The 144,179-nt window shown below is 40.0% G+C and overlaps 1 protein-coding gene across 4 annotated transcripts; it reads left to right on the forward strand.

Moving 5' to 3' along the window:
- Positions 1 to 7,419: 7,419 nt before the first annotated feature.
- On the forward strand, positions 7,420 to 117,199 carry FAM110B (family with sequence similarity 110 member B). Of its 4 annotated transcripts, none has more exons than XM_030446374.1 (4): positions 7,420 to 7,527; positions 36,943 to 37,073; positions 99,819 to 99,877; positions 113,420 to 117,199. In XM_030446374.1, the coding sequence occupies exon 4, from the start codon at positions 113,723 to 113,725 to the stop codon at positions 114,833 to 114,835; it is 1,113 nt and encodes a 370-aa protein (XP_030302234.1). In that variant the 5' UTR covers positions 7,420 to 7,527; positions 36,943 to 37,073; positions 99,819 to 99,877; positions 113,420 to 113,722; the 3' UTR covers positions 114,836 to 117,199. The 4 variants fall into 4 exon arrangements, with proteins under 4 accessions (XP_030302234.1, XP_030302233.1, XP_030302232.1 ...); XM_030446373.1 differs by lacking the exon at positions 36,943 to 37,073 and adding an exon at positions 80,127 to 80,197 and having other exon boundaries at positions 113,420 to 115,162; XM_030446372.1 differs by lacking the exon at positions 36,943 to 37,073 and having other exon boundaries at positions 113,420 to 115,162.
- Positions 117,200 to 144,179: the final 26,980 nt, after the last annotated feature.

Genomic DNA, 144,179 nt, shown 5'->3' on the forward strand with positions numbered 1-144,179 from the left:
AGTCCAAACCCCCTGCCAGAGCAGGGTCACCTACAGGAGGTCACATAGGAGCGTGTCCAGGTAGGTTTTTGGATATCTCCAGGGGAGAATCCACAACCTCCCAAAGCAGCCTGTTCCAGTGCTTTGTCACCCTCAGAGTAAAAAAAATTATTCTTGTGTTTATATGGAACCTCCTATGATAACGCTTATATCCATTGCTTCTTGTTCTATCATTGGGCATAAGTGCAAAGAGCCTGGCTCCATCCTCCTGGCTTTCTTCCTTTATGCATTTATAAACACTAATGAGGTTGCCCCTCATCCTTCTCTTCTCCAAGCCGAAGAGACCCAGCTCCCTCAGCCTTTCCTCATAAGGGAGACTTTCCACTCCTGTAATCATCTTGGTGGCTCTGCACTGGACTCTTTCAAGCAGTTCCCAGTCCTTTTTAAATTGAGGGGCCCAGAACTGGACACAATATTTCAGATGTGGCCACACCAGGGCAGAGTAGAGGGAGAGGAGAACCTCTCTCAACCTACTAACCACCCCCCTTCTAATGCCTCCCCGGATGCCATTGGCCTTCTTGGCCACAAGGGCACATTGCTGGCTCATGGTCATCCTTCCATCCACCAGCACCCTCAGGTCCCTTTCCCCTTCACTGCTCTCCAAGAACTCAGTCCCCAACCTGTGCTGGTTCTTGAGGTTGTTCCTACACAGATGCAAGACTCTACATTTGTCCTTGTTGTAATTCATTCAGTTTTTCCCTGTCCAACTCTCTAACCTATCTAGGTCCCTCTAAATGTCAGCACAGCCTTCTGGGGTGTCAGCCACTCCTCTCTGATTTGTGTCATCAGCGATCTTGCTGAGAAGACACTTTGTCCCATCATCAGGGTGACTGAGATGTAGAACAGTACTGGGCCCAGCACTGATCCTTGGGGGACTCCACCAGGGGACGCCTCCAGCTGGACCCTGCACCATTGATCACTCCTCCTTGGGCTCTATTGTGTAGCCAATTCTTAATCCATCTCACTGTGGATTCTTCTATACCACATTTCCTGAGCTTGCTCATAAGGATGTTATGGGAGACTGTGTCATAAAGCCTTGCTAAGGTCAAGGTAGACTACATCTGGCTTGGTCTCCCTGCAACTACCCATTCAGTCACAACAGCATAGAAGGCTATCAGATTAGTCAAGCATGATTTTCCCTTGGTGAATCCATGCTGGCTACTCCTGCTAACCTTCTTCTCTTCCACAAGCTTGGACATGACCTCCAGAATGAGCTGCTTCATCATTTTTCCAGGGATGGAGGTGAGGCTGACTGGTCTGTAATTGCTTGGATCTTCCTTCTTGCCCTTTTTAAGACTGGAGTGATGTTGGCTTTCCTCCAGTTCTCAGGCATCTCTCCTGCTTGCCATGAGCTTTCAAAAATGATGGAGAGTGGTAGGACAATAACATCAGCCAGCTCTCTCAACACTCTTAGGTGCATCCCATCAGGGCCCAGAAAGGCTTATAGCAAGCTTTCTTTCAGACAAGCAAACACTGCTGTCTGGATTAATAATTTACTAATACAAAACATTTTTAGTTCTTGAGAAAAAGCTGCGTTGTTTTGTCCTCTCTCCCATGTGTTTCTGAGCTAGTTCTGCACCTGACACAAAACCTGAAATAAAGATAGATCTCATTTAGTAATGGTGAGACCCTGAGATCAGAACTCACAGCTGGCTTGAACAGTACTCACTCTTGGCAATATTGACCCATGTCTGTTGATTTTGAATTTTCTAGCTCCTGCTAATCATAGGAGACAGCCATGTAATAGGCAAGAAATTACTCCTTTAGTGACTCTTCCCTAGTGCTTACTGTGTATTATAGGAGCTGCTAGATTTTTCTCATCTCTTCTACTGATACAGCCTTCACCAAATGGCATCATTCCCCATGCTGGCTTGGTTAGCTGAAAGAGAGGAAATGCCTGCCCTGCTATTTGAGAGCTGTGTAACAGCCAGAGAGCTGCAGGGTGATGTGAACACAGAAATACAGTGGGGGCTTTTTCCATGGATAAATTTTGCTTGGCAATGAAATGTCATCACATTTTCTATCTGTTATTGATTCTATTATTATGTGCCTTTCTATAATGCAGTCATGAGTGTGTTCCTGCATTCCTCTGGTACAATAACAAGAAATGTGATGCTTTGTGGTTTCAGACCCTATAACAAGAACAAGGCAGTTCTCCTCACACACAAAATTTATAATTATACAAGACTATATTGTGTTACTGGCAACTAATTAGAACTCTCTGTTGAAATGACATTACTTTATTATGTATCATTAACATAAAATGTCAAAATTAGCATCATAGATCTTTCTATATGAAAAGTGGGCCTACTTTTGTAGTTGAAATCAACAAAAGTACAGCACATAAAAAGGGAATTATTCCAATTAAAAATGTCAGTGACTAAAGATTTTGTCCTCCACATGTATTGTACAGATTAAATACAAGTTAAAAACCATGAAATGCCAAAAGGCATGCCTGAAATTAGAGTATTAAGCTTGCATTTCACTCCATATTCTTAGAGCACAGGGCACACATTAACTAATTTACCCTCTTCCTCTGTGAAGTAAGAAATATTATTATCATATTACATACAGTTAAACTGATACAAGGAACTGAAGTAAATTCTTCCCGGACAGCCAACAAGGAAAATGATGGAGCTGGGATGAGGGCATTGAGGTCTGTACTTGAGAGCAGGCTGAGTATCAGGATATCACATAAACATCTTGCTCATAGATCTTACAGAGGACAAGGACACTAAACCACCTGTTGTTAGTTAAGAGGTGTTTTGCAACGATAGGTATACAGACGGAAAGTAAATAGGATGTTCAGAGATGCCACTAAAAGTTTCTTGCTATGTATACAGGTTTAGGACTAAAGTAACTGTGCAATCACATCCTTTAAGGCTGTGTGATTCTCATTTATTGGAGTAATCAAGCAATCAGTCTTGGAGCTCATTTGCATGACAGTTTCAAATGTTTGTAAGGTAGGTAGTAAGTATGTTTTTCATCAGGGGCAGTAAAAGACATTAGTGAATTCAAGCCACAGCTCTCCATATACCTGTTCCTTGAAAACACTATGTTGGTAACACATAAAAGTGATGGGAAGGTAACATTCCCCTGGCAGCACACTAAATATGCCGCAAGACACATAACCAATGGATGTAATTTGCAAATATGTATGGAGAATCAGTCTTGACAGTTTTGTTTACAAAGGCAGGCAGCTATTTGCTGAGAACAGATATGACATGCTATTCATCTTGCTGCTGCTAAGCCAAAGGGATTGCAACTATGATAATAAACTGTTAGATTTGATTGTTGGAAATGCTTATGCAATGTTAGTAATAAAGAGTGTTTAAAAGCATATCTCATTTGTTCTTGGGCAATCTTATGGTGGTTTTTATAATTTTCCTGGGGCATTTAAAAGGACAAGCCTAATTAAAGAACTGATATCTGTCTGGCTCAGCTTTAATTGGTCTACATTCTCTAAGTAGGTGCATGTAGGAAAAAGGAACAGACATGTCTTTATTTCCTTGCTTGAGTGGCTGAGACCTTCACAGAGCTGAGAAAGGTGTTTCTGGTTTGTGTCTTGAGGCATTTGAGCACCTGAAGAATGGGTGCATTGCTCTCACACCTCTCCTTTGTCATCTCCCCCTCCTTCAAACAATACTGAGAAAATGTATTTTCTAGCACTCCTAAATATATCTGCACCATTTACAGCCTCCACCAACATGCTACTCACACATTGTCTACAGAGTTTATTATTAAAGTAAACAATAAAACAAAAAATAAAGCCCAGTGCATCAATACAATTAGAGTGTCCTTCGGCACCTTGTTTGTGCAAGCTGCTGGATGTACATGGGGGTGGGTGTGAATGGAGAACTAGGCCTTTTTTTCTTTTTTTTTTTTTTTTTTTTTTTTTGTGAAATACTGCCCAGTGAGCTTTGTTGAATGTGCACATGCAGCTCAGTGATATGCAGGCAGGAGTGATCCAGATGTGATGGCTACAGCAGTGATTTTCTCAGGAAATCTTGTCCCCATCTCAGCATGTGTAGCTGAGGGGATGGCTGGAGTGCCCCAGCAATCCAGGCAGCAGCCTGCATCTTGAAATGTGTTTTAATTACTACTCCTAAGTTTACACAAGCAGGATAGATACAAGACCCAAACATCCTGTAGCCAGGCCTCTAAAGAGGGGGAAATAAGCTTCTTTGTTCTCAGCTGTTCTTATGAACAGTTACAGGTGACTTTGTGAATAGCATATGCAATGCCAAAAGAACTCTGAAATTCTCTTTGAACACAAGCAGGCCTTAGGTTTAGAAGCAGCTGTGAGATGGAGACTTGGTGTTAATGGCAGATCCAAGTAGTGTTAACAGTGACACCACATTTTTTAAGGTGGATAGAGCTTGTCTTCCTGGTGTTGTGCTGCATGAGAACACCACCTTGAGAACCTGTGTTAATTAACACAATTTTAAGTAGCATCATCTGTTTCTGAGTAAACCTATTGATTAGAGAAAAAATGCTTTGTTCTTGGTCTTATAAGAATGTAGGTTTAAGAAGACACTTATGATCGACAGCTGGGTTTTAAAATTTTTGTATCTTGAAACCTTTTGAAGGTTGTGAAACATTTAATGGAATGATAAGATTAAACCATTTCATAATTGTTCTTAGGAAAACATAAAGAAGTAAATCTGAACTAGGTAATTTTATGTTTATTCCCAGAAGTTCTTATTTCCAAACAACACATTTTCTTACATACTTGTTTCATTTTACTCCTAGTAAGTAGTCTTATTGAATTAAATGAGCTTAATCAGCTATATGCATGCTTATGGAATTAGGTTATTGCTTTGGATATTATTTATAAAGCAGAGGTTATGGCATCTCAAAATGCAAAGATCTGTGTACAAGGTTTAAGGTGTCACTGTGGGGTCAGGGTGCTGGTTTCATTAAAAGGATCTGGAACATGATGAAGTCCAAAGGTTTTCATGATCCGCTCAGGTGTGTGGCTTGCCTTGAAGCTCTAGCCACTGCTTGGTCATCTGTCTGAGAATGAGGCTAGGCTGTCACTGGTCTTGGTGGTGAGAATGAAGATCACATTTTTGTAGCTATAATAGCATTAAAAGGTAAGACATTAATTGTATTATTCCATACTTCTCCCCAGAGGCAGCAGATGCACAGTGTGGCATAATTTAATAGCGCTATCTATCATGTGCTGCCTGGGTGTGAAAAACTTGCCAGTTAACAATGTAAGAAAAAACTCCATGAATGTTGTTTCCTTAGTAAGGGCACAAGTGAAGTCTATAGTTATGCCTAGGCTTTAACAAATGTTTGTATATTGACTTGGAATTAAAATATTAGTAAGCCTCTGTTTTGACCATGAATGGAGAAAAACCTAGTCCAGAAGGATCACGAAAAAAAGAGATGAGCTGCATTTGCCCGTTCCTCCCTCTATTCCAGGCATCCATACTAAAAAATGAAGACCAAAATGCACCTCTTGTAAAAGGTGGTCAGAGGAGGTGGGGTGCCTGTGTATTAAATACATGGCAAATGAGCACCCCATTATGTGGTAGGAGCTCCCTTTGGTAGAGTTTACAGGGCTGATAGTTGGCTTCTGTCCTCAGTGAATAATGCAGTGAGCAGGTCTTGCCATACCTGGAAATACATGATGTAGCTTATGCCTCTAGCACATTGGCTTTACTTTAGGCAGACTTCCCCACATTTATTACGTTACTTTATATTTTCAGACTTTTTTTACCCAATGTTTAGGGGAATACAATTTCCAATTTTTTTTTAAATTTAAAAATAAAACACAAAAATGTATTCCTCCCCACTACACAGCTACAGGAGTCAAGGTTCAAGACATGTACTTGTTTTTTTCTAACACAGCCCTGCTAGCACAGGCAGGAAGCAAAAGGTCCTTGTTATTTGTGTGAATGAGCCCAAGCACTGCAGCTTCCCCCCTTTCCTCACATGCCTACGACTTGCAACAGGGACTTCATGGGACTCACAGCTAATTTCTAGACAACAGCTAGAGGAACTGATAAACCACCTGTTTCTTTAGGAGCCTGTGGCACACCAAAGCGACTTAGTCTAGTACTAAATTCAATGAGCTGGCTTGGCACCAAAAGCCTTGTGCTACCCTTCCAGGCTGGGAAGCAGAGCTCTGGGCAAACGACGAGGACTCCTGGGTGGCATCTTTTAACTGCTGGAGGGGGTGGGGCAGAGGCTTAATGAACATTAAGAGGAAAGAGCTTTTAAGGGAGGCTGCTTAGCTAAGGAGCTTCTCTGTTTATGGCTAGTCTTAACAGCCCTAGGATGGACCAGTTTTGTTGCTGCCTTCTTAAAAGGTCACTCATAGACAGATGGTTGTGTAGGTTGAGCCATTTTGCTCATTCTACCTTTGTACACGTTACTTTGGTTTCAAGAGTATTCCTGCCCTTCAGCAAAGGCCTTATACATGAGCATTTCTAGTATGTCACTCTCTTCTTCAAAGTGAGGAGTCAATGAGGAGGAATTCTCCCCTTACTTATTTTAACAACAGGGCTGCAACAGGGCTGCATGTGTTAAGTACCTGAACCAAAGGACTGAAATCAGGAAGGTTGCAGAGGGTTTGTAGGATGAGCAATGGAGCACAGTGGCTAAAAAAGCGTACCTTCAAAAGTGATCTCGGTGAGCAACTGCACGTGTAGATCAATAGGCAAATGAGTGGCAACGTTTGAAAGAAAATCCGTGAACTACCACAGACAATGGGATAAAGATGTATCTGAAATTAATTTGTTATTAGTACTTAATGGTTGCCAAGGGCAGAATGCTAAGAAATCAGTCTTTACGATCCCATCTACGCTCTGCAATAAAAAAAACCAACAAAACAAAGCAAAAACTCCCCCTTAATTTAAGGGGAGTCACCAGGCAGCTCCTGAGGCATAAACAGGAAGCTGAAGCACTGCGTGTAGGCTGACTTCAATGCTGGATGCCGACCGGCATTTGGCACAGGTGGAGGGGGTTTTCATCACAGACCCAAATTAACATCAGCGAAGTTGCCCCACGTTTGCCAGGGCGAGAACAACCACCTTTGGGGAGGGAGAAGCGCCCAAGTTGCCGCTCGGCCGCCTTCGTCTCCTCTCCCGGGCGCCACTCGGCCGAACAAAGGCTGCAGCTGCGGGTCCCCTTTGTGCAGTGCGGCCAAGGGAAGGGGCGATCCCGCCCGCCCGGGACTCCCCGCCCCGCCAGCCGGGCCCGGCGGCGCTGGGCGGGCCCCGTGCTCCGGCCCCCGCGTTCTGCCCGGCCCTACCCGGCTCAGCTCGGCGGCGTGTCGGGAGGAAGCGCCGGTGCTCGGCGGGCGAGAGGCTGCCAGCCGCTCAGCTCCCCCGCCCCCCGTCTCCTCCCCTTCGCTGCGATCCTCCGCCCCCTCCTCCTCCTCGCGGCGGCGGCTTTCTCGGCCCCGGCTCCCTGCTCTTCCCCGCGGCTTCGCTTCGCTCCTCTCCGGGAGGCTCCCGCGCCGCGCTGGCGAGAACGGTAAGGGCGGCGATGAGACACGGCGCCGGGTCGGGCCAGGCCGCTGCTCCGTGCTCGGTGGGGCCCGGGGCTGAACGCGAAGCCGTCCCGCAGCGGTTCCCCGGCTTGCCCGGGGGCGGCCCCGGGAAGCGGTGGCGGGCGGGACCCCCCACCACCAGCCCCGGTAGGCGTCTGGCGATGGGGCGGCACCACGGGTGGGGTGCGGGTCTGGCGGCGCCGCGCTGCCCCGGGGACGGGTGGGGGGCTCTCCCCCGCCGGGATCTGCGGCAGGAGCCGCCCAGCGTAGCCCTGCCTGGGGGTCGAGGAGGAGGGCGGCGGACTCCGGTGGCAGAGGGGCAGCGCCCATGGGGTCGGTGCCGCTGGTGGGTGCCCCTCTCGGAAGCGGGGCCGAGCCGGCTTCGTCCCCTGCCCTTGGGGGGCGGTGGTTCCGGCGCCGAGCGGGTCCGGGCAGAGCGGTTTGGCTCCTTTGAAATTTCTCGCTAATGTCAGGGGAAAATATATGGCCCAGGAGAAAGCCGCTGGAAGCGATAGCTGTCGAACTCCTCCGAGTTACTTCCCCGAATCGGTGGGAAGTGTGAGCTCCCTCCCCGGGATGCTCGTTTTGGGGGATGCGGGGCTGAGCACATGGCCGCCTCCCCCGGGTCCCTGCCCGCCCTGCTCGGGGTCTGCTCCGCATCTGTCACAACACCGGCTGGAGCTGGGCCTGCCGGCACCTGGTGCCTTTTCAAAGTGCCAATCTGACCCAAAGAAAACTTGATCTGGGGGAAGGGGAAAGGCTTATCCGAAAGGTAATTTATTGAAATGTGGGAGTTTTTTGTTGCTGTTTTTGTTTTCTCCTTGTTCCTTTACTCAGACAAGGTATCTGTGAAAAGAGGGGAAAGCAATGGAATTATTTGTGTCGGTGGGTCCAGTATGTCAGCTCATACGGAGATGGTTAAAACTTTTGAAAACCGGGTAGTGGCAAATTATCATCTCCAGTGAATCACAGTATTAACTTTTTTAAAATTTGAGTTTTAGTTATTTGTGTGCTGATCCTTGCTTGTATTTAAAGCCAGCAGTTACTGTGTTGAGATACTTATGGCTGAAACGTATCCTTTGTGCCTAAATACCAAAGCTATTGTGTTTTGTAAGCAGCAAGACAACTTTTATCTTTAAAGTAGACCTTTTTATCACTTAGTTGTAAATACTTGCTTTGTTTTTAAATCTGCCACTGTTCTTGGGTGGCTTTGCAAAGGTCACTCCAGTTCAACTTTCTTTTTTCTCTAAAATACCTCTATTAATTTAATATGATACTGGGTCAGAATTGACTTTTTTTTTTTTTCTCTCATTATGTACTTATGTGTTACTTTCCAAAGTAACTTCTCCCTGTAGAATGTGCTGGTTGTTCATATTCCATTGTGCACAGGGAGCACACAGCTTGGCTTGTATCTAATGTTAAATGTCCTACTTATTTAAAAATGTTAAGAGCTCTAAAAGGGTCAGTGTAATCCATACCACACATGGCTCAACTGACCTAGAATTAACAAGATAAAACACTTTTAAGCACTTCTGGAGCAAAAGGTGGCACATTATTTCCCTGTGTGTGACTAAAATGCTTAATTTGCTTTTTTGCGGTGCCCAGTGTTGTGCTTCTTGGCTTAGTATGTGGCTGAACACCCCACTTCTGCAAAGGTTTGGCTTGAATTAGGGAAACTGGACATGAGAGCATGGCAGCAGTGTGATTGTCGTCTCTGGGGAGATGTACCTGTTGGTGGAAGAGTCCAAGGGAGGAGATGCATACTGAGACCACCACTGGTCCTTCAGAAACAACAGGAAGCATGGGGCTGTTGGAATTGATAGATTTGTCGTATGCCCTGCCAAGTTCCCCATTTTATGTGGGTTAGTTTACTGTGTCAGTTGACATGTCCTGCTGTGGTGCTGTGTTTTCTCTCTGTGGGCAGGAGGTAGCAGGCAGGTGCTTGTGCAGCACAGCCTAGATAGCTGGTATAGCAGGAATGGGGTGGCTAGTGTGATTTACTGCCTCAGTGGAACTGATAGTCTGTGCTAATAAGTTCACTCTTGCATAGAAGGCTCAGACTGCCTCCATGGCAGTCCATCCCTGTTAAGAAAGTTGTATCACAAGCCAGTGTTGAGAGAAACTGTGTTTGATAGAGAGATCACTTGCTGTTGCTTTGCCAGAGTGGTTCTTTCCATGTCCTGCTGTAGCACTTGGCCATCAGTGCCCTCCTTCCCTGCTCCTCCTAGGGTTGTGGTGCACACACCAGGGGCACTTAATATAGATGCAAATTTTCTAGTAGACAGGAGATGGCTTTCTGTTAAACATTTGTATTCTCCAGAATCTGGAGGGCTAACGTTGATTTAGTGAGGCAAAACTGAGTCAAATTACAGAACGTAGCTGTGCAAACATGTTCTGGTTGACCAGTGCTACAGAGTTCATTTGAGACACTGCTAGGGTATGAAAAGGAGGTGTTTCTCAAATGTGCTTTTGTAAGTCTTTTTCCCAGTGGTGGCATAGTTGGATTGGAAATCAGTGCAGTGAAATATCATAGGGTAGACATTGGCCATTAATTGTAGTGGAATGCAGAGAAAATTAGGGCTCATGTTTACAGCTTGTCCAGAACTAGAGGGTGTATCTTTGAACTCTGGGTAAGGAATGTCTGGTCTCTCTGTGGCTGACACTGGCTCTTGCTTTCCAATGCTAGATTATGGCTCAGTTCCACAGACCTTAAGCACATGTGTTGATTAGCCACAAGTTAATAATTTTAAATTAAACTGAAGGATAAGTATGCTAGCTACAAAGTGGTTTTATTTCAAGGAAGTTTTATTTTAGTCAAGCAGGTTCTCAGAAATTAAAGGAACTCCCTTATGTAGTCCAAAGGGCTGAAGACCTGTAGGATTTGGAGGTTCAAAAAAAAAAAAAAAAGGCTTGGTCTGTCTTTCAGTGGAAGGTAGGAAGGTAGAACAGCTGCTTGGAAACTGCATTTTAAGGAAGAGGAAAAACTTGCCAAGTAGGGCTGTGGATCTTGCTGTAAGAATAAGATACTGCAAGTTACTGGAAAACCTTCAAGGAATGAAGCGAAGGGGGGGATTGATCATAGGAGAGCAGAAACTGCAGGAGTAACATGAATTGCCAAAGGCTAGAGCATGAAGAAATTTCAGATGAAGAAGAAATAAACATAAGAGAATTTGGCTATGATATTGTGAAGATCAGGCTATAGGGGAAAAATGCCTAATGCCTCTAAACTCACCAGTTGTAACCAGTTTTAGAGAAGGATGTGGATTTGAACATGGGAGAAGGTTAGGATGCCAAAGAGAAATGACCAGAATAAATGTCTTAAGCCTGCTTCCAGATTTAATGCTATCAAACTAAAGAAATAAAGGGGTCTGAAAGAGTTAGCACAGGACACTGGAGCCCAGTTAAAAAAAAAGAAAGAAGGTTGTTACCTGTTGACTGCAGCAGTTGAGCAATATAGCAGAAGAAATATACTTGTATTTATTTTAAAAGATGAAGAGAATGAAATCTTCACACCTTTTACTCTGGTCTCAATAGTGTTCAAGTACTGAGAACAAATTTGGAATGGAAGAAGTAAGTATATGAAGATAAGTGGAAAACAGGATAAAATGCTTCCCACAATTAGGTCATGGAAGACAAGTCATATTATCACTGGTAAAATACTGAATGTCCTAGAGAAAAGGATCAGAAGGCTTCAATTCGATGTGTATACACCATGGCAGATACAGCACTGAAAATAATTTAAATTTAAAGTTTAGGGTTTGGCTAAAAATGGTGAAGTGTCTTCTGAAGAATTTGTCATGGATTCACAGAATGTCAGGGGTTGGAAGGGACCTCTGAAGATTGTTGAGTCCAGCACCTCTGTCAGAGCAGCACCAAAACTGGGCCAGCTGGATCAGAAATGCATCCAGATGAGTCTTGAAAGTCTCCAAAGCAGACTTCACAACCTCTCTGGGGAGCCTGTTCCAGGACTCTGTAACCTTTACAGTGAAGAAATTGTTACTCATGTTGAGGTGGAACTCAAGAAGGAGATGAACTCAAGAAGAGATTGTCCCTTCCTTCTTGACACCCAGCCCTCATATATTTATACACGTTAATTAGATCCCTCTCAGTCTTCCCTTCTCCAGACTAAAATGCCCCAGGTCTCTCAGCCTTTCTTCATAAGGCAGGTGTTCTGGTCCCTTAACCATGCTCATAGCCCTCAGTTGTACTCCCAAGTAAATCCCTGTCCCTCTTGAACTGGGGAGCCCAGAACTGGATGCACGACTGTGGGTGAAGTCTTGCTAGGGCAGAGTAGAGGGGGAGGAGAGCCTCCCTCAGTCTGCTGGACACACTTTTTTGAATGCACACTTTTTAATGCCATTGGCCTTCTTGGCCACAGAGGAACATTGCTCTCTGGTGGATAACTTGTTGTCCACCATGGCTCCTGTCTACATGAATAAAGGAATTCCTGCTTTGGATGAGTATTAGTGGGGAGGCTTTTTTAGTGGTCTTTTTACTGCACCATGCTGGCTAAGATAACACTATGGAGAGGATGGTTGCTAATGGGGCAAAGTTAGGAAACACAGTCAGCATCGAGTGGGGTTGGATTATTGCACAGGAAGAACTGAATGTCTCTGATGACTGAAGCAGTAGGAATGAGAGGTTAAATGGCTCTAAAAGTGAACTTATCACCTGAGTGATTGTTAACAGCATATGTGCTATCAGCAGGCAGGTCATCCCTTAAAACAGGCCTGGAGGAGAAAGCCTGAATGCCAAAGTCAGACACAGATGACTGTATTTGAAGGTGGGGATGAAATGTAAGCAAAAGGGATCCTCAGAAAGAGCTCTTTGGTAGAGATAAGTTATTACACAAAGTTTTAGGAAGAGTTCATGTCAAATACTGCACATAGTTCTGGTCACTTGTGTACAGAATATATTAAATTCTAGCAGAACATGTACAAGGACACCCAGTCTACAGGGATGATGGGGTGTGGACATTCTGCAGTTAGACAACAGACCGAAACTTCAGCAGTGCTGGCTTTCCTAGCTTAGTTACAGCGTAGAGATGTGATAGCAGCTGCTTATAAATTCCCTCGGGCAGATTCTTGGAGAAGAATAAGGGTTGTAAACGGAAGGTTCATCTGTAATTTTGTATTAAAAACTTGGCATATAGGAGGATGATTGGCTGACTCATTGAATGAATATCAGAATATGTTACATAGGAAATCAAAATGGGTTTCCTAACTGTCAGATTTAGGATGCTCTCCCAGCGGTGTGTTTCTGAAGTCCCAATTTGTGTTTGAACTTGAATGTGATTTTTAAGGAAGTGGGCAGTTCAGGTAACTCAAACTACCATAAATTTTATGCTTTGATCTTCACTACAAATCAACAGAAATAGAAAACATTTATGTGAAGGAGGTGTGATGAGCAGAAATGCTTAATCTCTGAGGAGTGTATGACATCATATGATGTTGAATGGAATTTATAAAAGGTGGAACACCCATCTATAACATTAGTAGCTGGTTTTTTTTTCTTATTTTTAGTGTTTAATGGAGTAGAAACAAGTATAGCTCATAAAATATTAAAGATGACCACAAATTAATATGTGTGGGGCAGAAGACACATAAATGGACATGCAGGCTGGAGGTCAGGATGAACAGGACTCGGACCCATAAGTAAATAAAAAGATTATCTGTTGTCTCTCGGCTGGATTTTATGCTCTCTTAGGCACTGGCTACACCCTGTTGTTTGAGGAAATAGGAATAGGGAGAATTCCCCTGGAATGGGCTTGGTAGGTGAAGTGGAGGACTGCTGAAGACCCAAGGTGAGGGCTTCCAGCCAGGAGGCTTGCCTGTGGCTTCATTTTGCAGGTGTAATACCTGACCCAGGTGCTGGTGCTGAGCTATGCAAAGGTCAGCATGAAATAACTACTGGCAACAAACTGAGGTATGAGGTATGCCAGTTCAGAGACTTTCTTTTAACTCTGTGAAGACATGTCTGGTACAGACAGAAGAGTCATGTCCTTCATAGAAAGTGTAATGATGGCTTCTGTGGTTTGAAGGCTCCACTGTGTTGACTTAATTTGAGTTTTGCTATAGCATCATGCTTTGTCCATTTATAAGCTCTCCTGTAGCTCAACTTTGTATGCACATTCAAACTTCTGGAAGTTTTCAAGATGACTGTTCAGAAAGGAAGAATGTGTGTCATCTGTGTGGACGCCTCTTGAAAAGAGTAATTTAAAAAAGTAAGATGCTTTGAGTGTGTTTGTACATCAAAGCAAGATCAGTATCTTGATACTGCTTTGTCTGCCTGTTCTAAATTTGTAAGGCAGGTGTCTAACATTCCTTAGAAGTAATGTAGTTGCAAACTCTTTTCCAGCATAGTTTATTAAAAGCTGAACTATTACATTTTAGGTGTTTTCTTTAAATGCATGAGTGTTTTTTTCTTTAAAGAGGAGCTGTGTAATGAGCTCAATGTGTCAGTGTCCCCATAGGAAATAAATGTGAAGAGATTGTGTTGAGCTATCTAAAGAATAATTTAACAGTCCCAGGGAAAATTGAATTTATTGTCTTGGTAGCTTTTAGCATGTAGTATTAGGCTTTTCATTTATTGTAATTTTTCATTTGCTTCTATTGCTCTTTTATAGGAGTGTTAGGTGAATCATTAAAAAAGATGAAACTAGGGCTGTGCTTTGCAATTCTATAGCATCTTTCACTTGAAAACCTTCAGGTTCTAGATATTAATGGATGTGGTGGAAAAGTTATTTCAGACTTAATAAGGAGAGAGCCAACCTAAATTCAAACAGTCTGTAGCAAATCAGAGAGCAGAGGACTTGTCTCCTCATGCTTTTGCTCTGTTCTTTAAAATCAAAATCACTCAAATATTTCCTGTTACAGTTTGAGGTTGTGGAAAATGCTGCTTTAAGAAATGGGAGGAAATGTTTTAAGACTTTATTGAACAGGGTAGATAACAGGAGCATCCAGTATTGTCTGCAGCTCAGGCAAGTGCAAGGGAATAGTCTTCTTGTTAATAAGTCAAGGAAGTGTGTTCATGGTCATGGTCAGACTGGGTAGAAAAATTGGATTGGAGCAAGGTGTAGGTGGTGTAAGAGGTGGAGATAAAACTTGGAACACGCACATGTGAAAGAATTCAAGAGAGAAAAGTGACTGAGAAAACAAGAATTACAGAAAGATGGGGTCGACAGACTGGTTGAGATGTAGGAGAAATGCTCATAATTACACTTGAAGTCAGTATGCACTCCTGTCCAATTTTAATTGGAAAACTCATGTTTTATTCATCGTTGTGATGTAACTGTGGGATATCTATTAGCTGGATGGGGTTTCACCATTTAGAAAAGCACACTTGGAATGAAGAGGTTACATCGGGGAAGGAACAAAGCAGAAACTTAGAACAAACTGCTGGAGAACTTTTTAGGTGTGAGCATCTGTAAATTACATGGTGTCTTTCATAGTTCAAAAACAAAGGAAAAGAGAAGAGTTGTGGGCAGAAGAATGAGGAAAGAGGCATTGTTCTGCAGCCTTCCAGTAGCTTAACTTTCAGATTTCCACATGGTGTTTTTTTGTGTAAATAGGAGCTGAAGGAACATCCCATTGTGAAAGAACTATGGGTAGTACTTTCTCTTTGTCCAGTATCTCAGTATCTCTGCACACTGTTAGGAAAGTATTCTAAGTAACTACTGAAATCCATGCACGGATCCAGACCTTTGGATTTGTAATGAGCTTTGTATGTTGTCCTGCTCTATTTGATGAGTTAATCTGTGCATGGTATCATCTCAGAGGTTGGGGGGCTACTAGAAATGAAACCATTTCATGTGTGTGTGTGCAGTTATATATGTATGTATGCTGTAATATATTTGACAGAATGTCTTTGTCCCCTCCTGCCCACCCCCAATGGTTTTAGACCTTTTTAAAAAAATCTCAATTAAAAGAAGGCCTTGTCATTTCCCATGCATACACCCACTTCAAGACTACATTTAGGAAAAAAATGAATTCAATATTAACATTTGTAAATTACTCATACAAGCACAAGTAGTTAAAATGTGATTGATTTCACTTGCATGTTGTATTTAATTGCAAGATTCTTATTATCTATGTTGTTTTGCCTTTCATTACTGAAGTATATTGTTGAGTTCTCCCAGTGTGTTAGTTTTGCATGTTAAATGGTAATTGAAGTGAGTGACAATTCTGAATGAAGTTAAATGCTAGGTAGTGTGAATGGGTCTTCATGGATTCCTTTCACTCCCATTTGAATAGATGCGATTTTCTCATTGAAGACGACTTGTGGCTGTTGGACTTCTCTCTAAGTAATAAAACTTCATACAATATGTAAAGGTTTACTGATACAACAGTTAATTTAATACATACTAATCAGAAGCTAGAATCTGAATTCTGCAACACATGAGATTTCTGCAATGCATTTGCTTGGTGAACACTTTTCAGATGTGAAGGTTCTACTCACTCACATCTTCTGCAAGACCTCCGTACATACTTTGCTGAAAGATTTCAGATGTTTTGATTAGCTTTTCCTTTTCTAATTGCTACTGTTTTGTTCCCCACTTTCAATGTTTGACCACATCCAGGGGTTTACTCCCATTGTAGTCTTGGATCCTATTTCACTAAATGAAATATAGATATGCCCAGTATAAGGCCTTGAATTTGGAGAGAAAATGCTCTCTGCTGATCTTAGCTAAATGTTTTGAGGTGTTCAGTTATGACTTTAATTAAAAAATTGTATATTTAGAAAAATCTTTTTTTTCTGTTGACCTTTTTATTATAAACCTTTGTGCTATTACAAGGTTTCTATTTTGAGAATGAGATATCAGCTTTTTTTTTTTTTCCTGTTTAATTGAAAGATGATCAGTGTCATTTCTCTCTTCCTGCCCTCTCCATCCCCCTTAAAACAAAACAAAACCTTCACTCCTTAAACAAAAGTGTCTTTATTTTTACATTTGTTTTATAAAATCACTTAAATCCTTTGGGAAAAGCTTTCCTCTCACAGGAAGATGGGGGGGGGGAAGAAACCCAAACCTTCTAAAGCCAAAAACAGCAAGTCTGCTACCAGATATCACTGTGTTTTGCTATCTGAATAGTAGCAGATTGCATAAAAGAAGCAATTTCTCATCTTAATGAATGAAAAACTGCAGTTGCAGAAGTCTACACAAATACATTTTTCATCCAACAAGTACAAAATTATTATCATTCGGGGCGAAATTTCACTGTGTACCTTTCTTGTAGCTTCTTTGGACTGTTAGTGTTGGGGTATTTGAAAGCTCTGCACGATGGGCAAATCAGCTGCTGATTTTCCTCATAGCCCTCCTGGCATCTGGTGGCACCTCACTTAGCATATCCACATGTCTTGGGCAGCTCCTGGACTTTGCTTGACACTCCTTTTGTTCATGCCCTGTGTTGCTGCTGTGTCCCAGGTGATTCTGAAGCCTATGCTGCATAAATATTTTCAGCACAGGTTTGGCTTTGGTATGTGTGCAACCTGTGCAATTGCTGTAGCTTTGACACTGTGCACTCCTGACTTAGACAAGGAGAGGCTGAGCTCACTAGGTTTGTTCAGCTTGGAGAAGAGAAGGCTGAAGTGGTCACAGCAGTAAGGCTGTCAGGGTTCAAGGAGCACCTGCACGATGCTCTCAGTCACCATTTAGTTTTGGGGAATCATGCAAGGAGTAGGGAGTTGGACTCGATGGTCCTTAGGGAGGTCCCTTCTGATTTGAGATATTCTGTGGTTCTGTGGAACAGCTGTGTCCTCATAGCTGGCAAGTCCATAGCGTGATGGTAAAACTGCATATCCCTTCGTGGACTTATTTTGGTACACTTGCTTGTCCTTTCAGCACACTGCACTCTGATGTCCCTTCTGGAGTAGCATCCTTGCCACTCATGAAGAGGCATGTGAAGGGAAATTAAAATTATATGAAATTCATGTTATATTTGAAACATTAAGTGCCCTTCGTGAAGACAGAGATTTATAGGCTTTGGGGGGATAGAAGTTGAATTAACTTGTGCTTTCCTTGCTAAGCAGTGTTAATATTTTCATTTCTTAGCCTAAAATGAAATAGGCAAAAGCTGTAGGGAGGAGCCCTGACCCCCAGCTGTGTTGGGTTTAATAAAAGATAGGATTTCTCCTTCTAAACTCTCATTATCCATGGACTGCTGTGAAGGTATCAAATGCTGCTATTTAGATTGTCACAATCAACTAATTTGATTTCTGTATTACTTCTGAAGGACTGTTACTGAAAAGACTTTTTATAGATGCCCTGACTCAATATGAAATCAGATCCTCAAGATTGACTTCCTCTGTAAATTTTACTGCATTGTATGAGGTGCAATGCTCAGCCAGAGAATAGAGAGGAATATTTGCCTCCTGTGCTATCATCATGGCCAGTATCAATCAAATACTCCTAATGATGGTAGGCTGGTTTTACTGACAAATAGCAGGATATTAGCATATATTTTGGTCATAGGGGATTGATGGAATTGTGGACTAGAAAAGCCATACACTCTGTTGACTCACACTTGCTCTCTCAGTGCTTTCTGTTCTGCTGCTGGGCCAAAACATTTTCCCCAAGCTCTCTTGTTTCCTCTTTTTACAGCTGAGGTTGAGTGAGATGGAAACCAGAGGGACAAAGAGAGTTATTAGAAAAATCCCTATTTGCACCTAATAATTGTCACATGGCTTAGGTGTGGATGTGGTTAGCACTGCATTGCTGCAGGCCAGTGGCATCTCACCCATTTCTGAAGTTGAAGCATGAAGGAATTCTAGTGTGAGATGAAACAGAAAGCAAGGAGGCAGCCTGCAATTATAGCTGTTGTGATACAGATCCTGTCTAATGCAAAGTTGCTCTCTGTGAGGTTCCGGTCTTTCTGCTGCATCTTTCCCATGCCTAGAACTTCCACTAATTTAAAGTTGAAATTCTAATGAGAAACAGAACCAGTTCCTTAATCAGTGTGATTTGCTTTTATGGAATACTTCATTCAACTTAGTGCAAATTGTGAAAGCCATTTAATATTTGAAAACAAAGTCAGCTGGTTTTGGCATTGAACCAGGCTGAAGAGTGTTAGTCCCTGTGAAGTGTAATTTGGTATGATGATATACTGAACTGAGAGCAGCAATAAAGTAGTTCTGCACTTAGTCCTTTTTACATTACAGTTTTGGAGCTGCAACAGTGAATTTAGCAATGTTTCCTTAATATCTTTCTCTTCTTATTAGGCAATATACAGAACACCAACCTTTAAAAATCCACTTTAAGTGTTATTCAAATAACTGTTGGAGCAGAGAAAATATCCTCTTGTTTTTCTATAGAGCATGGCTTGAACTTTTTTTTATTCTTATTTGAAGCTGTTTTGTGGAGTTACACAGGGTTCTGGAGATCTTGCTAGGCTGGGATTTTTCTGAAGTGAACATCAGAACTTACTTTTTCATGCTTGCAAAGATTGCAATCTCCAACAGTGAGATATACCTCACTTCAGTTCTGTTTATCTTGTTCATCAAGTCAAACAGCTCTTACAGTTTTTATCCATGATCAACTAACTCATTGGCATGACAATTAATAGAAGTGTAAATGAGAATGTAAGAAACCCTGTGGTCATTGCCCTGCAAACTAGTGGCACATCTAGTGAGTGCTGTTCAACAATAAGGAAGAGACATGGGTCGGTAAGGGTATGGGAGAGAGAATTACAGTGCTAGACTATGGATAGGTTGGTTCAGGCTGCTGGAATTTATACCTCTGAAGCCTCCTGAGAAAGAAGAATGTGCTTTTTTTTTTTTTTTTTTTATCATAATGTCTTTGATCACATCTTCACAGCCTTTGACAGCTTGAAGTATGGGTGAACTTTCCCCTGCTGAGAAATTATAGAACATACATGCTTAATTTTTCTCAGTTACATGGTGCTTCTTGTTTTAACCAATCTTTTTCTGACTTGGGAAGAAAAGGGATGTGTTCTATGTGAAACCTGTGTCCTGCTTTTTCAGGTAATACAAAAGTGTTTTTCAAAAGTGATCTGAATTGTCTTGAATTAAATAGTTGCTCTTCAGGCTGAGTATGCATGAAATACACAGTGATGTAAAATGAAGATGTCTGATTTATTATATTGTCTGCTCATAAAATACAACTAACTAGTCACAAGGGAAGAATCTTGGGGAAAAGATTCAAATCACTTTCTCAGTTATAACTTTTCTGTTGTCTTAATTTTTTTTTTTTGTTAAGATTTGCTTTCCTTCTAACAATTGCTAGGATATGTATTTAAACTAATCATGTATAGTTCTTTATGATGTCTGTAGTACTTTTGCCTTTATGCTAATTTATGTAGATGAACAGGTCAGGACTCCTATGTACATTCCAGAATGTGAGTATAAAAATTAAAAAAAGAGGAAAAGAAGACAAGCTGGTGAACGGTGCAGTAACTGTTGCTGGAGACTGAAGGGAATTCAGTTGACAAAATAGCTCCCGTCTGTTGCACTTTTTTGCACGATGCATGTGTTGGATGTGTCTTTGCAGTGGGGCATGCCCTGGTGCTGTTCAGAAGAGTCTGTATAGAAAAATGGTGTGATTCCCTGTGACTCCCAGGCATGTGGCCTGGTCTGACATTTCTCTGGGACTGGGGCAAGGTTGGCCTCTGCATTGGATCATAGGATCTACCTAGCTGCCCCTCCTGGCTTCTTTGGGGTTGCCTACCTCTGATGCTGTGAGAGATGCTCAACAGGAGAGCCACAGCTGACTTTAAGGAGTGATGTGCCCAGAGCCCAACTGTGCAGAGCACTTGAAGGTCCCAGTCAAGGTTTTGCATCCTAGGGAAAAAGTAGCTAGCCCTTCACATAAAACACTGGAAGAATAAACCAGGAAAATTGGTGTGTATGAGGCACGGAAAATGGGTTGATTAGGTTAATAGGGGAACTCAAGTTTATGACTTGCAGCACTGACCATGGGACATGCAGCATTCCTCACCATTGCAGAAACATTGTGAATGTCTCCTGGTAACCTAGAGTCATCTTAAAGAGATAAAAGAGTGAATCCTCTTCCCCATCCCTCGGTATTGTTTTCTGTAACACAATTATGTCCACATGTGTACATGCACAAATGATATTCTTTGTTTAAAAGTCCTAAATGTTTCTGTAGGGACTCAATACAATTTTCTAGATGAGATTTCACTTTCTGCAGCTGGTCTGGACTAATTCCAGGAGTGCATGGTCTGCGTCCAAAGGAGAAGCATTGCTCCTCTGAGGACCCTTAGCTCCAGTATGAACCATGGTCCTTATCCCCAGCTGTGGGACTCTTCTGCCCTGGGACTTGCAGAAGCAGCCCAGCATCTTTTGAGATGCAGTGTTGCTGCCTGATAGTATCTGCAGCCTGTGGTGGGCACCTGGTAAAATGTATTCCCTAGGTTTTACTCTCAGGTATCTTTTCTAAAATACCTCAGATGCTTTTAATTTTCACTTAATGACTGAGCTCTAAGTTGCTTTGTCTGGAAGTAGTTACTTCTTGTAGATGTTCTCACTGGTGGTATAAGATAACTTGGCAACAGCTATGAGAAAACAGTTATATGGGGAAGAGGTTATTTTGAGATTTTTGTCTTATCTGGAGAACTACCAAAAGCTGGGAAGTGCAAAATATGTATGGGTTTTCTTTCCCTGATACTTCACACCAGTTTTCAAAATAAATTCTGCCTTTAAGTGGGTGAGTCCTTGCTCAAAAGTAGTGATTCCCAAATGTTCATATTTGAGCCAAGAATAAAATTTTTTATGCGATCTCTTCAGTGCCTGATTTTAAGAAGGAAAGAATTTAGTCTTTTAGAGGCTATTGTCTTGACAGAATATAATGAGATTTCTTTTCAAAGGAAAAATAGAATTGCAGAGAAAATGCTCTGTTGCATTTTTAGCTCAGTTTTTTGCAGGATAGTGCTGTTCAACATTTACTACAGTGAATCATAGAATCATAGAATAGGCTGGGTTGGAAGGGACCTCAGAGATCATCGAGTCCAACCCTTGATCAGCTACCGCCACAGTCACTAGACTATGGCACTGAGTGCCATATCGAGTCGCTTTTTAAATGTCTCCAGGGACGAAGAGTCCACCACCTCCCCAGGCAGCCCGTTCCAATGTCTGATCACCCTTTCCGTGAAAAAATTCTTTCTAATAGCCAATCTGAACTTCCCCCGGCACAATTTAAGACCATGCCCTCTTGTCTTTTTGAGAGTTGCCTGGGAAAAGAGACCAACTCCTGCCTGGCTCCATCCTCCTTTCAGGGAGTTGTAGAGAGCAATGAGGTCTCCCCTGAGCCTCCTCTTCTTCAGGCTGAACAGCCCCAGCTCCCTCAGCCTCTCCTCATAGGATCTGTGTTCGAGTCCCTTCACCAGCTTGGTTGCCCTCCTTTGGACCTGTTCAAGGACCTCAATATCCTTCTTGAACTGAGGGGCCCAAAACTGAACGCAGTACTCAAGGTGTGGCCTTACCAGGGCTGAGTATAGGGGCAGAATCACCTCCTTGGACCTGCTGGTGACGCTGTTTCTGATACATGCCAGGATGCCATTGGCCTTCTTGGCCACCTGGGCACACTGCTGGCTCATGTTCAGCTTCCTGTCAATCCAGATGAAGTATTTAAGGATAAGTTATATAATTACCACAAACTTTTAAATTACCATTAGTATTAGTACTTGTTTGTCAATAGCAGCACCCTGTAATAATGTTAAGAAATTAGCAGATCCAGAATAACTATCTGAACGTTTGCTCTTGTGAAGCTGAAAATCAAGGATGTGGCTTTATAAGTAGGTAAATGGTTGCAGATAACAGCCCTAAATTTAAAAGACTTTTTGCTTTTCTTTTTGTTAGCTCTGCATATCTTAATTTTGTAAAAGCTGTCCTTTAGGAAGCTGAAGGGCTATTTAATTTTTCCGTGTGTCTTTTAGTGTCTGTGAATGCTGGTTTTAGGAGCTTGTTAACTTACCTATGATAGTTTCTTCATAGGTCAAACATGGCAGCTGATGTCTGACTGCTTTAAAATAATAAATAACACCACAAAATTCTCATTAAGGTGATCCTGTAGCCTCATTTAAAGAAAACACATGGTGTACGAAAACAAGTAATTCCCTGGCTCTGTGATATCTGCTGGTGGAGTGTAGCCGACTCTTCAGACAAGAAAAATACCTGATGGTAAAATATCAAGTGGTATTAAAACAGTCCTGTTTGCAGCCAGCTTGCATATGTATACTTGAGGGGGAAGGGCCAGAATATAGTCTGCAAATTTTTCAACTCCCCCATGTTAAATCATGATTTTATTGTCAGTGTTGGCTACAAATGGGGTAGGAATTGAACCCAGGTTTTGGATGAATCTCACCAAATTGAATTCTACTCCACTTCAAGAGAAGCAGCACTAAAAGTTAGCAGAATGTCTCTTGCTGCTTTGTAATCTAAACTTTTTTGACAAAATGGCTTAGGACTGAAAACAGTAGCTTTAGTCTCAGTGGAAAATGGAGGCTTCTTAAAGCTGCTGCACTGGAAAATATATTGTTCTCTGTGGTTCTTCTTTTTATTGCATTCTGTGCCAAACCCATAATCACAGGATTTAAAAACCCCTCACCATGCCATTTTTAATAGTGGACCAATCTTTCCATGGGGGGAAAAAAAAAGTCCATGGACTTGGGAATGTCTGTGGTTCATTTCATTCCCAGGTGCACCAGAAGAGCTCCAATTTAGTGACCAATAATTCCTGAGGTCCCAAGCCCAGCTGGAATTCTCCTGCTGCAGTACCTAATGCAGCTTTGCTTCATGTTATAATATAAAAGTATCAGAAAAGATCGTGTGAGACAAAAAGATGTAATTTAAAGATAAACCTTGTTCTTTTACCAGTCATTCTGCCGGAGCAGATAAATTATACTGTTTTTTTCAGATTGTATCATTGTTAGGGGGATTCCATTGTGGTTGAAGGCTTGCTCTTCCCTCCCACGGTTTATGGAGACATTTACTAAGTGCTGAGACTCCATCAGTTAATCCAGGAATTTACAGAAAGGTAATGCAAAGTTCACAGGGCAGTGGTGTGTTATGACTGTTTCAGCTTGAATTGTTTAGTATATTTGCAAGTTTTTTTCCTTTGTTCTTGACGTTTTTTTTCTCATTGTCAAGGATTTTTCTGGAAATGATGGGTTAAGTGTATATGTGGCATCCAGATACCATCATTTTGGCAGAATCACTGACAAGCTTATGTGTGTGGTTGTTTTGGTGGTGGTTTTGTTTGGTTTGTTTTTTGGTGTTTGTTTTGTTTTTGTAAGGAAGGCAGATACTGGATTTACTAAGCCAAAAAGAAACTTTTTCTCAGACAAAGCTTAATCTTTTTTGATGTATTTTAAATCCTGCCTGTGTGCTGCAGGTGTGTGCCCTTGTGGTCTATATGCTGCCTGGTGACTGCTGCCTCTGTGGACAGAAGGATTAGAATAGAGTTTCAGCCTTAATCCTGGGTTTCCTGTGCAGATTCACTTTACAGTCTTATTCCAGTTTATTTGCCTATGTCTTAAAGAGCAGGGTTTTTTTTTATTTGTACTTGGTCTCAAAAAATAAAAATAAATCACTACTTATGATATTATGATTTTTGTTGCATTGGTGATCTTTGAGATTTATGTTCTTTTTTCCCCTTGGAGTTTTGACAGGGTTGTAGTTAGCCATGTCCTATGCAAATGCTTGCAGTAAAAGGAAATGGTTATCTGTGAATTAAAACTAAATTATAGGAATTTCAGATTTAGGTGATTTCAAAGTATCAGAATTATCTAGGATCTGAAATTGTAGGTTTTTTTCAATGAATACCTTAGTATAATTTTTCTTACTTTTTAACTCTACAGAATGATATCTGGTAATAAAAGTCTACAGTTTTTGCTCCTGTAGGGGTTTGAACTCACCTTTAGAATTGCATGAAATATGAAAAATCATTTTAGTATTTCTTTAGTGGTCTTGTTTTTTGTACTTTTTATGATTGCTGCAGTTTTAAATGTCATTGTGCATTAACTGAACTTCATCTAAAATTAATATGTGTCAGGGCAAAACATTGTTAGTTAATTTTTCACCAATATGTTTAATTAAGAAACTGGTAAAACACCATTTTCTCCTTATACAGTTCCTTTTGTTTATTCTTAAATTTTTTGTATTTAAAGAGCTATCTGAATACTGTCATTAGCTAAAACAATATATAACTGCTTTAAGCAATAGAAAAGTTAGGCTCTTGATGTTCTGACAAATTTAAACAATATGTTTTTGAATTGTGCAGTCATGGCAAATTACAGCTTTTTGTTTTAAAGAAAAATGTACTAGAAATATGTGTTTGTCCTGCAGTTATATTTTGCCAAGTTTTAATAATTTCACTTTCTATACTGGTCTTCTGAAAGTCTGGTGCCTGGTGCACTGGTGAGACACCTAAGGGTTGGTGTGAAAATCTAGGAAGCCTAAAAGCAAAATTTCAGAGGTTTCACCCTCTGTAGTGGATGCTACAAAAATGTAAATCCGTGGTGAAACATACGTGAAAATATGCAGAGGTAAATGTAGTTACAGGTTGGCCTGGAAAATTCCAGGTGTCCTGTCATTCTCAGTACTCAAAAAAATATGCATAAGTGGTAATTAAGCCAATTAGTAGTGGTAGTGCTAATTAATACTTGTGTCCCACATTGGGGGAGCTGTGGGCCATACCCCTGTATGGGGGAGGAGAGGGGAATTCTTCCTTCTCTCATCCCATCTGTATGTAATCACCTAGTGTTATTATTCAGAGGCCTAAAAGTTTACTGGATTCTGTTTGTAAAAGTTTGATTATATATTACTGTAGAAACAGTAGTTAGTTTAAGCTAGAAAATAGCTGTTGAATAAAAACTTCTTCATAAGTGTTGGGTCTCCAGTTGGCATGCCTTTAAGGCAAATTAATTTGTTTTCTATACAATTAAGTGCTGTTTTTTGATTCTCAGAAGCTCAGCAATAAGCCTTGAACAGAGAATAAATTCTTTATCCTGTGTGATTTGTGTGTATTTGTCTTTTAAATCTGTTTAACAAAGTAGTGCAACAAATTTGGGATTAGTGACATGCTAGTTAGCTTTGCTGAAGGAGGCTGGGATGGAAAAATGTGGAAATTAGCATTTTTTGCATTAGGTATGATTAGCTGGCACAAAGATTAGCTGTATCATGTGTTTCTTTTCAAACAGCTCCTGACCTCATGAGTGCAAGGAAATTGTGATCCAGCTGTAGCAGTATAACTTTGGCAAAGAAAATAAGTGTGGGTTTTCTGCAGATTTGTATATTGGCAGTAGAACATTCTCAGCTCATAGTCTTTCCTTGTACCTCTTACAAATATAAAAATAATGTTGGTTTAATGCCAGATGTCTGTTGTTACACATGCCTGTTTGCATTTTACTACTCTTTACTACTTTTAGTGCCTTTTGTTTTCTCTGAATCCATTCTAACTCTTATGATATGGAGGGCTGTTAATAACAGCTTAAATTAGGTATTGCATACAAAAGTTTCTAATACATTATGAAATACAAGCTTTAAATTTCAGTAACACAAAATCTGGGCTGTAAAATCCTACTTTTAATCTAGACTTATTTGTTTAGACTATGTTAAATCCATTCCTAAAAATACCCAAGCTTTTTGTTTTGCTCTTTTTGTTTCCATTTGGGATCAAATCTCTTTGAACTACGTAGACCCACACCTGTGCTCATTTTAATCCCTGTGTAGTTTTCATCAATTATCACAGCAGGCAAGAAGAAAATCAAATTGTAAAATGCTTTTGAAAAGTAAATACATTCAACTTGGGGTTCAGGTTTCTGTTTTAATCAAACATCATCTGTATTCATGTTTTTACACAAAGCTGGGTAAGGGAGGAGCACAAAAAGCCTTTTTTGTTTTCATTGTGAAATATGTTTTGAAGTGCTCTTGTGTACGATGAGTGTAGTCTCTTGGTGTGTTTGTAGAGGAAGGCTGTGTTGTGTGTGTTTCTATGGGTTTGGTTTTTTTATTTTTTTGTAAAGCTGGAGAAAATCTAGGTCAAGAGATTTCATTCTTACTAAGAACTTAAGGCTTTAGTCAACAAAAAAGTATTATGCATGGCTATCCTGCCTGGTGAGGAACCTGCCATGCTGGAACATCAGTGGGGTGTTCCCCTTCCCGTCAGGACATCCTAATGCTCACCTTCCCCCACGTGGTTTTGATTGCCACCAGAAAAGCTCATAGGGACACAATGTGTTTTTTGGAGTGAGGCCACCCTTAGGGCCAGGGACCATCAGTGCTTCACCCCAACCATATGTTCCCACATGTGGCCTTCTGCCAGCAGGTTATCACATTCCACCCAAAACGGGTTTTGTGATGTTGCTAGTACAAACTCGGGCTACAGGACCAAATTATTTTTGTTTTTCTTCCATAAAAATATCCCTGGTGGTGAAATAAGTGAATCCAAAAGGTAGCAAATTCTTGTTTGGAATCACTGGGAGATGCTAAAGCATGAAAAGTCTTTCTTGGCCTTGCTTGGGTTTCCTGCTCCTCTCCCTCAGCAGTCACTGTCCTGTGTATTTAGCTCCTCAGCACCTTGGCATGGTGTTAAATAGGTAAACTGAAAAAATAGGGAAATTCTTGGATCTTTCAGCTGCAGTAATCTGCTGTATTACAGGCATAGGCAAGCTGAGGTAAAATAGTTGTTATGAAACCTCTAATTTTCCCTTAAACTTCTGTGTCACTCTAGAACCAAAAGCAAAGGTAGTTAAATTAGGATAATTAATCATGGAACAACTTACACGGGGAATGCAAATGATTTTTTTTCTTCAATTTGCAAGCTCTGTAAACCAAGATAAGAGGCTTCTCTAAAATATGCTGTTTGTAAACTTACGGCTCCTGAACTGCGTTCAGGACACCTTGCTTCACACTTTGCTTTTCTTCTGCTCCTTCCCACGGTCTTGTGGATGTGGGAGAGGTCAGAAAGCCTGGCCATCTGCTACTACAAGACCCACCAATGATTGTCATCTACCTCACAAAACTCATTTTTGTGCTGACAAAAGATGGGAAAAATGTATGGCTTTCAGGGAAATTCTTCCGGTGTGCAGAGTTTTAAGTCCCAGCTTTCCAAAGTGAGATGTGCAGAGCTCTTGGATACTGTAGTCTCCCTGTGTGACTAAGATAATTGCATCTTCTTGAAAATCTACTGTAGATGTGAAGCAGACTTTGAAGCAAGTCAGTTGACACCCACGCAGGACTGAATTATTACATCTTGAATAAATTGCTGTGCAGTGTAAATGCTAAACTAGTGTCAATACAAAGAAAGTTTGTTCTCAACAATTCTTCACATGTTGAAAATCACTTGAAATTTGCTAGATTAAATAGTTGTGTAGTTAGGATATTTGCATATAAAATGAGCAAAGATTGTCAAGATCATTAAACAGAGAAAAATGGCAAATGTATTTGAAGTACATCTATAAAATTCTGTCCACATCCCATATACTTCGTTGTAACTTTTATAGGTAGTGACCAAATGGTGAATTTTGGTATACTACTGTTTAAAGTGTAATAAAATAATAGTTCCCTATTTTGTGGCAAGCAAGGAAAACATTCTGCTTGAACTGCATCATATGAAATCCTTTAGCAGGATCTGAGGAGACATGCTGCTGAAAATTCCCTATTTTACCTAGCACACAAACATAATAACTGGAAACTTAAATGCATTGTTGATACAGCATGAAAATGTACTAATATATATGATAGCACTGCAATAAAGATCAAGATAAATCTCTTTAGTTGTTAGACATACTTTTAAAGTTTGGGGTTTTTGTGCTTAATGCTTTTGATACTTTGTTTTCTATGTTACACCAGTACCTTAGATTCCCCATGTATTTGAGCATACAATTCAGAATGTTCAAACTTAGTGTTTGGGGTTTTATACTAGTTTGAGTGCCTGTCTTTATAGATAACTTGCACAGAATTTTTGAAGGCGACAGAAGCACATCCAATAGATGAAATGTTACCAACTTTTATGAGGGAGAATGCCACATTGAAATTTTATCAGCCTGTTGGAATCATAGAAACGTGCATCATTAGGGATGTCAGAGTGCCTCCAGTGAAAAATACATATTTTGATATACAGAAATGCTGCATGGAGGCCTCTTTATAACCCAGATGACCAGCATTATTATTTTTTGAGTACTGTGTCCAGTTCTGGGCTCCTCAGTTTAAGAAGGATGTAGAGGTCCTGGAACAGGTCCAAAGGAGGGCAACCAGGCTGGTGAAGGGACTCGAGCACAGGCCCTATGAGGAGAGGCTGAGAGAGCTGGGGCTGTTCAGCCTGAAGAAGAGGAGGCTCAGGGGAGACCTCATTGCTGCCTACAACTACCTGAAAGGAGGCTGTAGCGAGGTGGGAACTGGACTCTTTTCACAGACGACCTTCAACAAGACAAGAGGACACAGTCTTAAGTTGTGCCAGGGGAGGTTTAGGTTAGATATTAGAATTTCTTCACGGAGAGGGTGATTAGGCTATGGAATGGACTGCCCGGTGAGGTGGTAGATTCTCCGTCCCTGGAGACACTTAAAAAAAGACTGGATGTGGCACTCAGTGCCATGGTCTAGCAACTGCTCCGGTGGGTCAAGGGTTGGACTAGATGATCTCTGAGGTCCCTTCCAACCCGGCTAATTCTATGATTCTATGATTTGCTGTCAGGTTGTTTGAAATTCCAAGAATTAATTAGTGCAAGTGTTAGTGGTCTATCCCTGTTATTTAATAAAGAATGGCTGGGTAGTTGCAGAATGAGTGACAGAGTAGGATAAGCACTCATTTGCCCTTTGGCTTCAGGCTAGCAAGGAGACTTTGCTTTATAGACTGAAAGGCAACTGTCAAGTTACAACCTCCCATATGTCCATTCCTTTCCTTTCTCCTGGCTGCTGTGGAATAACTATTTACAATATGAATTCTGTTCCTACTTTGAAAGTTTTTTTAAATATTTTGTGATCTTCTTTTACCTCAGTGCTGTTAAATAAGGATAAGAATTATGAAAGAAAGACTGCACATGGCAGCCAGTGGAAAAGCCCTATCAGCCATCTGTGGCTTTTTATTCTGCATCTGGTGATACCGTGTGACTGCAAAGGAAAGTAATGGTAAATATTTTTATTTAAAAAGAATAAAAAAAACTTTAAAAGTTTAGGTGTATGAGTTATCAAAACAGCAGGAGAATATAGTTTTTGAAGCTTCACTCCTGATTTGACAAAAAAATGTGGCTGAAATCAAGGTCAAACTGATGGTGGTATTCTACCACTGTTGCTGCTTTCATCTCTAATCATAGCAACCTGATACCAAGTTGATAAATGTTTATAAAAGAAGCAGTAAATGGCTTAAGTCCTCAGAAAGGAAGTGTAAAACCTGATTCAAACTGTTGATTTATACTGCTCTTAGCCTTAGTAGTTGGTTTGGCTGCCTGCCCCTTGCCTGGGTTTGCCAGCTTCCCACCACGTGGAGCTGAGCAGTTGCCTGGATTTGCTTCCTCTGGGGTATGGAAGTGCTGTAGCACTGCACTAAAATTCAGGGTAGTAATAACTTGTATTTTCTTTAAAAACTTTTAACCAATATAACCAGATGTTGCTAACCAGCTTTAAACAAAGAAAAATAAGTGAACATAGAATCTGACATGTTTTTTTAACTTATGTAAAGAATTTCCTCAAATAGTATACTTCTAAGCTAGAGTTGCATCTGTATATAAAGATTGTTTCCTTCTTTATGTTCTCTTTGTTTGTTTGACCCTGTGGTCTGACACCAGGTCAAAGCTTTGTATATCTTCTTACTCCCAGCAAAATGGGATATTTTGAGGGCCAGCTCTAGAATTGGTATTTCCTATCATGGGCAATAGATCTATTTCATGTCTCTTACTACTAACATTTCATCTGTTGACTGGTTTAAGGTCTGTACTCTTTCTTCCAGTAAAATATCAAAAGAGAAACAATTACAGATGAATAAGAGAGAGACAAGTTAGTCTTCCTGATTATATTGAGAAGTAAAGAAAGAATTGCACACTTTGTGATGCAGGCTGAGCAAGTGGCTGTATTCAAGTGAATATAGATTAAATTCTTGCTACTTTGAGGTTTTAATAGCCTGCTGATGAAAATTCTTTACCCGGAAACTTGAACATACAAGTGTGGACTGGAGAGTCTTTCAGGCAGGAGGAAAATTTGTCATTATGGGCTGTAATATCCATCTGTGTTTCAGTCATACCTAATGAAATGATAAGTGGATGAGCATTTCCCTCAGCTGATTCCTCTTGTCACTTATTTCTTTTCAAGTGCATAACTGAGTGGGGATTTTTTTTCCTTGTTATTTTTTTTTTCTTCTTTATTCTGTGTTTGCAAATGTCTTGTTATTAATAGTCTGTACTAATTCTAGTTCCCAAGCTTATATTGTAAATTAATCGTTGTTTTGGCCAGTGAGCAAAAAAAGGTGACCTGAAACTCCTCCAAGATGTGTATCTGTCTTGATATTCAGTGACCATCTGACACTTTCATACTTCCTGATCTTCCCATAAATCTGATGAAAGTGCCATACTGCCTCTAATCATTCAAGTACTTTGGAGAATCACTGTTGCTGTTCCCTGGTGTTGTTCTTTGCAAAATTGGTTGGGCAAGTTTTACCTCATCACCTGTGTCCTGAAAGCCAGTGAGCTGTCTTGATCTGATCATTTAATGGAATTAGGTGTCAATTGTATTGTCTTGAATGTGGGTCATTGTCTTTTGGTCATACCCAGGGGAGAACTAAGACATCTCGGGTGGTAGTTAGGTACCAGGATAGAAAACTTAGGGTCTTATGTCTCTTGAACAGCTTGTCTTATGCAGATAAGGCAAGATAAGAACAAGGTTAGAGGCTAGGGCATATTTGTGTATAATTTGTGTAAAAATCCTGCTTCTCCAACTGTGGCTGGATTTTCAACAAAAACAATCATGAGGCCACATCTGTTGAAAGCATTAAGTAGCATTTGTCTAATTTTAATGTTGCAAAGACTTTTTAAAGTGTCTGTGCATTCCAGAGGAATTTCCTTAAAACAGTGATGATGTCACTATTAAAAGCCAGAAAAGCTAAAAATCCATTTAATGTATAGTTGTTGCTTTTAGTTCCGTGCTTTTCTTATGCTTTATAGGGTTCCAACTTTACCCATTAAGTGCTGCTGATTTTTGGAAGGTTTGCTATGACAATGCCAACAGCATAGCATGACATATGTGATTCCCTCTTCAGCTGCATATAAATATTCTCATGTATACTTTCATGAATGTCTTGTCTTAAGACTTTTCCCAGATAGCAGGCAAAGATGGTGATAGCATATGGTTGCTTCTAATGCCTGTCCTAAAATCAAGCCAATTACCTAGCTTGCATCTGATGAACTATAAAGTTATTCTGCTTTTGTGGGGACAATGAAAAATGAATAAAGCCAAATGGCGAATTCAAAGCAAGGAGTTTTCAGAATTTGGTTTGCTTCAGGTTTTAACTCAAGCTGTCATTCAGAAATCTTTGTATTTTGGCCATTACTGCTTAAAATAGTGTATTTTGACATGTTCCAGGGATCATCTATAAAGATACAGTGTATACTGGGTTTTTGTTTTTTTTTTTTAAAGTCTTATTATTATTGGAAATCTCCAGGTCTGTGTCCAAGTCTTAAACTGTTGTCAAGACCTCCAAGTCATCAAATCTCCTTGGCATACGTAATACTGATATTCCTGACTGGTTCTTAATTACTTAAAGTGCCCTTTTTAGGAGCTTAATTGACTCTCTATAGCTGCTGGAGAAGTCACCAGAAATTCTTAGAAAGGCGTCTTCTTTTGCCCTATTTTAACTTCCATTTCTTATTTTATAGTTCTCTGCAATTTTTACAGTAATAAGGCAGTGTGATACAACTTTATTGTTCTTATTTTCATTCTTTTTTTTAACTCCAGAAAAAGAAAACCCATCCTGCAGAACCAGATAGCATGCTGGCCAGGAACCTATGATGTTGGGTTTTTTAATACTTTCTTTGACTATGTGATCCATTCCAGGAAAGTGCTATACATCTATTAATTAGTTCCTAGGAAAAAAATGCATGTTTTATCATTTACCTTTATAGAAAGTGCAGTGAGGAAAGTTGGAAGGACAGAAGCTCTGATTTTGTAAGTAATCATAGGATTGCATTAAAGAATGTTTTCCTAATAAATAGTGCAACAGTGTATATAAAAGACAACCTGGCTTTACCTGATGCCTTGTATTTCCATAGACCTTGAATGCTTAATCTGAAACTGGTACAAACCTTGAATGAAATTGTGTCTTACAGACTGCAAAAAGAGAGTACCTGAGAATGTGGACAGAAAACTGATGAGGCCTGTTTTTTATCTCTCAGTGTATGTTTTTCAAGCATGCATTTGTACACACTACCACCAAAACTAACCCCCCAACCAAATGCCCACTCCCCCCCCAAAAAAACCCAAAAAACCAAACCCCCAAACCAACACAAATTGTTCTAGACTTGGTAGTTTGCTTATGATCAGAGCTTTTTGTTGGTATAATTAAAAGCTAGAAGATGAATGTACCTTCTGCCCTTCTGCTTCTGTAAATGTACTCTAACTTTCCCTATAGTAGCTGTAATGATCCAAATTCTTACAGTGAGATGATTACAGCTGTGAGAATAGTGGTAGTGAAGCCTTGAGACTTTTACAGACTTCGGTATCTTCCAGTTGTCCAGTTGGTGTTGCTGCTTATTTTCCAAAAAAAGAGTATTTTCATCAAACTTTTTGGTGAATAAGGGTCTTAATTTCTTTATAGATATCTTACTTTGCAATTAAATTTATTTTTCTTGATCGAAGTCCAGGTGAGGATTTTTTAACAGCTGTATATAAGTAGTCAGAATGTATGAAAGTTAAGATTTCCAACTCAGAAGTAAAGTCTCCAATGTTGAAGATACTTTAGCATTTATTTGCCATCAAAGGTAATAATTAGTACTCACCATAACACTGTGTGAAGTAACATGTAAACATTAAATGTGAGATGCCTTGCTTCTGATTGTTCTAGATTTCTTTAATTTTATTCCTCCATCTTCTCAGTGATTTAATGCTGAGCAAGTGAGCTGAGTACAGCCTAGGTTTATTGTTGTTCTTATGGAAACATGTCTGTCATGTGCAGTAGAAAATGTCAGAATTAGTGGATATGGACCCTTCCTAATATTTCTGAAAATCAGGTTCATTAAATGGCCACCTTTTAATTTATGTTTGATGGGAGCTTTTTACCTGAAAGCTATAGACATGTGAGAGTAGTGACTCAGCATATCCTGCATGTGAAAATTTAGGGTCTACATTAAATAATTTTATTTATTTTAAATTTTTTTGGCACAATATCCTCTGATAAATATTTCTGTAATTCTGCTTGTGTACAGCTGTGGTCTCCTATACCTCTGCTTTGTTCAACAACTTGATTCTCTTTCAGGATCTCTGCTCTGTTTGGCTTCAGAAAGTATTCATATCTCTTTTGGCACAGAAAGTATGTCTTATTTATTTGAGTATTTAGATTCTTCCAGCTGCTTAGTTTCAGTTTCCTGGCTCTAGCTTCTCCCTGGTGACAGCAATTAAGGTAATGCCTTATCAAAGCATCAAGTTATCAAATACTTAAGTCGTCTGCTGCTGAGTTTTCGTATCAGCTTATTTCTTTGTCAAGAAATCCTACATTTTTAAAGACTTCAGTTTGGATTATAGAAACCTCAGGGTAGACTCGTGAGATTTGAAGGTTTAAATCAGTGCCTTTGGGACTGTTAGAATAAGAAGGCCATTCATTCACTCGCAGATACTTTGGAATTAGGTTTGGCTTCTCTTCCTTAAGATGTATGTTTTTGTAAGTACTAAAACTTTGATTTTATACTTAGCAAGATAATGAAAGAGAGGAAGAACATAGCAAGTGAGGATGAAGAGCCTTTTTTACAAAGAAAGCCCAAAGACTTGTTGATACTGGACAGCAAAGCAGGAAACAACATGTGTCATAAAAGGCTCCAGCTTTTTGGATAAAGGCCAAAACTCAGGATGTAGTCTATAAATATAAGAGTTTCATAGAAATATTTTTAAAGTGTGATTTTGAGTGCTTCAGAGGAACTGACCAGTAACTGTGCAGCTACTTTAATACATGTATTTGTGCACATGCATACAACATAGTTTCTTCTTTAGGCATGAATATATTCAATTTGGTGAAATGTATTTCCTGTAGGAGACTGATAATATTATCAGCACCAGATGTAAATTTGGGAGCTAGAACCTGTATTCTTTGCAGACTCTAAACCAGCAGCTTAGTGGAGAAAGAGCAAGCTAGAAACTCCAATTTCAACAGGGCAGAAAGGGAGAAACTAGTGAAACTGAGTATTTTCCTGCACAAAAAGGCACAAACTTTTTTCCCCCAGAGTATTTTATCACAAGTTTGTTTTTAAGCAATACAGCTATCCTAGTCTTCTAGGGACTTTGGGGAGGTGTCTTCTGTTCTTACCAGTTGATAGCTCTAAAAATTGTCTCTTAACATGGAGATAAAATGCTTGTATTTGAACTTGCTCAAGCTGCTGGCCAAGAAACATGGCTGGAACAGATTTAGTAGCTGCAGTTAATGGTGTTATCTTCCTTTGACTTGTTCAATATGAATTTACAGGGAGCTTAAACTGTGAGTTGCCATTCTTTTGCTTGCAAAGTTGCTTTGGTTTTGAGACTGAAATAAATGTCAGAGTTACTGCTTAAAATACAGCAATTTGAAAAATTCAAATAACTTCTAATAATACAAGAGTGGTTTTAGTTAATATGTTGCTGAGTTCTGTTGTTCTAAAAAAGGAAAGGTTGGAAAAATCCCTTTTTTACCTCATGTTTTTAAAATGTTGTTTACTTTTTTTAGTTTTTTACCAAATATCAGATTGATGCTACAACATTCCCATAGTAAATAGATGTAATGCCACATCATTTTGAATCTGTGAATTCTTTTCTTCTTGTTGCTTTTTCTAATTTACATGAAGGGGCCCATCTGTCCTGAAACCCCTCCATTGTTGCTTGTTTCTGTTGTACCACTGTTTCAAAGGCAGCCAGTCTCCAGGATAAACCTCCATCCACCTACCCAGCACAAATGAACCCTCATGTAAGGTATACTAATGTCAATACTCCAAATCATGCAGATTCCCCAAAAACTGGGAGTTTGGAAACCCAAAGTAATTGATACCTTACAAATACTGCTGCCTGCTTGGTGTATCAGACAACTATTTTCTTGAATTTGTGGTTAAACAGTTTCTGAAAATAATTTTCAGATTTTTGCTAAAGGAACCCCATGTTTCATCACACGGTATCTAACCTGATTGCAGTTCTGCTTCTTGAGTGAATAACTGATTAGAAAATTAAAATGATTTCAAACTGCTCAGAAATGTTTGCTTAAAAGAAGCTGCTGTGCCATCTGTTTGTGCCAGTAAGGGTACTTGAGCACATACTGTCAAATAATACCATACTCCAGAAATCCAACTACTTTTCATTTTAGAGTATTATGATTAGACTTGATCTTACCTCAGGTGGAGTGTTGAGAAAAAAAGAAACATAAACCTAAACAGGGATTTAGGTCACATCTTGTAACCTACTAAGATCTCTATGGCTGTTTTTCATGTAAGAAGTGGTAGTGAATCTTAAATCATTTCATGAAGGCAATCTTGTTGTTATCTTTCCCTTTTGATGGTGGAGTTGAAACATTAATATTTTAAAACTTTTCTAAGCACAAAATAGTGTTCTTGCATGTGTATTTAACAAGGGCTGCTTTGTCAGATGGGTGGAAGTCAGAATCATAGAATGGTTTGCATTGGAAGGGACCTTAAATATCATCTAGTTCCAACCCCCTGCATGAGCAGGGACACCTCTCAGGTTGGATTAGGTTGCTCAGCATCCTCTCCAGTCTGGTCTTGAACACTTCCAGGGAGGGGGCATTCACAGTGTCCCTGGGCAACTTGTGCCAGTGTCTCCCCACTTCATACACAGGAAAGTAGGATGGTTTGTAGGTTGAATTTCTTGCCTTGCAGTGGTGCAGCACTCAGTGACTCCTTTGAGAAGATGATGTCTCACCACTTCTGCGCTTTTCTCTGAAGCATTCCAGCAGTGTGTCCGAGCAGTTTCAATATGGGGAAAATGATGACATGAGAGAAACTCAGAATTGATACCTGTAGGTCACCTGGTAAATTTCAGAACTTGGAGATTTTGCTGTTAGGGCTAGCAGTATAAATGCTGGAGAACATCTACATCTATGAGTACTCTGATGAGTACTCATTCTGTATCACTAACCACCTTTTTGTAGCCTTTCAATCTCTACTAGAACACATACATCCTGCAAGGAAGCTCATTCTAAAGCTGACTTTGACACATGATGATAAAGCTAAATGCTTTCCCTCTTGCTGTGTCTCCAGGCACCACTGCAAGGAGCCTCTAGAAGTTCCAGGGTGAAGAGACCTGCTTCTACCTGTAGACCTCTGCTAAAGGTGAAGACCTCCTAACAGGCCAGTCAGCCTTAGCAGGAACTCGGAAATCTTACATCAAGGTAAATAGATTCATTTTTCAAGTGAATTAAAGTATTTGATACCATTTTCAAAGTAAGAATTTATTTTCTTACTAAATGCACAAATACATCTCTGAGCTTTCTCCTTTTGCGTGTATTGCTGCTTGCTACCTGCTACAAATGTTGTCATAGCAAATGCTGGGGGAGAGGGGGAAAACAATGTAGGGCATTGTAAGTTAGAGACAGAAGTGATTCCTCTTAATATTAATAGATATAACTGCATTTCCATTTTTGAGCTTGACAGCACGTTCTGGTTTTAGAAATATATCTCATTTTAATTGGCACACTTAGAGTTTGCCACAAAAATATGGAAGCTCTTTCTGATGTCACAGAATCAGCCAGGTTGGAAAGGACCTCTGAGATCATCACCTGTTGATCCACTACCACTGTGATTCCTAGACCATGACACTGAGTGCCACATTCAGTCTCTTTTTAAAAACTTCCAGGGACAGAGAATCAATGTCTTCATTAATGGGAGGAGAACAGGTTTGCATACGATAAATTTCTGTTTACCAGCACTATAATTATTTCTTAGTATGGTCATCCGTTACCTGACTGATGATTGTAAAAGAGAAATGGGGATGGATGAAAAAAAATGTGACCCCAAGAACTTTATTTACCTGTCAGTGCTACAGACCCAGGCAGTTTGGGAGATTGGACTGTGCTATGGTTTTGTTACACATCCAGGATTTTCATTTTAGTGATAATATATGCATAATCTTTCCTTCATAGTGACAAGATTAATTGAATTTTGTGTATTGAGTTGGCTGAAAAAAGTGGAAACATTTTCTAGAGATTTCGTCAATATTAAATGTAGGTCCTTCTAAAGGTTAGCCAACTTCTGCATTCTTCTATAAGTAGCTGTTGCTGTTTCTTAAATGAATAATCCTTGATTCATCTGAAAAGTTTGGGGTTTTTTCCTTCTAAATCCTTTATTGATCTTTCTAATTGAGGCTAGAATTAGAGGTCCTGACTAGACCAAAGTTCATTGTCCTGCCATCCATAGAGTAGAATCAAAATTGGCATGAGTTTTCCCATTAGCACAGAGTTTCACCCCATAACCTTCCCTTATCTGCTGTATTCACCTGGGAGTAACACCACCAAACACTATTTGGCCCACTCGTTTCTTTCTTACACCATTCCCTTTCTCTAGGTTTCACTTCTTTGAATTGAGTTTCAACTGTGTTTCTCCAGTCTACCTGCAAGATCTTGAACAACTGAGGATAATCTATTGAAACCTTGGCAGAGCATAAAAATTGATTATGACTATACAGTGATTTCAAACCGGAGGAGAAAAAAAAATCCATAAATATTTCTGTCCTGAGTATTTCCCTTTGTTACATTTGCTTTGGGGAATACATGTAACAGTACAAGTTGAGACAACCATGCATTACAAAACTAATTTTTTCTTAACGTTACTTTAAAGTCCAATTTTGTACACTGAAAAAGTAAAGACTTCATAGAAGGTTATCTGCATAATCCTGTGAGGTGCATGGATATATCTAAGTGGGGGTGGTGGTAAGGGTTTTTGTAAAAGAGTGTAGGGTACTGTCAGTTTAGAGTGATGCAGAGTATCCAGAATTGAAATGCAGCCTTGAACGCTATCGCTGCTTCCAGCGAGGCAGTTTGTTATGTGCTGTTCTGTCTCTTGTTTCCCTTTGTTGGAGGGGTGTGTTGCTAACCAGAAACACATGATATGAGACAACCAAATGTTCTGGTGAAAATCAAGGGCACTTCATAGCTATGAAGACTTTATATATTTGCCCTAGTTTCTTTTTTCTTTTTCATTGATGCAGCTTTAACTGTTGATGTAAATTGTATGAATAATTGATCAAGGAGTTCTTGTTACCTCAAGTAATGTTATGCTTATTGCTTCTCAGAACTGTGCTGCTCTTTGTTGTACTAAAGCATTGCTTATATGCTGCTCTCTCTGTGTGGTTTTTATTCCCTTAAATTTTTCTTCTCCTTTTGCTCTCCCCCTCGCCCCTTGTCTCTGTAAAAGTATGTTGTTTCTGCTTCAGTGTATTCCATGCAAAGAGGGGTCTTTTTTAATCGACAGCAACACGTTTAAAAAAACCCTCCACAGCCCTGGGGACTGTGCAGTGTACACATCTGGTTTCACATGAGCATGAATTGCTGGCTTTACAAACATGAACCATGCAGTCCTTGCCGCAGAGTTAGCTAAAGTGTTCCGTAACTTGAGACTCTATTTGAAATGAAAACAAAATTGTATAGCTTCTTTACCATACTAATGGAAAACGTTTCATTTACTTCTTCAAGCCAACCAAAAGAATGACGCAATGCTGCCCAAGTAGATTTACAGTGCCTTTTCTTCCATAGAAATCAATACAGCTTGAAGGAGCTGCTAGGGGAGCTGGCAAGTTGACTGCAATCCAGCTGCATTCGAATGTAAACTTCTGTACCGCAAACCAAAACTGATGATTTTGATTTATTCGGGCATCGCTGTATCTCTGAGATGTTATCTTCTTGGATTTTATTGTCACTAATACTGGATTGAAATTTCAAAACAGCAAGTTCAGTCTGCAAATTATTTTTTTTAATCGAAATTATTTAGTAGTTTCTGCATTTTCTGAAATAAAATACTTAGCTCTGTCATAGTGATAGCAGCAAAAACTGCCTTTCAGTGCCTTTCAGTGGAGTCATCTTTTCCTTAAAAACAAAAGAAAAAGGGTCAAACCAATCAAGAGGCTTTCATTCGACAGGAGTGTTAAGGGCTAGCATAATAATTTTCTACTTTGTACAGAAGAAGCTCTGAACATTAAATATTTTTCAGCTTCTAGAGGAAGTAAAATGTAATAGTGTTGTTTTGGCTTAGTCCAAAGAAGTTCTTAAAATAGACTTTTTTTAAGAAGTGAAATGAACAGTACAGGTTTTGATAATGCAGTAAATTTCGTGCCTTCGTTCCCTTTTCTGTTCCCCTCATCCACCACGAATAGCTTTGACTTTATTTAAACTCTATTATGAGACTGTTGGTGTTTCTCTCCTTATTTTCCTCCTTAATTTGATTTTAATCTTAGTGCTTTACTTCTGGAATAAATTCTTCTTTAAAATAGCCTTTAGGATGAGGTCCCTGATGCAGCTTTTTTCTGCAGGTGCATGCTGTATTTCCTTTGGAAGTCCCTCAGTGGTGGTCTGTATGCTGGTTGTGCTCACTTCTACTAAAAGGAAAATTTCAACTTCATACTTCCCTGCTAGCTTGCCAAAAGCAATTTTTTTTTTTTTTTAAAAAGAGAATTTCTAGTTGTATTTCTCCAGTAACTTTATCTGGGTTTCTTTAGTCTTTAATAATTTTTCTCTTCTGTATACTTAACAATGTCAAGGTAAATCAATGGCTTGAGAAAATGATAAAGAGGAATTGATGTTCTTTTTGCAGAGGTGGCTTAGGATGCCAGGGGTTAGCAAAGAGGAAAGGAGGAATTCGGGTTGTCTGAAGTTGGCAGTTTTTTGAACTTTTTTTGAGAGAGAAAAATGGAGAAAGTGATAATAAATATAGTTAAGATGGAGCTCAATTTTGCCAATAGCTGCATTTTTTTCTTTGAAAAGGCTACCATGTGAGGTTTGCTAGAGAAGTATGTGAATCTGAATTACAAATATTAATGATTTTGCTCATCTGGAGGAAAAGGGTGAAAACAAGATTTATGGGCCTGAATTTCAGCATGGTTTCCAACAGCCTTTAAAAAAACTTGGAAATTTTCAAACTACTGAAGAGTTTTACTCACAGTATAAATACAGAATTTTTAAGATTTATTGAATGTACATTCTGGTACAAAAGCTTTTTTGAGAGTAGAGAGCATACAGTGACTGATTAATTTTGCTATAAACAGAAGAACAGCTTATATCTAGTAGCTGCTAACTTAGACATAATGGAGATTTTGGATATTAGATATTGCCAAGAAATCTTAACCAGCTTAAACCTTCTGAAAAGTTTCATGAAAACAGAGTCCCTCTTCATTAGCATTTCTCCTTGGCTGCTATTTTACAATTTTGTCTTGTGTTGCAGAATATCAAACTACTGGAGGTGCTTGTCCCTCAATACTCTTTCAAAGGAAGGATGTTGTAAAGAGCAACACAAAATCTGTAGAAGAGAGGCAAATCCCTTCCTCCCTTCTCCCCCTCCCCCAAAGATTTTTTTCAAATATTCAGCCATTTCTACTCAGAGTATCTCTGTGGAACTGAAATTTCAACAAAAAGGTTGTGCAGCATTTTGGCAATATTTAGCCCACAGGATTTCAGTTTGATTCATCCAGAATCTGTGTTATCATGAAAAGTCTTTCAATAGTTTTCCTTTAGCCTTTTCCCCTACACTAGCACTGGCAGTTCAGGCTGTCATAAAGACTTTTAAAGCTACATTTAATTCAAAGCTATTTACTTTTCTGTGTTTGCTTTGCGTGGTTGCAGTACTTAGTGCTGTGTTCCCATGTAAACACTGTAATGAAGTTCTAAAGAAGAAAAGAAATGCTTATAGTGTCTGCACTAAAGTTCATGGAGCATGAGATAGCTATGATTAGGATCCTGGTACTTTGAAAGGGATTAAAAGAAGCTTCTCATAAATAAATAAATACAAATAACATTCTCAGACTAGCTAAACAGTGTATAAGTGAGAAGAAAAGCATTCATTATTATGTGGAGAGTAATCTGAATTAATATGTCACAGTCGCAGCCACTTTATGTTGTGACCTTTCTCTGTTTGAATTGAAAAGCAGGAAGAAGTACAGGGCATGACCTAAAAATGGTAGTCTAGAAGTTTCTTTGAGTATCTTGTGTCTTGCTTTTGTCAAGCCTGATATTCAGTTTTTCCACTTGAGTCAAACCTGAATAAACTGTTTTGGCTGTTTGTGTTGTCCTCGTGGGTCCCTCTCTGCCAAACATAGCTGTTACTTTACTTTAAGAATGACTTACTCAGAGTTTGAGTCCTGCTTGAAACAGAACTTTGTCAGGAGAATGCAGTTTTGTGGTTAAGAAACTTTAATAAGATAAGGCTAATCCTATTGTATGCTTCCACTTTAGAAGTTAGTGTGGAAACTTCCCTTTCCTAGTTATAGCACCATACCACTGGCTACATGTTTATAGGATTTCTTCCACTGTTTTTTTTGGTTTTTTTTTTCTGAATTGCTGAATTAATATTCTAAATGTTTCCCACAGTTATGGATAGTGGCACTATACTGTGCGAGTTTCCAGACTTCTAGAAAAACAAAAATAAACTTTTTGTGCCTGACTCAAAGAAGGTGAGGAAAAATAAATGTGCCTAAAATATCTTTCGTTATGTCAAATTCAGATTTCTCCTATGCAGGATGTTTAATTTGTTTGTTTGTTTTTGTTTTATCAGTAGAGATGCAGTAAGAATTTGGGTGCTGACTACCTCATGAGCTTTTGCTCAGGTGATTTACAGTTTCAGAAGCAGAAACTCTGCATACCTAAGAATTCCTGAATTGTTAATTTGGATCACTACTGAACCACATTTCATTATCCTTTCTTCAGGAAGAGTAATGAAAATAAAGGTACACGTGTAGGAGGATCTGCTGGGCCTACACCATACAATAATCATTTCCATTTAGAGAGAAACTACAAACTGACTTCAGAATGAGATTCTTTTCAGTCATCTAAACCACCCTTGCTTAAAGTGTAATAGAAGATATGTAGAGATTAGGATATTAGAGGGTATGTTCTCGAAATGTTTGTTTTGAAAAGAAGCTTTTGAGACTCTTAAAATGCATAACTTCTTCTGCAATAACTTAAGTGATGGCTGCATAGGTGTAAGTAAGTAATTAGCAATTAGACTCTTGTTCTTTCTTCTAAAGAATCTGAAACTTTTATAAGACCAGATAGTTATCAGTATGTTTTGACTCACTGGAAAGAACATCTAGATTAAGAGCAGAAGCTTTTTGCTTGTAGATCATCAACTAACTTGCTGTGTGGCCTTGGGCATGTCCTCTTGACTTCCTTGCACCAATTTACCATTGTATCCACGATTGTTGCCACCACCATAAAGCTCTTTGTAAGCTTTGGTGTCAAACTACAACTCAAACTGTGTATTACTCTTGAGTAGATTCAGCTTCAGTTACTCTGCAGCTCCTAGTATGGCAATGTAAAATGCAGTGGAAATGTGCGGTTTAGTCCATAAATAACTTCAGCAATCTGGTACAACACCTATTATACTAAAGTAGATTTGAAGAAAACAGAATTTTATTTTAGGGGCACCAGTCTGTACAAAGACTGCGAGGAGGAATAAAACTATTTGGTTAAACGTGGGAATGCTATGACTATAATAGTTAAACTAAAGAGAGAATGAAAAGGCCTTCCTAAAAAGAATACGTGGCAGGCTTAGTTTTTCTGATTCTTCAGCAGAAGATTTCCATTTGTCTTTCCAAGTAAATTAAATTTATGAAGAAGGCTAGAATCCAAGTGTTGGATTGTTAGGATCTTTTAACAAGGTTAATGTGGTGAAGCGAATATTGATAAAAGTAATGTGACATTTAACAGTGAACCAGCTGAGGCATCTTTGTGTTCCTATGTACTGTGAAGATTAAATGTCCCATAAGCTTATTGTTTTGTGTTTTGTACTTACTTTTGCATGTGTGCCAGGACATGCTCCAGCAAGAGGCATAAACTTTTTTTGCTTTTCTTCTTTGACAAATACATTTATTTCCTGTCTAGAGCTGCAAAAGAAGAGCAACAAGAGGGGTTTTGTTAAATACAGCAAAATCTAATTACAGCTTGATTTAAAGCCACATTTACACAATGGCTGAGGGGTGAGTTCACTTCCACAAAAACAAACTCGTTTGCTTCCTACTGTGTGTGCAGTGGGGAATGTGAAGATGCTTGTCCTGGAGTGCAACTACCTCCCTCTACTGGCACCAACTTTTCTAACACTGTACTGTAGCTTCGCTGCTCAATATAAAAAATATAACTTTAGTCCTATGCAAAAGAACAGTAATACATAAACTCATTGTTTTAGTGTTAACCTTTATGCTGCCGGGAACACACACTGTTACCTGTTAAATGTGACAGGCTTCACATCTGCTTTCTATGAACTGTAGAAATCTTACTGCGCAAAATGAGGGGTTGTTTCTTCCAATCCATACACTGAAGAACTGTGGCCTTGCTAATTTGAAACATAAATGTTGGTAATTAAACTGCATTTTCTTGACAATATGGTATTCACTGGGTGTGCACCCCTGAAAAGTGAAAGCTCTCAACTGTATGCTACAGTATGTAAGCTGAAGGTATTGAGTAGTTGAAAATGTAGCTTAAAATTTTTTGGTGGTCACCTTTCTTCAGTCTTTTTAAGTGTCGTGCTGTTCTTTTCACTCTCTCTTTTGGAGGAAAAGGTTGTGCATCTCCAGTTTATTGAAAGTTCATAATTCATAGTATGTTTTTCTCTTCCTCAGATAGCCTTTGCCTGAGACACCCATAACAGGCTTCATAACAGCAGCTCATAGTCTAGAGTGATATGCATATGGTCTTTATTCTTTCTTGTTTCCAGCTGATGATTGCCATTTTTAGCAAGTTTTTGATTACTGAACTTGCACTTTATGCTGGCACTGATCTTTCAGTTTCTTATGAATTAAGAGTAGCAGAGTCTAGACATTAAATACATCCTCTGCCATTATCTTGAACATATTGCAGTTCATCATACTTTCCAGTTTTTTATGTCCTTCATTATTCTCATCTTCAAAATTGTTCTAAAACCATATACCTCAGATGAGAAAAAGGGTCTTACTGATTCTTAGTCACACATTGTACCCAATGCAAAACTACTTCATGTCCTTATTCAGTCACATTCAAAGCAGTTGTACATGGTGAGGAAGGAGATGTTGACAGGAGTCCATCAGAGGAAAGATGTTGCCCAGGAAGTGGTTGTAGAAAGTTGCTGGTGGCAAAACTGAACTTAGTGTGGTGCTCAGCAACACTGTTTAGCTGTGTTCGGAGGCTGATTAGGGAAGGGATTTGAGTTAGTGAATGGTTGGGACAAGTGGGTCAGTTGATGTCTCAGGACACAGGGTAAGTCTTGGGGAAGGAGGACCAGGAATGGGGCAGAAGGGGAAGGAGCAGATCCCCATAGGGGTGCATAGTATTTCAGATAGGAAGGAGGGAGGGAAAAGCTTGCAGAGGGAGCATTGCAGGGACACTGATAGAGAGAAAAAAGCCCAAAACAACACTATAGAGAGGGCCAGGCTGGGATGGTGTATGAAAGTAGCACAGTTGGTTGAGGTGAAACTTGTAATACTGCAGAGAGGCAGCTCAGGTGTTGTGGAAATAACAGAATTGTATGGCTGCCAGCTGGAGAAGAAAGTGGCATCACACTGGAGTATAGTGTCCAGTGATGTGCTCATTGCTGCTGTCCCTGATTAGATCTGTCCCTTGTCTCCTAGGTGGCTTTGGGCACTCACTGCTGGAAGCCACACAGATCCATATAGGAGTTTTGTGGCTTTTGCGTTGTCTCTGCTGTCTGTTTCTCTAAAGATGACTTGAGGGGCAGAGATGTGTAGTTTGCTCTACTTCTTTTGATTGTTTTTTTATATTTGAACTCTTAAAACAAACAAGCAAACAAATGACCTCACCAAAACAATAACTAGCAGTTTGATAAGATCTAATTTAATAGTCATTGTTGATATGCAGAAATTACTCAGGATGAATTACAAGCTTTGTTTTTTTTGGGGGGGAAGCATTTATTTTGGCTGTGACAATTTCAAAAGATACTCCTCTAGCAGATGCACAGATTTTCCACATTCTAGTAATTACACAAATTAGGTGTTGCTATTATTTCTTTAGTGGATACATTTTCAGGGACAATAAAATTCTCAACTGCATTAATTGCCACAGACTACACCGTCAAAATACCACATATGTGATTTTATTACTTCCCTGAAAGACCTATAAACACCATCAACAGCCAAATTCTGGACTTTGCGAAGCTTTTAAAAGGAAGACTGACTTAAATTTATGAAGAAATGTATTCCAACACCATGTAATATAGGACAGAGATTTTTTCTGTTCTGATCACACTGAATCTTCTCTCTGTTGTAAAGGAATTTAACTCCTGTGGTGAATCTTTTTTTTGTTGAACACTGTGTTTTTGGAGCCCTTTCAGTTGGGAGAGCTCACAGAATCAAGGCCTTAAGTGGTATGGTGCTCCTGTTGCATCTGTCAGATATGGTTGCAAAAGAGACTTGATGTACCAAATGGGACCAGGAGGTCACATTAATCAACTGACTGCTGACTGTGAGCATTGAGTGCCTCCTGGGGATCATTCATTTAGTCTTGGTCAGTGTTGACCATAGCAATATGGAGGTGTTCAGAATGCAGAGGCTGCATGTTTTCTACATATGAAAAGAGGTCTTCGTGGAGGGAAGCAGCTCTCTATGTGAAATGTAGTGAGCCTTAAGTGGACTCCTGGTGGGAGACTCCAGTTCTTCTGAAATTTTACTTCTGTGGTTGCCAGTTCGGAGGCTGTCTCCCAGTTTACTGATTTTTGTATCATTCCACCTATTATGGCTTTTCCAGAATTCCCTTATCCTTCCATAGGGGTAACTAATGTCATGATGGTTGTTGTGATTAGTTATCCAGAATTACCTGTTATGTGATAAAATTAAATGCTCCCATTCAGGCCTGTCTCATGTGTTGAATGAGAAGAATCCCTGTGTGATTTTTCCTGAGGAACTTATACTAGGCACTCTGACTTATTGAAGTAATAAGAACAGGAAATATTTTTTCAGTGAGCTCATTCATAGCTGTTTTCCACCGTTCTACCTGGGTCCTTGAGCCTTTTTCACCATTGTCTGACTATGGCACAATGTTATGAGAAGAGGTGGTGGACTGCTTAAGAGAAGCAAGACTGAGATACGTGACCTCAGCCAAAAATCAGTCGGTCATTTTGGTGTAATTTAGATTATCTCCATGCAGAATTCCTTGGCCTTAAAATGTAATCATTCCAATATCCAAACTTGGTATATTTACATTAATTCTAAATTTAAGTTTTCTCCTACCTGTGGATTATTCCAGTAGGATTTTGTCTCTTGTAGAGCATTCTGTATGTCATCTGTTTTCTCTTTCTGCGCTCTACTACTCAGAACAGGTTAGAAAAAATTATTAAACTTAGGTATACCATGTTTATTTTGTGATGGATTTTAGTTATGTTTCTAACTTATTTTTAGCAGAACATGTTCTTTTGCAGTACTCATTCTCTTGAATTTTCACTTTGATAGGCAGCCTGTAATGAAAATGTTGACTCACCTGAATAATATCTTTGTTTTCTCTATTTGGTAAGTCAGATTGCAAGGTAATTTTAAATTACAAGTATTAGATCACATTTTTCTTGAACAGTTGCTTATGATTATGCCAAGTTACTGCACTCACCTATTTTAGTCACAGTGAACATTTTAAATTTCAGTATTGAGGGAAGCAGAAGGTGTGTTTCTATAAAGTCCTGAGTTATGATAGTTTTATATCTTGTTTGCTTAATATTTTGAGGCTGTTCAAATGATTGGTATTCCTTGTGTTAAAGAACTTTGTGTGAAGAACAAAATGGATTAATCTTGTAACATAAAATACAGGTTATCTTGGGCAGGAGGAAGAAAAAGGGGTTTGTGAGAAGTAGCCTGGATGTACATGTAATGTAGTCTTCAGTTCTACAGATTGTAACTATCAGGCTTTAATTTTTGCATGCATTAATTCTAGTTCAAGTACTCAAATGACTCTTCACTTATCTGAAGCATTAGGTAACTATACCTATGTTTAGCTTTGTTCTGTCTCATGAACTAAAGTGAGTTTTATTAATGTTTAGAAAAACAAAAGCCCAAAAACCAAAAAGCCCAAAGCCCACGGGAAGTGTTCCAGAGTGTTCCAATGAGTATAGCCTCTGCAGGCTCTTCACAGACTCTTTCTTCTGAGGGTCAGGGCGTGTGGAGGGTCAAGTCCTCTGTATTCTTTCATGGTACCTTCAAACACAAAATACATCACTCCACCTGCCAACAGGCTACACTTTTAGGCTGGAGGTGATACTGTTTTTAAGAAGAGATGTCTTCTCTCCACTCTTTGCCCTGCCGGTGGTGTCCCTGATGGCAACTGTTCCAGAAATTCCTCCATTTCAGTGGTTGGTCTTTGCCAACCCTGGTTAGTCTTTGCTTGACCCTGGCCTTAAATACTTTTTTCCTCTGTTGTGGCACTGTTTATTTAACCACAGGTAGGGATGACTCCCTTTTTTTAGGTCACTAGACAGAAGTGCTGAACTGCAAGGGGTCAGATGTGAAATCAATTCTGGTTTTCCATCTGGCTGCCTTGAAGACTATGTAAATTAAATTTATTTGTAAAAAAGTTATGTCCACACCACAAGAGATACAGTTAGTAAGTATGAGCTGATGATAGGTTCTGAGAAGGATCTTGCCTAGTTAATTTTGTTTTTAAAGTAGTTACAAGTAACTTCCCTTGAGATTTGTAGTAGTGAGGATCAAATAATCTACACAACAGTGACAGTTTTGGTTTTTGCCTCATGAATTTTGTTGCTCTGGCAGGCTTTGAAAACTGATGAGGTTAGCAAAAATGTACTTTGACCTAGAAGGCATAGTTTGTTTTATGGACTTCTCTGCCTATTAATACGTGTTAGGTGTTGATTTCACTGAGCCTTTAATTTGGGCACATTTTTTTCCTTTTGATTTGGTTATTTTAGGATTTCTTTGGCATAAAAGGCTTCTGAAGTGCAGGCTTGCATCTTCTACAGATTTTTACTTATTTATTTTTACTCTCCAGTCTGTTACATATTCCCACTTATTTTTGATATTTTTTTGTACAGAAATTGTCTGTAAACTCTGTCAAACAAGAAGGCTGTAACGGATGGGAAATGGGGGATATTCTAGGATACAATATCATCGGGATGACTTACAGGCGTCTCTCGTTTTATTCCAAATTTCTCCTTTCATTGGCAACTGAAGAAACATTTATAGAGAGTCCTAAAAAACTGTGACAACTGCAAAAAATGAAAGCTAATTTTCAGACTTCATTTATGCAGCCTCAGATATGCAAATGTAAATTGAAATCCTTTATTCTGAAAGGATTTCCTTTTAAACATAGTTTAATCTTTACTCCAAGATAGAAATTAAAATTTTAAAGTATTAATGTATTGCCTTACTTTTTTCTTATTGTATTGATGAGATGCAAAGCAATGCTAGAAACAACTGTTTCCTGGGGTAGCTTACTAAGTTACCACAAGGGATTATTGTATTCCAAGTACAAAAAAAAGGGAAAATGAACCTTCTAAATGTTTCTCAACATCAATGTTTCAAACCACTCCAGTTTGCTTTTAATGAAACAGATAGGGAATTATATAAATGGGTGGCTGTAAGAACCCAGAGTAACTTGAATAGTTCAAGTGAGATAAACGGTTATATTTTGCAGGTTTGCCATGAACGTGCTGTAGCTGTTATGTGCTGAACTGATCAGTGTGAAAAGTCATTGCTATGTGCACTCAGTACATTGCTTGCTGTTGGTACTTCCAAATATGAATATTTATCCTTGTGGGTGGGATTGCATGCAGCAGTTCAACTGAGTACAGAAATTATGATGGTTTTTAAGTTATGCAGTGTTTTTCATATTTATGTTGTTCCTGTTATAAAATAGGTACTGTGAAGTCAGTGTTAAACACTTATGCATCTTTGAAACTTGCTCATGTTTTCCTTCTCTAGCAATCCTTTTACTGTGGTTATGCTGCTTATGTTTTGTCTACTGACTGTTGGAATTTGCTTTGAAAATATCAATGTCTATTTTATTTGCTGATTAGCTTCAGAGCAGCTTCTTCAGACCTTGATTAAGGTAGAAGTTTAGGGAGCAAGGAGAAACTTCCTTGTTGAGATCACTAAAGATTACATTGTCTTAGAGATGTAAGAAAGCTCCAGTTCTGACTCCATTTAATTGTAGGTGCTCACCTTTTGACCTTTCTTTTCCCATGTTTGTACCTATTTGCTATAGGGACAAAAAAGGATTATTGTTATGCTATTAAGGTTATGTTGGTACAGGATTACTGATATCCTTTCCACTTCTGACTTGTTTTGAGACTTTTAGACTCACCACTGAGACATCACCTGCTTGAGGTAATGGAGAACCAATGATCTCAAAAATGTGCTGTCCTCCACAAAGTACAGTATTAGAAAAGATGAGGCATACATGCTTCATATTTGTGCTCACAAAATGTATTGGTTTTGGCAGTGAAGACAAGGTTCAGACCTATAACCATTACCTTTCTTTATTCCTGATCTTCTGTTGATATAAATTCTTGCCAAAATAATAAATGCTCACTAAAATGGTATGTGTAGTCAGCAGGGAAATTGCAGAGTCAGTGAGACAAAGGTTGTTACAAACTTGAGTTTTGTTTAATGTAAAACTGAAGATACCAATGCTTCTGCTTTTAGAAACCTGCTCTGTTAGCACTGGGGATTTGCAGCTGGTACAGAGGGGATAAAAGGCTCCAACTGATTAGGAACTGATGCAGCCAGCACTTCACAGTGGTGGCCACGGGAAGGTATTTTGGTTATCAACAGTGGCAGTACTACAAATGGTGACTTGTCTGGATGGCACGGTGGCCTCACACATGTGCTGCACAGAAACTGGGCAACATTTTTTTGCCCCCAGACCTAGGAAGGGAAGTTGAAGAAAATGCCTTCTTTTTTTCCCCCAAGATTGAGAAGGCAGACTAATAAGCAGTTTATCTCCAGGATATGACAGAGTTCTCCTAGTACATGTTTCCCATCCTCTTCAGAGCACTCCCTAGTTCCTATGCTAGTTCTGGTAGGATCATTGTTCTCCCCTTCACCTTAGTTGGAGCACTATGCAGGGAGGGGAGTGTTTGTTCAAATGGTCAGAAAGGGGTGAAAAACAAGGAGTTGGGAGTCTAGGCTTGAGGGGTGTGGGCACTTGCCTGTCATTACTTACACTGATTTTTTCAAAGCTCTAGTTACATGACTTGTGTGCTAATTTTGCTTTAGAGGATTGGATAAAATGCCACAAGCAGACCTGGAAACAGGGAATGGGATCTTATCAGCCCCATGAACATTAACTGCTAGTTCTACAAAGTGCCTGAGATGCAAGTATGCTCTTCTTCAGGATCATTATATGGGATGAGTCCTGAATACTATTTCATAAAAGAACTTTTGGCTTGCTGTGTTAAATAATTAAACCTCTTTTCCTGGAGGAGCTTTTCATCTGTGCCAGCAAGTTGCTTCTGGTTCCTTGTAAGAAGACTGTGAGACTGGATTCTGGTATAGCAGGTCACAGTGTCTGGTTTTATATGGACACAATTTCTAGTAATTTAATTAACAATCTTTCTAAGATTAAAATCTAAATTTATCTCACATTTTGCTAAAAAGTCTTGAAGCTTAGTAGGCTGTCTTCAAACTTGTTAACCTTGAAACAATAACCCAAGCTGTTGTATTCAAAGCTGGTTTTCTTCTGGGATTTATTGTGCTGAATACCTTCAACTCTTTTGTAAAGAAGTAAGATCTGAGAGTTGCTCTGGAACTCTTGAGTTATGGGTGTGGACTGGAGACTTGAAGTCTCAGAGGTTTGTAGTGTTTGGCTGACAGCAGGGCGGGTTTTGAGCAAATGCCCGTACGCATTAAGCGTCTGTGAGGAACCACCTCATGTTCCAGCAGTAGCACCTTGATTTGCTTTCTGGTTGCATCTTGTGGCTTAACATGGATGCCTTCTCCCACAGAGAGATGTAAGAGAGCAGAAAACAGGCTTTGAAGAATAATATAACAATGGGCTTCAGAAAGTTTGATGGGTCTTCATTGTCATCACACAGGATCAAAGAAAGCCTTGGAGCTGCGCTTTCTACTCAGACTTGGAAATAACATTCTTAATTACGGAAGTGAGCAAGTCTGACAGAGTTTTTCCTTCAAAGGGAGAAACACTGCACTTCATCCTTCAGCTTTTGTGCTCTTTGCAGCGTAGTGTTTTTGAAAAATTGCTCCTGTCTTAAAATGGAAGGCTTGCATTTAAATTTTTGACTTGCGTTTAAAGTTTTCCTGGGCCAATCTATAGATATCTTAATTAGATATAATCAGCATTGGGTTGTGTCACCCATTGCAGTAAGGTGGTCATAGTGAAAATGTTACTAATTAGAGAAGAAGAAAATGCCAGCAGTGGTGAAGAAGATTTATAATGAAGAGGTGCTGGAAGTATAGTCATTATATTGCAAACATTTTTTTCTGCTCTTCCACTGAGGAAAATCTGTACTTGTCTGTCATCTTTCTGGCTGAAGTGCTCTGGGGGTCCCTATCTTCCATCATACTGAGTACGATAAATGTATAACTCCTTATGAGGCCCTCCTGTGGCTTGTTCCAATGTAGAGTTAACCTCCCGTGTCTTTGGGAGCAGTTGACTTATGCTACCATTATACCTTGTGTTAGGACTTCAGGATCTTAACATCAATCATGTTTTGGTTGTTTTATTGCTCTCACTTGTAAAACATGTTCATTATAGTCTTCTAATGTGTCTTTCTCACTTGGCTGTTTGGAAGCAGAGGCTGCTTTTTCTATATTTTATAATCTTTGGCTCAGTAAGGTCACAAGCACTGATTTTATGTGAGTCAGGCATGCACTATATGGGGTCCATGGCCTGGATGTGCTGTTTAAGGTTATTTGTTGTGCTTACTGTGTTACTAATAAGCAGTGTGATCCCTTTCTGTGGTTTATCAACTTCATGATCATCTATCTGGTCAACCAGAGGTCATGAAGTCATGGTTAAGAGGTACAAGTGTTTTGGCCTTGTTAAGGTCTCAGATATGTTGCCTTCTGAAATGGGTAGTTAATACTTGACTCTTCACTGCTGGCTGTGAGGAAATGTAGTGGAAGGGAAAATAAATAGGGTGGGAAGACAGGACAGATCAAGGGTTGGACTTGTTGATCTCAAAGGTCCCTTCCAACCCAGCCAATTCTATGATTCTATACACACTTAGAGGTGACTGCTCAACTACAGTATAGGAGTGAAAGAAAAGATTGTACTATCAGAAAAATGGAAGGAACTTGAGAAACAGAAGGTTGACATTGGGCTGGAGATGTATTGGAGTGGTATGTGATGGGAAGCATATTTCAGGGTGATGTCAAGTCTTTAAAGTAACGACTTATTTGGGATTTCTGTGTGCTTAGGGTTGCAATCAGAATTCCAATAATGTATTCTTCTGTTTCTGGTTGTGTGGGTAAAATGTAAGCACTCAGCATAGTAAACCTCCTGCAGGCTCCACTTCAGATCCTTCTTTACTGCATCCATTAGTGGTAGGATGAAACACACCCCACTGACTGCTTGACTGCCCCTCTCCTGCTTCTCCAAGATGGGAGTGATGGACTGGCATAATCATTTTGGTCACTAGCATCTTTAATGAAGAAACTCACAATGTGGAAGTCTGAAGACAAGGGATGGTAGTGCCCTTTGGAATGTGTGTGTGTGTGTATTTTTTTAGTTTCATGATTCTGAGAAAAAAGCAAAAGTTTATGCTATAAAAAAATTACTCCGTAGGAATCAGGCTTAGTGCCATCCTCCAGAGAATCTCTATTAAAGATACCTCTGCCTGCTATTAAGCATCCAGAGGAAGTGCTGTCTGGAGCATTTAGAAATATAATTATTGTATTTAAGAAAAAGCCCTCAAGGTGCAGTTTAGCTGACCAGCTACAGATCAACTGTGTTCATATATGTGCACGTGTATATGCACATGTGTACAGATAACTGCTGGTTTACTGAACTGATACAGGGAAATGTCCCTGTGCTCCATGAAATGAACATAATTTTTCCCATGCTGAGTGCTGAACTTGAATTAGTGACTTCCAGAGAATGGTGTATATTGCAAACACGAGGCCCATGTTTTATTTCCCTCTATGAATGATGATAGATCTTGCGATGAGTTTGCCACCAATCCGCAGACTTCCCGAACTCTACCAAATACTTCCTAGGAGCAGGAAGATCCCAACAAATAATTGTTGTGAAGTCAAAGCTAACTTTCACAAGAAAAAATCTTGCTAGATAAATGGGTTTGGGTAGGAAAATTGGAATGTAGAAAAATTTATGGAAGTGAAAATTGTTCCCTCATCTTTTAAACTGTCCAAATATAAAAAGTACCATACAAAAATATAAAATTAACTGTGGGATGGTTTAACTTACCTCTAAAAGTCTAAGGAATGCATCAAGCCAAGTAAAATATTCATTAGAGTAATTGCTTCAGTTCAATTTCTTAAGACTACAGCTTGGAAATACACACACTGTTGCATTTAGAAATCAACAACCTTTTTGTTAAATTCATATTCCTTCCATGTGTGTTCTATACTTTGAAAAATCTATATAAGTCACTGAGGTAGCAGTTTCCAAACAATATTTAATGCATTTTTGAGGCAAAGGTTAAGTGGTATACAGAGTGAAACCTGTTTAGTTGCAAGACCTATCAGAAATTTATCTTTAAATATTTTTGTATTTAAATAGCTTGATATATCAAGTATTTATAGAAGTGATCATAATGTAATAAATTCAATCTGTAATATCCATCTGTCTATTAACTCACCTCGATGTGCCTAAATGAAGTGTAAAATTCATTAATGTGCTAGGTAGGCAGTTTTCACTGTAAGATGCTGAGTTTCAGTTTCATATGGTGAAATCATCATTCCCCTATAGGTTTTTCCTCTCTCCTCCCCTCTGTGATGGGCATCTGCCTTAGACCATATGGTTTTGGAAAATTTTAATTGAAACTGGTCTGTCTAGGAGCAGGGCTAGAGAAAACCTAACTTGCTTTACTTTCTAAAAACATCGTGGAAACCTTCTGTTTCCATGCAGAGGAGCAGGAACCCAAAGCTTAGCACAGAACTTGTGCCAAGGACAGGCTTTTGCTTTCGATGAAAGTCTGTCCCAATGTTGGCCAATTCTCATACATTTTGTAATTTGTTCATTTCCAACAGAGAATTGCTGGGCCTGAGGACTCTCCCCTGACTGTGTCCTCATGAAACCTCTCTTGGCCTCTCTTGCTGGCATTCCTCTGTGTCTCTGTATCCTGTCCCAGCCTGGTGCCCCATGCAGGCACTTGTGTGATACCACAGGGAGGAGGCTGGCAGAGCTCTTCTTTGTTCCCAGCTGGAGTTTTAGCCACCTGCCTTGGCTGAATGTGGCAGACCCTCACAAACCACTGCTGGCTCCAAATGTCAGACCCACGATGCTGCTCCCCACACCTTCTTTGCCCAGCACCTTGTTTCAGTGGTTAGAAAGTGATAAAATTGAGACAAAACGTTGTGACTCTTCTGAGTGGTCTGCTAAAATGAGCATGGAGGTTTTGTAAATGTTGGTTGTGTTGCCAGAGGCAAGTAAGTGTCTCTTGAAATTCAACTCTTCAGATGTCAATGGGGAAACGTCCTAATGGAGGACCTGAACCCAGAGTGTCTTCTTAGATATGGGGTAGGGTGTCCCCCAAGTACTGCTACCATGATGTTGTAAAAAACAAAGCAATTCCTTGAATAAATAGCCTTCTAGTTTGTTGAGGGCAAGCTGCCTGGGCAGGTCTTTGCCAGGGACATGGGCTGTACTTGCCCTGGGAGCCAGGAACTCTGTGGGGAGGAGGCAGCAGGCTGGCTGCTGGGAGATGGTGCTGGACCCATGCAGGAGGAACAGCCAGGGCATAAATTTATCAGCTTGCATGGGAAGGAGCCAAATCTGAATCCTGTGGCAGCTGAAGCCTGTTTAGTTTCTCTTTAAGGATTCTTGGTCTTTTTGTCACCTGTCATGAGTAGCTTGGTTGTCTGTGAAGGTGGATTAGATTTAAAGAATGATTTAAATATCACAGAATCACACAGAATCACAGAATCCTAGGGGTTGGAAGGGACTTTGGTTTTCTTTATTTTACGTGTGTCTTTTCCTCTACTTAGCAAATGTGAGCATTGCCACTGACTGGATTAGAAATGAGGGTCAAGACTACTGGTCATGCTCCTTTGCGACTACTTTTGGTAAAATGTTAGAAAAATCATTCTGCATCTGATAATTAAATAATTGAGCACCTCTTCTTCCCATTTCTCTTGAACTCTTTTTAAATTAAGCCCCTCCTGCCCTTCTTCATGAAATACATAGTTTTGCATCTTCAAATAGTACTGCTGAGCAAATTGGATTATTCTACCGTATTTTAAAGCACCACAGTTCATAAAAATTGATTAGCTCCTTAGATGATGTAATCTGCAAAGGAAGACTTAATGAAACAACTTCCTTTGTTTGTTGCAACAGAAAATGTAATGTTGACTCAAAGCTGGAAAAAGGAGCAAAGGATCTCTCTTCCTGTATTTCATTTTCATTTCTAGCGATATAGAGCTCCGAGAATGTTTTCCTTAAAGTGAAGGCTGCTTCTAGCACCGAGTGACTTGTTATGAGCAATATTCACTCGGCAGATTAAGAAAGCTGGGCACAGCTATTTACATACTGTCAATAAATACATTTTTGCACTGGTTTCAAACATGTCTTTTTCCATTAGTAACATTTTATGAAACTGAAAATAGTTTTTTTTATTTAAGTATAATAGATGAAATATTTATAAACAGCCTTTAATGTCATGCACTTGGGCTGTGACTTGTACTGTATCATGCTGGTGATAGTGAAGAATTAGGAAAAATGCTGGTGTGGGGTCATAGGAAGTCTTTATATCAGTGTGATTCAAGGACTCGTAAGCATAATATTTACAGATGTGTGGTGTGTTTAATGATGTGGAGCATCTTTACATTTTTAAGTTTGCATTCTTTGTATTATTTTTTGGCAACATCAGTCATGAGAAATATACTGTATCTCATAAGAGGCACCTGGCACTGACCCTTTTGAGAAACAGGTTGTGCGCTTCCCTCTTACCATTGATGTCTGAAAACCTCTTGGTTGGTGTAGAGCTTAGGTGATAATGTGAACTATGCAGGAACAGGAAACTTTAGAAGACTTTTTTTTTCCCAGTTTGTGCTAATCAGAGGATGATCAATTGAAATATGCTGTCAAGTAAGACTAAATTAGAGGTGCCTGTATCTTTTTTTCATGATTATTCAGCTGATACTTGAGAAGCTCTCAGCATCTTTCAGATACACAGTTGTCTCTTAGATCATAACATTCCTTAGTTTTGAGACTTATGTAAGATGTGTGTAAGGCTTATCTGAGTAAGTTCTCCGTGCTTGTAAGGATTATTAGCTGACAGCAAGTGTTTTTTTCCAAATGAATTTGGTTGTTTTGCATAATGGCAAAAAATTCCTTGGCATTTCCACCATGGCTTCATGAAAGCTGAGTAAAGACTTTATGTGCCACTGCATGCTGAAGCTCTCGGCTCATCTAAGTGTCTGCCCACATGTAAACATAAAGGATAGAGGGGATCCTCTTGACTTCTGTAGGGCTACTATGCACTGAATGTACGCCTGTGCTGCCTGTCCCGTTTGAGGTCTGTGTTGCTGACGGTGAAGTACTGGGCATAAACCTATCCGAGATTACTGTGTGTTGTGGGAGGCTGTGTGCCTATTCAAAACAAGAATTCCTACCAGCAGAATAAACTGCAGCATTTTATTATTTCCTCCTAACACACCTAGCAAACGACAAGCCGTCAGCTTCCTCTGAAAGAGAAGAAATACGAATACAACTACATACAACCTTTTTTTTTTAATTATTATTATTTTTTTTTCCAGAGAGGGCGACAGCTCCCCCTCCTAGGCAAATCACTCAGTTAAAAACAATAACCACAGCAACACCGGAATTTTTATCTCCGCGCACCGTGCCAGATAACTCTGAGATGCTGATGCCTCCAGCTCGGCAGCCCTGTGCTGGGGCTATAATTAGCCGAGCAGCCCGCTAAGCAGCGGTGACAGCCTGGCAGCCCCAGCGAGCATGTGCTGGATTCTGCATGTGCCTCCCGCTTATTGGCGGGCAAGGTTGCTGCCTGCCGGTTTTGATAGGTTTTCCCCTGTAATCTGTGTGCTGCATTACAGGCATAGATACAGAGGTAGCTGCCTGCATGTGACGGGGAGAGGTGCCCGGCTTGTAGCGTAAAAAGAAAGCCCGGAGATGAAAGGCATCGCTCTTTGTTGCAAAGCATCTGTACCTCAGGACTGCTAGCAGCGAGAGGAGAGGTCAGTGAAGGAGTTTTACTCGGCGGTGATTACTTTCAGGTCGTTCTCTCTCTGGATAGAACAGCCGTGCATGAAATGAATGCTGTTAATCATGTCATCGGTTTAATTTGATCTTGCTTTCATTAGTATCGTGTGTGTACTCTGGTGGGAGAGCCGTCTGATTACAGAACATGTCATTAGAGTGCATTTAGTTTGAAAACAGGGTGTATTTCTACGGGAGTATTGCTTTTGTTTGGCATTTTGAGCCCGTGCATGTGAGTGATTTCACTGGTTGCCTTTTATTATGCTAATGGGACTATTTCTTTTATTGGGATGTTTTCTGCAGGGCAATTGAATTAGAGCATTTATAAGTATTGGCACATGAAGCTAAACCTCTATAAATAATGATTAGTTTAAAGAATAATTCTGTGAAGTGTTCTTTAATTTGATCACAGCAATAACTGACTTGATGGTTCTCTTGCAACAAGACAGAGGGATGAGGAGTAATATGCTATTGTTCTTTCAACAAAGATGCTGGAGCCTTCATATTTGGGTGGATTCTTTGTTTCATTCATTGGGTTTTATTTTAAATGGCTTTCAAAATTAAATTGAAGCCAATCTGCCTGGTAGGTTGCAGTATATTCTTTGCTTGCACACACGTATTTATATTTTTATATATATATATATATATATTTGTATTGTTCTCAAAGGCTGGATGATTTTGGTCTAAAGCCTTGTTTATTGTCAGAACTGACTTTGGCAATATAATGAAACAAGATAAATAAACTAGCCTATTCATCTGTGATTCTGAGCCTATTAGAGTATTTATCATATCATTCTCATTTAAGTTTTTTTCACACTTGACCTACGCATCAATTGATCACAACTTTTCGTATAAAAAGCATGCATATTTTATGAGCACATTTTTACAGTGAAAGCTGTTCAGAACAGAAGGAAGCAAGCATGAAGCATTTAAAAAAAAAAAAAAAAGTCTCTTGATATAGTCATGCCTCATTTGATGACTTTTCTATTGAGGCTGACTGTTGTGACTTCAAAGTTAATGCCCTTGTCTGTCTCAGACTCCAGAGCCTACATGAACTTGTATATTAAGTCACCAGTCATCTGGCTGGCTGGCTGCCACCATGCGTCTGAGGTACAAGTAGATTGTCTCAGCCAGGATCAGGAAGGTGTCAGGAACAGGAGTTATTTTGGTATTAGTCTTCACTCTTCCCTCCACACCTATCCATGAAGTTGTTTTCTCATACTGTGTAAACAAAAGCAAAATTTCAGTGCTTCTCTCTTAAACTATGTGGTATGAAACTGTGTTTGAACAGATAGCCTTAAGTTGGTATTTATTCAATTGGTAACTTTATTTCACTGTGGGTACAACAGATAGACACTATTACTTGTCATAATGTATTCAAAAGGAGAATTTGGGGGTTTTAATGACAGCTGGTACCAGTTTCTGTGAATTATTTTTGCATAGACTAAAATAGTTACCTTAATATCTTCATTCACCTTGTTTTCATTTCCAAAGTTGTCTTCTTCAGTCTAGGCATGGAAAATAGAATTTTTGCATAGTAACAGTAAAGCCTGGACAAGGAGATAGGGATGTGAATGCATGTTGTTCTCAGACTGTTTTGTATTCCCTTTTTGCTCTGAATTACCAATCAAATGTGTCTTAAAGAGGTTTTAACTGAAACTATGCCCTCTGCCTTTTTTAACAGAGGCTTACCAGAGGGAATTTATCTGTATCTTTTCATCCTTTGCAACAGCATCCTATGAAGGAGTAAATAATGGCAATGTTAGTTAGAAATGTAGAGAGCAATATCCCCAGCTGAATTTCTAAGCTGACCATATCCAGGCAGTTTATTTTCAAGAGAAGAGAGGCTGCTTTTTCTGTTCCATGTATTGAGCTATCGTTATTTGTAAGTAGCAGAAAGCGCAGCTGGAAAAATTCTCTAAAAGTTAGAATATTTTTGGTGGTAGATATAGGTGATACCACCACCCGCTGGCACCGAAATGCTGTATCAGTAGCTATTTAGGTGTGAACTGTTCCAAAAAAAGCTGTGATAATCTATGCGAGGATCGCCAGAAAAAATCAGTCATGAAGCTAGAGCTGATGATAGTGTAATTTAAATTTTCAGTGTCTTAACAGCAAGGAATAAGCTGCTTTGTTATTGCTTCTCTTTTTGTTATAACCTTGTTTTTCTTCTGGGTAAACAACAAATAAAAGCTGAAGCAACAGTTAGTGTGGATTGCTCTCTAACAAAGTTGTCCATCTTAGTTAGAATATGTTTATAGCAAGAATAACCAGTATACTTCTACAGGAAGTGCAGATTATTCAGATTATTCTTCAGTAGGATTCAAATTATTCTCAAGAGTTTATATTCAGGTTTTGCTAGTGAGTTTCTTGATGCGAAATTTGTTAATTATTCCTTGTTGGGAGGTAATTGCATACCATATTTGCTGTGGGTCTCTGTGGACTGTTCTTCTTTCTGTTATGTTGCCTTGCAGATAAATCTTCCAAGTCCTTTGTTATGTGAAAGGGAAACTTTTCTTTCCAACCAGGAGCACAGTGTGTATGTGTGTGTGTATACATGTATGTTACAAAAACCTATGTCTCAACTGTGTCTTCTATATACCCACACACAAGTAGCTGGAAAAGAATCACTTATACCATCTAATACTAATAGGAGGTTTTGTGTAGATACTAATATCTTGTTAAGACTTTCAATATCATATTAGTTCTCTCATTATAATACAACAGCCATATAAACACTCCTTGAAGTGTAGGGTTTTCAGAAACACCAGCTTTGGCTGCTAGCTGAAGAGATGGATATAGGCAGTAAAGAGAGTGCCTGTAATAAGCCGTGCTACACTAGCTCTGGTTTATTAAGACATTATGTCTTTACTGCTATGGGTTTAAGTGAATTTTGCATTACTTAAAGCCATACTAAGTCAAAGGGGGAAAGATGATGCTTAAGGTTAATGCATTTTTTTTGGTAGTCTGTTAGCCATGAAAGAGATACTCCTGAAAAAAAAAATTCATAGGGATTTAAAGTATTACCACAGTGTTTGTTTAGTAGGTTTTGTGCTTATATGCTTTACTGTTTTTAAAGTCAAGTAACAGAAGTGATACATGTGTAAAGGTTTACATTAGAATGCGGAAAGTGACATTGTGCCCTAAAGCTCCTTTTTCCTTTTGCTCTGTTTTTGGAACCAACTTCAATTATCACTTTGCTGATGAAATGTCTGTTTGTTTAAATGGTCGAGACATTCAATAGCTCATTGTAACACTTCAGGAGTTCATGGGAAATCAACAGCCTGTTTTCTGTGTTTTGTTGGGTGAAGGTATTCTTTTAAACCTGGAAACTTCTGGATGATGAGGAGGACCAGAGTGAGCCCTCTGGGTGGAGATTCCCCCTGTGGGCTCTGCAGAATGTATGTTAAGTTGGGAAGGCATTATTGTCATTACATTCTTCCCACAATGATGCAGCAGAACAATTAATGAGGTTGGAAATGTGACCACATTCTGTGTGTGCAGGTGGCTGCTGTCCCAATTTGGGGGCACAGGTGCTCCCATGCCCAGGGCTGGCACAGGCAGAGAGCCCCATGGTGCGGGAGGTCAGCCCTGCACCTCCCCTCCTGCAAGGGTCTGGCTCACCTGCTACAAGTTATTCTGGGGACTATATGGAGTCAGAAATTTAAACAATAAGTGAAATATGCTTAGCTGTTGGCATATACCTTTCAAAAATGTGCAATGTTTAGAGGGAGGTTGTGTTTTATAGCTCAAGGAATGGAAGCAGTGATGTCTTTTTCTTGCAGTTCTTCCAGCTGCAGCGGTGTGGTGAATTGAAAGCGAAATGGATTTTTTTTTTTTTCATTTAATCTCTTGTTACAATTAATTTTAATTGTCTGTAAATGTATTACCTGCTGTATTAAGAGTGGCTCTAGAGATTTAATATAGAATGCAACCAGCAAATAGTAATCCTGGATGCTATTGTCTTGCATAATCCTGGTAACAAGATTCTTGTCTCAGTTTTTCATTGTTTTTCATGGATGTGCTTCAGCCACCTGTAGGCAAAAATACTCTGCTATAGCCTTTCCATAAAGCAGCTGAAGCTTCCAGCCAAAATGATGGTTATATGGCTCTCTTTGTTTGTTGACTGCATTTTTTTAACTGTGGGGTCTAGTAGAATGACTTGACTTCATCCATTCGTACTTCCCCTAATATGAATGTGTGTACTACAAAATCCCAATTAATATTAAAGAAGGGTATTAAATTCTTGCCTCTCTTTTAAGGGAGCTTAGCATTTTGGAAGTTGGTAGACTAACCCAAAGATTATGCTGTTCTATCCTCTGAGCAGGAACTCTGGAAAAACACATTCTGTAGCAAAGTTATGCCATGCATAATGCAATCGTATGGGTTATTTGTACCATTTAACTGAAAAGAAATGGGAACATCCAGGTGTACAGTGGTTTGCACATTTTCACAAATTTAGGACTGTTTGGCTTTTGTGTGTTTAGGGTCCATAGTTATAATGGATTCTTTTAAGGGCAGGGAATTAGCTTTGTGGGTAATTAAACTGAAGGAGAGATGTTTATATTGTAGGTATGTTGGCTTATAATGTAAAAGCATAATACTGTACAGTCCCTGTTCCAAAGTGTTTCCTGCCTGTATAATCCAGGCAGAAAAGGTCTACTGGGAAAGGGAGAAAGAGACAAAAAAGATGAAGCATAATTCTGTAACCACAGGCTGTGGGCTTGCAAGGTAGGCTGAACAGTCTGTGCTGTAGGATCATAAAACATGACTGCAAATGTCCTTAAAAAGAGTGAAGCTTATTATAAGATTGGTCTAACTATTTCTGTCTGTATAAGCACTTACAGAACAAACTTCCAAGGATAGGATGATTTTCTTCTGTCTCAGTGTCATAATTGGCATTGAGTATTTTGGGCATTTCAGTCATCTGGAAATGAGTGTGCAGCTTTGTATTTTTACCATGACAATACAACAGCAGTCTAGACAGAAGGTATATGAGGGACCTGATAAATTACATCTCTTCTTCTTCCATTACTGTTACGTCAACCCTACTGCAGTACATGGTACTGTTCCACCCACCCCCCACCCTCATTTTATTTTAGCACACTGTGGCATGCAAGATCAGTGTTTTGGCTCCAACCTCCCCAGGGACTGGGTGAAGCTCATCAGAAGCAGTATCCTTGCTGTTAATGATGTGTAAGGCAGTGCCCATGGTGGGTGCTACAGAACATGACCTTGAAACAGACTGTCATTGTCCTTCAGTGTTTTCATGCTTCATTTCTCTCTTCCTAAAGTTCTCTCTCTTATTTTCTTGCCATCTCCTTTCTAAATTTGTCTGCCCCATTTTCCCATTCAAATCTATCTTCTCTTTTTATTCAATTTCCCCAATCAATTTCTCTCTGCCTTTCAGCTTCCTACATGCTATTCAACCATGTGCTCTTTGACGTTTTTGCAGCCATTGCTCCCTTTGGGGAGGTAGATATCCAAAAATACCTTGTAGGCAGAGCTGCCCAAGGACACCATGCAGGTAAAGAACTTGAAGTTCTCTTGCCAGAGATGCTTGATATTTTTTCAGTCTTTATTTATTTGTTGGAGCAAAGTGTCCTTGACTCCTGATTTGAAAGCTCATTCTGACAAATACAATTCTTACCCCCTGACCTTTCCAAGTCTGACATGCCTGCTTTTTTTTTTTTCTCCCAGTTTTTCTTACCCCTCTGTTGAAAGCAAGCATCTCTGTACATCTTCCTGTCATCCTCCCGTCATCTCTAGATCAGACCTTTCTGAAGTGATTAATGAGCTTTGATGATTGTTTCTGTAAATGGGGCTCCATTTCATCATGTCTTCTGGCAGGTACGTGATGTTGCCAAGCTTCTGGGAGAGCTTGACCTCAGGAGTTACTTCTGCTCTTCCAGCTCTTCGTAAGTGTCTCAGGCAGCACTGCCACATTACTTGACCTGAATCTTGACATCTTTGCTACTGTCTGCAGGGTTCCAAGCCACATGGTTGCTTACTGCCCTAAAGTCACATTCATTTTATTGGAGCTTTTTTTGTGCCTGCTACTTGGCACATTTGCTGTGCTGGATGCCTAGGAATGTGCACTGGGAGGGGGTTTTGTAGAGTGCCTTCATTAAGTCTTTAATGAAGCAACAGCCAAGCAGACTGTGCCCCCATCCTGTGCTAAAGTAGACAATATTTGGGTTCTTTGCCTTTAGTATGGCTTGATGAGGAGTTTTTCCTATGGTACATGCAGAAAAACTGGGATGTTTCTTTACTCTCAACTATGACTTTGCAAGGATTTTCTCTTTCATTATTCTAGAAAGCAACCTATACTTTTCTTATTTTACTTCAGCCTGATTCTGAAGCCTAAACTTGCATCAAATCCCTGTCTGCAACTAACTACTGAAACACTTCCATTCTTAGAAGATGTCTGCAAATACTAAATCCATCTGGTGTTGAATTACCATTGGGGTTTTTTGGGTTTTTTTTTTTTTTTTTTTTTTTTTTGCTGTTGTTGGTTTTGGTTTTTTTTTTCCAAGCTTGCTGAAACTGGATTGATGCTTCCCTCATCTCTAAGAAATATATACGTCTGCCATTTATAGTGAGTCTTATTGCTGACTTTTGGCAAAGAAAATACTGGAAGCATTAGCATATTACACAGAGGGTTTTTTTAAATGCTTCTCACTAAAATTAAGTATTGAATTATCAGTATATCTTATTAGCTCATGGGGAGAAGTAAAGAAAATGGAACCAGGCTCTTCTTATTGGTGCCTCATGACAGGACAAGAAGCAACAGGCACAAACTGAAATAAAGGAAATTGTATTTAAACATAAGAAAATACTTCTTTTGAGTTGAGGATGGCCAAACACTGGCATGGGTTGCGCAGAAGGGTGATGGAATCTTTGTCCTTGGAGATATTCAAAACCCAACAGGGATATGGTTCTGAACAACCTGCTGTAGGTGCCCTTGTTTTCCATTAAGGGGTTGGACTGTGTGATTTCCAGAGGTGCCTTCTAGGCTCAGCTGTTCCTTGATTCTGTAACTTGAGGTCCTCAAACAGCAGACCAGGCAAGCCTTGCAGCTCTAAGCAAGTTATTTTTTCTGCATTAGTTCTGCTATCCAAAATTACTCAATGTTTTATACTACCTTAGGTATGAGTGTGCACATATGTATGAACCTGCCTATTTCTGTCTGCCATGTGAACATACCTGGAGGCTAGGACAAACTGGAGAATGTCAGAGATGGAAAAGGGATGAGGAGAATGTTTTTATATTTTTCTTAAATAAATGCCTTTTTTCTTCCACAAGGCCACATTGGTTTTCTGTACTTTATGCAGCTATTGAGATATTTTTCCCTTCCAAAATAACATGCTGTATCTATATGGTAAAAATTCTAGATAAAATTGCTTTACAGAAAGCTTTTTTTTTTTCTTATTTCTCTTAGGCACTATTTATACATAATTATATCTTTGTCATGGTCCACATTACCTTTAAATGGACACAAATCTCCTAGAAGGAGAGGAGTCCCGAAGGCTTTAAATTGGAAGAGGGAGATGCACCCTCAGTGAGACTCCATTTTCTCAAAAACATAGCTCCAAATTAAGTAATAGACATGGGAAAACTGGCCTGAATTGAGAACTCTGTACAGGCACCTTGTATTTATGTAAATACTTTTTGGAGTCCTTCATATGCATAAGTACTTCTCTGCTAGTATTCAGCCCAATTTCTGCAGCCCATGGTAGCCGTGTAGGTCTGACTGTGTTGCTGAAAACTAGGAAGCCAGACAAGGTTAACTACTAAAATTTCATCTATTTGGAATGTACAAATGAGACCTCAGGGGAGGTGTTGGAGGAAGCTCTGTTGGCATATTTTGTAGCATGAATTGGGTGACTTCGTGAGGAAAAGGGATAACTTGCAAAGCTCTTCATCATGTCCTTTAAAAGCCATGAGCCATCCAGTATTAGCACATTTCCTTCATCTTTTCAGCCCTCACTGAAGTAAATTTTGCCCTTGTTTAAATGATCATCCCTGCTAATGTTATACTGTTGGGGGCTGAAGAGATTGTCTTTTACATCTTGGCTGAGATAAATGACAGAGTGCAGACCTGAGGTTTTATTTTTGAAGGTGCAGTAACCATTAACTTTGTTTCCACAAGCATTTGGATTTTTACTGTCTAAATACATGAAAATGTCATGTTTTCTCTTCTGATGTTCTGTGCTCAAATACAGTGTGACAATTACTTTTTCCTGCTGGTTCACAGGTCAGGACTTAACATCATAGAGATGCCACTTAGACACTTTTAAAACAGTGAAGGCAATTGCAATATTCATAATAATAATGATGATAACTGTTTTGAAGATGAAAGAAACTGATACCGATTTATGAGAGCTTGCTTAACTCCATACTTGACACATAAGCTTCAGTCACAGCCACTAGGAAGTTTTGAACTTCTTTTTTTGTTGAATTTCCAAAAATGAATCAGATAAATCTTTTAATCCTTATGAAGTATGCCATTTTCCCCCCATCTGTTTCATTTTAGTTTAGCAGATAGAGCTTTTAAACTTGATTAGATGACTTTCTTTGGTCCATGCAATTGTCCATGAAAAAATTGTCCATGAAAATCCCTCAGAGGGCACCTGAGGTACTGAATAAGTTGTCTTGTTGGGTGTCCCAAACATGTGTGAAGAAGAGATGGGTTTGTGTAGACAGCTTGAGGCTCCTTTCCCTGCTCATCTTTCTGTTTTCTGCATGTGTGTTTTTTAAACAGTCCCTTCCTCTGTCTGTCCTCCAGCCCCTTTTCTCCCCCAGTCTATAGAGCTTGTGTGTTGTGAATTTTGATTTCAAGGACCATTTGGCCACCTGAAGCAAGAAGCAAAAGTTCTGTTCCGTATTTCAAGTGTAAAACTTGCTCTTCATTTCCTTCTTTTATGTTATATCTGAAAGTGTTGCAAATCTTTGATGTGACTTCAATAAAAGTGGGACCTGCCCCAAAATCAAGCTGCCCTGCAGGTCAGAGTCAGGCTTGGCACTGCCAGCAGTGGCCAAGCATTAAGCTGCCACTGGTGGAACTGTCACTTGTATCATCCTGCCCTTCCAAACCCCACAGGGGAGAAGTGAAGAAAAGACCAGAAGGAGTTCTTCAGCTACTTGAGTATTTACATGGTGTTCCCTAAGGAAGACTTTGCAAGTTTTAAGCATTTGATCTCGAATCTTCAGAATGGTTTTACAATACCCTTCTGTTGGAAGCAGCATGTTACTGGGGTGTGGGTTTCCTGATTTTTCTCTCATCTGGAAAGGAGTTCTCATTGAGCCATTGGGGCAGCTGCTTTTGTAGGATGTTTTCTTCCTGAAACCTGCTAGTTGTGGAGGATCCTGGAACACCAAACCCAGTGATGTTGGAATAGAGGTTGCAAGTTGCACAAAAGCAATATAATCGGCGGGGGCTTTTTATGCAAGACCTTGGCATAGAGGTGTGACTTCTTGAGACTGCTGTAGTTTGTTAAGAGCTTGGTTTCTTTCAACCAGAAGTATCATGCAAAGCACAACCTTGCACCAATGCATCAGGGTTCCTGCTATGCTATGGAAGCATTTAGTAGCTCTGTGCATTTTTTTACAAAGAGCACAGAATCCCAGCTGTAATGATGCTTATGGGGACCCTGTTTGTATTTTGTCTTCAAAATGGACTTGTTCTATTGCATTTAGAAAATAACTTGATTATACTGAGAAACAGGTTGATGAGGTTAATCTTTACTATTGCTTCGTTTAAATTTTTTATGTTTGTGGGAGAAGTCAGATGGCCTAATTATGAATGCAGAATGGATTCAACCTCTGAAAATAATTGTTTTTCCTTCTCCAAGAGCAAACCATGCTAGGTGTAATTCTGTTTCAGTCCCCATTGTATTTAGCATGACCTTAGCATAGTTTTGAAGTCATAGGGGATTTCCTGAATTCACAGGAGCTGTTCAATTGAGGTGAATTTTGCTTTTTTAGATGTTCTCTGCCTTGCAAGTTAAGTTCTTAAGTAGTCTGCATAACTTTAGAATGCTTGCGTTGCTTCTGGCATGGTTAGACTGCAACCTTTGTTTCTGTACAGATTTGCTGTTTCTTTCGGTAATTTTGTAAGTATATAAAAACAGTGTTAACAGAAAACTACAGCTTCACCTTGATCCCTAGAAAGGGGCTGGAACAGCTCATTCTGGGTGTCATCATGAAGCATTTGGAGGAAAAGATGACTATCAGAAGTTGTCAGTGTGGATTCACCAAAAGGAAATCAGGCTTGACCAGTCTGATAGCCTTTTATGATGTCCTAACTGGCTGGATAGGTGAAGGGAGAGTACTGGATATCTACCTCAACTTCAGCAAGGCCTTTGGCACTGTGTCCCATAACATCCTCATAGGTGAGCTTAGAAGTCTAGGTGATCTCCAGTTGTTCCTTCCAATCCCTATAATTCTGTCTTTCTTTTAAGTTGTCTTCTGGTCAGCTGGGCTCTTGAATTGGCTTTCAAGGTCTTTTAAGCCCCTGAAGTGTACTAATATGAATAAAGGTCACTTTCTTTTTATAACCAGTGCAATTGCTGTTAAGTTAGCCTACTGAGGGGGCCTTGTTTCTTAAGGAGCTTTTACGATGATCCTGCCAGACAAAGTAGCACACCAGTTCCATAATTTCTTCCTGAGGTAAAAATTCTTCAATCCACTTGAATTCAGGAAATAGCTTTCCTTTCCCACCTTAAACCTGGTAATATTTTTTTTTTAAATGAAAAATTAAATAACAAAGCAGTTGTCAAATCATTATCAATGGAATAAAAACTGGCCAGCCAATCCTATCCTTGCTTTATTTCCCAAAGTCCCTGCAAGCAGGAGAAGCTCAAATCTTGAAGATTTTCCTAGTGTAACGTATCTAAGGTGCAGCCTTCCCCATCTGCCTATACTGTGAAATCTTCCATCCATGTCTCATCCTGCTTCTGGAGCACTGCTCTGTCACTTTTCTAGTCTAGATGAAAGCAGTCTTGTCCCACTTAGATCAATTCTGAATGTTACTTGAAAGAGCAATTTCCAAGCCTATACCTTTGATCACATCATCCCTCTTTACATCTTTTCATTGGTTCCTTCTCTGTAGTATGCAGTGCTGAAAGTCTTAGTAAAATATTCTGGCATTATCTATCATCCCTCATTTACTATCAAAAAATTATCTTCCGGCATCCATAATGCCATCTGAAGTCACCTTGTCATTATGCTTTCAAGCAGTTATCTTTTTGCTTTGGTTTACATCCTGTCCACCTGTGAAGAGATAGTACTGTTAAATCAGTTCAGTGTGCACCACTGTGCTAGGGTCTTCCTTTTATTTACCTTGTATTACCAGGCAAGCTTGCACAATGAAAATTAGTAAGTTTTCAATTAAGACCTAGAAAAAAAGTCTTCAGAAGGACCTGCATATGCACTTGTAATAGTGCATCTGGAGAATTGTATCTGCTGGCAAGACTTTTCTATGCAGATGGCAGGCAAAAGCTTGTAATGCAATGCAAACTTGCAGAGGTGTCTTTGCTGGGAACAAGTCTAGTCCAAAGTCATTTCTAGATGACTGGACTTGAATGAGATGGGAATTACCATTAATTAGGAAAGCAAATACTCCTGAGAAAGAAGATAATGTTAATATAAGATAAAGAACGTCTTAAAGCATAATTTGTGCAGGTATGCTGGCTGAGGGAGCACAGGTAGCTGTGTCATTTTGGAAGACTCAGAGTATTGTGTTGAGAACTTGAAGAGGGGAAGCAGCCAGCTTCAGGACCCAGCTTCTGACTTCCACTGACCAAACTCCTTTTTTTTCATACATGAAACAAGAGTGACATGGGTCCAACCCCCACTGTGGTCCTATGCATCTATTAAGTAACTTCTTAGTACCATTTGGAAAGTCAAGGGGGGATTGTTGTCCTTTTGGGGTAAGAGCTTTTAACAGATGCCTGAAAGTTTTAAGTTCCAGGTTTTTTATTTTGCCAGCTTATTTAAAACTGTGCTACATTCACTAGCTCCCAGTGAAGGCAACTGACCATGCTACTGTGGAGTCACTTCATTAAAAAAAACAACCCTAACAACAGTGCAACAAAAAACCAAAACCAACAAACTAAGAAACCAAAAACAAAACCAGAAAACTTCAAAACATACATGACTATTAAAATCACTGGAACAGTATTAAAAATAAAAGAACTTCTGAACATTAACTGCTTTTAGATACTTAGATGAGATCTACAAGCAGTACCTTTTCAACAATTTTATTTTTCTTTTCATTACACTAAGAATTATGAGGATAAAGAATGTAATGGATCCTTTGGAGGTGCCAAGCAAGATGTTTGTGGAACACTGTCACAGTGGTCTGCTTGGTAACACAGCACTCTCATAAGTAAAACTCACTGGTGATAACTTAGAGTAGATAAAGTGGTGGGTACTCTTTTAAAGGAGGAAGGGAGAAGACTACAATTAAGGAATTTCCTGTTTTAAAGACTTAAAGTAAGCAAAAGAAAGATCTACCTTGAAATGAAAATGTGACTGATACGCATTTCTCTTCCTTAGAGGTATGGTGAGGTATTTCTTCTGGGCTTGCAGTAGGGGCAGCATTTTTGAAAAGTTCTTTTATTGTACAGGTAACGTGTGAGAGAAGCTCATGAGTACCATAAAGGTTCACAGAAAGTTCACAAAACCATTGGCGCTGAATGGATTCGTAGCTCTGGCCATTTCCCATCAGTGCAGGCAGGAAGCTGGGATGGGGAGAGATCCCTCAACTGTCCCCCCAGCCTCTCCTGTCAGGGCAGCTCACCCCCAGGATGGGATCCCCTTGGCTGGGCTAAGATAATCACATTCCCCCGGTGCCCTTCGCCACTGGTGGAGAGAAATGGACAGGTCTGACTTCTTTGACTGGCATGGATAGTGGACATAGTCCTCCTCTGGCTGTTGAAGGGATGGGATAGATGGCTCAGATGGGGCTGCAGGTTCTTGGCTATGTTGCTCTTCTTGGAAAACTTTGTGAACCTAACTGCTGCAGGCATTAGAAATGGTCTAATTTCCAGCATAAATTTTTACTTTTCCTTATCGTAATATTCTGTATTGATGACTTAAAACTTACTGCACTACAAAATGTTTTTTTCCGCACCATACATACTCTTTTGAGAAGTATCTTTAAAATGGGAGAGGTTTGGGGTTTTTTTCTGTTCAAGCATAGCTTCCCTGGGTAATCTCTTTAAATTTGTACATATTATATGGACCTAGAGACAGTTTAAGGAAGAACAGTGGTAGAATCTTTATTCCCTGTCAAAACCTGTGCATACAGGTATATATCAGGTTTTGAAAATCTGAAGACACTAGGCAAATTGATGATTTGTGATCATGGAATCTGAAGGTTTATGCAATTTAGCAATTGCTTCTCACTGGAACTGGTAACAGTCATGAGAAATGGCAGTAATGGTTACTGCTAGGCATTGCATAGCTTGGCGACAAACCCAGTCTCTATCATGGGAGGGCTTGTTCAGGGGCAGCTTTTCAAACCCTAATGCTTTTTAAAGCAGTAACTGAGGGCTGGATGTAGCTGGCCTCTTTGCAATCAAAAAAAATCTCATTACCAGTGCACAGGTACTTTGCTGGGCTTCTGGGTGGTTCTGGGAGTTTTGGGGTGGATAAGTGGAGGCTTGGAAAAGAGGTTTGGAAGGTGAGGAGGCACATGGTGGAGGCATCCCAGGGCTGAGATATTTACCAGCATGGTGGCACTCCTCATGTCACCGTCACCATGTTTAGAGGTGTGTGCCAGTTCATTCACTGAAATCTCCAGGGGGTTTGTAGCAGTTGCTAGGCAACTGGAAAACATTTTTTATGTGTGTTTTTATTCCTTACCCAAGGACTCTCCTTGCAGCAGGGAGAGGAGATAGGGAAGGAGCATGGTGTGGCAGCATGGTGGCTGCCCAGCAGTGCTGTCCATCCTTCCATCTGTCACTGCCAAGGTGATGGAGAAAGGCCCAGACTCAAGCAGCACTCCCCTCTCAAATTTTCAACTCTTTTATACTGTCAAGGAAATTTCAGTTTTTTACATGCTTAAATACTACCCTCGACAAGAGAAGATGCTGTATTTTAAGTGTTCCTCTGACAAGGAGTGAAATTCTCCAGTAAAACTGGTATTTTGAGGCAGGCGATCAGATGTAAAGGGATGTAAAATGAGAGCTCAGCTGCCTCTAACCCACCAGCTCACTTCTCCCTTGATGGACAGGAATTCTTTTGGCATGGGCATCAATTAAAACAACTTTATATTTTTGCACCACCCAGCAGTACACAGTATACAAACAGACGGGTAAATGGGCCATTTTAGGGGCTGGCATGCCAGCTATTGAGATATAAATTCTACTGCTGGTGTTTCAAATTATTATTTCCCATAAACTATGACTGACTTGTAAGGATTATATTCAAATTAGTGCATCTTGAAATTGGCTGGTACTTCATGCATTTTTATCCTTAAAATACGATGTCCTCATCGGCAGTAATTTAATTTTGGTGTTTGATTTATTTTCAGGCCCCTTAGTTTTACAGCTCATGTGTTGTGTTGTTGGCAGAAAGGCAGCTCCAGTGGGGTTTAATAACCCAGAGCCAGTAGTTTGAAGTAACAACTGTTGGTTTTCATCAGTTTTCTTTCCAATTAAGATGCAGCTCTTGTGACTTTTGGAGGGTGTGGGGATTATTGACCAAAAGGTGTAAGCAGGATAATCTTGAAGTAAGGATCTGTCACTCAAAGCAGCTGGGAAAAGACCAAGTTGTGAGACCCCAGAGTATAGTGAGAGGTACCTGGGGCTGTGATTTTTGTGAGAATTCATGTAAAATTATCTGTTTCTTTTTTCATGTAAATGGAAGAGAATTAATGATTCAGAGAAGATTATTCTAAAGGATTTTTCACACTTTGTGTTACGTGACATAATAGGGGAGTGTACATTTGCTAATGGCTTTGACCTTACAGCTTTATTGTGACATTTTGAGCACTCACAGGTACAGAACTTTTTGATTTTTAATACACCGGTAAGTCTGAAAATTCTTGAGCATCACCGTTTTTTTTCTTCTTTTTCTTTTTCTTTTTTTTTAGTTAAAGCCTATAAATACTAATCAGTAGGAGAGAGAGCCACACAAATGCAGACACATTTTGCAGTGTATTTATTTTTTTAAAATCCAATATCATGTGCTCTTCCCTCAGACTCCACCCATACAGAGCAGAAAGTCGGTCATAACTAAACAAATGCTTCCACATTGGAAATCACATGAATTAAACTGTAGTGCCTTGTATACATACATATATATGCCACTACACATACATGTAGTATATTTTGACTGATGTATTTTTCCAGGAGGGAAGGTCCTTTGAGCAGGAGAGCAGCTTCTCTGTTATCTTCTGGATGTGATTTTTGGAAAGCTAGGGGCAGAGGGGGACAGGGGTCCTGGGTTTCTGGCTCACTTATTGCTGCTTTGTGTGGCAAAGGAAAGCAAGAAGCAATCCTGTGCTTGTGTAAGTCTTTTTTGAGGGATTTGCATAATGTCTTTGGACACAATTTCCTCCTTTCCCTCCAGCTTTCTGAAAGGAATATGTTATAGCCAGTTGTTTCAGAAAACTAATCAAAAATGCTTTGAAATTACCTCCCAACTATAGATGATAGTATCATCTAAAAGGATAAGAATTAATCAGCCGAGTCAAAAATAGAGAAGTTGAATATTTGACATATTATCCCACTAGGACCAGCAAGTTTAAATTCCTATTGATTTTCATAATAAACCCCCCTCTGATTTCACATACCACTGAACTCCACGATCATATTAGAATATTAGTGCTATTGGCAAGTGATATTATAAACTGATACATCTAGCTCTTACTGACACAACCATAAACTAGTGGCTGTTTTCTCCTTTATTTCAACACAGCAAGAGTGAGAAAAAATCTGTATGATCCCAACATTTTTCCAGATATTTTTGTGAATGGTAAGACTACAGGAATACCCTAAGAAGGTCATTCCAGCAAGTTTCTTACAAAAGGTGTTTGCACACGAGATAGAAAACATAATAGAAAACATCCAGTCTGCAAGATTTAAATTCAAATACTTGGTGCTGTTTGAAGAAAGATTGTTGCTTGAAAAATTTCTGGGATAGGTGGGGGTTCCTTGTTCTCAGTAAATCCTAGTACGAAAGTGCTGTATGATGTGGACAGTTTGGCAAGGGCTGGTTGTACTGAGAGCAAACAAACTTTGTTCTTTGAGATATAAAGAAGCTTGTATTTTTATCAAGTTCTTCTGAATGTAGGACAGATACTCTGGCCTGTTTGCATGGGGTGACTGTGAAGATGATGTCTTTTGAACACTGAACTTTATATGAGAATGTTTTTAACTTGAATATTTTCAGTTTGAAGATTGATCAAGGATGGCAGGTTGACTTTTAGGGCATCCAGTGCCATTTAACATTCCCCAGAGTGTCTGATAAAGCATGGTGGGACAGGGTTGTGCAGTGTGAGAAGCTCTGAGAATGAGGTGCCACTGGGTTTTAAATAGTATAATGACAGTGAAAGTGTCTTCTGATTGCAAGCAGTCTGCAAAAGTTAAACCAGAGATGGGATGTTAGAACTTTTGGTTGTTTTGGCTTTTTATTGTTGCTTGTGGTTGTGGTTCTGTTTGTATTTACACAGGATCTATTCCTGCATGACAAACAAAACGAATTCTGTGTGTATCTCAACAGGTTTTAAAAAGCTGAAGGAATAGTTAAAAAAAACAAAAGGCAATACAAACAAACAAACAAACCCATAAAGCCCCAAAACTAAAAAAGCAGGAATTTTCATAACTTCCTCAGTCACTAACTTGATTATAGTGGATGTATAAAAAGTGGTCTACTTTGGTAGTACTCAATGTTACCATGGTAACATTGACTTATTAATTTAGAAAGCCTTCAGGCTAATTTTGAGAACACTAACATTGCACTAGTATACCAAAACATGAAAAGACTTATTGTCAAAGTAAAGGCTGAATGTTTAGGATGAGCCCTACAGATACATGTGGACTGTTTTCCCCCATTTTCTATTAGGTTTTACACTGTTTATATTATAAAAAAGATATGTGACCAGAAAAAAATTAATATTAATTTATCTTAATGGTTCTGCTGTTTCTCTTACAATTTTTTTTTTAATTTCCTCCTGGGAACTGGACATTTTGGGTCCCATTGTGAAAGCCTTGGTAGGTAGAACTGCTTAGCAGCAGAGGGATATTACTAGGGGTATGTGCTTCCTTCTCCCATTATTAGGACTCTTCCACACTCCAAGTCCTGGATATTAACAGGTTCTGCATCTTATTTGCATGTGATTACAGTTTTTTCCCAATTATATTGATTTATATCAAATGCATTTACATTGTGGATTTCTACTAGCACTTTTTTCTGTATATTTGGATAAAAACAAAAAAAACCCAAGTAATTAAATTGTAGAATCACTGGCTAGGGTTAGAAGGGGCCTTAAAGGTCATGTAGATTCAGCCCACCTGCCATGGGCAGAGATACCTACTACTGGGTCAGGTTTCTCAAAATTACATCCAGTGTGGCCTTTGAACATTGTCCCATTGAAATGCTGTGTTACTAGCACTACACTCATTCTCAATAAAGCAAAAAAAGATTTAAAAAGGCAGCTGTAGGGAGGATGAAATGCTAATATTCACTAGGAATACAAATTAATTAATTCAGGTGATACTTCACTGTCACTGTTTCTTACTGCATCCATAATTTCCTTTATCTTATGGTAAAAAAAAAAGAAAAAAAAAAAAAAAAATCCAAAATCACCTGTTACACTCCCTGTCATGAGTTACCTCTAATAATAGCAGAGTAATTTTAGCCTAAGCTCCTTGAACCTGTTCTCATAACACCCTTAAGGCTGCTGTGTGCCTTTATATCTTTGAGGCTGCTGAGAACTGTGGTTGTTTGGGACTAGCAATGCATGTGTATGCCTAGGGTGTGGGTCAGTTTGGGCCTTTTTCACCAGATCTTGCAATGGGGGATTTTTTGGCAATATTTCCTCACTCACATGCTTTTCTGTTGCCTGTTAGTATATTTGCACACAACTGGATTTGTCACCTAACTCGGTTATGTTAAGCAAAGCCAATCTTTGCATGGGAAATAAGCAGTATTTATTAGATCTCAGTTGAATTTATTGTGAAGTCTAACTAAAGAAGATTTTTGCCAGAAAAGAAGTGACAAGAAAATTGGAGTATCAAGAAATACAGCTAAACCAGAGCTGACTGAACAGTAACCTCCTTCAAAGAAGTATACATAACCAAATATGCTTTGTAGTAACTTGGTGTGTTTCTTGTTTCATGATAATTTCTTAAATTCTTTTTAGGGGGCAGGGGTAGGTTTTACTCTAATTTTTTAAGGGGTACTAAACTGACAGCTCTGGAAAGCAATAGTAGCATTAGATTGCAATACCCGCTTGGCCAAAATCTAAGCTTCTTTTAGATTCTGAGCTTTTATTAAAAAAAAAAAAAAAAATTAAAACCAGGCATGACCATTCTTGTGGTCATGAGGATTACTGTTAGACCTGTGAGCAGAATGCAACTGAAGCAGTCATGTCCTCAGGTGTCCTTGTCCTACCCAGAGCTTGGATACATTTTATCTACCATACCAGCCTTATGGAGTGTTGACTCCAAAGCAGAACAAGGGTCTGAAGGCTGCTGTATCTCCTCTGAGCATGCAGAGAGTGTGCCTGTGTGCAGTGTTTCTCTGCAGGTCGAGGAGAAAAAGCCCTAAACTGAAACAGCATGATGCTGTGTTTGAGCCAGATTTTCAAGCTTTTCCATAACAGTGCTGTGCATATGTGCAATTACAGGGAGTAGCCAGTACTGTGAGCTGAGCATGTTGGATGCAGGTACTTAAATGAAACAGTTAACATTCAGATTTTAAAAGAAAAACTGAGTGAACCTGCAGGAGAGCATCAATGGTTGGCACAATTAAATGCATCAGGAACTGAGCTGGGTTCTAAATGATGCTTCTTTTTCTTTGTCCTCCCTGCACTTCTTTTGGTGGGAGGACATTATTTTTATCCTGTATCAATTCTTTGTCCTGATTTTGCTTCGCCCCTCTAAGGAATGTTTCAGAGGAGAGAGAAGGGTGTTGCCTCAGATGCAGGAGATGAGGTCCTGCTGAAGTATGCCTTCCTGCAGCCTTCCAGGCAGAGGATGCCTTCAGCTACCCACCACCCTCTTCGTCGTGCTTTGACTCCCAGCAGCCTTGCCCTGACCAGCTGCTTGACATCCAGTGTCATGGTGATGTACTGCTGGACCAAAATGGCCCAATTTTAGGTCAGAGAGGTAGCAATCAGTGCTGGGATAAAACTGAAGGGTGGTGGTCTCTGGTTAGGATGGGCTCTAGACCAGATCTTGAAGTTAGGTTGGAGTGCACACCCTGGACCCTTCCCAGGAGCCAGTGTGATGTTGGAGGTAGCGCAGAGGTGGGGACAGGGATGGAATGGATAGGAGTCCAGCCTTCTCTCCCCTTTACAATGGGAAGGCATGGGAGAGGAGCAGTATGGGTGAAACAGCCACATTTGGCCAAGTTTCTATGCTCAGTGGTGAGAGTGAGCCTGAGCCTCTGGGACCGCAGCCGTGGAGTTTTCCATGTTGGCTGTGTTTCCCTTCCTTGCAGCCTGCCATCCCAGACAGATCCCATGGCATGAGGGAGAGCACGGTGACACGTCCTGCTGCTGAGCCATTCCAGCTGTGTTGCAGCATCTCATGGCTCCCTTCCCCCTGCTAAAGTAAATAGACATTTAGAGTTTTAATTCTATTGCTTAGCAAGAACAAGTTCCTATTGCTGCCTGCTCCGCTCTTTGGGACTCAGGAGCAGCAGCCAATGGCATTTTGGCATTATCTGGAGATAAAACAGAAATTACTGTCTGGTTTTATCTACTTAAATGGCTGTTGTCAAAATGTATTTTACTTTAAGAACTTGTGTACTATCTGAGCACTCCCTTAGTTTTCTCATTTCCACCTCTTTGCTACTAATTGTGTTTTTCAGAGGTCTGAGAGGCTTTTCTCATCTGTGGTTGCTACCAGGGCCAGTATCTCAAGGTTTTCTAAGCTTGAAATAGCATTAAGGTGATTCTGGGAGCAGGTACTCTGATCAAATTGATTTCAGAGGGGCTTTAGGGATTTAAAAATTTTTTTTAAAGTGTATTACTTGCCTGTGTGACAGTTGAGTAGACTCATGCATAAAGAAAAAGCCTTTGACAGAAGGAACCACAACCTCCTGCTGCTGTGCTGCAGTGCAGAACACATAAACAGAGACTGTGTTTTGTTTCCTTCCACACCTCAAATCTGAATGCCTGTTCACAGCCTCTTGCAGACCTCCTGCCACAGGCTCTTTGGGGGCCAGTTCATGAACTGCCAATATGGGCAACTCAGCCTTTTCTCTCCTCTTCCCATCCTTTCACCTGGAAGGAAGATTTAGGTGCATCACCACCAGGGGGTTGGGTCTGTCCCTTCCACAAAGGTGGGATGCTTTTACACACAGTCCTGGGTCCATGTCCTGTTCAGCACTGAAGGTTTGATTTTATGGATTAGTTCAGCACAGACTGGTTGGATTTACAGAAGAGTGACTCAGGCTCCTTTCCCAAGTATGTGATTTGGATGCTTTGGGGTTTTTTGTTATAAATTATGCGGCAATGGCAGCGTTCATCCTCCCCACTCCAGGGTGTGTTTGTGTCCAGTTTCTTCTAGCTTCCTTGAACACTTCAGGGCAAGTTACTGTGGTACTTTATCCAGCCAGTGATGCTCTTTGTTGGGAGAGAGATGGCTTGCAGGGCTGCTCCTTCAGAATTTTGGATCCCAGTGTCCCAAGCTTTTATATACCTACATGTTAATATTTGGTATGCCTCATGAGGCTGGGTTTTTCTGTGGATGTCAGTGACACAAGTTGCATGTTTTTTCTCAGTCTAGTCAAGGAAGAGGTAGAGAGCAGAACTATTCTTAGACTAGCAAATAAAAACATAACTTCTCAGGTGCTAAAGATAGCCTAACTGTAACTCTATAAAGACTTATTTTCTACTATTTCTTATACTTGAGGCAGCAATGTTGTTTAGTGTTACCCCTAGGTTGGCATCTCCTGTGTGTGTTTTTCTGTAATATGGTAATAAAGTTGCCATGGGTCTGTTACTGATGTTTTTCTTCAGTTTGCTGCTTCCTGTGGCTTTATTATAGAAGTTAGTTTAAGATGATGTAACTTTAGGTTTTAGGGTTTTTTTCCCTTCAGACTGGATTATATTTCATTTGTGCCCATGTTTTAGGAGTTTAAGTCAAAATTGCTCCAGCAAAAGTAATCTTATGGGTAGTGTGATAGAACAGCACTTAACTTTGTCATCTTTCTTCAAGATGTTTCTCCAAATTTCCCTCTTCTAAAGACTTTAGTTTTGTCCTTTCTAAACTAAACTGATATTATAGAGCAAATTCAGATGCTGTGCAAACCACATTCAAATTAGGAAGAGCTGAAAATACAAGTCTGAACAAATATTTAAAGTTCAAAAGAATCTAAAAGAGGTCAAGAACATAAAACAAAATGCATAATTAACTTTACCAAAGATAATTACAAGTAAAACTGTTGCAGGTATTGGAGAGACCTCAAAAAGTGCTTCTCCTGTGTAGACACCTCAAATGAACAGTCAGGTGCAGATTCCTTATTCCCTGGAGGAGATCAATGATATGGGAAGGATATCAGGAAAGAAAACCACAAATACAAGGCATAAAATTGTAGTACGAGAGAAATTTTCAACATGGAGATTGTAACAAGAATCAGGGAGTAGTTTTATACTAAGGGATTGCTTTAAATTTATAGAGAAGACTATCTTTTATATATCTTTATATTTTGTAGAGGCATAAACCCAGGGACTGATCTACACAAACTGAGAAGAGGCTCTACTACTGGATCTAGTAATTCATTAGGTAAGAGACAGTAGAGAAAATTCTTCAGTTCACAGGGTAATGAACTAGAGAAGGGCTCAGCTCTTTTTCCTAACATCTGTAATTGCTAATTACTTATTAGCTTTTTATAGGTGTGAAGGTAAAAATAAGACTGCCTCTCACTCAGATTCTCCTGCAAATCTCTCAGAGAAATAAAAATGTAGCCCATGAATGAACTTCGCTCTTTCTCTAAAACGTGTTAACTAAATTAGATGATGTGAACTGTACTTATTATGACAGATCTGGTTTCTGTTGTCGTGATATGGAAATTTTATTTGCTTTTCTTACATTTATAAATCCATTCTCAGCTCTTTCATGTAACCTACTGTCATTTATATACAATGTGTTTTTTTTCCCCAAGTTGTTTCTTTTCTGATACATCTCCTTTATATCTTTTCTAAAATTTAAAATCATCCTTTGGTTTAGATACTTATTAATCTGTGGATTTATCCAAAACTCCTTAAAACAAAGTTTCTTCTCAGACTGTGACCCATCCAAATTGTTTTTCTCCTTTGTGAATAATTTTCAATGCTTGATTACAAGCTCATCTGCTTTAGTTGCTAGTGAAGCTAGTAAATATTCAGTAGGTGTAGCTTCTCTGATGATCTCTCTATTAATCTTTGGCTAAGACTACAGCCAGTGGGCAAAAATTTTCACAAGTCATCTTCCCTTGGATTGCCTGGGCTGCCTGTGCTCAGAGATGCCCACAGTGATACCCTGTAGGGCGAGCTAAAACATCTTGCATTGCTGTCCATTAAGCTTTTCCCCTCTGGATTCACACGTAGTTGAACACCTCAGTCATGTAGGAATTGCTGTAAAAATGTGCTTGGTTGTTGTGTTGTTTTGAGCATATAGTCTTAATTTTAAAGTATTACGGGAGGAAAAGCACCACATGTTGAATCCAACAAGTAGAAAGTGGTTTTAGTGGGCACAGGTGCAGTGGATCTGTTGCAGCTTTTTCCTGTGGTGCTACCTTGGGACAACTTCGGCTGCTGTAGGATGCTGGGGATTTCTCCCTGGCTTCAGCCCTCTGAGGAACAGCAGACCCTCAAGGAAAGAGAACTGAGGTTTTCCCTCTTTCACCTTCTATTAGCACAGACATTTCTCACCTCCCTGTGGCACGTGGTTGCTTCTTCAAGGAGTTTTACTCTTCTGAATATGGCTGGCTTGGCTCATTTGCAGAAACATGAGGAGGCTGCTGGTTTGACAGCTCGGCACCCAAAGCACCCTATTTAACATCAGTGAGGTCCAGTGTCTGCACCCACTTCCCCCCAGCCTTTGTCATCATTCAGCTGAGGTGCCAGCACAGCAGCAAGCAGCCTCCAGCAGAGAGAGAACTCTTTCCATGTGTGCTGCTGGCTCAGCTCCACTTTTCCTCACATGGTGATGATTTCTGCCTGCCAGCAGTCTCCCCATCGCGTCCCGGTCACTCAGGCAGTGAATCAGGCCGAAGGATGGATGTCCATGCAGTGTTAGTGTTTGCAGCTTCAGCCTCCAGCAGCAAACTTTGGGGAAGTTAATTCTTCTTTCCAATCACCTCGGCCAATTCCTGACATCCTCTGCATCTTTTGTGCTGACTTTGTTCTTTAAATTTGCATTGGGACTGTCATCTCATTCGAGACTTAGGTCAGCAGGAAAACAATCTAAGTGTGGAAAAACACATCGTTGCCATTCCCTGGGAATGGAGCAGCATGGATGACCTAAATTTGAAATGCTCTGTACTCTGTGGCTGATCCCATGTCCTCAGGCTGCAGCCTGTCTGTCTGCTGCAGTTGCAGGCTGAGAAGTGCTTTTAATTGAGGAGAACATCTCTACCAGTTTGAACTGCTGAAATTTTGACATGAGTAATATGGAACAAAATGAAGTAAACTACAGAAAGCAAGAGAAAGAAATGAAAAATCAATCAAACAAACAAACAAAAAAAACAATGTACTTGAGAAGCCTGACCAAAGCACAAAACTTGCATTACATTCGTACAATGGGGTGTGTTTCAGCAGTTTAATTTATTCACTTTTCAGAACAGGCATGAAATGACTATATTTGTGTGTATGGGTGATAATAATGGGTTAGAAAAGCAACACATATTTTTGGGTGGGAGGAGGAACCAAGAGAACCAAGAGCTGCCTGAAGGCAAAACATTTCCTCTTTTTTTTTTTTTTTCCACTCTTCATTTTCAGCTTTTTTTCTTTCTCTTTTTTACTGTGTTTTGCTGTTGCCCATGCTGATGATGGAGAGCATCTTTGCAGTCTGCATGAATTGATTCAGCATGTGGCCAGCTGTGCTCACTGCTTCCTCTACATCACGGCTGCCACAGTTTGCTGCTGGTTCGTATGCATTCATGAGGATGGGCTCACACACTCACACACTCACACTCACTCACGAGGTGTAGGAGTGCAAGTCTTGGGAGCACTTGGCAACAGCCCCCACGCATGGTGATCGTGATGCTTGCTCACATTAAAATACAGCACAGAAAAAGTCAGGGAGGCTTTCCTGAGGAACAGTAAGATGCAGCTTGTAGAAGCAAGCCTCGTTTTGCTTTTGCTCTTAAAAGCAGATGTTTTGGTTTAGTTCCAGGCCACAAAATTCTCCTGACTTCTTCTTCTCAGACCATGATGGCATCAGTGCCCCAGGGAAGGTATCTCCTGCTGTTCCCTCTTGCACAATGGGCAAACCCTGGGTCAGTGGTGATGACCCAGGAATACTGCTTCACAGGGTCCATCTAATCATTAAGAAAAATTGTTGCAGTTATTTTGGCAGAGGTCTTGAACACAACAAAGTGAGGGTTTGGATTGGGTTCCCCCTCCCCACTTTTCCTTGATTATGAGAAGTTTCTGTGTGGTTGTGCTGGTTGAACAGTCCAGAGGAAAACAGCAGCATTCCTGCAGGGGCTTGCAAGAATTTATACTGGCTTTTGCTGATGCCTGTTTTTATATCAGAGATGGCAAAAACATACTGACATATCTGCTCTATCTGCTTGGGAATGGAGATTTCATTTCTGCGTGAATCCACCCTCTTGCAGTGGGCTTAATAAATTGGATTACTTGTTTTAGCTTATCTGCACTTCCCCCTTGTCCTGGAGCAGATCCAGAGAAAGCCTTGAAAGATAAGGGGCTTCAGGGGAACAGAGATCTGATTCACTCCACAGAGGAAAAACCTAAAAGTTGCACGAAATTTAGTGGCTGCGTTGGAAGTTCTGTAGTTTTAGTCAGTCTAGAAGTGTTTTGTTCATTTCAAATCCTACTAATCTGTGGGGATGCTGCTGCTCTTTTAATTTTATTCTTTGGTATCTTAATCTAGGAGTTAAATAGTGTCTTTAATTAATTGGTTCGCTTTCTGTCTCTGGCAGTGTTTCTGACATTTCTCACTTATTCTTATCTTCCCCTGCCATGAGGTAGATTCCATTTTCTCTTTATAAGATATTTTACATCTTAAAGATGTAGAAGATCTTTACTTAAGATCTTCATCCTCCTTTGCAGGAATTGGAGAGTGTACTGGGGAAGAAAGCCATGATTTTTCTGGAGTTCAGGGCAAAATATATAAATCATAGATAATTCATAGATTGTAGAGTTCCATGGAACTTCTAGAAGCATTTTCAGTACGTATTTATCATCCAGTGCGTGCCATGACATCAGATGAAAAATTTGAAGTCTGCTACAATGATACAATTTTGCCCTTTGCTGTAAAAATACGTTATACAGATTTATTTAGCAGTTTGGTGGGGTTTGCTCCCAAGTTATTGTGCTCCTATGTACTTAAAAAGAAATGCAGGTACGTATTTAAGTCTTGCACAGTTACTGACATGAATTTCTTCAGAAATACCAGTAGTTGTTCACTTTTGTACATTATGAAAAACAAATTATTGATACTTGTTAAAGTACCACTGAGAAGAAAATGGACAGATTTACCCAAAGGCCATGTATAAAAAAGCAGCATACATGTTTTTGCTGAATTCCTGTAGCAAATACTGAAATCTAAGAAGAACTAGGAACAAGTAATAAAAACAGGTAAACAGTTGCTCAGTTTAAGTTTCATGCCATTTCTGCCCAAAATTGTGGTGGTGTCAGATTTTTCTTGTTTCATCTTCTGTCTCCCATATATTTCAAGTTCTGAAAAAATATATGCAATTCATATAAAACATGAGATTCATAAACCTGATTTTTGATGTATCCATCTGTGTTTTGTCTCACTTTGATCTGAATATTTTAATGGAGAACTTTTAATGATATTCAGGCTTTAAGAAAACTTCACAAAATCAGTGATTTAGTGCATGGCTTGTCTTTTTTAATTTCCTAACAGCTTTAAGATAAATAATACAATCTTTACAGCATAAGGGCAGGCATTTTTTGTGATAGCTGCTTCTCATTTAAGATTACAGCTAGAGAAGAGAAGTGCTGAGTTTCATAATTCACTGAAATTGGACACTTTTAAAGTTTGTCTTACGGCAGCACTTAATAGCATATCTATAGATGGGGCTGTTTCAAGTTCTATTGTAAATCTGACTTTATAAGTCTTTAATGTTGTATAGGCTACTAAAAATCACTGTAGGATTGAATGTGTGAAATAAAATTGGGGGATTTTAATATATTTTTAACTACTCAGGGAGTTTTGTCATCTTAGATGCTTTTTCACCAAAATTTCATTTTTCTTGGGTTTGGAATAATTATTAAAGCTTATCTTCATGTCTGAGGGAAGAGAAGGAAAAAAAGAAAATTAAAAAAGAGAACCCAGAAATAAAATTGCTTACTGCACAGTAAAGTTTAAAGTATAAGTGTGAGCTTTTGGCAGAGGAGAAAAGGGCATAAATATTTAGCATGAAACATACTGTAATAATAGCTAATAATTTTTTTCTCATGGTAAGAGCTCAAACCTCCCCGTGAGCTACAAAATATGAGCTGTGAGTCACTGAAAGTTACCTGTTTTGGAAGACAGCCCCTCTGTACATCTCTCCTTTCTTGAGAATTCTGGGCTTAAGCAAGAGAAGAAGTGGTCTGACCTGAAATTTCAAGTTTTCATGTTTTTCCATGAAGGATTCACCTTTTTGGCAACATAAAGTGAAAAATGTGTGAACAGTTTGGAAATGTGATTGAAATACACATCTTGCTTACAGGAGTAATTAAGGAGTAAGCATGAGTGAATAACCCTATAAGTTAGCCATTAGTCAGTGTGCTGCACTTTGTCAGTTCAGTGATCTTGCCCCAAGGCTGTGCAGGGCTGCTAGAACACCTTTCTCAGAAAACCCTTGTGCCTTTACTTCCTAGTGATGATGCAAGACCAGTTAAAAATTTGTCTGAGGAATACTGTATTAAAATTTCTCTTGATCCCTATTCTGCTATCCATTGTAATTTACACTTATCTTGTTCCCTGCTAGAGTAGTCGTTTCTGGCTCAGTTGTCTGATCTGAAAAGAGCAGGATGCCAAATGCAAGGGTGACAGCCAGCCTGCCTGTGACCTGCCAGCAGGACTTTAAATGGCACCCCTGGGGAAAGGAAATAAGGTTAAGAGCAATAAATATAAGGGCAGAACAGACCCTGGAGCAAAGATCTACAAATTTCTCTCTGTCATACTCCTTCCCCTGCTTCTGTAGGCTTGAAGTCATGTTAATTTCCTTAGCAAGGTATAATAAGCTTTCAGAGGGCTAGGGGCTGGTGACAGTAGCATGCTATCACTGGATTGGGGTGCTAGGTTAAGGGTTGGACTTAATGATCTTAAAGGTCTTTTCCAAGCTAAATGATTCTATGATTCCATCCTCCTTTACTAGGTTGGAGTTTCCTGAGCATCTCTGGCATTGCTCCTTTTGACCTTTTCCAGGCACAGGGGCATGTTGCCTGATGTTTGGTTGCTGTTGGGCAAAGAAGTGAGATTTAGGGAAGCTGTTATCTCTGTCTGCCACATAAAGCACACTTTGACAACCCAAGAAAGCCCCAAGAGTCTCTATATCTGTGGTACACAACATACATTTTGGACAACAGCACCAATATTTTGCTTTTGTCTGTAACTTGGCTGCTGGGAAGCGACCCTGTGGGCTGTTCTGGGCTGATTGGGGCCAGCAGAGATAACAGAGCTTGCATTGCCCAGGTGCACAGGAGACCTGCCAGGGAAAGAAGGAGAAATTAGTGTAGGATAAAAGCAATTCCTAAGGATAGCGTGTCCTATCACCTTGGTTCCTGGTGAGATGGCCAGCTGCCAGTTCCTCCTGTCTGGCTCCCATGGAGCCAGCCCTAAGCATGGTTTAAGATGCACTGGCTGTTTGTCTAACATTGTTCTGTATAGGCAATCACAGAAACTTATGTAAGGATTCAAATAGAGGAGAAAAAGTGTTAAGATTTTCAGGTATCACTTACATTTTAGATGCTTAAGACATTATGGTCCACAGCTTGCCTCACAGTTAGGCAAGAAAAACCCTTTTCATGCTATTAGACTCTATTGTTTCAAGAGAGGTTATTTTTCCTGTGAAATTTAGTGTCCTTCAGGTATCCTCTTGTGGAAAAAAACCAATGCTTTTTTAGCACTGTTATTTTTGCAATATCCAGATATATACTTGAACACTTCTGCATGTTGTATTGTTTACTCATGTTGTCTCACTTGAGCTTAAAACTGCCAGGCAGCCAGGGACTTGCTTCCCTAGCTGTTCCACATGTGGAGACTGGAGAGAAATAGAAGTTCCCTCAGGGAGCAAGACAACAAGAGCTCAAGGTAGGCACTCCAGGACTCCATTTAGAGGAAGGGAATTTGGGTATCTTAACCTTGGTCATATTAATATTCCATTGCCCTCAGTTTATGTACCTTGAATCCATGTTGCACTGAAGTCAGGCAAGGCAGTTGTTCATGTTCACATATTGGGAGCATGCATGATATCAAAATCCTTTCTTAATTGTGAGCCCTTGTTGGAGTGCATGTAGTTGGTATGTTAGAAGCATTAGACATAGGAAGGTGTGTTATAGGAAGTGTAAAATAAAGTGCCTCAGGCAGCTGTGCAGCTTTGGTGTGAGGAAGACTATGGAGGATGTTTTCACAGGTATAATATAAAAAAACCACACGCTTGTTTTAACCCTCTGTACCTTCTGTAGTTTCATTTCAAAATACAGAAGTTGTACGTTATCCAGTTTCTGTTCCTGGGGACAGTTTAATTAAGGGGCAGAAACACTGGCCAGTTTGAACACAGAGAAGTTGTTTGCTTACCTTTTTATGTTCATTGGTATCAGTAGTGCCTGGTGAGCTGGCAGCACAGCAAGTCCTGCGATAAGGATGAATGTCTGGGCAGTAGACCCTGTACTCCAACTTGAAATCATCTGGGTAGCTCCTGCTCTGAAATGGATTGAACATGGGGGGTGAGGGGGGAAAGTATGTTATTATGTTTAATCAGAGAACATCAGTGTGATTTTTCTTCTTGAGAGGTGCCTTTCAGATTTGGAGAGGGTGGGGAGAAGGGAAACCTGAAACTTCTGTGTGTCAACACCCTGTTGCCGAGTGCCTGTTTTCAGGTACTGTCTGCACTTGTGTTGCAGAGTTCACCAAATAAAACCAGGTATAGGCACATAGATTTTTAATGACATAATCCTTTGGGAGTGCCTTTGTGTACTTGTCTACTACCAGATCATAAAATAGGAGTATCCTTACTAAGCCCTTTGCCACATGTTTGGTCAGGCACAGCAGCGAGGATTGCTTTGCATTGCGTAGAAAGTGGAGATCTGCTTATTTCTACTTGCAAGTGTGTGTGTGGATTTAACTTAAGAACTTGTATTCACACAGTTTTGCTGTTTAAATTAACATGGGGTGACTCAGTGTGTTTTCACTGCTGTCATCCCACAGTGACTGAACATTTTATTGTCCATAGACAATGCTAACAATGGTAGCATTAAAACAGCATTGTAGTTTGACAAGATGATATTCCATTCCCAGAACTGCAGAGTGACTAAGAGAGTTGCCCTTGTGAGACAGGAGAACAGAAGGTGACCTGCAGCACAAGCAGCACCCACTTCTTGGGCTGGGCTGCCTCTCTCCCGTCCTGCTTCGCCAGGGTTTGTCCCAGCAGTGAGCAGTGTTTCAGAGCAAGTGCTCCAGCATCCATCTCACCAAGAGCTGTTGTAACACAGCACCCTCCCAGGATGATCCTGCCCTAAGCTGCCTGTAACAGCTGAGCCATCCATCAGCATCCTGCATCTGCCACCCCATTCCTGACAGCCAGAACACCTGGGAGGGCATGCACCTCTTCTGGCCCCTCCTTACCTATTGCTTGGCCCCACCAGGTATGCAGATTGGTGAGGGACAGAGCTCAGTATTTAGTTTCAGTTCTTTGTAATAAATATGTTGTGGATGCGATGGCATTCCCATAGCATCCCAGTGCTTCCCAGTCAAGCATTTTACATAAGTTATGCTTGTCTTTACCATCAACTTTGGTGGAGGGATTGTAGGATGAAAGCAGCATGGCTGTAGTGACTAGTGGAAGGAAGCTGTGCTGTCTTTATAAGTGAGGTGTAGCTCATAAATGCAAATAAATTGTCAATACCAAATTAATAAGCATTAAATATGTATTATTAATCCTTAGCATCACCTCTTATTGTGTAAACATAATAACTTCCTTATCAAAAGAGTTGGTAATAATGCTTGGAACCTGAAAGCAAAATTACAGTGGTGTGATGAATATACATTTGTTCTTTCAGAGGAAGTACTAGAAGTAGAACAGTTCCACCCTGAAAAGTATTCCTTTTCAGTGGGTTTGTGATATAATAATTTTATTGGATAATCACAGCAAAGTCAGCATGAGGAGAAAATGAACTGAAGGAGAGATTGTTGGCAGGTCAGGAACCTCTCCTTAAACCACTTCAGCAATGCCATAGCTTGCATACACAGTGACAAGCATAAAGCCACTTGGAGGCTCACTGATGAGCACATAGATACTTCCATTGCAAAGCTCACTTCATACACATTAGTAATTAGGAAATAAGATAGCTGTGAATCCAGGCTCAGATCTTGCATGAAACATCTTTAAGATGTGCAGCCACTGATTAGGACTGGCTTCTTTAATGACACCTTTCTGCTGGCAGTGCTTCCCACGTGACAGAGTACCAGAGGGCTGTGCTTTAATTTCAGTAGCTTCATTATTAAGTTGAGCTCATCTATTAAGATGGATTTTTTTTTCAAATGTAATTTGTTTTTGATTGGGGTACTGAAGAAAAAGAGCTGACTTAAGGAAAATGACATGTGGGAAGAGAGTTGTGTGTTTCACAGTCCTGAGGTTCCAGGCATCCTTGCTGTGAAAAATGGGAGTTTATTTAATTAGCCAGTTTCTGTGTGGGTTTGCTGAGTTGCCTTAATTTGTTTGTTCTTTGTCAATTTCTAATAATGCTATTGTTTATTTCCACTAAAGAAGAAAAAAGTGTCTGCTAGGAATATTGCCTCTGTATTGTATCACTACAAGCATTTGTATGTTCTTGCCTCGACTGTCAGCAGAAATTCTGAGCTTCATGAGCTTCCATGAGCTGCAAGGAGCAGGTCACTTCTTTATTGTCAAACTGACAGTTCAGTCATTGTGATATGTACCATCGAACTGTGTGTGGGACCCTTGGTTGTTTCCCTGCCTAGTGTTTTGTGGCACTAGAAAATCCCCTCTGATGAGACAGTTACTGAATAGCCATGTTATACCTGCCACATAGTTTTTCCCGATGTATCCTGCATGTCCCTGCATATCTGTATCATCAGGGCAGTATATCTGGGGCTTCTGTAGGATAATGGATTATCACAGCATGCCAGCCAGGCTTGCACAGAATGACATCAGCCCCCTGCTTAGCCTCTGCTGACAGACACAGGCATCAGCAGCTTCTTGTCCTTCTCAGCCCTTTCCTGAACTGATTCCTAAATGCTGTACACAAAGTAGTCCTACACAGTGTAGTGCCTGTCAACTGACTGGCTTGCTGAATAAGTTACAGGTGCCTGCTGCTAAAAAGAAGAGATCGTGCTTTGGTTTTTTGTTGCTTTTTTTCTAGGTAGTTGTTCTGCCTCCTCATGTTTTCTTGATTTCTTCAAGTCATCCTGTTTTGTTTGCTGTTGACAAGTAAATCACTGAGAGATGCAGAATAGCAGAGGAAAAGCCCAGAAATGCATACTGAGCAGCAAATATCATAGTCTTTCAAGAATGGGCAAAAGGAACAGTAGAAAGAAATGGATGTATATGGTGATGAATTTTAATGTGTATGTTTTAGTATTTATTTTTGTACCACTCAAACAGAGGTAGCAAGATGATATCAGACAATTGTATAGGTTAGAGGGAGCCTCTGCAAGTCACCTGGTCCATCTTGCTGCCCAAATTGGGTCCCATTGGATCAAGTGGCTCAGGGCCATATATATGCTGGACATTTCTTAGCATCTCCAAGGATGAGGGTCCAGCAGACCCTCTTGGCTTCAGTCACAGTGTTTCATCCCCCGAACAGTGAAAAACTTTATTTTCCTGTATATACTCAGAATTTCCCATCTTGCAGCCCAGGCAATGCCTTCCTGCCCTCTCTTTGCATCTTAGAGGACAGTGAGTGTTCCCTTCTGTCAGGCAATTGTAGACAATGGGTAAGTCCCCTCTCTTTTCAGAGCTGAGCAAGCTCTGTGCTCTCACCCTCTCCTCTTACACTCCAGCCCTGCATTTGTGCAGCTGGGTCTATATGGGTCTGTCAGTGGGCAGCCAGCACCATTCCAGGCAGTGTTGCTTCTTCCTGTGCTGCCTCCCAGAAGTATTCCAGAGTGATTCCTTTTTTCATAACAACTGGTCTCAAGCTCTCCCTTGTTTCTAGCTTTTTTTTCTGTGACTTCTCAAAAAAAGTAACATTTTCAGATAAATGCATGTAGTATGATGTCACAATAAATTATATGTATGGTAATAGAAAGGAAAGCCATCGTTATTTTTCAGCTCCATTATTTTTACCTCTTGCAGTGTCCATTTTTATAATTATCCCCATCTAGCAAAGTCTTGACCCTAACTTTTTTCTTCTTGAAGAACTTAAAATGTTGTCCAGTATAAAATTAAATATTCTGCACTTAAATTCAAACATCCAACCCAAAAAGGTGGATGCTATTCCAGATCCAGGTGTATATGGTATTCTGTTTGTGAGTGGAGAGAAAAACTAGTGTTTTAGCAGTGTCTTCTGCTGCCTCCCTATTTTATTTATTTTCTTTTTTCAGATTCAGTTGCCCTCAGTATTTCCGGAGCCTTTATACAGATTCTGTATACTCTTGCAGCAAATCCAAACACAGTTTAGCAGGGCAAAGCAGGGTTGGAGACTGGCTCAGTGCCTGGAGTCTGCTTTTAACCTCTGCAAAGGCCCTTTTCTTAGCAGTGCTGAATGTGTTGTAGATATCCAACGTTTTCTAGCCAAGGGAGAAAAAAAAAATTCCAAGATACAACATCTGAATCTTAGTGAATCACGTTACAGGTACTGGCCTGGAGGAAGGCATCAGTTTGTAAAGATCTCAAGAAATAGGATCAAATATATTGTAAGCATCTGGGTTAATGACCTGAGAGCTACAGTACCTGGTGAATTCTTATGTAGTTTTTTAAGATATCCATTATCTACCAGCTGAAAATTCACTCAGTTACTCTGTGTATATATTCTAAAAGCATTAGGGTTTTCAAAGTATGTAATTTGAAGCAGTAGGTTTCAACCATTGTTTTGATGTGCTGTCCAATAGACTTATAAATTCTGTATTTAGACTTTGGATAAATCATTTTCTTCTTAGAGGTTTTTTTGAGAATTCCTTTGGAATAATTCAGACTTATCAAGGAGCTATTGACTATAGGTTAAAGCAAATAATATGTCAGGAGGTTGACAACTTGTTTTTATGTTATTTCTCACTGACTGAAGAAGTTGGGTCTGTCTCTCTCCCTAAAACAGAGTAATACCAACACCATATTGATCCATTCTTGAAGAGCTGTTGCTCATAGCATGATGCTCCTTTTGCAACTTGACATAATGTGCATCCCTTTACAAGTTACATGAATAAAAGATTAGAGAGGGAGAGTTTGTGACCTAGTTAGGAGTTATGTGCATGGTCTCCTTGGTTGAACTGAGGAAAAAGTAGAGCAAGGGGTATCTTTACATACAACAAGCCTTGTCTTAGTTTTTGGTTTGTTTTCTTTTAATGAAAGGGGCATTTATGAGTGTGTTCTCTTCTGATTTTTTTTGATTGAACATAAAACAGCTAGACATCAGAAAACTTAGTATGCACAGTGAAATTTAATTAGTTAACTGCATAAAAAATCAAAGGGTTTGGATTTTCTTTTTTTGTAGAGAGGAAGCAAGAATCCCATTTTGGCACTAGAGCACATATGTAACTGAGTCCTATTTTCATCTCTTCAGCAAAAGATGTTAGCAGCAGATATGTGTGTTCTGCTGCTAAAGCTGATGGAACAAGGATACTAGGAGGAATGGGCGGTATTTCTTAAATCCTGTACAGTGCCTTTGTGCAGACTTTTCAAAAGGTAGCCTGTAACTTTGTATGACCCAGTTTGAATTACTGTAGTCGGTTAATGGCAAGGTTTATGCTTGGTTTATAGGATAGCAAGCACCTACTTCTTCATGATTACAGTTTGATTTGTGGTTGGTAAGTACCTCTTGAAAGGATACACAGAGTCTCTGAACTTAGTCTTAATAAACCATTTACATGAAAAATATGGCCTTGACCTTTTTCAGTATCTGACAAATTCACCTTTTTGTAAAAATGATACAAAAAGGTATAATTTTGTAAAAATGTCTTAATATCTGTTATATGCAATAACTGGGAAAGCTAATACGCTTTTGTTGTACTCCAATAACACTGTTCTGACTGTAGTTACTTCTTTCAAAAACGGGTTATCTTTTGTGGTAGATTAAGCAAAACATAGTACAAATAAATGTGCTGAAACATCTGTTCAACATTAACTCAGAATGAGAGACAACCTGCAACTCTTTATTAGTCATAATTATTGCAAGACTTTTTTTAAAAACCAAACAACAAAAAACACAACTGTGCAGGTGGAGAATTGGAGGATTCCATTGTGGAAAATACCAGGTAAACTTTTTGAGTGAAATAAGAAAGTGGCACATCCAGATATGGGTATTTCACATAAGCCATCAAACCTTTTAAGTCGTTTTGCTGGTGGTACCAAACCCAGCAAAGTTTCACATGATTCATGCAAGCAAAGGTCAGTGATGATACTTTTATTCTCTTAAAAATTTCCACTTAGCTTTTATGGCTCTGTAACTGTCTTGGATTGGTTTTGGGTTTTGTTTTTGTTTTTTTTTTTTTTTTGTAACAGCACATTTTGCAAAAAAGCAACGAGAGGAATATTTTTACAAAAAAAAAAAATTGGTTTGTTGGGAAGTATTTAAAACAATTTTCTGTTTTCAGTCATAGGAAACTTGTTGTAAATAAGCTGTTGTAAGTCATGCAACCCGTGGTTCCAGCCACCTGCTTTATGACATACACTGCATGCTCCTTAGCCGAGCTCCAGCTGTGGCTCCCTCTCCTTTTATTTGCAGGTTGGCCAGCTTGGGCACATAGCATTCTTCTCTGAGTGTCTGCACATACCAGTCTGTGCCATCCTGGTCAAGATTGGTTGTCATCCAGGTAGTTCAAGTACAGTTGCATGTGTGGTTTTCACTTTTCTTGTGTTATTTCTAGGATTTTACTGTTTGGAGTCAAGATTTCACAGCAGAGAACAGATATGGAAAGCATATTTAGCTATAAGTATTTTAGGTTTTCCTAAGGCAGACTGCAAACAATAAGATGCTTTTAGAGGGTATGGTGTTCTCTAAGAAAATACTTGAAACTTGTTTTATAATACTTTCCTTCCATTTTTCTTTCACTTCAGTTTTCATTAGCAGGGCAAAACACACTCCTTTATTTTGCTTTAATTAATCTTTAAGTTTCAGATCTCTGAGTCTAAACTGAGATAAGTTTTGGCAATGCTGTGGGTGTCAATATCTAAGGAAAAAACAGGTGTGGCTCAGGAAACAAACTGCCTGCTTTCCAGCAAGTGGAAATGGAAAGAATCAGGTAAATTCCCACAGGATTCCCCATGATTTTAAGAGCTGATGAAGAAGATACATCCTTGGAAATGCCTTTGAGAACTGATTATATGCTACATTGCTTTGTGCATAGTATCCAGGGCTAGATATCTCTCATTCTTCAGATGTCTCAAATAAGTAATCATTACATTAGACTGTCCTGTTTCTCCCTTTTAAAATCCTCACCAGGATGTCTTACCTGCTTGGCAGACAAGTTGGCCATTCTTTCTTTGGAGAATTTTGAAATTTTGAATATGAAATGTCAATTGTAGGACTCGATCTGAGTCCTGCAGTGTTTTTGCTCATAGCATAGTACTTTTTGTTGCAAGGATGCTGAACTGACAAGTAGCCAACTAAAGGGGCTGCTTTACACAGCCACTGGTAGGACATCATGGAGCTTTCTGGCCCCACTAATTGGAGGTGTAATGACCTCAGAAGGATCAGGTACCTTTAGAGATAAGGCTGACCCACAGAAGAAGGTAGGGATTCTAGCCAGAAAGAGAAAATTCTTACTTTCTTATGTTAAACTCTTGCATCTCCCTGGGTCTTAGTACTAAAGGTCTCAGCCCCATTAGGGAGATGTTATTTTAATGATGCTTCTTAATGTGGTATGTTACCGTAATGTTCTGGAACTGCAGATGGAAGGAGAGCTTTGGACATGCCATCACCCAGCCTTAAAATAGATTTCCTCAAGTCAGTCTTGGAAAAGGAGCATCACTCCTTCTTGAACAGTTTGCATCTCCTTTTGCTTGCCAAATGATTTTTAAAAATCTGAAAATGGTAGAAATGTTTAGCAGTTTTTTAGCTACAAAATTAATTGAGATCCCCAGATCTTCTTACAGTGGTTGTTAATGTTTTTTGCTTGACCTTGATTTTACCAGCAGATGACAGAGACTATTGAAATTAGGATAACAAGCAATTGCTATATGCCAGCTGCCCAGCCATTGTGTAGTGTTTTATTCTAGGCATCCAAAAGGATTTTTCTGAGAAAAAATTGAATGAGGCTGTGGGATGTTCTAGAGACAAAAAACCCACAATGATAAATGGTCTTTCAGGGGAAAATGTGATATTTCACACCTGTGTAACTGTTTGATTTGGAAAATATTTTTTTATATATATATATATATAATCTGACTCTATTCCACAGTTTCTTATCTTGGCTTGGGTGCTTCCTAGACATTGTCTGCCCTTAAAAAGGATTACATCTTCTTGCTCAAGCTCAGGAGGTAAACTGGTTTGTGTACATGGCTCAGTTTCTTGGATTTTCGTGATTTTTGAGAAGTCTGATGTCAGCTTTCCTTGTGTTGTTTTAGACCTGCAATGCTTTAAAGTATTTTTTTCTTTTTTCTTCTTTTTTTTGTAAAGAGAATTGGAAAGATAAGGGCAGTTGTTGTAATGATTTGCATTTAGCCCAGAATTCAGCCACGTCCCATAGACCTGTCTAGTACTACCTTGCTAGTGACTGATCAGTTCTTTGCACGGATCTTAGCTACTATGTCTTTGACACTGTATCTGTGTATCTGTTATTGATTTTTAAGAGATGTACTGTGGGACCACTTACTGTTCCTAGAAGAAAGCACTCTGGAGAGCAGTCTTTCCTGCTGAGGTGCTGTGAGTCTGGTAGCACTGGCCCTGTTAAGTTACCAAAAGGTGAAAACAAAAGCATAAGAGTGGCAGTGAGAAATAAATGAAGTAGAAACTGTGCACCAGCTGACAATGCACACTGTGGCAGCTGTGCTGATGGGGGTCCTGTACCTGCCTTTGGGCATCAGGTCTGTGCCTGAAGCACTGAGCTCTTGTAACTTTTTTAAACCCTTTAGGTTGAAAGAGGGTAGACCATGAGGGTGGTGAGACATTGGAAAAGGTTATGGAAGTTGTGGCTGCCCCCTCCCTGGAAGTGTTCAAGGCCAGGTTGGATGGGGCTTGGAGCAACCTGGTCTGGTGGAGGTGTCCCTGCCCATGCGAGGGATTGGAACTGGATGATCTTAAAAGTCCCTTCCAACCCAAACCATTCTATGATTCTCAGTAGTCAGACCTGCTAGCAAATATTTCCAAACTCTATTGTGCATCCAGTGTAAAACTGTATGGCAACATTCCTTACTTGTATTTTCATCTGAATCACATCTGCAAGAGAAATTAAATCCTGGACCTTCAGGCCTAGGAAGAAAACCAAGAAAGAATTAAAAGGCACCAAGGAATCAACTGTTTGCTCCATTGCCTTCTTGGAGGCCAGTGTTTGGTTGTAGTTTAGCCACAAATACCTGGGCTCTTCCAAGCCAAGACTGTCCACACATTCCCCAGAAGGTGTGGGAAAAGCACTCTTGTTCCTTCCGTGCCTTTCCTCTACCTGGTGGAGAATGTAAGTTCTCCATGTATGAGATGTAAGAATGTTATTTGGTGGTGGCTTTTCTGGGTTGCCCTGCACTGGGGTTGAGCTGGACAGGTTGATAGGTGAGTAAACCAAAAGTTTGTGACAGAGATCTGCCCTGGTGCATGCAGAAGGGATGAAGTTTTCTAAAGACGTTGGAATTATACTTGACTGAGCAAATTGGAACTTGAGAAATATTCGTATGGCTACTTTTATACTAACACAGTGTAATTAATTGGGAAAAGAGGATTTGGTGCCTTTCAGTGGCCCAGCAAGTTCATGTTTTTGGCTGAGTTTTACTTTGTCTACATTTTCTCTTCTTTTTCTTGCACTTGCATGCTTAGGTTTAGAAATTTGCACTGCAGTTGTGTACCTGGTAACTGTGTTACAGGTGTGTTGATTTAGAAGTTTGTCTGAAATGTGATGCTGAAGAGCAGCATGTGGGGCTGATAAAGTGCTAGGGGAGATGCATTACCAGAAGGGCTCAGCTACTTCTAACAGTGCTGTTAATGAATGGTTCTGCCTTGGACTTTTCATCCCACACCTACAAAATCCAGCCTTAAGATTTGTTCTCCTGCTGGTGGAGGCACCTTAGCCCTCACAAATGTTTGTCTACTGCAGTGCTTTGTGGTTGCTCCCACCTTTATATGAGATGCATAGACTGGAAAATATTGTGCTGGTGTGTTGAAGAACTTGCAGAGTACTTGGTTTGACCCCATATTACTCTATCCAGCCTTTCCATTTACAGTTTTGTCACTGCATGCTCCTTTTGCAGATGCTAAATGGTAGTATTTGTGTTTTTCTTCATAGCATGGGCACTGAAACCAGTCATAGAATCATAGAATCATAGAACTGTTTTGGTTGTGAAAGACCTTTAAGATCATCAAATATAACAGTTAACCTGAAATTGCCAAGTCCATCACTAAGCTGGTTCTAAGCACATCTATACATGCTTCATGTGCTTTAGAGCTCTGCAAAGCATTTATCTACTTGGGATTTTTTTTTTATATCTTTCTTTGGCGTTGGTGTCTTGGGTCCAGATCTCAGCTCAGTGAAGCCTGTGTGATGTGTCCCTTTCTAACAAGTTCACAGTTTAATGCATACCCTCTCACAAAAACCTGGAGCAGTATGTTGATTCTAAACCTGGAGCAGTATGTCGATTCTGGAACTAGAGAATTAAAGCAACTCACCATCCACAAGCTGCTCTAGTATTAATACTTGCACTTTTTATTACCATGACTTCTTTCTAGCACTTAGAAGAGGCAACAGGCTGCACATTTTTTAAATAGTATGCACTGCTTGTCACTAAACCAGAATATATTCCACTATATCGATCACACTGGCAGTCACATCATAAATGTGTTGATGCCTGTTGCTATTTGAATAACGATCTAAAATCAGTGTTATATATTTGAAGAAATTATGGAAACTTATCTAGTCTTGCTAAAGTTTTGAAGGTATTTATTCTTGTATGTATCTCCTATCTCATTAATAGTTTTCAGGTCATTTTGATTTATTAGTGCTGGCATAAACAGCATACATGTGATTTTTTTATGTCTATATACATGTACCAATAAAAAAATAAAAGTCTGTATCTGTTGATAGGGAAAGAAAAACTTTTTGTGCCTTCCCTTACATGATGTTTATGTTTAGGAGTGCTCTTAAAACCATGGTCCTGAAGAGTCTTCCTCATCTTGGCATTTCTATCCTTCAGCTGGGTGTCACCAGCCTCATAGCAGGGTTGGGAAAACTGAGTCTTCTCTTGTTCATCAGTGCCCTCCTGCACACAAAATGTGCAGAGGAAGGCTGCATCCTGCAGCAGACCTATTTTCCTCCCAAGTGAATACACTGATTTATTTTTCCCTTAACTACTCCTTCTACAAATACTTAATTACAGGAGTCCAATCACAGGGGGGCAAAGGGGATGGTAAGTTATGGGCTTTTTTGTCAGCTTATTGTATTGTGAATATATTTACAAATATTTTTAGCAGCTGACAAAAAAAACAATTCCTTTTGCATTTTTTGTCTGCATATAGTTTAATAACTGATTTAAATCCTAAGAAAGTACCTAATAATCTTGGACAGAAAAAAATGACACTATACTGGATATGAAATTGAAACATATATGGATTGACTAGAGGGGGGATGTGTTTTGTAAATATGCTACTGCCATAGTTTAAAAAATATAGTCCAAATTAAGTGCGTTAGAAAAGGGGTAGAGGCTATACAAAAAAACACTGAAGAAGAACTCATACTTTTTTAGAATTTTTGTGCCACTGGTTTAATATTATAGTTCTTCCACAAAAAAATCACTTCAAATAGAAATTGAGAAGTAAATAGCTAATTCCTAATAGACATCAAGTAATTTAGTAGCAGTTTTTTGTTTAGCTGGTTATTAGTTTGGAAAATACCCTGTCAACTCTCCCTAGTTCCCAGCAGGGGTTTGAAGGGGGCTGAGAGTTAAGCACACAAACAGTTTGGTCTTTGGCCTTAACCCTGAACATGAGAGGTCACTTGAAAACAGTTCATCACTGTAGATTCTGTAACTTCATGTCAAAATGAAATAGCAGCTGCCCTGAAGTAACACGAACATTTATGAGTTGTTTTTCCTCCCTTACTTGCAAAGTGGCCAGCACTGATTCCATGCCCTGCTAAAGCTGTATCATTAAAATTGACTGGTTTGGGTTTGTTTGGTTTTTTTACAGTATTTTCTCTCTTCTTCATCAGGAAATAGCCAAAACCAAACCAAAAGAGATTGTTTATCTATAACAAAAACTGAAAATGCATATTTTTGTGTCATACTTCATTAGTGAAATAAAAATTTCATTTTGAAATCTGATCTGTTTGGCTTTATACATTGATCTACTGCATGACTGCATTGCATCTCACACCTCAGATACTGTGGCATTTGTGAACTTTTGTTTTGAGGCTTTTGATTGGTTGTTATTATACAGCTCATCACTTTTTCCATATGTAGCCATGTTGATTTCATCATTTATCTTTCATGTGAAATAGTCTTGGTGGCTCTTAGGGCTGCCTTGAGTTTTGTTTCCTGCCCTTCTCATGGCTTGGACCAGCCTTGGCATCCAGTTTCCATGACCTCCAACATCCTAGCATCACTGACACACTGGTGTGTATGTATTTGCTGCATTACTTGCTTGTAATTGCTTTTGTAATGCCTTTTATCTCTCTCTCTCTTTTCCAGAATCCACTGGAGAACCTTATTCCCCCATTCCGGAGTGTGGACAAGAATTTCTCTTACAGGTACCTCTTTGAATTAAAAGGAACATTTTTTTCCCAGGGCTCGATAAAAGGAGGGCAGTTCCAGAAGGACTTTACTACGTCCTCTTTTGCTGTCCTGGGAGGTATGTTCTAGTAATGAATTTCTCTTTTTGACCTTTACTAATCGATTGGGATGGCAGATTCGTTAGTTGCAAATACATATTGTGTATGTTTAAGTGCTGCTTAAGAAGGATTGAAGTTTGCTTTTCCTGTCATAAGTCATAAAACAATCTTATGTATCACTGTGGCAGATTCATGTTTGGAAACAGTTCAGGCTTTTTCCTGTCCTCTATTCCCAACCTGTACTTTCTATTCAGTAGATTGAGCTGACTTTTTATAACAGAGACCTTTGGTGCAAGCAAGTACTTCCAGCCATAGTTCTCCAGAGCTTTGTTATCTGTTTCTTATTAATGCACTCAAAACCAGAAGAAGGCTTAAACATCTCGTGAGTCTATCCACAACACTGAACCTGATTTCAAGGTCTGAGCAGGAGATGAGCATTAAAATTTAAAATATTGTATTAATCATTAAAGCCTCCTAAAAAAAAAAGGGGGGGGGGGGAATCCAGTGTCAGGAATAATGGAAACAATGTCATCTATTCAGTAGCTTCAGCCTTGGTGTGTACAAAAAACCTAGCTGAAACCCAAGAGGGCAGAAGGGAACAGGAACTGTACATGTGGTACTCTGTACCAGGGGTTCTACAATTCTTGGAAGGGTAGTAGGGCACTTCTGGTATTTCACTGTAGCAAAGAAAAAATCAGCAATCAATGTCAAAGGCATCATGTATCAAATCAGCAACATATTTCTCTAATATTTAGTTTTAATTCCACTCAGTAGAAGGTATTTCGTGTTCATCTGTTTCCAATTACCATGCTTGGCTCCAGAGCATACACTGGCATCATGTGGGGTCTTAAATTAGCAATTATTACTGCTGTTTTATTTCAAGACAAAAATGTTAAGTCTGAGAGTATGCATGGCTAATTTAAGAGTAAAAATCTGTTCCCAGAATGTAGAAATCGTCTCAGCAGCCATTTTTGTCAGATGACAAAATTGGGAGCTTGAAATTCCAAATATGTTGTAGTATGGAATTAAAGGCAGCAAAACTGTATTGGCTGTGCTGAGACTGACATAGGAACGTTCAAACTCCTGTAAGTGATCTGTGTTATTTTTTGTGGTCACAAGTTAACCTGCACTAATTTCACAGTCACATTTCATATTTTTACTTTCCTGATGTCATGCCATATGGGATTCATTTCTCCCTTCCTAAAAAGGGGAATTCAGTGTTTGATGTTTGTACAGGTACTCCAGGTCTGTGGTTTTGCTGGAGATATATTGCTCATTTTACAAACAGAGAAGATTGGATCTGTGATGTATGATAAAAGCAGCATTTGGTCCTGGCTGCAGGGACACAGCCAGACTTCCTTCATTATTAGCTTTTGGACGTTATCTTGAAACCAGTCCAGGTCAGTGATGAAGTGATGCTGCTGAGTGAGGTATACCTGGAGGGACAACACTTGATTGACTCAGTCCTCCAGCAGTGATGGAGATGGTGTGCTGCAAGGCAGCTGGACAGGAGAGGTTACCTTTCTGCTGCAGGCACAGGTGGATGAAAACCAGACACCACATGTTCTCACTTGAGTCTCACCACCTTGTTTGCTGCATCTCATGATTTGTCTTGCTTAGGCAGCTTTGCCCTGTGATGTTCAAGTTCTGTTTCCCTAAATCCACCTACTTTAAAAGTTTGCTGATAATCATCCCTAAGGAAGTAACAGTTCAGTGGGGTAAAGCAGTAGCTACAGGCTTGGGATGCTTGTATCCAATTTCTCATTTTGGAAGAAATTTCCTTTGTTACTTTGGGCGGGTATATTCAATCCTGTATTTAACTCCCTGTTTGGAGATTTTGCATTGTTTACACGGGAGGGGAGGACCTATTGATGTGGCTGTGTATCATGGATCTGTGAGGAGAACAGATGTGTAGCAATGATGTAGGTAGTCTGATGCTATAAGAGGGGATAGGAATAGAGAAATAGTTTAAGCAGTCTTTCTAAGCTATAGACTAAGGCATTTGTGACAGAGACAACAGCATCCCTAGTTCAGGACTCCCTGGAGGAAACCCTTTTGCATATCTCAGCACAAAGAGCACATGAAAGGCAGCTCAGGTGTGATGCCAAAGGGAAGAACTGGATCTACTGAGGAGGCTAGAGCAAAGCTCATTCAGTTAGCTAGCTGGTGCTTCTGGTTGACAGAATTTCCTCCATTGTTCATTTTCTTCTTGAAAGCACATGGGGCTTCAGGATGGGTCCTCGTGACCTTCTCTCAACCAGCCTGGTGCCAGCACCTCTGCTGCCCACCTGCTGGGATCAGTGGACAATCTGTCTTGGGCATGCAGGCTGCAGGAGAGAGGAAAGGATGCCTCTCTCAACTCTAATCCAAAAGCAGCCTGGGTTGGAGGGAACCCCATTCAGGGGAAGCCTCACTTGGCAATACCCTTCTACACTGCACTCTTGTGCCAGCTCTGTTCCCTCTGTGAGACACAGGAGCTGCAAGGGAGGTGATGAGGAATAATAGCATTTGGAGTGTCCTTCCTTTTCCTCTAATCCCTCTCTGTCCTTGGAATGCATTTCTGCTTTCCAATCCACTGTTCAGTGCCTCCTTCTCTAGCCCCAACACCTTTTCATCTCTGCTCTTTTCCTGGTAATTGCATTTATCCTCCACCTCTTTGTGTCTTGCCATTTCTTGCTCTTCTTGTGTCTGCCCCTACACTCCCAACTGCAGATTTGGATATATTTTTTTTTCTTGGAGTTGGGAGTTTTCTTGGAGTTTCTACCTCCCTACACTGCCTCCCTCTCTGCTTGATTAAATGCACTGCCCATGACTCAGTACAGCTTTTGATTTCTTTTAGACAGTGTGGTATTTATGGTTTATTGCAAGTTGTGGCTAGAAAGAATTTCCATTGCCATCGTAACTTAAATCAGGGCCCTCAGATATGCAAAAAACTTTCAGTGTGCAGATTCTGGACAGTCTTGACTTCTTAAAAGCATCTTTCTAAGATCGTTGTTTAGTGAAGACTCATTACATTAAGTGGCAGTAACATGAAAACAGATTTTGAGTGTGAACTTGGATTTTAAACAAAAGTTGGGGTGCTCAGTAACAGGTGGTTGGTTGGATATTCATCTTCAGTTAAATAGGTTGTGAAGAGTTTAGAAGATTGTAGCTTTGTAGCTGTGGATTCTGTGGGCACAAAAGAGCAAATAAAAAACCCCAGTCAGTGTATTCTAAGAACTAACACCTCAAAAACTGGTTAATACAGCTGGTGTAGTCTAAGAGGCTAGACATACAGACGTGTCATCAAGCCATGCACATACAGTGTAGTACTTGTGTTGGGTTATATGGCCGTATTATTGATTGCAACACCATAATAACATTGAAGGCTTAAATTACATTGAATTCCTGTGCCAAAATTGGTATTTTTAACCATCTGCTTGAACGTGTCTTGAATATACAGACATATCTTCAAGATGGGCACTCATTTCATTTTCTTTCCTAATTTCTAACACCATCTATCTTTAGACTTGAGGCTGGAGAAATGAGGAATGAAATATCCTGTGGTATGGGAAAATGTCTTCTTATCTAGAGAAAAACATAGCTGTACCAGTCAAAAATAAAATATATCAGCCATAGAGTTGCTCTGAAGGTTTCAGTGCCATGGAATGCTTCTGTAAATCATCCATGGTTTGTTTTTGTTGTGGTTTTTTTAATTATTGTTTTTAAAAGAACTGATTTGTCTTTCATAGTAAAAACTTCTGTAGTGTGTTTATTTAAGAAAAAAAAAAAAAGGGCAGTATTTCATGTACCAAAGGTTCAATGCTGAGAAATGGTTAACTTAGGGCAATTATGGTGTAGAAATAATTTTTAAGTAATCCTGCTGACCTTACTGCAGTAATACTTCATGTTACAGAAGAAGCTGTTTAATATAAAGAATTTTGACAAACAGGACCCTACAGCTCATCAGAAAAGTGTCACAAAGTAGTCAGTTCTCAGAATTAGGCCTCTCTGGTTTTCACCAGTTCTGAACACTTTAATTTTTGTAATGCTACTGGTTTTAGCATACTCAGTTTTTAATTGTGCCTTCTGTATTGCCTGTTTAAGGTGGCCATGTAGGTTCTTAATACCAGTAAAAGACCTGCAATTGCTATATTTTAATATTTACTTACAAAGATCAAAGGGTTGTGGTTTTATTAAAAAAGAATTTTCCATGTAACAAGACAAGAGAAAGCTGCTAAGCTAAGAGAGAAAAGTTTTTATAATAGTTTCTTACATGTAAAAAGAAGAAATATCCTATATACTTGTGCACTCTTTCTTTCAAATATATTTTCACAAAGGATAAACTTCAGAAAGATGCTGTGAGTTTCCATTCAGTGGAATTTTGAAACTTTTTTTGCCTCAAATGGCAATTTGGCAATTGGAATGTTGGGGACTGAAAAATGGACTGAAAAGGCAGGGGGGATGTTCTTGCCCAGGTGGAGCTGGCAGTGAGCTGGTGCACCCAGCTTTGTTTTGAGACTTTAAAAATAAGTATTTTTTAAGACTTTCTTCTGCTAATTAAATGTCTGACTAAAGGAAAGGAAATTTTAAGTATATAGTTTTTCTACTTATAATAGCTCTTTATGGTTCCTCTCTTTTTTCACAATATAAACTTTTAGAATTGTTTCTCTTTTTCTGAGCTGTGTTTGTTTACTTTGGTCTTTGTGTATTTGAACATTTCTAGAGTTTCACAGTGTTAGTAACTCCAAGGTAATGTCTATCTGCAGCTGTTTTCATTGGGAGTTTATTGTTTCTAAAAAAATATTTATAGATAAGTCACTATGTTCCTTTAATATATTTCTTACTACAAACAGTTTTAGAAAACATTTTTAATAAGAGTCTAAGCAGGGAAATGAAATTTCAGGGATTTTGGTCTCCTATGACAGCCTGGTAACTTTTTTCCTTTCCCACAAAAAGGAGCTGGCAGTGGCAGCAAGTATCCAGTTATGTTCATGAGATCACAGCTTGTTGTGCCCTTCTGGGAATGGGAGATGGTATCAAATCCCAAGTCCTCAAACTGGGGCAAGTTTCTCACCTCTTGAGGAAGATTGCAGTTGGCAGAATATTAAGTGGGCCTTTCTGACAAAATGTCCTACTTGCTAGAAATTACTGAATTGCACTAGGGCAGAGTTAACAAGCATTATTTCCTCACCAAGTACTCTGTGTGAGCTTATTTACTCTTTTGATAATTTCAAGACAGCTTGCACAGTATTTATTTTTTAAAAGTGGAAACCTTTTAAAAGAAGTACTGAAGAAGGATCTGCATCTGTATGTTTTATAGCCTAGTACTTTGAGCATCTGGCCCAGAAGGTTGCTTTCAGTCTTCCCTCAAACTCAAGCAGAGGTAAAGTTGTTTTCTTTGTCATCCTCATCATCCTTGGCTGCAAGTATCTGCTAGGAAAGATGATGTGAACAAACAAGATAGGCAAGGAAATCCCTGCTTCCTCTAGAGGTTGGGAATTAGCCAACAGGCTTAGTTGTGTGCATGCATGTTTAGAGAAACAAGAGGGCTGCATCTATGCTGGGTAGTATGGGTGTCCAGGACATAGCCATGGACCTCTTTCACTGAGCATCCCTCCTCCCCTGTGCTTACTTTCCTTTCATTTTTTTCACTGTTCCTCCCCATGGAAGTTAAATATGGGAGATGAGGAAGGAGTCCAGGTTTTGACATGGTTTGTTGTTCAGGACATAGCTGGGGTGTTGTACCCAGACAAAAGAGCTCAGAAGTGAGTCTCAATTTATTAGTTTAAGCAGAATAAGTACAGGTAGAAGAACATGTGCTTCAAGGCAAGAAATAAGCCTCAATATCAGCTACCCAAGATTTTATGAACACTTCTGTAACTTAAATAGTGAACACAGACTCTGTTTCCCTCCAGAATCTGCTATTTTAGGTATGTGTGTTTCAGTGTTAATTAGTTTTGAGTGCTCAGTTTGAGGTTGCTTTTATAGGCTCACATGAAACAGGATGCCAGATCTCAGAGGGAAGCTACGTTGCCTTATTGAAGTAGCTATGAAAGAGGTGAACCTGCTGAAGTCACCTTGTTGTGGGTCCTCGAATCTTTGACTACCAGGGCCATGTTGGCAGACACACTGCAGATTTAATACATACTTTCATTTTGAAAATCTATATTTCCTGTTTTATCGGTTTAAATATGACTTGATTTCTTATTATCTCCTAGTTTACATGCAGAAACTTTTCTAAACCCAGGTGATTTATTTTTTAGGGCTCACTCCATAGCATAAATAAAGACCATTCCTGATCCTATAGTTGTGCTGGTGACACCAAGTATGCTGCAGCAAATTCTTCAGCATTTGTCCAAGTTTTCAAACATTCAAAGGATTTAGGGGTATGTTTAATTTATCTTGGCATATCAGATGGCCCAGAATTGGTGTTTTGAAAGTTCTGCTATCAAATTGTGTGTTCCATAGCTGAGTTAATGATGATCAGTTTTTTGGTGAGGGATGCTGCAGAAGTTGGAGCTCCTTTCCCAGTTGCCTAATTACTGACTATGCTTGTGCTTCTGTTGTTCTGTGCAGGGCAGAGGATCAGACTTTGCTGTGTGGTTGGAGACCAAGAGGGTGACAGGTGTATGGAGTCTGCAAATCCTGGTAGTGAGTTTGTGTATCTGTGTGGTGATACTAGAAGGAGGATGCTTTGCAGGTGTATCTCCACATTTTTGTGAAGAGAAGATTTTTATTTCCTTCTTCACTAGTGCATATGATTACTGCTGAACCTATTACCACAAATATTTGGGTAGCTTAAAATACATCTCATTCTTAAAATGGACTTTTTAAAAATTACAACAGATCTGAGATGGGAACTTAAATGAATAGTGTTCCATTGCAAAACATTTTACTGAGCTTCATCATTAAAACTGTTATGTTGTTCTCTGTCCCTCTTTTTTTGTCCAAGTGTGCAGCAATGACCCCTTAGTTAATTACATTTTTTTACACATTGAAAATGTTGCCACTAGGGAAAAAAAGTGGTTTTCCAGGATGCCAAATCCAAGCATAACTGTGAGGGACAGCTGCCAGGAGCAAGGAGATAGGATGTGCTGGCTTTTCCTGTCCGTTGAGGAGAAGAGGGAAAAGTGCAGTCCAGATATCATTGGTCTTTCATCTGGAGCAGAGCAGAAGTTACTGCCTCTTTAAAGGACAGGATAGGTAGGGGAAAATGTTTTGCAGAGCCAGGTGGTAAAGGAACAGGGAAATAAGAATCCCCTTTTTCTCAGGGAAGAGGAACTAAGCAGCTGGGAAGTAGTGGAGCAGAGATGTATTGAGAACCTCTGAGATGTGACAGAGCATTAGGACCAGGTGTATCCTGTGTTGAAGAAGAGGATTGTGTTGATTTTCTAGAATTGCAGAGAGGATCATTGAGAAATTATGTAGGCCCAGGACAACACAGGATAAATTTGGAACTCTGATTTTCTTGTAGGGAGGAGGCTATAAATTTAAAAGTGATGGTTTTGGGGACATGCAGAATTAAAAGGGTGAATGTAGTCTGGACTTGAGACTGTTGACACTGGCTGATGAACGAGCAGTGATGATGTTTCCTAAAGCTTTGAAAAGTGTTGAGAGAATCATTCTCAAAGTGCACACTGAAATAGAAGTATTCACATGAAGCTAGAGCTACAGGGAAAAAAAAAAGGTTGTATTTTTAAATATATATTTTAGACCCGTTCTTGATTATTTTCTTGTTTAAATGAGAGGCTGAAATTATTCCAAAGAGTGTGCAATATGGTGTAAACAACACAGGGGTTCAAAGAAAGTAGAATTGATTTCCATCACAGCTTTTAAAAACACAGCATGTAATATTACTCTAAATAAAAATATGACCTTTTTTCTTACTTTTTTACTATCTAGTTAGAAGAAAGGGAAGGTTTGTTTCGGAGCTTTCTTGTGCATTTATGCAGCTGTCTGCATCTTTTGAAAGAAATCAGAGTTTTCATGTCTGGTAGCCATCTATAGAGCAGTAATTACCCAGAAGCAAATATCTCTGAGAGTGAATTATTGCTGCTGGGTAGGAAATGTAGTAGTGCTGTTATTTAGAACTAAAAAGAAGAAAACGAGTAAGATTTTTCTTTCAAAGTGACATCTTTATCCAGCTCCAGGCATGTGTTACAGAGGCAGTATGTAAGTATAGCAGCTAAATTGTTTTCCTGGTTTCCAAGAATTTGTACCTCTATGGATCTTCCAGAAGCTATTTCCTCATAAGAGTGTTACCATTTTTGGTTATGACAACATCCTGCTTTAAACCTCATCATTTCAACTGTACAGTGAAATAGAAAGAATGCTGAGTGGTGACAGTGTCTTGTTTATGGAGAGTTTTATCTTAAAAGTCTTTGACTGTGATATAAGAGCTAAGCAGAATTAAATATATCAGCCCATTATACATTCATCTATATTATGTGAGGCCAAGTCTATATCCATGCACCCATGTTTATCTCAAATGGTTTCCAAGAATACTGCTGTCATTGAGTGGGGATTATTTTATCTCAACTTAAGCCTGCTTTATTTAAGTTTAGCCTGTGTTTTCAAACATAGGTATGTGAGGTTTATAGTGACAATTATCCACAGAAGAACTTAGATCAGTCTTAGACATACACATTAGTATAACATAGTGCATAGACCTATAGCAAGTCATTCTCAGTGAGTGCCCTCATTTGTGAGCTCTGCAAGGACTATTAGTAAAGTAGCATCTTCATAATGAGACCTGCAGTTTTAAGTGCAGCTTCAGAGCCTGATGTTTTCCACCTGTGCCCTGTGTTTGTTCCTATCCAGCTTTTGTTTTGTGGTCTTTGAGTCCTGTTGAGATCACTTGTTGATTACTTTTGCTGGAATTTATGGGATGTTTTTGGTGCATCTTGAGGTAGTGGTAGTTATGTTTTATCATCTGGAAAATGAAGTTGACACAGGCCTTCAAATATCAAGCAAGGCCAAAGAAGGGCTGTGAGACATCTTTATATTTATTCACTGTGCTTCATTCTACCTCCTGTACAATCCCTTCAGTCCCCCAGGGATGACTTTAGTGCCCAAGCTTCAATGTAGCTTTGCCAGGTGAAGTCCTTGCTGTGTCCTTGCTGAAGTCAAGAGCAGAAATTCCACAAATTTCGTGTGGGCCAAATTTTCACTGTTGCTTTTTCCTGCTTTGTTGCATCTTGAATACTGTTAAAATATGTAGTGCTCTTCTGTGGATACTTTCAGTCAAAGATTGGCTGAAACTTGGCCAAGGTGTAGGAGCTACAGGGTGACACAGAACTGGAGAAGGATGGGTGTTGTTTGCTGTCAGTTAGCATCATTCAGTCTGTGTTTAGAGTGTAGCTTTAGGTTTAAGAGTGGATATTGTACAATAACATTGTTTAATAATAGGACTAGAAATAAATACTTGCCAGAATGGGGCCTGTTCATAAATTTTTGTTAAATTTTTTAGAAGTCTGCACATTTAGAATATATGGAACTGTAATTCCAAAGTTTCTTCACAGTTTATCTACTCCTACTGTCTTGGCTTGAAATCAATGAAAGAATATATTAGAGGATTTATTTGTAGCTAATGCTAGCTGTATAACTATTGCTGCTCTAGGCTTTATTGTGTTCCCCTAAATCACACAGTGCATCTGTAATTTAAATGCGAATATCTGACAAACATATTACAGACCCAAGAGTGATTGGAGCACAATGCCTGAAATTACTAAGTGCTTTGGATCTCTGCCTCTGTTGCAAAGGAATCCTGACTTGAAGTGTCTGGCTGAAAATACAGATGTAAAAATCCAGAAACCCTCTACCCCTCTGTACATTTTGTGTCCTACTCAGCAGTTCTGCAACAGTTGTTGGGTGTTAAAGGAGCTCAGTGAATAAGAACTTTATTAAAGGTTTTATTAATGTATACACAGTATTAGAATGAACTGCGTTTGAATGTGTGCAAAGCTTTTAGCTTTGTTTTTTTATATATAGTCTCTTATGTCTAGCAGTTGTTAAAAGGAAGAGAACTAATGGGAATCCAGAGTGAATCTTGAAAAACACAGTTGGGTCCAGAGACAAATTATACCTACAGAGTAGATACTTGGATGTAAACAGAGTAAAAGGACAACTATGGACAGTTCTTAGGTCCATAAGTTATTTCACACATTTCCTGGGAGAGAGTGACAAAAACCTATTTGCCTTTGAATTTCTCCAGTGCAAACCATTGCTGGAGTTGTAGACCACAGGAAATTCAGATGCCCAAGCAGTAAGTTTCTTTGAATTTAAGCCATGAGAAAGCTACTTTTGTACCCATGTTGTTCAGTGATGATTTTCCCAATTGGAGTCTAAATGACATGATTTTGCCTTCCTGAGACTACACTGTGCTGCTGTCTCTCAGCATTTTTCATTACTGATGAAATTAGTAAGTAGGAAGCCTCTCTAGTGTCACTGTTGTGTTGCAGGTGCCTGTGGACAGCTGAGAGGCTGGTGGGAGTTGCTCTTCCTTTCCCAGCCAGCAGCAGAATTAGGGCTGCAGCCATCACCAGCACAGGCAGGAGAATTTGTTTCATTTGCACTTTGCATTCATCCACCTCCCTTTCATCCCACTTTCTTTCCTAACAGTAGCTGGTTAATAATTCTTAGCTCTCTAAGATAAGACTACTGAATAAACTTTCCTCTGATATTTAAATGCAGTGAAATAGAGCAATTTAAACAACACAGAGAAATACAGTTGATCCTGTTTGTAGCTGCACGTACTTTAATGTATATCAGAAGCCCCACAGGTACAAAATCTCCATATCTGGTCACGTAACCACCTGGCTGTTACTCTCCCAGCTCCCTGTGTTGGCTCAGGTGAACATTTCTGCTATGGATCCTCACCAGATCTTTGCTTTTCTTTTTAGGGATGCCTGAAGCTCACTGCCAATCACAGCATATTTCCATTGGCTTCAGGGCACTTAGCCCCATGTGTACTCGCAAACAAGCACTCTTGTTCTCTCAGACGAACATGCATGCACAGTTCTTTGGTTTTTTACTTTTTTTTTTTACTTTTTTTTTTTTCTCATTTAAGTGTGGTGTTGAAGCTTACATGGATGCTTAGCCTCTTATGAAATGCTTGCTGGCATAGACCAGGACTGTCCTGAGTGAGGTAGTTAAGTGCAAAGGAGAGACTTCCAAAAGCAGCCTCAGGTCCAGTTCTTTGGTTCCCGGAGCTCCATTCCACAGTGGAGAGCCACTTGCCAGGAGGAGAATGGAGTTGGCAGCTGTTAGGGCAGGACTGTGGTGGCCTTTAATGACAGTGACCAAAGAAGGAGTGGAGAGTTGCAGTCTTGTTTATTTTAGTGGTATTAGCTCAGTTGGGTGACAGTGTTTAGTAAAGAATTGGGGTTTTGTTTTGGGGGGATTATTCTTCCTCCTGACAAGCCCCGTGCTCTCACATAGATTTAATTTCTTCGCACAAGTATCAAGTATGCACATCAGTGGGATATTTTTACAAGTACTTAGCCACCAATCTCTGAGCTGGTGACATGGAAAGATCTGATTCATGTGTACAAAAGATAAATGTGTGTGTGTGCAGATGAGTGTTGGAATTGCCTTCAGCAATTTTATACTTAATTTCAAAATAGTACCAATAAATATGTTGTTTCAATTGAGGAAGGCATGCTTTTTCTCCTTCGGAAAGACTTAGTTAAAATTCAGGAAGTCAAACTGCTGAGGAGTTAGCAGTAGGATTTATAAAACAACATTGAAAGGGAAGCTTAATTAACATTTCACTACCCTTTCAGTTGCACTGAATGCATGTCTGGTTTATCACCCACCTAAATATGTTAGTTTGTATTTGAAGAATGCTTGTGACAGTGAGCCTTCAGGAGAAAGCTCAGCTTTTTCCTATAATCTCATTAAGGCATTTATGTATTTTATTTGCTTGCTTTGACCTTGAATGATTTAGAGAGACTATTTAGTGTATATATAATGTCTTTCTGGGAATCTGTACTTGAGGTTGGTTTCTTTTTGGTGTTAATGTACCTTTACCTGGAATTTAAGGGGGTTTGTGGGGTTTTTTTGTCCAAGCAATATACTGGTGGCAGACTCTGTATTAGTAAATGGGGTATTGATGGATGAGCAGGCACAGCATGGCAGTACATACAAAGCAGGTCATCCCTGCGAAGGATGCTGCTCTGCATGCCTGAGGATGAGTGAAAAAGTTGCAGCTTCTTTTATTTCATTCCCTGAAGAACATAGTGATAACAGAAATGGGATATTAAAAAAGGGCAGCATAGATTAATGGGACAGTAATAAAATACATGACACCTATAAACTAAAGAAGATTTCTGTGATAAGTGCCCTTCAGTGCCTCATGTGGGAAAAATTGTTACAGCACTTGTAACATCTGTGGTGTTGGATGTGAGGCTGTTGTGACAAACCTAACAGATAGGATCTTAATTAAGAAGAGGGTAAGATTCATACGCACTTAATGTTTGGTAGAAAACTGGAATGATTCTAACCAAATATTAAGACAAGTTCTTCTCTTTCAAACCCAGATAGAATGTTTCTGGATGCTCCCAAAATCTTTCCTCAAAAAATGAAGCCTTTTTGTTGTTGTTGTTGTTCTGTTAAGCCTGTAAGGTGATTACAGGAACCTGGAAATATGTATTTGACTGGTGGAGCACGAGTGCTTTGGGGACTAATGTTCAAACAGACTTTGAACCAGAACAGGCGACTTTAGCAAGATCTGCTTTTAATTGTTGATTTTGTATTAGATTAACTGTGAAACTTGTCCATTGCACCTAAAATGCTACATGTCTCTGTTTACTCTCTGCTTTTTAGAAAATATTATTTTCTGGAGCATTTAATTAAAGAGGAAAATACATTTAGTTTCTTTCATTTAGAGAGTAGATGAAGACGAAAAAAACACTGGAGGTTTAGAGAGAAAATAATGTATATGCAAATAAGCTGATCAAAGCCAAAGGTGCTACTTTGAAAGTACTCTTCCACTGATCTTCAGGGAATAGATGGGTGTAAGGCTCTGAACTGTCACATTTTCATTCTCCTTTTCCCTCCAGAAAGATATCTGTATTGTGGTGGGGTGTCATTTGGGGGCTTTGAGCAACCTGGCCTAGTGGGAGGTGTCCCTGCCCATGCAGAGAGTTTTGGAACGAGATGAAATTTTAAGGTCCCTTCCTACCCAAACCATTCTGTGAGCCTATTATTTTATTTATTTAATTTATGTATTTATTTTTCTTAGCTTTTTCCAGAGTAATTTTGTTAAACCCGAGCTTAGACTGCGAGTACCAAACGACACATTTCTGGTCAAGTCGGGCAGGGGGGTGCAGAGGGGAAGAAAAGGGGTGGGGGCACAGGCATCCCCCAGGGCCCACCTCCCCTGCTCTGGTGCTTGCATCCTGGCCGGGAGGCGGCTGTTGCTATCGCTCTGATGTCAGTCGCGCTCGCTAACGTGTGGTTGGTTCCTCTGCCTTTCAGATCGGTGCCGGCAGTGGAGCACAAAGGGGGACGGCGAGACTCCTGCATCTTTCAGCCAGAAGAAAGGAGTCGTCGGAGCAGACTAATAGGGACTTGTGTCGGGTGGCCTTGCCCCACAAAGGCTGCCTTCAAAAGAGAAACGCAGCGTTATTTAATGAGCTGTGAGATGAGGCGCTGCTGCTAACGCTCAGACCCCGGGATTCATCGGCTCTTCATTGTGCTTAATGTACATGTTTCTGCACCGTGCATTTAGGAGATCCCAGAGAAGAATCCAAAACGGCTGCGGGGGAAAGACCACCAAACATGCCTACAGAAACACTACCGACAGGTAGCATGGTGAAGCCGGTCAGCCCTGCTGTCACTTTTACATCCGCCGTTCCTCTCCGCATCCTGAACAAAGGACCCGACTATTTTCGCAGGCAGGCGGAACCTAATCCAAAAAGACTGAGCGCCGTGGAGAGGCTGGAAGCTGACAAGGCAAAATATGTCAAGAGCCAGGAGGTCATCAATGCCAAGCAGGAACCTGTGAAACCAGCGGTGCTGGCGAAACCTCCGGTCTGTCCGGCAGCCAAGCGGGCGCTGGGGAGCCCCACTCTGAAAGTCTTCAGCAACAACGCCAAGTCCGAAAGCGGTGTCCAGAGAGAAAACCTGAAACTCGAGATTTTGAAGAACATCATCAACAGCTCTGAAGGCTCAAGCTCAGGTTCGGGGTATAAACATGGTCCCCGAAACTGGCCCCCTCACAGGGCTGACTCGACGGAGCTGAACCGACATTCGTTCGCCGAATCTTTGAAGGTTTACCCCACGCAGGGCCGTAGCAGCCCGCAGGAGAGCAGCTCCAATGTCAGCAGAAGACTCCTAGATCAGTCAGCAGAGACTTTCTTGCATGTCTCCCACAGCTCCTCAGACATTAGGAAAGTAACTAGTGCAAAGCCCTTAAAAGCAATACCCTGCAGTAGTTCGGCCCCACCTCTGCCTCCAAAGCCCAAAATCGCTGCCATCGCCACCCTGAAATCCCCAGAGATTGAGGCAGTCGAGTCTGGATGTGGAGTTAGTAGAAGACCCTCCCTGCAGAGATCAAAATCAGACTTAAGCGACAGATACTTTCGTGTCGACGCGGATGTTGAGCGGTTCTTTAACTACTGCGGACTTGATCCTGAAGAGCTTGAAAACCTCGGGATGGAAAACTTTGCAAGGGCTAACTCTGATATTATATCCCTCAACTTTCGCAGTGCAAGCATGATTAGCTCAGACTGTGAACAGTCTCAGGACAGCAACAGTGACCTTAGAAACGATGACAGTGCCAATGACCGTGTGCCATACGGCATTTCTGCCATTGAAAGGAATGCCAGAATCATCAAGTGGTTGTATAGCATCAAGCAAGCTAGAGAGTCACAGAAAGTATCCCACGTGTGAGAGCAAATCCACCGTAAAAAAAAAAAAAAGCGAGGACTGTATTTTTGTCTGTGAATATTCAGTTGTGAAGGGTTGTGAAGTCTACTTGAAGTCTTGTACACTTCTCAAATCTCTTTGTGTTGCTTGTTGTGCAATGTTTCCAAGTTGCATGCCTGTCAACATGTGAGCTGACCTGGCTTCCACTTGAACAATAACTAACTACAAAGCCTGGCTGAGCATACACATTATCTGCCAAAAGTTTAAGACAAGAATCTAATTAGGGCTTCAGTATATTCAAAGTGTTTACATGGAAAGGTTATATGACTTCCTTGTTATTTATGTGGTTCCTTGTGGATTTTTATATGTCACTTTTTGTCTTAATACAGATATTGTCAACCAACGTTGCTAGCTTCTAAGTTGAAACAGAATCCCTCTTGGGAGGAAGAAAAGCAAATTGGCCAAAATAGGAGTTTGAAGCATACAATGACAGGCAAAGCAGCCTTATCTCTTGTAGAAAGTGCATTATTGGCACATGTAAACTGTTTCTAAAAGGCAAAGAACATTATGTTCTTAAATTATGTATCATTGTTCAACTGTATATCCCTACTTGTTTAAGGGACTGTTCAGTAAAGGTTTCTTTTTTCTTGGTAAGCTCCCTCAATTTTACAGCAGTAGTCTAGTGAATCTCCTTGACCTTTTATATGAGTCATGGGCTGGTTAAACATTTTAATTATTTTGTGTTACCCTGTTGGAAATGCTTAAAGAAGGTTGGGATCAACAGATGGAAACGTTGTAGGTGCGGGATTTTGCAGGTTTGGTTTTTCCTCAAAGATTCCTGGTCTTAAACTTTTGACAGGAATTATTAGATCCTTTAGCTGATATTGAATGCCTTTATTAGTCAGACACATCATGGCAACAAAACTCTGTGCTGTCTTTTGATTATTTTTTTTTGTAGACCTATTTGAACAGTTAATGAGCAAAAATGGAAACCCACAGCCATATCAATATAATGCCTCCTATTCAGAAGTAAATACACTCAGTAGCTGAACTATATCTGAAAAATTGTTATTATATTGTCTTGCATATGTTATATCTAAGGCTGTGAAAATTTGTTACAGCTCTAGGAAAGTATAGAAACATGACAGTATGTAGCTTTTCTTTTTTTTTCTTTTTTTTTCTTTTTTTTTTTTATTTTTATTCCTCCTTATGATGGTTAGTGCTGCAGGTCAACTGGTTACCAATCTTTTGATAATCCGTGTCTTCCCAGTGGTTTAATTGACTGTCATTTCAACTGACAGTGGTGGCATTGTAGCGGAGTGGTCTGCTTCATTATTACTGTACACATGCTTTGATGTAAATTGCAGCACTACCTTATACTTCATCAGCTAATAGGAAACTTTTTTTATTGTGTAAATGCTGTAAGACTTTGTATATACTTCAGTTGTTATGAAATCTTTAAAAGGAAGAGTGTTATGCTAATAAATAGCTCCTGGTGCAGGTATGGTAGGTTTTTTGTTTGGTTTTTTTTTTACTCCTCCCATTCTTAAAACAATATCAGCAACTCAACTGCAGTGTCTTTTAGTGCTGTAGAAGGTCTTGGTTAAATAATAGTTCCAGTAAAAAGTTTCTTTTGCTAAAGTGCTTTTCAGAATATGGTTTTTATAAAGTAACTGTAGCAGCATGATCTGTCAGAAGAACTTGGGAGATTTTTCCAGACTCCTAAAATAGCTTGCTTCTTCCTTAACTAGCAATGTTTCTGTTCCCGTTTATAGCATCTGTTCATAATGAATCACCAGTCTTCTGAATTATTCTTCAGTAGTGCTTATTTACATATTTGAAAATTGAAGATGTTTTACAAAGTTGGGATCTATCTTTTCTCCAAGAAGCCTATAGCCCAACTTCTTCTCAAAAGCCACAGTTCATGCAGGCAAGCTGAGAAGAAACCTAGAAGCCAAGCCAGGCAGTCATTTGTTGCATACAAAATTATCTTACATCAAATTTTATGTAATTGTTTTCCAAATTGATTGTTCATATGTGGCAGTGGGGGGGAAGCACACATTCAGTATCAGGAGGTTACTCTGGGGTTTTTACAGTTGGCTTCACAACCTGAGATTTACAACTTTCCTAGTTCAGTCAAAAAAATGAGGAGCTCTATGTTTCAGCTACAGGCACATTTGTGACATTTTAAGCTTCATGGGTTTCAGTTGGCATTGACATCACGCTGTTTTTTCAAGAATATCTTTCCAATAGTAATTTCTACTCAGTTCAGTGACGATTTTGCCAAGGAAAATAATGCTTAAGGGATTAAAGCCAAGTGTAATGCAGCTGTACAGCAATGAAATAAAGAAGTTAAAACTGAAATAAAAATGCACTCACATTTTTCTATCTCAAGTGTTTAAAGAATGATGATAAACATGCCATCTCAACTGTTGCAGGCCAGAAACATTAACAAAATAAGCCTTTATAACTAGGAAATGGATTTGAGTCTATTCTAGGATTGTGAACTTGTTTCCCAAGGTTTGTGAGGAAGCCATAGGTAATAGAAATAGAATAGAAATCAAATTCATTTCCTTTTAATGCCATAGGGGTTTAGACTTGTGAGCTGTATGTAAGAGATCATTTCCTCACCTGAAATCTTAAGTAGCACCTTTGACACAGCACAGGATCTGACTCTGATGTCCTTGCTTCTTACCATGTGCACATGAATAAGATTTTACAGGACCCAGACCTTCACAGTCAACTGAACTTGCAATTCCAGTGAGGATGCAATAATCACAAGATTGCAAAATGTCCACAAGGCTTTGAACAAGCAGATAAAAATTGCCTCCATTTGTCACTTTATTACAGTTTATGCAGATAGCATTTATTTATTCATAGTCTTGCTATAACCTGTATGCTTGCATAAAAGCAACATGGTTGATGTCATGTCTGGTTTTGTTTTTTTAAATGGGAATAACCATTTTGCCTTTGCAGAGGTGCGGAGAGGGTCCCTTGTTTGTCTCTGCCTTAGGAGATTCCCAAGTGCCAAATGCTGAATTTGCAGAGTTGTAACCAACTCCAACACCTCATCAGGGACCCATTCTGGTCTTGTTCCTGCAGCCATTTGCTCAGGTACAAAGCACACAGCCAGCATCCATGGCTAAAAAGCAGCTCTTGTTGCAACAGCAGCTCCTGAGGGGAAACACAAATCTCTGGCATCCTTTGGAAGCCAGTACTGAGACCAGTGCTGGCAGCCCTGGTCCCAGAAGTGAAGAAAAATGCAGTGTGTTTTCAGTGTTTTGTGTAAAATTCACGATCACAAGTGCACAAAAGAAACCACCACAGAAGTTTCTGGTGGTTCTGTTATTTTGACTTGCTGGGAAGGGAAAGGAAAAGGATAATGATGTGACAAAGTACACTTTGAAATCTGTGTATAGCTTCATGCAGAGATAAACAGTTTCTCTGAGTTAAAAAGATGGGCAGCAAAGAAAAACTGCTCGTTTAACCACTTCATATTATGTAGTAACAATGCTGTGAACAATGAACGATACAGGATTTGTGCAGCAAATTTCCAGTCCAGAAATCCAAGTATTGAAATTTTCTTTTTTATGAGTTGTGTTTCTGCAAGGGGGAGCACTGCGCTGCGAGCGGATGCGCCATCTGAGTGACCAAGGGCTTTTGAAGGGTAAGCACAGAATGATGCTGCTTTTGGCAGAAATTCAAAAATCGAAAGGCACGCTCAGACAACAGAGCCAATCAGTATTGCTGACTTACCTCTTTTTATAGCAGTCTATCCATCCATGGAGGCCATACACGTTTGATTCCAGCCATTCAGTGAAAAACAAAGTGCTTAATGGAGCTCTGCAGTACAAAGCTGAATAATTTCAGTCTGCGAGAGAACGGGAAAGAAGCTAAACCTTAAAAAGTCTTCCTGCTTCCTATTGATTATGAGATGGTAACGTCTAGTATGTTAAATCCAGGGCTTTCTTGTTCTTAAAAAAGTTTTCGTTAAGGAGAGTAGTAAAACCAATAAATCTGGGAGGTGCTGGTTTTCCAAGGCTGTAAAACTCATGTTTTATGTGATTAATGGTGCCACACCAGTAGCTGAGCACATTAGGCATAGAATGTAAGAGCATCTGGAGCTTTGTTCTCATGAACAGTAAGGGTCCATTGCCTGTTTTGGCAATGAATATAAATGCAGATATAGCATAAGCTTCCTTTGTGCTGTACAAGAGAATTAATTGGTCAAGGTGTTTTGTCCTGAATTGTAATATAACTGTATTATGATCCCTGTTACCAAGGCTTAGATGCTCACTGATATTCTGAATTCATCTGACATTCCTTGCTGATAGCAAGGACTCCAATAATCTGCCCCTTGAAATATATAACCCATAGCTTAATGGGAAAGGCCATTAAACTTTTCTGTTCACTGTAAGGACTTTTATTTTCTGATAATGGCATCTGCTAAGTGAAACTCTAAATAAGCAAAGTTCAGTCAGAATTATTAACCCATGAAAACCTTTTATTTTTCTCCCCGAAAATTCTAGTGCTGAGCAATAGCTTTGTCTTACTGTTTGTTACAGTCGGTATATTGTTGTTAAAATACTGATATTCTCCATTTGGGGCACAGTACAACAAATGGAGACACCTACACTACACCATAGGCCTTACTCTGGTAGGTAGGAAAAGCCTTCAAGCATATTTTGTGTTTGATCTCTTAAGGATTTGATTATGGCTGCCTGGCAAAACTCAGTAGCAAGTGAGGGCTTTTAGTTGCCATGAAAAACAATAAATTATGTAACAAGAAGTGTAGTCTCTTAAATGTCATTCTTCTAATTTTAAAGCAATTTTCATGATGATCTTATGACAACAGAGTGCTAGTATCTGTGCTATTATTGTTTCCTGCCTTTGGCACTGCAAGTCATCTCCAGCTTCTTGGTGTCTTGCCTTCTCTGAGTTTTCCCAGCTTCCATTCTTCCTTTCTGCATGTTCATTCCTTGTCTGGTGTTTTCATTTTCCCTTCTTTGAAATGTATAACCAAAATCGTCATCTTCTTGCCCCTTCTTAAGCAGTTATGCTTGAATCCTAAAGCAGCTTTCCATAACTTGCTGTGCTTTTTACAGCCCTCCTGTTCATGGCAGCCTGTTCCCAAGAGAACTCTACCTGCAGTTGAGCTGCCATGACCTGAACAGAAAGAAGTATGTTTAATGGATTTTTTTTTTCTGTTTTTATGGTGTGCTGTGCTATTTTTAGACCAGATGAAACACCAAGAGGTTGTTCTTCAGGAAGAAGCAGTGATTGAAAACACTCATGAAGAACAAGGTGCCAAACATACCTTGAAGCCCTCACCTTATGATTTCAGATTGCCTTTATTTCTTCCTCTGCTGTATCTCACTCTATGCATACCCTTGCTACTTCTTTAGCTCCATACAAAATGCCAGCCTAAGAGCCATGGGGTGCTAAGGTGGCACAAGTTGCAGTGGAAAGAGTGATGAAGTCCTGCTGCACAAGCAACAGGAACCATTTTCCCTTCTGCCAGTTGGTCCCATGTCCCCTCTGTGTCTCACACCTCTGGCATCCAGACCCCTTGCACTGACTGCTCAGTTCCCAAGCATCTGGCTAAAGAGTGCTGCCTAGAAAGGCTGTCCTCAAACAAGGGGACAGTGAAAGAGCCAGGAGAGACAAGGTCTGTTCTCACCTGGCTGTTGCAGGACACCCCCAGATGTGGTAAAGAGCAGGTTTGGAATCTGAAGTCCCACGGCTGTCATCTCATGCAGCCCATGGGATGGGGGTCTGACACCTCAACCCTGCATATGGGGAAGTGGTATCCATGTGTTCAGCTGGGAGATGGGATAAATCAGTGTGTGGAAGCAGAAGACACTTGGTGGAGAACTGTAATGTTCAGTAAATACCTGCAATTCATACCTTATAAAAGGAAGAAAGGAAAAAAAATAGAACTGAAATCTCTAGAACAGCTGTTTATGCAAATGCTTTCAGATGAGATGCAGAGGTGGGTAGGTAGTTTTGCTTTTTAAGAAATGAAGCCTTTACAAGACCTTCTAATAAATGACCTCCTTTTCAAGTATATTAATCTTTTACAGAGCCAGTCTTGCCATTCTGAACTGTAAAAGCTTTGCTACTTAGTACAGAGCATTCAGAAGTAGACTGACAATGATTTGGAGTGTCTAAAGGAGTAGGATAAAAGGGTGCTCTGCTGAATGTGAAAGTTATTTTACTGAAGTTTTGGGGGATGATGGGTTTTTTTCTTTATTTTAAATAGATTGGGGAGGGTAACATAAAATTAACATAGTCTCATTTGTTAATGTTGGCCTGCAAATAACACTGGGAAGCACAGGTTAATTTAATGTGTCTGACTGCATGAAAATGATAGTATTAGGCTTTGGCAGAGACTTGATTTTCTTTATCCACGTCATGCATATCTTGGAACATGTCAGCTCACACGTATCTGGCACAAAACTAACTCATCCCATCTGAAAACACTTTCTGCAAGCTTACAGGTTTGAGTCCATCTGCTGAATTTTCTTTTGTGTTGAAGGACTCTGAACAAAGAGCTGCCATAATGCTTTTGATTTCCCATGGTTGTGTTCAACAAATGAGGCCTTTAAAACCCTCTCCTACAGACCAAGTGAAAATAGGAGCTTTACATCCATACACCTCCAGTATTGAATTCAGGATGCAGAGAGCAGGCAAGAAGTCATATTGTAAACTGATTTTTGGGGGGCTATTTCCTAATATAACTGCAGGTTGGTAATTTTTTACCCCTGGATGCCATACAATGAAACAGAGCCAAGAAGCGAATAAAACCATACAGGCATTCCCCACAGTGTCATGATGAAACTAAAACATGTCTGGGTGCTTCATCTGGGAAGACCATCAAAAAGCAAGTATCCAAATTCTGGCCTTATTGAAGTCAATAGGAATTTTACCACCGATCTTAAATGGGGCAGGCAGGATTTCACCCACTGTCTGACCATAATATTTTGCCCATCTTTGAGGTGTTTTTTTCCCTATTGTAAATCTTGTTTCTTAGTCTTCTACCAATTTCTCGCCTACTCTTCTGTCTCCCTGAGCAGTCCCAGTGGGAAGTCCCTACAGGCACCACAGGTAGGAGCCCTGGGAGCCATGAAACCTGGCAGAGGTGTCAGAGATCCCTTCTTAGAATCATAGAATCATAGAATCATAGAATTGGCTGGGTTGGAAGGGACCTCAGAGATCATCGAGTCCAACCCTTGAACCACCGTTGCGGTTGCTAGACCATGGCACTGAGTGCCACATCCAGTCTTTTTTTAAATATCTCCAGGGACGGAGAATCCACCACTTCAGTGGGCAGCCCATTCCAATGACGGATCACTCTTTCCGTAAAGAAATTCTTTCTAATATCTAACCTAAACTTCCCCTGGCACAACTTAAGTCCATGCCCTCTTGTCTTGTTGAAAGTCGTTTGGTAAAAGAGCCCAACCCCCACTCTCTTGCTTTAAGGCAGACCCAAGGCAGCATCACTGAAGCACCCACTCTTTGCCCTGCTATTTGCCTGGGCCATCAGCCTGGCTTGATTCAGAGAGTGAACAGCCAGAAGAGCCAGTATTTTCTCTGACCTTACTTAGCTTCCCTGGCTTTCAGGTGTGTCCCATGGTACCCTGGCATTTTAAGAAATACATATATCTTGCCAAAATGGGGTCTAGTAAAATTAGTTACTCAAAGAGGCTGTTTCAGACCTTTGCTACCTAGATGATATGAGTGCCAAGGGACATGGCCCTGATCTAAATACAAGAAAGCAGCTGTAAGGTCACACCCTCATCTTCTGATAAGGAAGGAAAAATCACCTTGGGGCTACCTAGGTGTGTGGAAACTCCTCATCTACGGCTCCTTCTGCTCACTGGACCAAGAAATTTGTCACCATACTGTGTTTGTTTGCAGTGATCCCTGATAAGGGTCCTTATGTATATTATTTGTATAATGTTCTGCACTGAGCTATCTTAATGAAGAATAATTTTTCTGTAAATGTGGAGCTCTGAGATGAGGCAAAGAACAGGTTGGGTGAAGCACAGCTTAGCAAGGTGCTAGTGCTGGTATAAGGAGTAAGTCAGGACCTACCTGCCCAGGACAGGGTGTATCTCATTACACATAGTTAGCACACATTATAATTTGTTCCCTGAATTTTTACTGACTGCTAATGAACACCTTGTAGAAAAACTGAGAGCTAATGAGCCATCATGAATATTCATATCAAGCCTCAGAGGTGCTCTTTTCACTCATCTCTAAACACCAATGAAGTGTTTCAGGAGCAGTATGTGACTGGTGCTATTTTGAAATAAACTTGCCCTACCACAAACCACGTGCAACAAACTACAAAGTAGTCAGCTCCCATCTTTATGGGAGGTTATTTATTCAAGACATAATTTCTGAAATGTTCAGGGTGGATTCTGCTCTTTGGAGGTCACTGTTGAAAAGCATGAGCTTCTCCCATGGTTGTCCTACTTCCAGCTCTGCTATGGAAGAGGCAGCAAGGGCAGCACTTAAGGGCCCTATCCTGGAAAATCCCCCACTACAGGCAGGACACTCCTGTGCTGTCAGGGCTCAGGGATGTGTGTGGTTTAATATCCAAAGGCAGCTGCAGTGTGGAATTTCTAATTGAAAGATAGATATTTCTAATGGGCTCATTGCTACCCAAGTACCACAGAGATCTGATGCTCAGGGACATGCTGGGTTTTCAGGGGGTTGCTGAGGATCTACATAATGTCTTGAAATTATGGAATGGGTTGCAAGTGTATGAAAGGGATTTCCTGACCACATGTTTCACTGAATAAAAAAATGACATTTCACATGGTTGAATCATAGTATGATGGTTTGGGTTGGAAGGGACCTTAAAGATCATCAAGACCCAGCCCCCAGCCCCCCTGTATGGGCAGGGACACCTTTCACTAGACCAGGTTGTACAACTCCTCATCCAACATGACCTTAAACACCTCCAGTGAGGGGACATCAACAACCTTCCTAGGCAACCTATTCCAGTATTTTAAAACTCTCGTGGTGAAGAATTTCTTCCAGATGTCTAACCTAAATCTAACCCCTCTTTCAGTTAAAAACCATTACTCCTTGTCCTGTCACTACACTCTCTGGTGAAAAGCCCCTCCACAGCTTTCCTGTAGGCCCCTTCAGGTATTGGAAGGCCACTATATGGTCATCCCTGGATGAATAACCCAAACTGTCTCACCTTTTCTTTGTAACAGAGGTGCACCATCGTCTTTATGACGTGTCTCCTGGACCGTCTCCAACACCTCTGTATCTTTCCTGTGCTGGGGGCTCCAGAGCTAGATGCAGTACTCCAGGAGGGGTCTCACAAGAGCAGAGGGACAGAATCACCTCCCTTGCACTGCTGGCCACACTTCTTCTGATGCAGCCCAGGAGGTGGTTTGGCCTTCTGGGCTGTGAGTCCACTCTGGTGGCTCATGTCAAGCTTCTCATCCATTAACACCCCCAAGTCCTTTTTCTCAGGGATGCTTTCTTTCCATTCTCCCTCCATCCTGTATTTGTCCCTGGGGTTCTGCCCACCCGGGTGCGGGACCTTGCACTTGGTCACACTGAACTCCATGAGGCTGGCATGGGCTCCAGCCTGTCAAAGTCCCTCTGGATGGCCTCCCTTCCCTCTAAGGTGTCAGCCACAATACACAGCTTGGTATTGTCAGCAAAATTCCTGAGGATACACCCTGTCACACCATCCATGTCTCCAATAAAGATGTTAAACTGGGCAAAAGTCAGGGGTCCAACTGGCTGGCTGAAGGAGAGATCATGTGTGACTTCAGGAGCAATGAAGTCCTGCAGCTGCCTCAGCCCATTCTGGGACACAGCCTTACATGTCAGGCATAGGAAAGGCTGGGTCTGCTGATGGACTCACTCTATGAAGCCATACCACCAGCCAGGCCCGGGCAATTAATTATATTTGTAATTCATCACTTTAAAGGATCTTAATTTAAAGCCTCATATTTATACACAGGAAGTCTAATCCATTGGCTTAATGTGTTTGTGAGTGGTGGTGGTTTGTTTTAATTTTTTAATATTAAGTTAGAGAAATAGTTCAGTATGACAATGAACTTTTTTTTACTGTGCCAGACAATATCAGACCATGTAGATAACAACATGGGGTTGTTAGCTGGGTTATGAAGAAGATGAACCTTTAAAAAAAAAATTATTAAAACAAAACATACAGAGATTTTTCCTGAGGTTGAGTGTTTTCCTTAATGCTGAGTAGTGCACAAATGCCTTTCCCAGCAGTAAGTTGTTGGCTATAAAAATAAGTGACAGGCTTGCTGTCTTTAAAACCATTGAACAAGGAAGAAGGAGAAAGAGCATGAATTTCTATCACGACCTTGATGTTAGTGTATCCTGCTCATGTCCTGTCTGGTGCAGAGGGACAGCGAGGGGAGGAAGAGCTGCTTTAGCACATGATCTGCAGGAGAAGAGGAGGAGGAGCAGAAATGTGATCTGAAAATAATATTAGCTGTGCTGGACTGACCATGAGGTCTTCCTCAGGAGCAGCCTGCAGGTACAGAGTTAGTCTCTGTGTTTCAGGGAAGAAGCTTTTCAGAGCAGGGATGTGGAACGGTTTCACTGTTCAGTGCTCCCAAAAGATCTTAGTGGCCATGGCCCCCAGTGCCAGCTTATTATTATTTCCCCTCTCACGATACATCCTTACAGACTCATTTATAATGCTTCTTTCATTCCCATAAGTGGGGAATGCCAAGATAAGAATACTGGAGGTCTTTGTACTCTCAGCAGCAAAACAGCAGAGATGAGAGAGATACAAAAGGTCCAGGAGTCCAGGAAAATATTCTCAGTTGTTTTTCTTCAGAACCCATCCTCTCTGGGGGAGGCACTGATGTGCAATAGTGGAGGTGGGAGCTGCCTCCTTCAAACATTTTGCCAGCCTCTTTGAACAAGATGCTAATCCCAAGCTCCCTCAGAGCTTCTGCTGAAAGCAAATTGCTGCTTTTTTTCAAGTCCTGCCCTGCATGCCACCTCAAACATTTTTTGCTGCCACAAATAAGCAGCATTTCTACTGATATTTAGTAGGCGTAGGGGAAATGGCACATTCAGGAGCTCGTTGCCTGAGCTGTGTCCTCACATGTCCCTTTCCACTGCAGGAAAGGGACATTTCTGGAGAGCAATGCTTCTTGCCTCTGTGTTCCCTCTGTGCTTCATCACTGCTATTTCTCTCCCACACCCATATTTTCGCATTAGCTGCTCAGGATCCAGAAATCTTTTCTTCTCAACCTCATCATTCTGGTGCTGAAAGGTAAAACCAAAAATAAGAGCTGAAGCTACTTACCTATTTGACTCATCCTTGAAATTGTTCTGACAACAGCCTGGGTCTCTACTTTTATTTATGACCAGCCTTAAGAAACTGTTTTCATGAAGTGTATCACTAAAATTTGAGTTGTCCTGTTGCTTTTCTTACTTTAATCTGAGCCCATTCTTCTCCCTTCCTTGATATTTTCAGTCTTTTGTGTTTCCTCAGGTTGAAGCATTTATTTCTTTAGGCAATGGTTTCTATATACTTTTGAAAGACAGTCTATTACTTGCTAACATTTTGGTACATGTAAATCTACTAAACTGTTGGTATGTGTGTAGTAAGTCTGTTGGATAAATATGCATTAATGACCAGGATGAAGGAACGGCAAATGTATGGGAAAATTTAGAAATCATGTTTTTGAGAAGCAGTTTGGAGCTGTTCCAGTCTATCTGAGCACTGCAGATATAACACAGCCTGCCTGCATTTGCAATGCACAGTAAAAATTATCAGAATATTCTGATTGGTAAATAGAATGCGTAATGTGTTCCTGACAGAACATTTTCCCATAAGAAATAACTCACATTGAGCCTTGTTTATTTTTCAACAGTGCCTTATGGCACTGACATTGAGAAATTTTTCTGTGGAGCAGGGGAAATAGAGAAAAAAAAACACCTTCAAGTTAGAGGAACCACAAATCAAATAATTCGGTTGAAACACTTCTGAATCATTTCTAGCGAAGCATTTCATTGACAAGTGAGTCGTGAAAGAGCAGTAAATCTGCTTGCAGGGATTTGTGTTTTCTAAGGAACCAAGGGCAGAAGGTCCCTGCCACTGCTTGCAGCCCAGCCTGCCACTCCAGGGTTGCTGTTCACAAGCAGAGTTAGCTCCATCTTTAAAATAAGTAGAGCTTTTGTCCAAGTTGTAGCTTTAGAATGGCTGCTGCTTTGCCCTGCTTCCCAAAGACAACTTTCCTTTAGAAAACATTAGCAACTGCAGCCATTGCATGGCTGTTTCTCCTGTGCTGGTCTGTGTGGTGATGGAGGAAGATGGAACATACATTTGGGAAAGCATGAAGGTGTTGTATCATGCTATAACAGCCACCGATGGACAGTGAAGCAGCTGGTAGTCCCTGATGTACCAGTTTGCATCTGCCATGAAGGAGGTGGCTTGTGACTAAACTGAGTACCTTCAAAATGGAGCTTGGAGAATTCCTGGCCAGCAGAAACGTATCCCATGGTCAGAAAACATTGTGCACCAAGGCCCTGCTCTGCTGCACCAGAAGTGCTGGCATTTTGTACTCTGTGAGAGCTTTCAAAATTCTTTGGAAACAGAATTTTGAGATCTCAGTCTCTTCTGGAGAGGACTCATTCCTGAGATAGGGCTGCTTTTGTTGGCACAGCTGCCAGCTGTTCTTTCAGTCTAATCTGGAAGCTTGAGCAGGCATTTACAGCAGTTACGACCCCTCCTTTTATTCAGCTCTTTCCAAGAAAAATCTGCAAAACCTAGACATGTGTTCTCTGTGGTAAAATGTAGGACTAGAAACTGAAGAATAATTAAGGAAGGTACCTATTTGCCCTCTCCTTTGCCTCCTCAGCAGTGCTCACACTACAGAAAAAGGGGTCCAGTGCTCAACACCACATATTGTAAAAACAAGAACGTGTTTGTCACATGTAAAGAACTGAAAACTCTAAATAATAAGAGGCTACAGAATTTTCTTTTTACAGATTAGATATTGGATTGCTGAACTGCTCGCTACATGTTAGCTACCCCTGAGGGATGAGATGGGATCGACTGTTTTCTCAAAGTGCCACCTTGAAACGTGAATGTGAGCACTGAAATGCTGCATTTCAGCTTGGCAGATAGCCCTGGTCAGTGTCTGAATAGGAGACTCCTTTGGGATACTTGGATACTGAATGAAATGTCTCTGACAATTCAAGATGTGCACTGGGATAACACACCTGTGTGCCAAAATGCTGAGGTCCCAGTATTTTTCCCATCACTTCTGAACAGTATCTTTGCTATAAAGAAGGCTGTTAGCATTCCTTTGCTTTGGATACCAAATCCATTGTCTCTTCCACTGATTCTGTTTTATTTCATTATACTAAAACTCATCATATTCCTTTACATCAGTAGTTATATATCTAGGATGGTAGCAGTGATTCTTTGCATGTAAGTCTTCTTTTTCCCTCTGATTCTGGGTTCTTCTTAGTGATAGGCTATATTATTGCTGAGGATGTAACTGCAACCCTCTGTAGCTGAAAAATATCAGTGACAATTCTCTGTTCATCTAATCCCTGGCTTCAAGACATCATCAGATCAAAGCTAACCACTAAGTTAGAGTATGATGGGTTTTTTCATATCTAAAAGAAATACCACAACTTGCAGAGCAGAAAATCCCCTGTATCCTTCTGTAAAATCCTGCAGAACGAGACATGCTTATGGCTGTGAAAGGAGGGAAAAGCAGATAAAGTTCTGACCCCCTGTGGAAGTGAAACTACTGTCATTTCTGTCACCAAGGCTTTGATTTCACCCGAGAATTACAATAACTGCTGTCTCTAATAAGTAGTTTGCCTCCTTAAACAGTGTTTTTGATAAATACAGCACCATCACCCCAGGTATGAATTTACATTAGTGGAAAGTGAAATGTCATTGTGAAATGCAATCTCCAGAAATTAATTCCTCCTGAGTGATCTTTGTTATTATGGGTGATTTTTTTTTTCCTTTTGAATAGACTCATCAATTTTTAGGCCAGATGAGATCACTGTAATTGTTTTGTCTGGCTTTTTCCATAACACCCATTATAACCAGGCATGAATTAATTCCTTTTCAAATTACAAACTATTTCAGTTGAGAAATCCCATTTTGATTTGAAAAAAGGCAGTGATGGAGAACCCACAACAACATTTCCTAAATCATTTCAGTGGCTAATCACCCCCTGCTTAGATAAATTGTAATCTCATTTCCAGGCTGGCTTAGTCCAGCTTCAAAGAGCAGGACTGCCTGAGGTACTGCTGCGCATTTCTTTGCTAGGCTAAAGAGCCCACTGCCACAGTTTTGCTTGCAGAGCCCAGCATCGTGTCTGCCCTTAGCTTTTTCTGGAGCAAACTGAACAGCCTTCAGATGAAGACATTATCATCCCACTTGCTCCAGGGAGTCCTAGAAAAATTGCCTAACAGAGTCAAGATGAGAACGGTGTCATAGGCTGTTGATGATACTTTCTTGTCTTTGTGCAGTCTTTGCACATGCTGGAACACATTGATCAGTGTTAAGGCTAACCTAGATCATGGTGACAAAACAGGGTTGGAGGATGGTGAAGTAAGCTCTTACGTCAAGTCACCTCCAGTCAGGACATGGTGTTGGAGGCCAGCCAAAACTTCTTTGCTTTGTCCAAGTCTATGTGCTGAGCATGTTTCCACTGAACAGTCCTTAGTAGGAACAACTTCATCTTGAATATTTACTACTGACTTAGTACCCAACTGAATGGTACTCAGGGCTTCCCTGAAATATGCATGGTCTTGGGTTAGCTGACACCCTCAATGGACATCACTTTGCCCACACACTTTTCTTTGTTGGAGCTTGGGGCATTCATCAGACTCTTTCTTTGCTCTGAAGAACCAAAATAGTTTTGCTTCATCTTCAGAACTTGTTAATTCTGTTGTCTGTTAAAAAACCCAAATAGTTCCTCAAAGTTCTTAAACAATCACCATTTTTAAGCTTGACCATCTGTTATTAATAATCTTTTATAAGTTTCTCTTTCAGTGATTTATTTTATAAACCCTTGTCAAATTTTTGCAGGGAACCTTAGTGGTACAATTGTGGGAACTATCACATCTATAACCCTCTGTGTTGTCTTCAGAGATAACTTAAAGAAAGCTAAGGTGTTCCTCAGTCTCCATTCATCAAGTGGAATAGTTACTTTCTCCTTATAGCTCCCTTTTCTCTTCAGTTCCCTCAGAAATGGAGCCCTGATGTCATCACACCCGGAGCACAACCTTTTGGGAGATGTTATGTCCTCTCAAGTGCACCACAAAGTGTCACCATAGCAGAAATGTTAATCCAGTTGTGTCTTCACTATCATTTTATCATCCCATTTTTAACTTCCTCTGAGGTTCCCTAAGGGAGGGGACTCTCCATAAGGGGGACAAAGAATTCTCTCCATAAGGGACACAAAACCTAGTGTTCTATGTTTACAAATATACATCCAGATCCCTGCTTGTTGGCTTTTTCCCTCTGAACTTTATTTGACTTGAAGAAGTGAAAATAATTTGATGTTTACCTGTCTAGTTAGCAACTCTGGGCTTTGCCAAGGGCAGTTCTTGCTCTGTTAATCCATCAGTTTGTTCTCCACAGCTCTTCAACTCACCACAACCTACCAACTTCTGGATCTGCTCAGGATTTTTCCCCCTCCCACAGCACAGATATAATATTGTCATTCTCCACTTAAATCAATAAGACAGCTTAGGAACCATGCTTACAACTGTTAAACCAAAGCAGAAATATTTCTGGAAACCCATAGGATGTGAGTCTGGAGTGGGAAAAGACTTGAAAATTCACTCGTCACAAGTGTTACTGCAGTTTTGGTGTCATATAAACTTAAATTAACTTTTTTTTGACTTAGTGGGCTTCCTAATGAAGTGTTGTGTGACTGCTTTTGTTTTTAAATTTACTACACTTTTAACTCAGTAATTGGTTTATGGCTGTAATTACTAGTCTTTCAGGCAACACTGATTAAAAAGAAATAAGGTTGTTTGAAACTCTGGTGATTTTATGATCATATAGACCAATATAAATCATAGTTAATTAATAATAATTAAGCTCTTCATCACTCAGGTTTTCCATACACAATGTAGTGCAGCATTGCAACAACAGGCACAATTCCTGCTTTTCCATACCAGTTTAGTCATATTAAAACAATATTTGTTTTATAATCATAGAGGCTGAAACACAGACTTTGATTAAGTTCCTTACTGCACATTAACAACAATATGATGGTGTAAGTTGATAGTGTTTATCTGTATAGGCAAAAATATCAGAAATGCTATGAAACATATGGAAAATAGTTCAAAAATAAATATAAATAAATAAATAACCAATCCAAAACAAAACAAAACAAAAAAACAAAAAAGCCCAAACAAATGAAAAAGCAAGCCAAGTTAAAACTCCAGTAAAATCTTTATGTCCTTTCCAAAATTTGTCAGAGCTGTTACACAGTATAATTCTGGCTTCATTATAATGAACAACAAAAAAACCTTTAGCTAATTAAGAGTGCAAGTATTCCTTATAATGTCTAAGCCAAAAACGGAAAAAAAAAAAAAATAGTCTGGATTTGTTTTCTTTCGTACAAGAACTACTCTGTAATGAATTTCTCTTTAATGACCACTAGCTCCCCAATTAAAGATTTTGGTATTAAAACAGGGTAGAATTTATGAAGATGAAATGCCTTGAAATTTAACTCAGTGACCCTCCAAGTCACATTCTATGGCACTTTCTACAAGGAGGTTGTGCTATAAAGCATTGCCGGATGCCTGTCTCTAACTGGCAGAAAATCTGATATAATGTGAGGTCTTTCTAACACAGTTTGAGCAGCATGAGCACAGTGAGGTGCCTTGTACTCACCCCAAGGAGTATATTGGTTCTTCTGCAGTCAGTGATTTCCATGGAACTGAGTTTTTTCTGTCAGTTTCAAGTTTTCAATGTTCTTACAGTCAGTGCATTGCTTTTTGTCAATAATATTATTGATTTTTGCAACAGGTTTTATAACTTGCATCTCTGACCTGGGTTTTCCCACTCAAGTGTTCTTAGAACTCTTGCCTTTTGTGGACCACCCATATCCTCATGTGTGTATAGGAAGTGTAAGTTATGAGAAATAAAGTCCACAGACATGTAGTGAAAACTCTTCTTACTCTATTTTATAAGATTTTAACATCTGTTACAGTATTTTTATGTTACCTACTTTCTCCCTAGCAGGTAAGTCCTAGGTCAGGTGGCACATATGGAGGAAAAATCCTTTAAGACACACTACCCCTCGTGTCTGACATGATCCTAAAACAGTGATGGTAACCTAAGAGAAGTTATTACCACTCTTTACAAACCTGTTCTCTCCTATGTGCCCAGATTAGTGTGGCTATATCAATACTTTGTTTTCTATACATGCAATCCCAGACATTATGCTTGAAGAGGATGACCTGTAAGCATCTCATCCTCTGCTAATTTTTGTCAGCTTCCAGATACAGAGTATTGCAGGGGTCTCAAAGTGAGAGACTTTTTCTTGCAAAAAAAAAAATTAAAAATTTAAAATTTGTTCTTCAGGAGTTTTATCCTGAATCCCTGAATCAGGGCCCTGCAGAGATATCCCACCAAAAACTCCAAGGCAAGATTCAGCAGTCTTGGAAATTTTGATCTTCAAAAAGGTATAATTTACTATACAGGGTTTTTTTTAATACTTGTAGATAAAGACCATGAGCCAGGAATTCCTTCCACTTTAGTTTATTTCCTGCAACAACCTTCTCTATCTGTGTCTTCATATTTATTATGTCTGAAGAAGTGCACCAACTTAAAATGATCAACATGAATCTGATGAATTTCAAAGGTATTTGGAATAGTTTCAATACTGAACTTTTATTTATTTTCTTGGAAAAGTAATATTTGTTTGGGTGGAAAGATTTAGTGACTCTTACTGATGTGGGGAATTTTTGCTTGCATTATTCTTCTTTTCTCCAGTTGTCCTAAGCTGCATATATTGTATGTTGCCTTTTTACTGGCTGATGAGCATCATTTGATTACAGAGATCATTTATAGTTTTCAAATACTTCATTTCAGAGATATGAACGTGTTCTTTTAAAATCCTTTTGGGTTGAGGATCTTCATTTAAATGCTACTCACAGACTACTTTGCTAAGTTCACAGGAACATGTCTGGGGATGCCACTTCTCATAGAATCATGAAGGTTGGAAAAGATCTCTAAGACCATCAAGTCCAAGCATCAATCCAACACCACCGTACCCTCTAAACCATATACTCAAGGGCTGTGTCCACATATTTTTTTTTAACACCTCCAGGGATGGTTTCCCCACCACTTCCCTGGGCAGCCTGTTTCAGTGCCTGAGGAGTCTTTACACAACTCAAGGCCATTTCCTCTTGTTCTGTCACTTGAAACTTGGGAGAAAAAGACCAACAACCACCTCACCACAAGCCCAATCTCTGCCAAACCTCTCTGGGCCCCTGAATAAATGCTAACTCAGGTCTGACTACTTTCATTAATCATTTATAAAACATGGCTGCTGTGGGGAGGAATGTTTCCAGGCTGATATAATCATTACTTGATCCCTGCACTCAGTGCTTTTTTGTAATACATCTTTGGAAACCTCAGTCCTGCTAGTTTAATTGATTATTAGAAAAGAAACAGACAAACATTATCTGATAGCCTGTGCTGCATCTCATACTGGGGGTGATGTGTGCAGGTCAAGATTTGAGCCTCTTGCAAAAGCAGTTTTCTTTCTTTTCTTTCTAAGAGAGAATAAATCTAAAATTTTGTTTAATTTGCCCTCAGCTGCCACCTCTGTATTGTCTGTAAAGTTTTCAGATTATCTTCCTTTGGTTTTTACCTTTCTGATGTTTGGGTTTTTTAGGGGTTTTTTTTTGTGTGTGTGTGTGTGGTTTTGTTGTTTTTTTGTTTTGTTTGTTTGTTTGTTTGTTTCTGGCTCCCTATGTTTATCACACCTTCTTGAATTTTTTTCCTCCATGTGGGACTCTAAATAAACAACCAACACCTTCACATGTGCCTCAGTCTGTGCTTCAGGTGGGATTTTGGTTAGTAGAGTGTTTGAAACACTCTGTGAATTATACCAGCACAAGGGAAGCAGACTAGTGAAGACCACTTTGAAGCATTTCAATTTCTGCTCTGGCCATTTCTGGAAAAGAATTCCCACTCAATCACTCTGGTACTTAAATTAGTGAAAAAACCCTTCTACTGTTTCCTGAAACAGCCCAGCTGAAATATGTTGCCTGGATGGGCTTGAAAAAATGAGAACAATCCTGACCTTGAGAATGGTTGCTGGGGATTGTAGCTTTGGTAAAATTGCCTTGACAATAGTTCAGATTGCTACCTGCTGTCTCTGAGGTTACATTTTGTACCAATATATAGCATACAGCAATTCACCTATAGAGGGGCACCAGAAAACAGTAACTTCTCATGCAATATGACCAGTGATAGGACAAGGGGTAATGGATGTAAATTGGAGCATAGGAGGTTCAAGTTGAATATTCGAAAAAATTTTTTTACTGTAAGGGTGACAGAGCCCTGGAACAGGCTGCCCAGGGGGGTCGTGGAGTCTCCTTCACTGGAGACATTCAAAACCCGCCCGGACACGTTCCTATGCGAAGTGCTCTAGGTGGCCCTGCTCTGGCAGGGGGGGTTGGACTAGATGATCTTTCGAGGTCCCTTCCAACCCCAAGGATTCTATGAGTCTATGATTCTATGATTCTATGATTCTATGAATATAGGGCTAAGTTCAGAAGCAAAGGCCAAGAAATTGTGCTGTTTCAGCATCATCAGCTGTTTATGTCCTTGTACAAAATGAGGTACCTTGTGGGCTGTAAGTTCTGTGGTTGTAATGGATTTACGGGGGCAAGTTTAAGATACATAATTTTGTTGTTCAAAGAAATAAGTCTTGGATTAACTTCTTGTTTTTCTCAGGTATGTTCCTATGCACTCAAGTAACCCAACTCTGGCTTTTTTCCACTGACTGGAAAAGGAGAAACATGAGCCTCATTTTCAAAAAGGGAAAAAAAGAAGATCCACAGACCTACAGGCCAGGCCGTCTCACCTCTGTGCTTGGCAAGATTATGAAGGAGATCCTCCTGAAGGCTCTCCTAAGACACATGGAAAATGAGAAGGTGGTTGGTGGTAGCAAAAATAGCTTCACCAATGGCAAATCATGCCTGAACAATTTTGTAGGCCTTTTATAATAGGTCAAAGCATCAGTAGAAAAGACAAGAGAAATTGACATCTTCTACTTAGACTTTGCAAAGCATTTAACACTATCCAGCATGACATCCTGGTCTCTTAATTGGAAACACAGAGATTCAATGGATGGACAACTTAGTGGAAAAGGAATTGTCTGGATGGTCACACCAAAAGAGTTATGGTCATTGGCTTGATGTCCAAATGGAAACCAGTGATAAGTGGAGTTCCTCAAGGATTGGTACTGGGACTGGTGCTGTTCAATATCTTTGTAGGAAACATGGATAATGGGATAGAGTGCACCTTCAGTGAGTTCTCTGAGAATACCAAGCTATGTGGTGTGGTAGACATGCTGGATGGAAGGGATGTCATCCAGAGGGACCTTGACAGGCTGGAGAGGTGGGCCTATGTCAACCTTCAATAAGGCCAAGTGCAAGGTCCTGCATGTGGGTTGCGGCAATTGTAAGGACAAATACAGGTTGGGTGGAAAATGGATTGAGAGTAGAACTGAGAAAAAGGACTTGGGGGTGTTGGTCTATGAGAAGCTCAACATGAGCTGGCAATGTGTGCTTGCAGCCCAGAAAGCCAACTGTAGTCTGGGCTGCAAAAAAAGGAGCGTGGCCAGCAGGACAAGGGAGTGGATTCTCCCTCTCTACTGCACTCTTGTGAGACCCCACCTGGAATATTGTGTCCAGTTCTGGAGCTCCCAAGACAAAAAGGACATGGAGCTGTTTGTGTGAGTGCAGAGCAGGGCCACAAAGATGATCAGAAGGCTGGAGCATCTCACCTATGAAGATGAGCTGAGTTTGGGCTTTTCAGCCAGGAGAAGAGAAACTCTGGGGAGACCTTATAGAGGCCTTCCAGTACCTGAAGGGGGCTACAGAAAAGCTGAGGGGGGACTTTTTCAAGAGCATGTAGTGATAGGGTGAGGGGGTAATGGCTTAAAATTGGAGGAGGGCAGATTTGTATTGTACACTAGCAAGAAATTCTTCACTGCAAGGGTGGTGAGACACTGGCACAGGTTGCCCAGGGAAGTTGTGGCTGCTCCATCCCTGGAAGTGTTCAAGGCCAGGTTGGATGGGGCTTTGAGAAATCTGATCTAGTGGGAGGTGTCCCTGCCCATGTAGGGGGGTTGGAACTAGAGGATCTTTAAGGTCCTTTCCAACCCAAACCATTCTATGATTCTATGGTAATTTGAGAGTGTTTATAAAAAGATTAGGAGACATGCTTTCTTAATATTCATGAACTCACACACTTTCATCTTGCCTTGAGAAACATGCCAACTAAAATAGTGACGTAGATGTTAGTAGCAGTTCAAGAAGGAAAAAGACTTTGTAAAATGCTTCATTTAAAATGTTACTTTAGCAGGTGGAACTGGCATACTTATAGTAGCCAAAAAAGCTGTGAAAGATCATTAGAGGAAAAATAAATCTTCCCTCAAATATATCTAAATGTCACATCACATAGAAATACTTTCAAAGAGGAAGATATATTCTGTCCTGATGCACCAGTTTCATAATATTTTGACATTTACATTCTAATGATAACTAAACTTTGATCTTTGGGAAATTACAGAGCAAAGAGTCTGATTTGCTGTCATTTTGCTACCTCCCTGAGGGAACTAGATGCAGTTTGCAAACCTCACAGGGGTTATGCAAACAGAAAAGATGACAGTGAAATATTGGGAAAGATGGCTGTTTGGCTTATGTGTGCACAGAGAAGTTATGAGGATTAACCAGATTGAACACTGGGGTTTGGTTAAGGATAGGTCCTCAAAAACCATGCAAACACTCTCCTCCTCTTAGGAGGAGAGGGAGCTAAAGACATAAATCTGAATCTATTTATCTTCTCCTGACAGTGGCTCCTGAGAAGTTTGGATGCAATGGATTAATAGAGTTGCTGAGCTTTGGCTTTATTCCTCATCCATGGTGAAGAAGTTGCACTAACATAAGGTAAAAAGCCTGTGAAAACCCTCTTCAGGAGTAAATGACATAATTCTGTGTACAGCTGAGCAGAGTAGTGCTAATGCTGTTCTCTGAGAGAGGTGGAGGCTGCGGTGTGTTGGGGGATGTACTCTCATGTGTCCTAATAAAAATATCTACTTTAACAATTAATCTCTGGCGTAACACAAGGTGCAGACAATATTTGCATTGCAGGTGAAATACTGGCATTTGGATGCTGCTGAGAGGCAAATCCTCACTAAACAGCTGAGCCACTGTTCATTCTTTCTCCTTTCAGAACCCAGAAGCAAACACTTTTCCTTCACAAATTTTTCCTTTTAAAAGCCCAACAATTACTAAGTCTTAAGTAATTACTGTATTTGCTTTTGGGCTTTGGGAAAATGTCTGTATGAGTGCAAGAGGAAAAGAGCAACTACACCTGAATTTGTACTCATGGGGGCTGGATCCTGGCAGGTACATCCTCAGTCTTATGTTATGGTGAGCAGGTTCCCTGCAATGGGAGGAGAGTAAAGAAGGAAGCAGGGGGTGCACAAAGAGCATGCAACAAAAGACATTGGTTTGCCTTGCAAATAATCTGCTCCCATAACTATCCTGAGCAGTGTTTGGCTTCTCCAACCTGAGAAGCCTTTAGGTGCATTGAGATGTCCCAGAGGCAACTACATTTTGCCCCAAAGTAAATTCCATCAGCTGCCTTTCCAAGTGTGATACTGGACAGAATTAATTAGCTCTTAAGGAGCAAAATCTGAACAACATTTAATAAAATTCATCTACTCCCTCCTGGATGGAAATGTTGTAAGAAAGAATCTTCTTAGTGCTACTGTGTTTGAGATTCTAGTGTAGCTTTTCAGACACAGATTATCAAGTGATGTATATTCTGTGCCTTCCAGTAATTCAATAATACTGCTCATACACATCTTCTGCTGAAAATTATGTGTAGAAAAATATCTACAAGAAAAATACCATTTTTACTGATAGAATTCTTGCATAAACTCTTCATGCCATAATTCTACAGTTTGAATAATATGATATTATATTGCAGAAAGGAAGGCAATTCTCACATCTGAAACTGAAAAATGCCTTTTGTGATTGGCATGGAGTCTTTAACTAAGGGTTAGATTACAGTGTTCTCATGCACAAGGAAATTTCTGTAAAAGGAAATATAAACTTTAGAAATTGGTCTTGGTTTTCTTTGTTAATAATATGAAGTTAATTAATGCTTTACATTTAATTACAATAGATTGCAATTCATTATTCCAACCAGGTTTAAGATCTAATAAGCATCAGACTGCAAAGCAAATACCCTTCCTTTGTGCACAAAACTGCTTCCGCCTTCTTATTCTTTTGCAATATAAGTACAGAAAAAAAGAACTAAGAATGTGTACACAAAGGGAGATACACTGGAACATTTTCTCTATTTGTTGGACCTGGATAGTCAACATGACAAGAAAAATTAAATTGGGATTTAGAGACTTTTTCTTTTTACCTGGTAGAATGAAGAGCTTCCAGGATTTTACTTTAATTACCTTCTTGTTCAATTTTTCCTTTTTTGTCTGAAATCATCAATGAGACTTTTGTCTTCTGTTTTCTATTGCTATAAATCTCTTGAGCAAAATTGCTACATTCAAGTAAGAGCAAAATAGAACTGGAGACAAAAGCACAGAAATATTTAGGCAATAGACTCCATTAAGAAAACACAGGAACAGAAAGAGAAAGAAAGTACATCTGACTGAAGCAAAATTTCTAAATATTTTCATTTCTTTCTCCGGCAGAAACTTTCTGACTTCCCCCTGGAAAGTTTCCCACAGCTGCTGAGAAGACAGCAGGGTAGAAGATGGGCTGAAATACTGGAGTGCTCAGCCCTGCTACCTCTGCTGAGCTCTGCTCAGCATAGCTCTGTCCCCTTCTAATTTCCCCATCTGATTCTTGTTCCTAACCAGGCCCTAGCTAAATTTCTAAGCTGTTATCGGAAGGGAAAGAGCTAGAGGGAAAAATAAATACACTGAGAAAACCAGCTGGCTGATCCTCATAGTTGGATATAATCAGGTCGCTGCAGCTCACACAATGTGGGGAGATGAAGAAACACAGCAGCATCAGCACTTTGGCTCCCGTAGTATTCCCAGAGAATCTCAGAGTAGATGGGTCCTTCTTTTGCAAAAATTTATTTGAGAGGCGAAGAGACAGAATACAGTGCCTTAGTCCCAGACAAAAAATAACAGAGTTGCTATGGACCCCATCAATGCTGGCTGAAACAGGCACAGGTCACTGCTCAAACCCAGAGATGTCAGCCTTAATCATGGGTACCAAACATCCTGGGTAGTTGTAGTGAGGCAGAGCTACCTACCATAAACCTCTGAAAGCAGAAGTGCTGTGGATCTCCTTGGAAGAGTTAATGCAGAACCAAGAACACTTCTGTGAAAAGTTTCAGTGCTTAAGAACTACCATTGCTCTGCCAGGCTTGAGTGGTGGGTCCGTGAAGTTCAATAAGGCTAAGTGTAAGGTCCTGCACTTGAGTCAGTGCAATCCTAAGGACAAACACAGGCTGGGCAGAGAATAGACTGAGAACAGCCCTGAGAAAAATTACTTTAGGGTGTTGTTTGATGATGCTCAACATGAGCAAACAATGTGCACTTGCAGCCTTGAGAGCCAACCATATCCTGATCACGAGTAGCTTGGCCAGTGGGTCAAGGAAGGTGATTCTCCCTCTCCACTCTTGTGAGACCCCCACCTGCAGTACTGTGTCCAGTTCTGGAGACCCCAACACAGGAAGGACATGGAGCTGTTGCAGTGAGTACAGAGGAGGGCCATAAAGATGATCAGAGTGCTGGAGCATCTCTGCTATGAGGACAGGCTGAGAGAGTTTGGGTTGTTTAGCTGGGAGAAGAGAAGGCTCTGGGGAATCCTTATAGAGGCCTTCCAATACCTGAGCTGTGTCAATGGTATTCCTCCAGTTGTCCTGAGCTCCAGGAGAGGATAATTCTCAGCTGCTGCAGTCATCCTTGCCATCCCTGTGAGAAGCATGCACTGTGCTCAATGGCCCAGCACCCAGCATCAGGTGCAGGATGGGGCTCCTGGGCACTCTGTCACTCAGCCAGTGTGTTGGCCCAGAAACACACTTTAATCTGGCACACCACTAATTTTTGGGTTCATAATCTAGGTGTGTGACAGGCATTTTTTTTTCATGTGTGTAAAACCATTCATTGTCTCTGTGTTTTACATCTGAAACACTGAGAACTACGTTTCACTTGTAAGAGACAAGGGTAGCATTAATTTGCTGAGATGTTCAGAGGAGGGCAGGACTGGATCAATTCTTAGAAGATTTATCAGAGTCCCATCCATACCTATATAATGTCTAAGATAAGGTCTTTAGGTAGACATTGTGTTGGGGTTTTGAATGAAGGTGGACCGTGGTGTGTCTCTGCAAGCTTAGAAGAACAGGTTTCACATTACAAAGTTTAGGTAGCTCTTACAGTCAGCTCACAAGAAAAGCCTTCACCTTACTTTCTTATTGTCTGCCCCTGGAAGACTGAAAGACATTACGGAATACTTTTCCCCAGGAAAACAAAACAAAACAAAACAAAACAAAACAAAACAAAAAAGTCTTTGCAGAAGACAGGACTTTAAAAGGTTGATTCTTATCACAGGGCTACAATTGAATTTTGAGTTGAAATTTAATAGCAGCTGCCTTAGGCCAATATATGGCTTGTAAAGTAAAAGCCTGCCAGACAAAATATCTACCTCTTTCACTGTCTATCTGGTAGTTATTCTCTTTTATGCTCCAGTCAAGGGAGACAACAATAAATACGCAAGTGTCTGTAAACTTTCCTAGGGAAAGTCAGTGGAAGAAGAGAATCCCACACCTCTCATTAGGGCTATCCATCTTTATAATTTAGAACCTTCTCTCTTTCTGTTCAGGTCTCCAAAGACCCATTTCCTACAACTCTTCCCTCTACTGACAGCCTCAGGGAGCAGCATCCCTGGAGGAGCAGGGATGTCTCCTCCCAGATGGGCCAAATCTGCCTGACCCCCTTTTTGGCACTGATGGCTATCGCACTCTCCCCCACTAAGTGGGAAGAGGGTCAGCATTTTAGGAAAGAAAATGCAGTACAAGACATGAAAGAGGGAAAATGGTTGAAGCCAAGTCCACCTAAAATGCCACTTTTTGGCAAATGTCAGCAGCTGGGAAGATATAGACTGCTGGACTGCTCTCTGCAAACCACCTCTGTAATGAATTTTGACTTTTGGTGCCTGTTGCCAGCCAGGAACTCTTGGAAGAAGATTACAGGCATCAAGGTGGGGAGAGGATCCACAACTGGATCTGGCCAGTTCAGTTGCTTCAGTGGTGAATGCCAAGCCCCATGAGCCCATTCAGGGACAGGATGGTGGGGGAAGATGCTCTCATCATGAGCTTTCCTTCTCCCACACATGGCAATATCCAGGGCACAGTGAAAGGGGGAGGCAGACTTGGACCAATAAGAGTGGGCTACACTCACCTGAATGACTTTGCCACTGAAAGCCTTGAGATCACTGACATTTATCTGTGTGGGAAATACATATGGGCTCTTTTCATTCTACCTGCAGTAAAGTTGTGATGCCACTTGCAAGGAAAGCCAATCCTTTCTGAAGCAAAACCAGTAAGCAACTGAATCAGAAGACCTATACAAATATTTGGAAGGCTTTGACTTGTTTGTATATTTCACCACATATTCCCTGTAAATACTTCTTCTTACAATGGTAGCTCTGGTAACTCTTATGTCAATAATCTGCTGAGAAGTCCCTCAGTGTGATATGTGCACAGGTAAGTTAGCCTTTCAAGAGGGTCTAATGAAAATCACATTAACTCTGTTTAACAAAAAGGTAAATAAGGAAACCTTTTGGAAGTGGGCACATGTTTGCCATCAGTCATGTGTTTCTGTGAACAAACCTTCTTAAAGTAGCTGCTCATCTCACTCTGTAAAGTTGTGGCTTCCCCCTACCTGGAAGTGTTCAAAGCCAGGTTGGATGGGGCTTTGAGAAACTTGGTCTTGTGGAAAGTTTCTTTGCTTCTGGCAGGGGAGGCTGAACTGTCTGATCATTAAGATCTCTTCCAAACTAATCCATTTTATGATTTTAAGTAATTTTCAAGGCAATGAATACAGATCAGGCGACCTGGCAAGGCCACCTAATTTCTAATCTAAAGGCTCCATCAGGTATTTCCATCACTAACATTGTAACTGTGATTACTTCCACTGACTAAAAAGAATAGTGACTGGCCTGAGGGGCCAAATGAACACAGTTATCTAGAATCCATTTATATAGCCATTCACCAGAATACCCCGTGCAAGACTGAGAGGTTTTGTAATCTGCTTGCTTTCACTAATATAGTGATAAGAGAAACATGAATCTTCCTTTGAAAACTTGTGCAGTTGTCTCTCTGGATAACTGCAGGTTGATCCAGCAAGGTTTTTCCAAGTAATACCATGGTGGAAGTCACTATGAAAAGAACTATACCTGAATATGGGTCTCATTATCTTTGCAGGGATACAGCCCACAGGCAGTTTGCCAGCAAGAAAAAATAATTCTAGTCAGAAATGTGTGGAAGCATTGGGCTAGATTGATGGCCAAGCAACTCAAAAAAATTTGCACTCTAAAACACAAGCTTCCATGAGATGCAAATGTACAGATGTTTAATTAAACAAAACCTGGCTGATTATCAATATTAGTACTGTTTGGTACTTCTTGAGACTAGTATAGCCTTCACATACAGTATTAACATTTTTTCCATAAGAAGGGATAGATTTTTAAATTTAACTACAGCAAGGCCACCCTTGTGACCTGTATAATGGCAACTTCATTGCTTAAGATGTTCTTTTTCAAAGTCAGAAGGAAGTCACCTTCTCTCCACCAACACTATTGCACTGTTTGCATGAAGCATCACTTACAGGTGGGTTTTGGCATTTCCCTCAGACACATGAATCACAGCCATTAGCAACTGCAGAGGTCCTGACTGGAGGGCAAAGAAGTGGGATAGGAAACCTGTTTGATCCAGTGTGGCAAATCCTCTGTTTACGCTAAGAATTCTACAAATCCTCATCATCTGTGTCTCAATACCATTCCTGCATGTTCTCAGATGAAGGAAAATGTGCTATATCTACTCATGTCTAGCTAAGGAAAAATTGTTTCAGTCACCAGAGGGCTAGAATTGCCAACTTAGATAGTAACTTCAATTGCAGTTTGAATGCTGGACTCAGAAAAGAGTATTTTAAACAGCAGCTTTTTATCTACTATCTTGGGGTGCTGTAGGAGGGCATCAGAAACCAAACAGTTGGAATATGTGTTTTTTCCCTGCCCTTGAAAAACGTTTTATTAAGGAGGGTAGAAAAAAAGTGGAATTTCAAAGTGTGTGTATCTGATGAGAGAAAGTATGTTTGTGCCTAATCCTGAAAGAAATGAAAAACAATCCATTGCTGTGGTAAAGGGTTTCTTCTGTACCTCTGCCAAGGTCATTCAATGAATAAATCCAGGGGGAGAACAGACCTTGAAAGAAAGCAGCTCTGCTGTTTCCCCACAGCTCTCTCAGGAGGATTCAGAAGGATTCAGAAGGGTGAGAGAGCTTTCTTGCCATTATGTAACTGTTAAATACAACTGAAAATGTTTTTCATGTGTTTGGCAATTCAAGGTCTCACCAACATCTAATGGACATAGCAATACCTGCAAGGTTGCTGCAGACAGTGAGTCAGTATTTCCTTGCCCCTTTCCCAAGATTCTAGGTCTCCTTGCTTCAGAGATCCCACTGTGAGCTTTCTGTGTTACAGTCTTTCAACAACTGGGCTTGTTGTCAAGATTTTTGAATTCAGGGCAGACTGTTCCCTGTTTTTTTCCATTTCTGCTTTGAGCAGAAGTGCTATTGAGCAATTCAGAGTGCATTCAGGGGTTAAGTGCTTCAAAAGTACTCCTCACTCCAGCCAGTACCCTTCCACTGAAGTAACCCAAATGATTTCAGAAGTTTTACCAAGATAGAAGAATGTAAAAATATAAAAGCTTCTTGGAAAAAGAACCCACTTCTGTTTTGATGCCCCTAGGTGTCTTCTATGTCCTACTGCCAAAGCACCTGTAGGTACATCTGATTACCTGCCACAGACCCCTAAATCCCAAATAACTATTTGAAATCAAAGCA

This window comes from Calypte anna, chromosome 2, assembly GCF_003957555.1.
Source record: "Calypte anna isolate BGI_N300 chromosome 2, bCalAnn1_v1.p, whole genome shotgun sequence".
In the NCBI taxonomy this organism is placed as follows: Eukaryota; Metazoa; Chordata; class Aves; order Apodiformes; family Trochilidae; genus Calypte; species Calypte anna.

Bases quoted from the DNA above. Each gene is read 5' to 3' on its own strand.
- FAM110B (XM_030446374.1), top strand. From the start codon at position 113,723: ATGCCTACAGAAACACTACCGACAGGTAGCATGGTGAAGCCGGTCAGC.